At 40.4% G+C, this 144,179-nt stretch overlaps 1 protein-coding gene, 1 long non-coding RNA gene and 1 pseudogene across 7 annotated transcripts; 2 read left to right on the top strand and 1 right to left on the bottom strand.

The window, feature by feature from the left end:
* The first annotated feature begins 5,694 nt into the window (after positions 1 to 5,694).
* Positions 5,695 to 15,608, top strand: LOC119906015. 2 transcript variants are annotated; one of them, XR_005444916.1, is made up of 3 exons: positions 5,695 to 5,794; positions 9,669 to 9,756; positions 14,165 to 15,608. It is a non-coding gene; the product is annotated as an uncharacterized LOC119906015 (long non-coding RNA). The 2 variants fall into 2 exon arrangements; XR_005444917.1 differs by lacking the exon at positions 14,165 to 15,608 and adding an exon at positions 10,050 to 10,953.
* A 10,294-nt stretch (positions 15,609 to 25,902) lies between these two features.
* On the bottom strand, positions 25,903 to 108,796 carry palmdb (palmdelphin b). 5 transcript variants are annotated; one of them, XM_038723442.1, is made up of 9 exons: positions 108,603 to 108,791; positions 94,395 to 94,429; positions 89,512 to 89,562; positions 82,927 to 83,007; positions 80,651 to 80,781; positions 70,983 to 71,097; positions 29,892 to 32,211; positions 29,698 to 29,789; positions 25,903 to 29,356 (listed from the first exon to the last, which is right to left on the bottom strand). In XM_038723442.1, the coding sequence occupies exons 2-9, from the start codon at positions 94,416 to 94,418 to the stop codon at positions 29,273 to 29,275; spliced, it is 2,898 nt and encodes a 965-aa protein (XP_038579370.1). In that variant the 5' UTR covers positions 94,419 to 94,429; positions 108,603 to 108,791; the 3' UTR covers positions 25,903 to 29,272. The 5 variants fall into 5 exon arrangements, with proteins under 5 accessions (XP_038579370.1, XP_038579379.1, XP_038579394.1 ...); XM_038723475.1 differs by lacking the exons at positions 25,903 to 29,356; positions 29,698 to 29,789; positions 29,892 to 32,211 and adding exons at positions 60,456 to 62,751; positions 64,353 to 64,463; positions 69,213 to 69,237 and having other exon boundaries at positions 108,603 to 108,796; XM_038723451.1 differs by lacking the exon at positions 94,395 to 94,429.
* Positions 108,797 to 114,587: 5,791 nt separating this feature from the next.
* Positions 114,588 to 116,244, top strand: LOC119881914 (annotated as a pseudogene).
* The last annotated feature ends 27,935 nt before the right edge of the window (positions 116,245 to 144,179 follow it).

The following is a 144,179-nucleotide window of genomic DNA, read 5'->3' as shown; positions in this document are numbered from 1 at the left end:
TCTCAGAGCTCCACTTAGCATCCAAAAAATGGCTAACCTTCCAGAAGATCGTCTGTCAACAGACCCTCCCTTTACAAACGTTGGGTTGGATGTGTTTGGCCCTTGGAACATCTCTTCACGTCGAACCAGAGGAGGATTTGTACAAAGTAAACGGTGGGCCGTAATCTTCCCATGTATGAGCATAATAATAATAATAATAATAATAATAATCTTTATTTGTAGAGCACTTTTCAAAAACAAGTTACAAAGTGCTTTAACAAGTGTAAAGACAATAATACCCAAGAGACAATCATACAAAAACAATACAAGATAAAAGCATGAAAACATTGAAAAGACTAAAATACACGTTTAAGATAAATATAAAATTAGTAAAATAGAATATAATAAAAGGGATAAAATAAAGTCAAATAAGATTGGGAAAGGCTCTCCTACAAAATGTTTTAAGAAGGGACTTGAAAGAATTCACTGACTCAGCCGACCTAATTTCCTCGGGCAGGCTGTTCCAGAGCCTCGGGGCCCTGACAGCAAACGCTCTGTCCCCTTTAGTTTTCAGTCGAGACTCTGGAACAGACAACTCAAGGTACGTGCTGGTGTGTATGGGACTAAAAGTTCAGAAATATAACAAGGCGAGAGGCCATGAAGAGCTTTAAAAGTAATCAATAGAATTTTAAAGTCAATTCTAAAACATACTGGGAGCCAATGTAATGAAGCTAAAATAGGAGTAATGTGGTCATATTTCTTTGTTCTGGTTAAAAGCCTGGCAGCTGAGTTCTGGACAGTCTGGAGTCGATCAATAGATTTTGGGGTTAAACAGGTGAAAAGGCTGTTGCAATAATCCAGGCGTGATGAGATGAAGGCGTGTAAAATGGTCCCGGTGTCCTTAGAAGTTAACATAGATCGAATTTTTGCTATATTTCTAAGTTGATAAAAACATGATTGAACAAGCTTTGTGGTGTGCTGCTCGAAATTTATATTACTATCAAACCAAACACCAAGGTTCTTTGCCACGACTTAATGTGATTTACTAGGGAACCAGCAGATGGCAGTATTTGACATCTGCTGGGACCCAATTACCAGGATTTCTGTTTTGTCTGAGTTCAGCTGGAGGAAATTATTTGACATCCATTTTTTAACTTCACAAAGGCAGTTGTTAAGTGAACTCAGCATTCCAGGGTCTGTGGATCTGACGGGCAAGTATATTTGTGTGTCATCAGCATAAATATGAAAAGAAATACCATGTTTATGGATAATATGTCCAAGGGGAAGCAGATACAAGGAAAACAAAATGGGTCCTAAGACAGACCCTGAGGCACACCATATTTAACTGGACAGAACGAAGAGACATAGTTGTTTAAAGACACACAAAACTTCCTATTTGACAGGTAGGATGAAAACCATTCTAGGGCAGTACCAGAGATCCCCACCCAGTGCCTCAGTCTGTCTAACATGATGTTGTGATCAATGGTGTCAAAAGCAGCGCTAAGGTCCAGGAGTACAAGGACTGAGCACATACCTTCATCAGCAGACATTAAAAGGTCATTGGTGACTTTAAGCAGGGCAGTCTCAGTGCTGTGGTACTTCCTAAAACCAGACTGAAACTTTTCAGATATTTTGTTATTTTCCAGTACAGTGAGCAGCTGTTTGGACACAATTCTTTCTAGAATCTTTGCAATAAAAGGCAGTTTTGAAATTGGTCTAAAATTATGTGGGAGGGAGGGATCTAAACCAGGTTTCTTTAAAAGTGGGTTTACGCAAGGCGTTTTAAAATAATCAGGGACACAACCAGTAGATAGGGAGCTGTTAAAAACAGAGATCAAATGGGGCCCAACAGAATCTATTACTTTCAGTAAAAATTTTGTAGGTATTACATCAAGTGGGCTGGAGGACACTCTCATTTGTGATACTGTTTTTAAAAGTACCCCGTAGGGGTAATAGAGGCTCTGATTGACACCACCTTATTGGTAAAATAAGATAAAAACAATTCACAGTCATCATTACTTCCAGCTGAGGCACAAGGAGGGGTTGGGTTTACCAGCTGATCCACAGTCTTAAACAGAAACCTGGGATTGTGTTTATGTGTAGTAATGAGTTCAGAAAAATAGTGTGTTCTCGCATCCTTAACCAAGTTGTTGTATTTAATTAATAAATCCTTCAGACTGAGGTAATGTGCTGTGCTTTCCTGCATTCCCTTTTGAGGCTGCGAATGCTGTCATTTATCCAGGGTTGCTTACTAGTTTTAGACGTAGGCCTAACCTTTAGAGGAGCAGTAATATTTAGTGACGACAAGCAGATATGATTTAAGTGATCGACCAGATTGTTGGTGTTGGAATCAGACAGGTGTTGGCTTTGGCTCTGAAAGAATGCGCAAAACTTTGAAACACTTTGTTCATTAAAGATGCGAGAACACACAGTGCTTGGTGAGGTGGCATGAGTAACAGGCGAATCGCAGCTAAAAACAATACATCTGTGGTCAGATATGGTCATGTCCTCTAATTCCACAGAGGAAATGCTGACACCCAGGGTAAAAACCAAGTCCAGTGTATGACCACGGTTATGTGTTTGCCCTTTGACATGTTGTTTGAAGTTAAAAGAAGTGGCCATATTTAAAAAGTCAGTTGCATTAACATTGGTGGGGTCATCAACATGAATATTAAAATCGCCAGAAAGAACAATTCTGTCATAATTTAAAACCAGAGTAGATAAAAATTCAGGAAGTTCTGATAAAAATCCTCCAGGCGGTTTTAGGGGGCAATAAATTATAACAAATATGATAGGTTGCAGCCCCCCAACTTTAAGAGTGAGAACTTCAAAGGAGTTAGATTCATCATAGCGTACCTGATGACATTTTACATTTTTCCTATACACGCTCACTAGCCCACCACCACGACCACTAACCCTCGGTTGACTAAAACAATCATATTGAAGCGGACACAGTTCAGCTAGCTGGCTGTAGTCATTCATTTGCAACCAGGATTCAGTTAAAAACATAAAATCTAGATTTGCAGACAAGATAAAATCATTTAAGATAAAAGTGCTTACTTGAAAGTGATCTCACATTGAAGAGAGCCATTTTAAATGAGTTTGTTTTGGGTGCTGGAATTGGTGCAGTTATCCTAATCCTTAAGAGATTACTAATATTTCTGTGTGGGATGTGCACATTTCGGTTTACTGGTCTATGCGTGATGATGACAGAAATAGAAGTCTTTGGAACAACGCTGGGAGCAGACGGCTTTACATGCCAGCAGGTGGAGACAGTTGTTTGTGGCAGTGAGGCAGAGATCTGTTCAGTGAGCGGTGGTGTGTCCAGGTGTGCTGCATGAATGATTAGTCATTCACGTAAGTCATGTGTGGACCGCACCACATGCTGTATGTGAGCGGCTAACATTTCTGAGCCCTATTTGTTTGGGTGAAGTACGTCTGTCTTAAAAAGAGGCATTCTTTGCCAGAAAATATTAAAATTATCCACATAACACACACGGTGAGCCCTGCAGGCGGACTGGAGCCAGTCATTGAGGCCAAGGAGTCTACTGAAGCGGCCAGCACTGCGACCAACTGTGGGAATGGGACCAGAGATAAAAAAGGACTTTCCACACTGCTTTAAAAAGTTAAAAAGACGGTTAAAATCTGATTTTGTCAGCTCAGACTGCTGAAGAGCTGTGTCATTTGTTCCGACATGGACTATCACTCTTGTGATGGAGGACGGGAGCGATGGCATTAGGTCCTGGAGTTTTTTTAAAATGTCAGCCGTGGTGGCACCGGGGAAGCAGTGAGTGGTAGCGTTAAAGAAACGGATGTTTCTGCTTATGGAGTCACCAATTATTAGTGTGGTTGGGGAGAAAAGAGGACGAGGAGATGCCGGTTGTGAGGTTCCAGAGAAGGACTGAGCAGAATCTGCTTCAACACTGCGTGCGGACTGAGGATGGAGTGTGTGAGCTGCCGAGTGTTGTGTTGGAGTAGCAGTAACATACCTGAGAGAAGGGCTACCTGACGGTGCAGGGTAGAGACGGCCTCCGGAGCGTCTGAGCACAGCCTCCTTCAGGATCCTACGTCGGGAAGCGGAGGTTTTTGACCGGGATGACGGCCGCCGATCAGGCCCAGCGGCAGACCGGCGGCCCAGTGCAGGAGATGTAGCCGGTGAAGGAGATGCAACAATGTCAGTAGGCACTGTCCGGCGAAAGAGATCTGTATCAGGGAGACTCCAAGCCGCAGGTGCATCCGCTGGATGGACCGGAGTGTCGTCAGACAGGGCTGCATAGCGGTTGGAGAGGCCGATGTGCGGAGGAGAGGCAGCCCCATCCGAGCCTCTCTTGCAGCCACGGACCACCACTTCAGCCCAGGTTGACTGATGCTTTGGAGTCGAGCAGGAGGAAAGCCTTGGAAGGCTAGAGGGGTCCCATAACACGGTGTCCTGGATGTTAGCGGTTGCGCTAAGAGAAACAATCTGTTTGGCTTGTACTGAAGCCACATCCATAAAGCCAGTCAGCAGGGAATCTTTCTCTTTGAGTTCCTCTGAAAGTCGTCGGATGTCTTCCATAAGGTCAGCAATCTTCTTGTTCGCTTTCTTAAGGAGTGTGCAGTCCTCATGGGGCAGAGTTATCTCGGCTAGCATAGTCACTGGAGCTTTGTTGTGATCAGTAGCGTTGATCGCATTTTTACGGTCATCTAGCTCAAAATCCATGTCGGATGACTAAAAATAAGAACTGTTCACATCGAAGTCATAGAATCCCTCGATACATCCAGCTTCATAAACACACTAAGACGTTTTCTGGCTGTGCGTGGACCAAGGAAACATATTCGTTCAGACCGCGGTACAAACTTTGTTGGTGCCTGTAAGGACTTGAAGATACCTTCAAACATTGATAACACAACTGTGAAGAATTACCTGTCAGACCAAGGTTGCACTTGGACCTTTAATCCTCCACATGCCTCCCATTGTGGCGGAACATGGGAAAGAATGATAGGACTTGCAAGTAGAATTCTGGACATGTTCCTCCAGCTGAAAGACAAACTTACCCACGAAGTGCTGGTGACATTCATGGCAGAAGTAGCGGCAATTATCAATGCCAGGCCTCTTGTTCCTGTGACAACTGACCCTGATGATTTGTTTATACTTACACCAGCTGCTCTTCTCACACAAAAGGTGAACATTGTTCCTGCTCCTGCAGTTGAGTTTGGAGTTGCAGACCTTTACAAGCGCCAGTGGCGGCAAGTTCAGCATCTCTCCAACACCTTTTGGGATAGATGGCGGAAACAGTTCCTCCCAACACTACAGGTACGCAAGAAGTGGCAGTCCATACATCCAGACATTAAGCCAGGAAGTGTCGTTCTCCTCAAGAACAGCCAAGTACCAAGAAATGAATGGCCTCTGGGACTGATAACACAGACTTTCCCAAGCAAAGATGGGAAAGTACGCCAGGTTGAAGTGAAAGTCATCAAACCAGGAGGAACTACATCTTTTCTTAGGCCCATTACAGCGATAGTGCTTCTTCTCTCTCCAGATATCTAAGTACTTTTCATAGTGTCATAGATTTGATAGATGACGTGTTATCACGTCAGGCGGGGAGTGTTTTGTTACAGCTAAGTTAATGAAACTTTGTTCTGATTTGTCTAAAACTATTTCTTTATGTGTTCCTATATTTCCTTGTGGTCACTTTAAGAAATAAGGAAGTACATCATGTGACTAGTGTTCAGGAAGTAAGTGAGCATGGCACAGGCAGGAGTTGTTTAAGATAAGTTACATCTTAGCTAATCCAGCGACATCTGCATACATCTTACGCCTTTGGCAGCATCGTGGGTATGGATTGATTGTTTATTGTTATTTACAACCTCAGAGTTGAATATTTTGGGAGAATTTTACATTTGTGAAGTTTGATATCAGAATCTGCCATTACTAATGGTTGCACGGTTCTTAAGTCATAATGGAAGTTCATAGAAGGACAATTACGAGTGAATGAACAGATAATTGATCACACGTTAAAAAGACAAGAAGATTTAATTCATATTAGAGTTTGAATGTGCATATATTTATGTCCTGTATCTCTGTACATCTTAAAGGCAAGAATAGTATTTATTATGCTTTTGTACATTTCAGTTTCACCTTTCCTTGCAACTTCATTAAACCTGTGGACAAGAGACCAACTGTCTTCAGAGTCTTGATGTTAGGAAGGAGTTTGGCTGGCTGTCAAACTATATACAATATATATACTGAGGACAGTACAATCCTATTCAAATGAATGATACCCTTTTCATTGTTTCCAAATCTTCATACTCCTTCTGCTTCTTCTTCATACAGTTAATAATAATAAATTAAGCCAGCAATGCAGTTTGGGTCCAAGCCATCAATGCTTATAATTAGGTAATGATTGATTAAAGTGGATATGGCTACAACAAATGTAAATTTGTAGACATTTCATATTCCAAACTTCAAGGAGAACATCCACTGATGAGGGAAAAAAAGGTATGCCCCACTGCATTTTTCGAAATTGCTTCAAGTACTTATTGAGGTCTTGTCAAGTCAAAGAATGACTATTGTGATCAGAAACTCTTGAAAATGTCTTTTTATTGTTAATTTTTCAAGACCTAGAAACACAAACAATTGTCACATGGTTTTCAAATTCCACTACTCAGGAACATATGATCATCATCGACGCAGTAATTTGAAAATGGCTTGGCCTAATCGTCAAAATTCCTTGCTCATTTCAATCTCTCAAGTCATCTGCATGTTTTGGCTAATAATTCATGAAAATTATTTTTGTAGAGAGTGTTCCTGGGATGAAGCTGATTCGACTGATACAGTGAATGTCCCAATAAATATTTTCACTCATGCACTTAATGCTAAATTTGATTGCAATCAGATTTGGGAATGTTGTACTTACAGTCACATAGCACAAGTGTGTTCTATCCACAAGAGGGAAGAATGGTGACATTAAAACATGATATTTGTACAATTCTGTTGTCTTTAATAAAATTAAACTTGGTACACACACTCTGCAGAAGCATGTGCTGGACATACTGAAGCATGGCATCAATAGCCCCACGTGTAAAACACAACCAATGCATTATTCAATTACCACGGATTTTGGGTGGTATCTGCAGATGTGAATCACCAACAACAATACTAGACTACCATATTGTGCTTTATCTATATTTCCCATGTTAAGAGTATTTAGTGGTGCTAACTAGCAGAGTTTCAGGAGTGGGACTACACATCAACCACGTCATCACCAGCATTTCGAAAAATACCTACACGTCCCAACTCCTCTTCTTCACTCTCGTATTCTGCATGGCTCTCGCATTCCGCACCCGAACTCAGATAAAGCAACAGCTTGTCGAGCACGCTACACTAACGTTGCTATGCCATACGAGGAATCATCACAAGCTACTCCATCCATCCACTTACCGCTTCGAGAAGTGTCGGTAAATTGCCATCAGACGATGAATTATTCCGACAAACTCATGACAGTCATTTTCAATGTCTACGGCGCAGACCCTGCACCAGAAGATGAACTCTTCTCTTACGTCTCCATGCTGAGACCCCATTTTCCACAATCGTAAAGCCGGCCAGGAAGTGGGTGAGTCCAGCTTAACTCCATCTCTTCCATGGTCCGCTTCATCTCAACAACATTTCACCCGAGAATCCTCGGTCTCACAAGAACAGCTGATCACAGCGTTACCCCACTCCAGCGAGGTCCCGCGTATAACACTCTTTATAAATGATTTCAAAACAGACTATAGTCACTGTTGACAATGATAGAATCCCGTTTACAGAACAGACAATAGTCTCAGTTGTTTCGCGCTAACGTCCGGCTCTTAGTTATTTTGAGCCACAGTCTTCTCGAGCTAACATCCGGCTAACAGTCATTTCGAGCTCACAGTCACTTCAAGCTCCGTTGTTTCGTGCTAACATCCAGTTCTCATTCGTTTTGTGCTAACATCTGGCTCTCAGTCGCTTTGTTCTAACATCCAGCTGTCAGTCGTTTCGAGCTCACAGTTGTCTCTAACTAACATGCGGCAAACAGTCATCTTGAGCTAATATCCAGCTAACATTCGTCTCAAGCTCAGTCGCTCCAAGCTCTGTTGTTTCGAACTAACATTCAGCTTACAATCACAATCGTTCGAGCTCACAGTCGGCTCTAACTAACATTCAGCTAATAGTCATTTTGAGCCAACAGTATTTTCTAGCTAAGGCATTTTGAGTTGTCTTTACCTAAATCGGTATAATCATTTCAAGCAAACAATAGTTTCTAGTTAAGTCACCTTCAAGATAAGTCGTTTGGAGAAAACATTGAGCTAACAGTCAAGTGTTTTGAACTAAGCGTTCGAGCTAAGTCATTTCAAGCTAAAGCCATTTCGAGCTTAAAATTGTCTCGAGTGAGCAGTCTCTTCAACTAAGTCGTTTCGAGCTAAAATCATTTTGAGTCAACAGTTGTTCGAACTAAAAGGGGCTTTCTGCACCGGGATGCTGGAGTCCACCGCGGCTCATTCCCAGTCATCGCCAACCCGACTGTGCCACTGGTCAGGTGAAGTTTCAAACTAAAGTCGTTTCCGGGGAACAGTTGTTACAATTAGAAGGGGCTTCCGGCACCAGGTTGCCAAAGCCTACTGCTGCTCGCTCCCAGTCCAGGGTTTGTGGGTTCTATAAGGATAGATGGTTCGCAGCGGAATGGTCGCCAAAACCTTGACATTAACAGCATAGCTCTCTCTCGTGCTAGAGGCCAGCTTGAAGAGCTCCCGCCACGTCACAACTAGTACAACATAATAACAAACATGTTGCATCACTCAGTCGTCCCGAACCTTAGAAGCTACGTTCACACCCGCTCACGTTTCACCTCCCTGCATCTCCCCTTGTCTCGACCATCGGCGTCATACTCGCAATTCAGACTCATTCCCCAAACAACACCGCGTTCTACTAAAGAAACCATATAATTGGCCCTGCTTACACCTGTCTTTTCTCTGGAGTCCAATGAACCATTGCAACTCTGGGATCCCAGAGTACAACACACCAGATCATCTCCGAGTCGGTTCCAGTGGTCTCTCGATTCCCGGTGCCATAAAATTGCTTCAAGTTGTCTTCTCTCTCAACAATCTCTACCACCATCAGAGACTTGCAAGAGAAAACACAAGCCGACCAATCACAGTTCTTTTTGTCTCCATGTGATCACACTGGAGCCACCGTAACCCAGACATGTGATTACATTTTTCAGCTGGAACACATCATCTATGGTACAGTTTACTGCTGTGTAGTCGACTGGGTAGCTATAGCAGCTATGTGCATAGGCTACGTAGCTACATACTTATAAATCGACACAACAGTAACAAAATATTAATGAATACTTGTTTGAAAGCTGTAATCTGTCATTAGAATACATTTTAAAAGGAGAAGGACTTAAAAACAAACATGACAGTTTTGACCAATTGAATGCTAAATGTGAACAAACATACTGCATCTTATACATTTGGGGCATACATTAAGTAACCCACAAATTGCAGTTGTTGGCCACAAATACCTACGACCAGTGGGCTACCTGTGGCCTTTTCTCGTGACTCTCTGGATGTGGACGGTGATCAGTCTTCATTGTTTGACAAAGGCTGTGGTTTCAGGTGAGAGCCTCAATATATTTGTTACAATTTTAAATTTTTAATCCTCATTCCTCTCTCTCTCTCTGTAGCTCCATCGAACCATGGTGGTCTTGGCTGTAGTCCTAAGTGGTGTGGCCTTCACCCAGCCTTTCATAAACAGGAGGGGATGGAGCGATGGTACGTGTGTGTGTGTGTGTGTGTGTGTGTGTGTGTGTGTGTGTGTGAGCGTGTGTATTTGTACCTCGTCCATGCTTCCACCTGCCCCACCATATGTTTAACTGCCGTTTGGCTGAATATTTTGCTGCATGTCTCCACTTTTGTCAGTGGATGTCAGCCATCTATGTAGACTTCTACAGTTAGAAAAAACAAGCTGTAAAACATGAAACTGCATTAGCAGATTTTTATTGCTGGAATAAGGAAACCCCTTGATGTTCATGATGTTTTTAGTGACCTTGTGCCCTTTCCTGTAGAGCCTCTCTCAGACCAAAATGTCAACTTTGGACAAAGGATATCATGATCTAAAAGGTAGATTGTAATAATATTTGCTTTGTACATGCCTGTTTTAAAAGGGGATTTTCATTTGAATGGCCCCAGTGGTCTATCTTGTCACAAGAGCAAGGTTGAGTAGTAATTTACATATTCAGCCCTGATTAGGTATTTTCTCTCATTTTCTCTATACTGTCACACAATGAAGTAGCTAATTTCCCGATTTCATGCTTTCACACATTATTTTCAATCCACATTGCATCCTGATGTGTCTCCAGAGTATGTATGAGTGAATGTACTCAATTGGCCACTCTAGCAGCTCTGTTAGGTTGTACTTAAGCACAGCAGAGCTAAATAATAATAATAATAATAATAAACTTTATTTATATACACATTTCAAACCACCGTTACAGAAACAGGGTATATTTAACAAGAAGATAGAATAAAGTGAACTAAAAGCTATATACCTAAACACCTTACAAAACAGAAAGAGAGTAAAATGAACTAAAGAATTCTGGCAGCAGAGTTTTGGATTAGCTGGAGACAGGGGAGGGATTTCTTACCAGAGAGCAAAGAATTACAGTCACCTTACAGTTTCCAGATTTTTGGCAGATTGAAAAGGTCTGATCCTTGAAATGTTGAAGTGATAAAAGCAGGATTGAACCATTCACTGTAAGATGTTTATTGTCGAATTAACAGTAATTTACTGGCAACAATTATCCAGTAGTGGCTGTATTTCATTCTACGGTAAAATTACCAGTAAACCAACAACAGTAGTGTTTAGCATACCGTAAAATAAAGTACAGTATTTGTACTGTTATTTTGAAGTATAGAATTATACTGTACTAGTATTGTACTGTATTTTTGGCATACTGTATAATCAAGTACAGTAATATACTGTTAAAATATAAAATATGGTTATTTAGCTGTTGATGTAAAATAAGAAAAAGGACATTTGAAGACTTAACTGCACAAAAAGCAGATCGTTTATTGCACAAGCAGAACAATACATTCATAATAACACATATATAAAGAGATCTGTTTTGAAACTGATAGTCTAACAATGTCGTAGGCAGTCTGTAATCAATGTATAAAAAGGGGTTCTCTGAAAATATTTCCCTCTAACTAGCCACAGAGACTAGAAAAGCCAGGTTGAAGATAAGAAAATACTGAAACGGATGTTTTTCCATCCATCTAGTAAAAAAATATGGTTCATCAACCATCTTGCCCACATGCTAAACATGACATTCTCCATAAAGATCATCAGAATAAATAACAAGTAACAACTAATCACAACTCCAGAAAAGTGGCTGAACATTCAACCAAGCCACAGTTATCCTGTCAAGACACACTGCAATACACAAAAGAATCTTCACAAAACAATTTCTCACTGGAGGTGTTCTGGGTGGGGATGTCAGCATTGGAGAAGTAATGGTGGTGAAGTTAGACAGGTGAGGGTGGAGGTGGTGAGCAATGGCAGTGGTGACAGCAGTTGTGATTGTCCTGCAAAAAAATTAACAACAACACAACAAATCAATCACTGGGGCAGAAATTCATCTAAAATGCCAAACTCACATTATCTAAACACCTTTGAGAGAATCTATGAAGGCTGCTCTGCACTCTGATTACACAAGACAATCAATACCTTTGAATGTGACTTAATGAGAATTTAGGTGTACGGTCAGAATACTCAGACACAGTATGGGACATGTACATGACTTCTGTGTTGTCAAGTCTTTTTTTATTCAAAGAAAAATGTAATCATCACCCTCCTATCTATATGTTAGAGTACAGATACTGTAGGTGTATTTTCAGAGACTTTTTCCTATCCAATTTTACTATGGGAGTCAATGGAAAAACTGGACACTTTTACTCTCACTTCCACTGACAGGATGACCAAGGCACACAATTTTGGTGATATTCACAATGATTCATATAATCAATAATAGCCATCAGTGCACATGAATGCTCACGGATGGATTCTCCTTCCTGCTACTTCCTATCAAAAATTGTTTTTGCAATCTGGTTGAGGAATTGGGTTGCCCACAAATCTCCTGTAGAATTTCCTGAATACATCTAGGATCTCTTCTTTCTGCCTGAGACCGATATTTTACCTCTTGTCATGCCTCCCTTTCTAGATGATCATAAATGTACATAGCCTTCTCAGTATCCTCAAAATGGCTGTAACCAAAAACTGAGTTTATTTCATTCAAGACTTTCTGAAGATGGATAATAAATTAAATGGTCTTAGACCATCATAACTTAAACTCATAATACAGGTCTGTTTTACTCAAGAATTACCAACAAGCTACCACAAGCAATCATTTTATCTATCTATTTAAGCTCATCTTTATGTAAAATGTCTGTTATAGCAAGGGTCTAAAACCAAGTTCAGAGTATCTTAAATCCAATAAATCACTAACTAAATGTAAATATATCCAGTAATTTTAGTGGGCCATACTACAATAATGGGCCATGGTGTGTTAGTTAATAATAATGGACAGGTTGGAATCCTGAAGATGGTCTTGGTCCCACAAAATGGCTCAGCTCCTTGTGGAAATAAGAGAACAGAAAAGCCAGTTAAAATAAAAATAAAGAAGACTGCCTGCAAACATAAATTCACTTTAATGTTAACTTACATGCAAACACCCAAGGTCAGCTCCATTAAATAACATAGAAAGTTCCGGTAAATTTGGCCTTTAGCCTAAATATACTATCTTATAAAATAAAATGTGCAAATCAAGCATTTTGTTTAAGCTATTAATGTTAATTTAATCAACTTCTAACTTACTGACAGGCTAAAAGGACAGCTTTGCTATACCAATGTTACCTAGCTAGCTAACGTTAGCTGCGGCTACCAGATACGTTCAATGCAGAACATCAAAGCCACAGGCAGTTCTTCTAGACTAACGTTAATGTTATGTTAGTGCACTTTTTGTTTCTTTCACCACTCAACAGATATTAAGGATGAAGCAGCTTCCAGGTCAGCAGACAGACGGACGATCACCCAGAACAGGCTCTAGCAAATGTGCTCTCATACAGCTGCACTCCCCGCACTGAGAGCTACAACCGAAGAGTCCATTTAAAACGTCACACAAAACATAAGCGCCAACTTAACGCATCCAGTCCAGTCCTGAAGTTTCAAGAAAAGTTCCATGATATCTGATTTTCCAATCAAAGACAGTCTTTCATTTCAAAATGGAGGTTGGTGGTGGTTTTCGCGGTCAGTTAGCATTACTGTAGATTACAGTTAGATTTACAGTAATATTTTCCCAGAATGCATTGAAAATCTACAGTAACATACTGTACACCACTTATACAGTAGGAAACTGTTGAAATAACAGTAATGATACTGTGAAAACAACACAATGTACAGTAACATACTGTACACCACATATACAGTAAGAAACTGTTGGAAATACAGTAATACTACTGTGAAAACAACAAAAATCATTTAGTGTTGATTTAACATGTTTGACTGAGGTTTTAATAAATATCGACACCAAGATTTATGCAAGGAGTTTTTGAATGGGACAGTGAACTCAGACTGTTTGTTATTTCTGTATTTACACTATCTTGATCTATGATCAAAGTATTTGTCTTTTCAGTATTTAGCCAAAGGAAATTATAGGGACATCCACTTGTGAACGTCATGAAGGCAGTTTAGCAGGTCAACAGTGTTCTGATATTTTTTATTGACTTTTAGGCATGACCGTTACCACTGCAAAGCAGTGTCGCTGATATCCACCCAGGTTTCAAGACTGTCTAAGAGGATCTGTGGTCAATGGTAGTGAATGCAGCACTTCAATCCAAGAGAACCAGAACACGTTTATGGCCAGATGCCAACAATAAGTAATTTAAGACGCTAAGAAGCACAGTTTCAGTACTATGTTTGAATAAAAGCCTGCAGTTGAGCTGCTTCAATGTTTTCTAAAGCTTTGGCTAAAAATGACTAGAAATAGTCCTAAAATTGTAAATTCTTAATTGTGAGGAAAAACTGCCAGCTGGTGTTTGAGCTTGAAGTCTATGAAATCGATAAAAAAATGTTGCTAATTTGCATAAATATTGACAACCTTAATGGTTATGCTCCACTTTCCAGCACCGCATCCGAGTCTCTGGGAGGGGAGAGAGGAGCTCTTCTCCAAGTTCACCGTAAAGCCCAGGTGCTACAGAATTATGACCAGTGCCACCTTCTGTAGCGCCGCCCCCTTTCTGGAGCGGGCTAGCAGCAGCCGGTCGTCCAAATAAAAGAGCACCTTCAGGCCCCTCCGGCGTAGCGGCTCCAGAGCAGTCTCAACTCCGGTTTCCATGTGCAGCCCGACAGCAGCTGCTGTGGTCAGGGAAACAACCATGTACCTGTGCGGTACAAGAACCGGGATGGGGGAAGGTGTATAGCAGCCAATTGGGCCACAGAGGATGCGCAAAAGCATCCACCCCAGTGGGGGAGCATCCCGAGACCTCAGGGAGAAATGCAGAAACTTTCTATGTTTCAAAATGATGGAAATGTGGAAGTACGAGTCCTTCAGTTAGATGGAGGTGAGCCACTCTCCCTACCGCACACACTCAAATGTCTTATCATCAACATGTGAAACGGCTGTTATTGCTCTTTTTTACATTATAGTTTAATTGTTATTATTATCTTAATCATAGTTTATAGTTTGATTGTTATTACCTTAATGATAGTCAGAATGTGATTATTGTTGAGTATGTTATTGATGTTATTGATGTAAGGTTGAATCATACTGTGTGTATGCTTATTCACTATTATCAGCAGACTGTACTCTGAGTTATTGAAAGGTCAAGGGAGAGTCACGGGCTTGAGGGAGATAAGGATCCAGGTGCACCAGCATAACAAATATCAGTCTTTAAAGCACACAAGACAACACCAAGAAAACACATGTTGGTCTGTCAGCACACGTTAGCATCAGAACACGCTTAAATGAGTAAACCCACAGAGCAAACTGACAGATGGCTGATTGTTTATGCCAAGAAATATTGGTTTCAAAGGACCCCTTAGGGAGTGCTAAAGGTTCAAGGACAATAGTTTTGAGGAACCCCTTAGAGTGGAAAATTCCAAACAGTCTGTTGAGTGCCATGGTTGATTTGAAATGATTGTGTAACCAGAAAACATGTTAACCTTTTAAATCTTATTTGTTTAAGCTAAGTAAATTTGACCTTCTGGAGGTTCTAATGGTGAATTAGGACTAGAGCATTCAAAAAATATAAAAAGGATGTTGTTACGACAATTTATTGTTAAAAATAGTTAACTTTGATTAGACAAAAAGTAAAATGATTAATAGCACATGAAGTAAATCAGTACACTAAAGCTGCCACTAGATGGCAGCAGAGGATAAGACATTCATCATCAGAACGAGCCAGAAAGGGTGCGGTCAGCAAACATAGAGGAGGAGATAACGTAGAAATCCCAATTTAGTGGGCAAAGACTGAGGATTATAAAAGGAGATGTTCGCTGACTGCGCACTCAGTTCCAAGCATGTAACTCGGGTTTTCGTCTTTTACAGAAATAAAAACTCTTTTCCATCGAACTGTCCCCAGAGATGTTTTTGGACTACAAGTTATTGAATATTTTGGCGAGTTTCTTAATGTGTTCTTTAGCTTGCCTAACCCGGACTTAGTGCCCTTCAGAGAACAGAACAAGGATGAGTCTCGTGCCTCCAATTTTCTTCTAGACCAGGAACCTTAGAGATTGCCCGCTTCCGCTGTAGCTCCTGCAGCTGGGACAACAGGACAGTTCCCAGTATCCCGGTGAAGGGTGGAGATGAGCACATGCCATTGTTGACATGTGGAGCAACCACTCCGCTGCTCTTGCCGCCGTTACGATGGTGGGGGGGACCTGGTTTGAACGGCCGGAGAGGAATGCCCTGAGGAGGCAGCAGCGTCCTATCTCCGCCTCAAGACAGGGAGAGGGAGGCTCTTGTGCGCCTGCACACACTGCCAGGCAGGAAGGGGGGTCGTCAGCGTGTCACGTGTGATGTCCGAACGAGAAAATGTCATCGTACTCATGAAACATACATATGTACATATGAAATAAACTCAGTTTTTGGTTACAGCCATTTTGAGGATACTGAGAAGGCTATGTACATTTATGATCATCTAGAAAGGGAGGCATGACAAGAGGTAAAATATCGGTCTCAGGCAGAAAGAAGAGATCCTAGATGTATTCAGGAAATTCTACAGGAGATTTGTGGGCAACCCAATTCCTCAACCAGATTGCAAAAACAATTTTTGATAGGAAGTAGCAGGAAGGAGAATCCATCTGTGAGCATTCATGTGCACTGATGGCTATTATTGATTATATGAATCATTGTGACATAAAAAAAACCTTGATGAATTTATTTACAATAAAAAAAAAATAAAAAAAATCTGTTTTCATTTGCTTTCAGGTTAATGATAATTAACAATTATAATAATAATAATAATAATGATAAATAATTATTTGTCTGTAGAACATAGAAAAGATATAAATTCAGGTATGATGCAAATTAGCGACAACAGGCATAAATGAGAAAAAAGGTGCAAAAGGTTACCAGGTACGTATCAAATATGCACAAACAGTGGAATACAAATGCTATTTCAGTTGCACTCTGAAAGGAAGAGGTGTGATGCAAATTTGCGACAATCTGCGTTAAAGGGGTTAAAGAGCTGTCCCTTGCATCCTGGGCATGAATGTGACTTGACTGGTATCATGATGACTTGTTGTCTTTGACAAGTTAATCAGAATACAGTCTATTCTTCAGTAAATCAAAATATATTTTTCTTGAGAAAAGTCTGTCTGGAATTCAGCTTCTTTTGCTGTGAATTAACTTTGTGAACAACACTGTGGTGTATGTGTGTGAATGACTCAGCCGTGTTAGTCACATGCTGGGTGGCATAGTGTTGAATCCATCCAAGCATTTGTTCATCCTGACTAAGCTCAGAGGCTGGGCTTTCAGGACAGACACCAACATAATCTCTCTGCAAGGTTTTCCACTGGCTGAACTGCTTTATCATAAAGATGATAAGAGTGTGTTAGGTATGTAAGTCTGTGGTGCTTCCTATAAATGTGGTGGCTGGACTTAAGGTGGACAGAGGAACAGACACAGCATGTATACAGACTTTGAGGAATCCCAGTTCTAAAAGCATTTCCACAGCAGTGTCACATAAAGTTGAATTCAAGTTTGAGCTTTGAATGATAAGATTCTGGGTAAAGTATAATTTTTAAATATTAAGTATGACATATTTGACTTAGTACATCTCTAAATATATACAATGAAATAGCACCAAGGCAAAAAATTTACCCACGAAATTCTTAAATGACGCTGAAATGGAAACAACACAACAAAGCAGGGAGGAAACTCTGCTCTTGTAAATGAGATACATCAGAGAAAATCTTGAAAAGGGGGAATTTAGTGCTTACAATAAAAGTACAGACAATGAAAATGCATAACATTTGACAGTTATTCACCCAGGCAATCACACTTCATTAATCACATTCATACTCTACCTCAAACATAGAAGCTGTTTTTATTTTCAGCTCCTGGAAACATACATATCCATAATTTTGTTCCTGACGCTATTGACAGTGTTTTGCATTGGCCTCCAGGTGTCTATCTTTCCCCATGACACAATATCAGGAGATCCTGACTGAATCCAGCCGCAGTAAAGCATACACTGCCATTTGAGCATGGTTACTCATGTCGGTGCTGTATTCTCTTGCTCTGATTCAATACAAACACATGCAGTGTATGGACAAGGTATCTACTTGTATAACTTATTTCTGGTGTTCAACACCTGTTCTTAGAGTGTGAACACATGTTCAGAAGACTTACAAACACACTTAGTTAATTATATCATTGCATTATCCTGCTGCCACTGGAGCTCAAGCTCAAGCTATATTTTAAAGTAAAATATTACTTTAAATGTGAATTATGTGTAATGTCAGGATGTCTCAGGAATAAGACATATAGTATTTTGTATTAACTGGCACTGCTTGCATGTGCTTTTAACCAACAATAGTGTGCACTGTGGCACATTCACTGAGTGTTCTCAAACTCTGATCCTCCCTCCTCTGTCGTGTCTTGTCCACTTCTGTTGTGACACTGTTATGTTCACATACCACCTGCTGCTTCTCCTCCTGCTGTCACTACTCCTACTCACAGAGCATTATAAACTCATAATCTCTGAAAAGGTTTTCCCTTCCACCGGAAAATATTACAGCTATGATGCTTAATTAATTAACACTGCTACATAATATTAGTAAAGTAACAAAAGGTGATGATAAGAATGGTGATGAGTATGGCAATGTTGATGATGACAATAATAAAAGGATAAAAAACATAATATCAAATACATGCTGTATACACTGACACGTTCACTTTTTGGGGGGTGCAGGAGTTGTTCAGGGTATCACCCCAAATGGTCAGCTGTCTCTTCAAGGTCAGGGTGCAGCCAAAGAAAGGGTATCCCCTCATCCCACCCTCACGTTTACATTACAGTTTTAAAAACATTGAATAAATAAGTAAATTAATTTAAATTAATTTGAAAAAATCACAACCCGTCCCCTCCAACACATCATTTCCCGTACGAATCACGATTCTTACTTCTTCCGAAATGAATAGATTCACAGCTTCCAAAAATCAATGGCATATACATTAGGCTATAAATCTATATAGCCTATATTATAAACAACAGTTTGCAAAGTGTTATCACACAAAGACAACATCCTTCCATAAGCAAGGAATCTCTGTATGTTTATATGTATATTAGCTAAGCTTAGTTAAGCTCAGTGGAGGTGGACAGGGTGATGAAGACCCCAGTCATGTTGATGAGAAGGGGAAGAAGCAACAGAAGGAGAAGGTCAATGGAATCATACAAAACAGTGACAGGTACAGGGGCAGTGTGCAGGGCTGGGTAGGCAATCTTATTATGCATAGATAGAACTAGAAAATGGATTATTGTTAGTCATATTTATAACTGATGTTCTTCTCATGCATATGTAGCTGTACAATCAGTAAATGCAGAGTGGGGCCAGCACAGGGGATGCTGAGCCAGGGATAGGCCTACTCAGTACAAAATCCTCCTCCTCACACATAAAGCCCTCCATAACAAGGCCTCTTCCTACCTCGAAGACCTGCTCCACCACCACAATCCTTCCCGTAACCTCCACCCCTCTGACATTAACCTCCTCTCCCCACAAATCAGGACCAAGCAACGTACAATGGCGACAGAGCTTTCACCATTGCAGCCCCCTCCCTATGGAACTCCTGACCCATACACGTCAGAGATTGCAGCGACATGCGCTCTTTCCAATCACTTATCAAAACCCACCTTTTTAGACTAGCTTTTATCCTCAAATAATGTTAAATTGCACCTGCTGCTGTTTGTCATTTTGTTATTTATATGGTCGTCCCTTCACACTTATGTATTTCCGCACCACATGTTTTTATCTACTGTTCATATATTTTATATTTTATATTTATGTTTTTTTATTTGTTTTAAATGTACATAACTTCTGGCTGTACTGTAAAGTGTCTTTGAGTGTCCTAAAAAGCGCTATAGAAATAAAATGTATTATCATTATTATTACTCAGAGCTAAAGATGAATACAACTTGAATTAAATGACACTGGCTCCACACCAAGTGTCCCTTATAATTATATAGTTTTGCATTAAAACCTTCCTCCACACCCCAAAATTCCGCCTCCTTGGCTAAGTGAGAAAAAGAGCTTTACAATAACCCTAGCTAGGTTGGACCTCACAAACCTTTTTGGAGTTCACTTCCTTATTTCTTTATCCTTAATTCTTAGAAATATGTCTTTAAGTTTGTGCCTCACCTAATGTCAGTGCACAATTTAAGTATTTTCTCAGCAAGCCTTTAATGCTTCTTTATTAGGCTGAATATTTGTTTTGTTTTATTTTTGTTATTTAACTAAGTTACCTGGATTTTGGCATAAATTGGTCATAAAATGTGATCTGATCATCATCAACGCACAGCAATAGACAAACACAGTCTGCTTAAACTAATACCACACAAACAATTATATGTTTTTATTGAACACATCGTGTAAATATTTACAGTGCAGGATAGACAAAATATGTGAACCCCTATGACTTCTCCAAAAGCTAATTGGAGTCAGGAGTCAGCCAGCCTGGAGTCCAATCAATGACGAGATTGAAGGTGTTGGTTAGAGCTGCCCTGCCCTATAAAAACACTCACCAATTTTGATTTTGTCATTCTCTTGAAACATTGTCTGATGTGAACCATGCCTCAAACAAAACAGCTCTCAGAAGACTTAAGATTAAGAAATGTTGACTTGCATGAAGTTGGAAAGGGTTACACAAATATAAAAATAGTCAAGATAAACATCAGTCCACGGTAAGACAAATTGTCTATAAATGGAGAAAGTTCACCACTGTTGCTACTGTCACTAAGAGCAGTGTTGGGCAGTAACGTTACTCAGTAAAAGCTAAAGGAAGAATGGAGAATGAGGGAGAGAGGTGTTCTTTCCACACCTGTAAATTCTGTAAGATAAGATGCAAAGAACATTGTCGTCCGTCATAATCTTAAGCTGCAAATCATTCTACAGTTAATTTATTGAAGCATCTGTTAAAGCAGCACAGCAATGTGAAACTTGTAGAAAGAAACTTTGGCCACTACTGCACAGTGCAGAATGCTCACTGAGGTTAAGAAGGATCCTAGAGTGTCAGCTGAAAACTTACAGAAATCTCTGGAACATGCTAACATCTCTGTTGACGACTCTATGATACGTCAAACACTGAACAACAATGGAGTTCATGAGAGGACACCACGGAGGAAGCCACAGCTGTTCAAAAAAACACTGCATGTCCGGAGTATGCAAAAGAGCCCCTGGATGTTCCACAGCACTACTGGCAAAATATTCTGTGGACAGATGAAACCAAAGTTGAGTTTTGTGGAAGGAACACACAACCTTATGTGTGGAGGAAAAAAGGCACAGCACACCAACATCAAAACCTCATCCCAGTAGTTAAGTATGGTGGAGGAGAGTCATGGTTTGGGGCTGCTTTGCTGCCTCAGGGCCTGGAAGGGTTGCAATCATTGACGTAAAAAATGTATTCCAAAGTTTATTAAGACATTTTGCAGTAGAATGTAAGGCTATCTGTCCACCAATTGAAGCTCACCATAAGATGGGTAATACAACAGGACAACGACCCAACGTACAGAAGTAAATCTACAACAGAATGGCTTCAGCAGAAGAAAATACGCCTTCTCGAGTGGCCCAGAGTCCTGACCTCAACCTGACTGATGCTGTGGCATGAACTCAAGTGAGCGATACACACCACACATCCCAAGAATATTGTTGAACTGAAACAGACTTGTAAAGAGGAATGGTCCAGTTCCTCCTAACCGTTGTTCAGGTCTGCAACTACAGGAATCGTTTGGTTGAGGTTATTGCTGCCAAGGAGTTTCAACCATTTATTAAATCCAAGGGTTCACATACTTTTTCCACCCTGCACAGCGAATGTTTCCACGTTCAATAAAAACATGAAAACATACAAGTGTTTGTGTGGCATTAGTTTAAGCAGATTGTTTGTCTATTGTTGTGTGCCACCTGCCTACCTTGGTAGCTTGTTATTTATTGCTTTTCAAAAGTAACTGCAGAACATTTCCAAACTGAGTTTTATTTAAGTTATTGAACCAACTGTCATGGCATGGCAGGGGCAAGAAAACATACGAATGTGTGGATGTTACCAAAGGGGAATATGTGCTTGATTCATCCATCCATCATCAACCGCTTATCCTGCGTACAGGGTCGTGGGGGGCTGGAGCCAATCCCAGCTTACATTGGGCAAAAGGCAGGGTACACCCTGGACAGGTCACCCGTCCATCGCAGGGCCACACAACCACTCACACCTAAGGAGAATTTTGGAGACACCAATTAACCTAGCCTGTGTGGTATCCAATATTTGTGCATTTGACTCATAACAGTTCAAAATAGCACTGTAGCAGCAGGACAGAGGGTCAGTGACCTTCTACGGGAGCAGTGATTGGTGGTTATGTAGGGACTGAACCCTTCTATAGGGTTTGACCTCTAACCCTTCTATGGGTTTGACATTTTATTTTGCAGACTCAAACCCTGCTATGGTACCTAACAGATACCTAAACATATCCTATATAAGCCATCAGGCTGGGTCACTCTCCAAGCTGCATGTCTTTGGGCAGTGGGAGGAAGCCAGAGAGGCAACAGTGCTAACCACTGCACCACCACACCGCCTTGCTTGATTCATATTAATTCATATTCATTTCTCCTTTACTACTACTACTGTAATTGTTGTTACAGAGTACCAGACTAGTATGTAAACCATTAAATTTTTCATTTTAATTGATTTGACTTGACTATGGCACAGAGGAACAAGAAATATGAGACGCTGCATACACACAGTATCTGTTGGTTTATTCATTGTTGGTTTGGCTCTGCGCATTCCAGATCAAACACTGGTCCTCTCTCCCTCCCAGCGTTGTATGTGCCTCCTTGGGTGCTGCTCAGCAAGCACTACTCTTACCTAGCCCCTGGTCTCCTGCAGTGCTGACTGGATGGCTACTGTGGAACATGCTGGCAGACCTGCTGCTACTAATCCACTCCTGGAAACTCACAAGTGGAGGTACTACAGGTCAATGTTGTTGATGTATGATGTCAGACTGCAAAATCAAGTGCAAATGAAATGTCTGATTCTCAGACAGAATTGCATTTTGACAAATCTCATCTAAATTGAACTGGATGTAAAAGATTTGTGAAGACTTTAATTTCCTCTCCTGCTAGTTGCCGATTAGTTCTTAATGTCTGGCGGAAACAGTTGATATTGCTTTGTTTCAATTAGTGATGAGTGCTGCTGCTGCCTGTAGCTACAAAATCAATAGTCCTGTTCCAACATAGTATAACCAAAGCCCAACATTATTATGTGTTTGTATGCATGTGTGTGTCTGTGTGTCAGAGGTGGGTGTATTTATGTGGGTGTGTGTGAATGTGAATGACAAATAGCTTGGAAATGTCAACCCTCCGTGCGAGTCTTTTAATTACAGACCTAATATGAACTCTCCCATCATTTAATAGGACATAGGAGAGAAAACTGTGTTCTTTCACTGTGCAGTGATGCACTGATGTACAGTTTTTTTCTGAATTGCAATGTGCCTGTAATATATTTACTTGAACTAATATAATGTGTACCATTTTATACATTTGTATTCTCAACAAATATATCTGACTTACTATTGCCTATGTCCACAAGAAACAGCAACAGTGACAACAACAAGAACATTGTATTTGCTCAGTTAGGGCGACAGCAGCATGCAGAGGTGAGATTTGAAACCACACTTCACTTTCTATATTTGCTTACTTTATTACTATATATATATAAAAAAAATCCCCCTCTCACCCCTTGCGGGGTGGTATGTGTCATCCTCAAGCTCAGGTCCTCTCCTATAGGCCTGGGAGTTTGACGGTTTTGCGCAGTATCTTAGCTGTTCCTAGGACTGCACTCTTCTGGACAGAGACCTCTGATGTTTTACCTGGAATCTGCTGTAGCCACTCTCCCAGTTTGGGGGTCACAGCCCCCAGTGCTCCGATTACCACTGGCACCACTGTTGCTCTTACTTTCCACATCTTTTCTTGAAATAAAGCATTACCATAACTCCTCTTAATTATTTTGGTGACCCCTTTTACATTTAATACATCATCACCATCAGGTCAAAATTTCCACTGTAGCATTACTACAATATTTAAAATATCCAGACTATCCTATAATTAGCTATGGATGTTCATGGTTGCAGAGGATCCAGGAGGACTCTTAATGTTTTGATCTTTTGGCACGAGGATTTTTAACCAGTTTTATCCCATCGACTTGTCTGAGCTTTTAAAAACAGTAACACAAATGAGAGTGTCCTCCAGCCCACTTGATGTAATACCTACAAAGTTTTTACTGAAAGTAATAGATTCTGTTGGGCCCCATTTGATCTCTGTTCTCAACAGCTCCCTATCTACTGGTTGTGTCCCTGATTATTTTAAAACGCCTTGCGTGAACCCACTTTTAAAGAAACCTGGTTTAGATCCCTCCCTCCCACATAATTTTAGACCAATTTCAAAACTACCTTTTATTGCAAAGATTCTAGAAAGAATTGTGTCCAAACAGCTGCTCACTGTACTGGAAAATAACAAAATATTTGAAAAGTTTCAGTCTGGTTTTAGGAAGTACCACAGCACTGAGACTGCCCTGCTTAAAGTCACCAATGACCTTTTAATGTCTGCTGATGAAGGCATGTACTCAGTCCTAGTACTCCTGGACCTTAGCGCTGCTTTTGACACCATTGATCACAACATCATGTTAGACAGACTGAGGCACTGGGTGGGGATCTCTGGTACTGCCCTAGAATGGTTTTCATCCTACCTGTCAAATAGGAAGTTTTGCGTGTCTGTAAACAACTATGTCTCCTCGTTCTGTCCAGTTAAATATGGTGTGCCTCAGGGGTCGGTCTTAGGACCCATTTTGTTTTCCTTGTATCTGCTTCCCCTTGGACATATTATCCATAAACATGGTATTTCTTTTCATATTTATGCTGATGACACACAAATATATTTGCCCGTCAGATCCACAGACCCTGGAATGCTGAGCTCACTTAACAACTGCCTTTGTGAAGTTAAAAAATGGATGTCAAATAATTTCCTCCAGCTGAACTCAGACAAAACAGAAATCCTGGTCATCGGGTCCCAGCAGATGGCATCAAATACTGCCATCTGCTGGTTCCCTAGTAAATCACATTAAGCCTGTTGCAAAGAACCTTGATGTTTGGTTTGATAGTAATTTAAATTTCGAGCAGCACACCACAAAGCTTGTTCAATCATGTTTTTATCAACTTAGAAATATAGCAAAAATTTGATCTATGTTAACTTTTAAGGACACCGAGACCATCTTACACGCCTTCATCTCATCACGCCTGGATTATTGCAACAGCCTTTTCACCTGTTTAATCCAAAAATCTATTGATCGACTCCAGACTGTCCAGAACTCAGCTGCCAGGCTTTTAACCAGAACAAAGAAATATGACCACATTACTCCTATTTTAGCTTCACTACACTGGCTCCCAGTATGTTTTAGAATTGACTTTAAAATTCTATTGATCACTTTTAAAGCTCTTCATGGCCTCTCGCCTTGTTATATTTCTGACCTTTTAGTCCCATACACACCAGCACGTACCTTGAGATCCTCGGGCAGAGGTTTGTTGTCTGTTCCAGAGTCTCGACTGAAAACTAAAGGGGACAGAGCGTTTGCTGTCAGGGCCCCGAGGCTCTGGAACAGCCTGCCCAAGGAAATCAGGTCGGCTGAGTCAGTGAACTCTTTTAAGTCCCTTCTTAAAACATACTTTTATAGGAGAGCCTTTCCCGATCTTATTTGACTTTATTTTATCCCTTTTATTTTATTGTATTTTACAAATTTTATATTTATCTGTATTTTAGTGTTTTCAGTGTTTTCATGCTTTTATCTTGTATTGTTTTTGTATTATTGTCTTTACACAGGTTAAAGCACTTTGTAACTTGTTTTTGAAAAGTGCTCTACAAATAAAGGTTATTATTATAGACCTTAATTTTAGAAGAAAAGAATAAATTAACCTGTTGGCCAAATTCCTTCCCTGTGAAATTTACTGCATAAATTTATACTCCCAAGAAAAATGAGGCATTTTCATTTTCATTTTGGATGATTCAGCAACTTTCTACTAGTGTTACATTTAAGCTAAAATGTCATCTTTGCACATAAGTAATCTCATCATAGGCAGAGTACGTATCCAAACAGATAAAGCTAGCAAACATTCTTCATATACATATTTTATTGTTGCACACAAGAATCTCTTAAATGCTTGCATGATGATAACAAAGTCAAAAGCCCCCCACACATTTAGTCATAAAGAGCCTAATGAGCCCCAAAAGGCCATGGCAAGGAGTTTTCAGGCAGTGTTTAAACATCACCAAGCAATCCTTGAGATTTGCAAGCTATAACAATGTAATTACAACTTTAACAATGAAGCATACAAACATGAAATGTAAAACAATGCTGTTTAAGGTAAGTTGAATCTAAGGTCAAAAAAGTACCAAGCTCTTAGAAGCTGCTTTTCAGAGTAGCTGGAAATATAAAGGCTTTGTAAATAATGATAAATTATTAAGTGAATGTTGGAAAATAAAGTCAGATTTTTTAAACAAGACGTGTCTGTGATTATACTGTAGCTTCATTCCATGTAAGTCAGCATTAATTTATAGTGCTATTGTATAAGGAAGAAAATACTTTCATTTATGGAATCCCATTTACTTATTTGGAATTTCCAAAGCATTGATGTGAGATTTCAAACAATGGATGTCCAATTTCCACATAGTGTCATTGGTCCTCAAGAACACTGTAACAATACTGTTCAAGTACCTGTACTTATTGGATTGTCCTACTGTAGGTCATACAGAATTGTGTGGAGCTAGTTAAGGCAGACAACTCAAATTGTTCGGTGTCCTGAAGTAGAGTGTGACACCTCTGAATAATAATATAATTTATATTTACTCTCACTGAAATCTTGACATTCTCTGTGTGAGTTGTCTGAGTGAACTATACTTTGCAAGTGAAAGGTGTAGTTGTAATATATTTTGTGCTGATTTATCCCTATCCAGCTCACCCTGAAATATCATTCAGAACAAAAGAGCATAGTATGAAAATACAATTAATGTACAATGAGCAATGTATCAGTAGCTTTATCAAGACATACAATAACGTCAAAATATGTATCCAAATCTGATTTACATTTATAATGTCAGGAATAGTTTAGCAAAGAGTAGACTCAACAATACACATCTAACACATAGGCATCTCAGCAAATACTCAGTTTACTGTCAGCAAATTATCATCTTTTAAATAAAGGATAGGTTCACATTTATTTTCAAATTTATCTTAATACTATAGTCACATGTCTTATGTATATTAAAAGTCAATGTTATAATTCTTCTTGTCCATACTGGCCATGAAGCAATCTCTTCAAAGCTTGACTAAACTGTAAAGGATGGGATACACTATCCACAGTCCTTCTGTGTAAAAATGCATTCTAATGTTGAGCTGAAGCTAATATGAGGCTAGTCTCCTCTACTCTGTTTTCTCACCGAGCCACAGTCCATAGTTGCAGGCATATATGTTGTTGTTGTTATGTCAAAGTCCCCATCAATATGTGGCTCCCCTTACCTTACAGCTGCACAAATCATTATTTTTATATTTACAATGAATCAAATGACTATGAGTAACATGAAATGTGTCGCTCATAGTGATAAACCCTCAGAGTATCAGCAACTGAGCAGTTCCCCTCAGCTAAACAGAACACTTACTTACTGTTTTTGGTTCAGTCTCAGAGCTCTCATCAACCTAATTTCCAGCAGTATTAGTCAGCTGTTTTCAGTAAATAGGCTGATAAACCTATTGTACACTACCTGCCCATCATCAAACAACAGACAGACAATGTAAGAGACTAGCTGGTGAACATAATGGAGCATCTAGCAGCTAAAGAGACAATTGTTTTTCTAAAGGAGCTAGTTGAGACCAAACTAGAGCTAAAATGAGAGGGAATATTGGACTTCAGGCGGACACAAACATGACTCCAAATAGATTTTGCTCTGTTTCTACTGGATGTGTAAGTAGGCATCTGAATACTGAAAACTTCACCATAACCTTTTAAAAGGTGATATATTAATATTTGTTTATAGCTTGTCTCTGCTGCCCCAAAGTGACGAAGAAATCAATTAATGTAGCTTTATCCTCTCCCAACTATAGCCCTAACTGCAATAAGTCATATTTAGGGCAATTAAGCCCTGTATCTAACCTTCAAGGGCAGTGCTGCAGAAAACACTATTCAAACTGGAAACAGAGTTCAACACAAGACAAAGATACAACTCTACAGGCAATATTATATCAGCAATAAGCCAACACTTGATTTGTCTAACTCACATTGCTGAAGCCTCATATTAGTTTTAGCTGAACTTTTATAGCGACCACTAACTCTGTCAATGTACATATTGAATGTGAGTGTGACTGTATTAAGATATTATATTATCCTTAACTACTATCCTTGTAAATAAGGCCAAATCAGAAATGATAGAATAACACTTTTTAAAATATTTGCTCTGGCAGTTAGTTCATTGAGATTTTGTGCTTCTGGTTTGGACCTCTTAAACAGGTCTTCAGTAGGTAAGGGATATTCCACAAGGTGGCATCATAAACTGTATAAAACATGGATGTAGTTTCTGTGACGGCACCCATACGTTTCTGAATAGCAATTGTGAAGCTCAGTGCAGTGACTCCAGCCATCCCCACATTGGCAGTGCCTGACTCCAGCTAATCCAAAAATGGGCAAAGAGGTGGAGCGTAGGTGGAGCTAGCAGACTGTTAGCGGTTTGCAACCTGTGACAGCACCTACCTCTCACTCAATACAACCATGGCCTTAATTATGCATAACTTTAAGCCTTAATATAATTAAAAGGTGAGTTTTATAAAATAATTGCTATTTAGACCATAACTATTTTTTACTGGGCTGTAAACATGCTTATTTCTGCTGTAAAGTCGAGCATTTTAAGATGGGGGTATATGGGGATTTACTCGCTTGAATCCAGCCTCAAGTGGCCATTTAAGGAACTGCAGTTTTTGGCACTTTCACGTTGGCTTCATTTTCCAGCTTGTGGGAGGCATGCAGTTAGTGAAAATTATTGCACGACCCATAGACTGATAACATGGGTTTGCCTCTGTAGAGTGACTTATTTTTGATACGCGCACTGATCAGAGAAGATTGTTCCATTTATACCATCACCACCATATTAATATTGTTTATTCAAAATATGGTTTAAATGGAAAGTGTGTGTTGTCAATGTCTTTGCCAATCACATTAGTCTTCTTTGTCTAATCTCGTAAGAGCTGACACCAGCAGCCTTCCAGCTTATAGTGTGTCCATGGTGCAATATAATACTGTGTGTATAAGTTCTCAGTGAACTCCAAACTAATGTGCTCACAAACATTCTTATTGTCCTGCTAGTTTTGCCCAAAGCATCACAGAAGCAGAGTTTAGGTTATGTCACAACATGAAACAAACAACTGCAAAGCTGCATTTAACTTGAATGAGTAACACTGACAATTCACTATATGGCAAACTGTTGACTTGCTCCTCTTCAGTCATTTTTTGCAAATTCGCCTGCCTCCCAGCGCAGAGCCATGGCGCTCTTGCGTCTTCCTCCGGTATAGACGTCTGGAAACTGAGAAAGACAGCTGATTGTTTACCTGCTTTCAAAGCACTTGTTTCTCCTCCTCCTCCTCCTCCACCTCCTTCACTTCCACCTCCTCTCTCAGGTTATTAAACTGAAGGTGGAATAAGAAATTCTGTTTTGCAAGCTACATGTTGCCACAATATTTTCTTTTTTTGCAAATTAAGACAGGGTACAATCAATATATGCATACACATTTAAATGATAAATACTTGCAATACTGATATTTTTCACGAGTTACATTAGAAAAACATAACGCATATTAAATTGTTTTATTGATGTTGTGTCTGTATAATAAGATTTAGTAACAGAATGTTTGAACAAGAACTTACTCTGTGATCGCAGGATAAAGCACAGCGATCCATCTTGTAGGCTGTTTTCATTGGTGATGATGGAGAGGATTTGCACTTCACTGGTACATCAACTAATAACAAAGACCAAAGATCAACATTAGCTTAAAAGTATACACACAAAGAGGGAAAAAGTAGAAAAAAAGTGTATGTTAGTGTGTTTTTTGCAGACATACCTGAATTGTGAAATGTCAAAGTGTCCATGTGATTTGACATCTTGTCTGTATTGAACCTGTCTTTGCCATACATATTTGCCCTCTCTTTTCTCAGCTCATCCTCCCTCTGCTTCACCATCTTAATCTCTTCATCCACCAGTGATATTGTGCTTCTTGAACGCAGCTTGAAAAAGGGGTTGTTCAGGAACATTTTTTCTTGGGGCTGCTCACAGGCTTTGTTGAGGGAGAACTCAGAGGCGCTGCGAATAATCAGATTGGATGTCTCTAGGATGATGAGGTTGGAGCCGCTGTCCTCGGAGCGCCACTCGCTGGACAGAGCAGTTACATTGTCTTTGCCATGTCTGGGGCTGGAGGTGAAATCCTTGCTGGGGTCAAGAATGATAATGTTGTTTGCCGACACTTCATGTTTCAGGGGTTCCTTAGTGGGTGAGGAGGTGATAATGAATGATGGCGTGAGTGGAGTGCTTATGGATCTGGGGAAGCTTCGTGATGGAGCACAGTCAGTTGATTTGCCCATCCTGGAGAGGCCCCTCTCTCTCCTGAAGTTTTCCTCCCTTTCCATTGATATGCGAATCTCCCTTTCAACTGGTGTTTCCGGGTCATCATAAGGGGACCTGTAACTGGAATCATCCAGGCCAGAATCCTCTGAGCAAGGGCTGAATTGGGTGTGAGGATAATCCCCAACCAGATTTAAGTTCTCCAGATCATGCGATTTCTTCTGGGTTCTTTCAATGTTGCGAACCGGTGTGTACATGAAGCTGTGACTGCCATGGAAGCTGGGCTGCTTGGTTGTAGGTAAGACAATCTTGTTTGTGGTTTGCTCCTCCATTTCCCTCCACTGTTTACGAGCCAGCTGGAAGTCCACATGCTCTGTGCTAACATTCTCACTCTTGGTCTCTTGTATCACACAGAAGTCTTTAGGTAGCTTCTTGTTTGGATCTGCATTGATGTGCTGTTGTTGGGTGGTGTGATTGTGATTGGCATCTCTGCCATTTTCACTCTCATCTTCAGAAATTTTGGACAAACCTTGAAGGCCTAAAGGGTTACATTTAACCTCTTGTGGAGGGGTGGAAAATGAACCAATATCCTCAGGTTGTTCCAGAACTTCTTCCACTTGTGGAACCTCATAACGAACCTCTTCAAAGTTGTCGTTTTCTTGTTCTTCAAAGTCTTTCACCTCAACTTTCTGCACAAAGAGCTCCTGGGCACTCAGCTGAAGACTGTCTAAATATGAGTCATCATCTTCTTTATTTATAGAAGACGAGAATATAGCTCTCCATTTCTCGTCTGTGTCACTATCTGAAGAAGCAGCTGCAATCTCAACTCTCAGACATTCGTCCATTTCTTCAGGATCAAGGTAATGACAGGACTCATTGGACACATCTGACATTGCCTCTTCTCTGATACACTGCTCTAATGTAGACTCATCTGTCATTGGTGGTTCAAATAGGATGGTATGAGCCTCTGGGTCCTCCTCTATGTCTATTTCCAGATTTTGATAGCCATCATCCTCAGGATTAAGGTCATTATCTTCAGCCTCAGACTCTGGCTCCTGCTCAGGGTACTGGTCAGGTTTAGGATCTTGCTCTAGCACAGAGTAGTGTCCCTGCTCTTCCTGTGTCTCAGGGTATTGCTCTAGTTCAGGGTCTTGTTCTGGCTCAGGGTATAGTTCTGGTTCTGGTTCAGGGTCTTGTTCTGGCTCAGGATACTGCTCTGGCTCAGGATACTGTTCTGGCTCAGGATACTGTTCTGGCTCAGGATGCAGCTCTGGCACAGGATACTGCTCTGGCTCAGGATACTGCTCTGGCTCAGGGACTTGTTCTTGCTCAGGATCTTGTTCTGGCGTGTCCTGCCTCCTACGATGGATCTCATTCTCATAAACACTGTCAGCACTGGAGAGTGTGTCAGACACAGATGAGGTGATTGACTCATTCCTGTTGAGGCCGCCATGCTTTGTTTCTAATATCATGGCTTCCTTTTGATCTTGATATGGCAATACAGTGCAAACACTGGCCTCTGAGCAGTCAGGCTTGAAAATCTCAATTGTGTCAGCTGGCAGGTTGGTTGTTTTGCCAAGCGTCACCTTTTCCCCTGGGGACTCTGATGAGTCTGTCTCTAAACAAACTTGCTCATCATATGTATTGAAATCCTTTCCCTGCTCAGGTGAATCAGCCACATCGACCTCCACTTCACAGTTCATTGCCAGCTCTGATTGTTCAGTGGTTTCCATGGTGACGGAGAAGGAGTTGAAATACTCAGTTGTGTTGCAACCTTCATTCAGTTCTTGTCCATCTGCTTCTCTGTCCACCACAGTAGCTTTCTGAAAAAATAAAAGAGAAAACAGAGAATAAGGAAAAGAGACATTCATTTTTCTGGGAGAGAGAAGGGAAAATCTTAGTTGTGACGGCCTTGTACCTTTGCTAAATGCATAGCTGAGTTGGGCATAGTTCTGTGCATTGGAATTAGTATAATTTTTTTCCACAGTATCCTTACTTCACCCTGCCATTATTTGCAGTCTCTTTAGCATGATCCCCTTCCCATGTGTTTTAATTTCCCCCATTCTTTGAATTTGCCTGTGTGACATCCCCCTCAAATAACCAGGAAAGTAATTTCCATGTAAAGAGATGATGAATTGCACTTGCCACTGAATGATAAGCCAAGACCATTGTTTGGACATGTTTTCAATATTGCACTCTATGTAACGCAGTACATTAGAAGAATTAGTCCACCATAGCTTGATTATATGTATGTGTGTGTGTGTGTGTGTGTGTGTGTGTGTGTGTGTGTGTGTGTGTGTGTGTGTCTGTGTGTGTGTGTGTGTATATATATATAGAGAGAGAGAGAGAGAAAGAGAGAGAAAGACAGAGAGAGAGAGACCATTCAAATAAGATCCATTCAAATAAGACCTTGTATTGTTAAACTGAAGACTAAAGTCAACCATGCATGACACTTAAATGTTCTGTGCCAGGCAGAAAAACACTTTCAGATGTATCTGTGAATGGATGGTAGGTGGTGGTGTGTGTGTGTGTGTGTGTGTGTGTGTGTGTGTGTGTGTTTGTGAGGGGAGTCTCTATATTATGTGTGCTTGCTGTTGCTGTGCTGAATGAATGTTTCACTAAGTGGGTTATGTGCATAAAGAGAGGAAGCACATCAAAAGCAGCTGAATTAGATGAAAATAAATCTGTTCTTATGTAAGACTGCAGAGCTGGGTCTGCCTCCCCCACACTGCTGGAGTGTCCCTGCAAGATGATTAGCTCTGTTCACACATGCAGTATACAGTATAATTACAGACATACAGATTACTATTACTTGTCATTGTGAGGGTCATCACTGGCTACATTCATTCCTTGACTTTTACATTACAAGATACACTCCCCAAATGCCACTAATTACACCTAGCTTGCTGTGGGTAACTATGGCTACAAAAATACACAGACTTCAGCAAGATCTAACCTCATTAAGCATTTTATCTGATCATACCTTTAGACTTTATTACCCCAAGAGAAAATTAGTTGTCACAGCACTGCACACATCAGACAACAACAGCACAGACAACAGTACACTCTCAGGCTCTCAATGACCCCTCAGGTTATGGAGTTACACAAATAAGAAAACACAAAGAGGCAGAGGTAAAGTGGACACCTTTTTGCCCTGTAACTGAAAAAAAACTTGGACCAAAACAATACAATGAAAAAAACATAGTTAATTAATTAACAAAAGTGCAAATCAGCAAACAGGCACATTCTAGTAAATATTAAATGGCTATTAAGCTTTTGCAGTCACGTTCAGTCTGCTCTGGAACTCCATGCATGGGGATCAGAGGTTTGCTGAATCAGTGACATCTTTTAAATTGCTTCTCAACATGTATCTTTTCAAAAAAGTCTTATTAATTCTCGTTCTGTTTTATTATGAGCATTTATCTTTATTGTTGGGGTTTTATTTTATTTTATTTTATAGCTTTACCATTTTTATTGCCAGATTTGATTTGCCTTAGTCCTGAAATGTTTTATCCTGGTCTCAAACATGTAAACCACTTTGTAACTTTGTTTTTGAAGAGCACAGTATAAATAGTTTTTAAAAAGTGTATTATTATTATTATTAAAAGTAGCCATTACTTTATTAAACTTGCAACATTGGTTTACTTTGTATTATATTTTTAGCATACATTTTTAGTACTTATTATTATTATTTTTTTATTTAATGGTATTTGGACTAATCCTAATTAGACTTTTTCTAGTGGCTTTAATAAATGAAGCTGGCATTATTCTAGATTTTCAAAACAACACGTTAGTCTGTCTCTCAGTAATTCAGAGCTACTTCTCCCCCCTGTCTGTGGCTCTCATCTCCAAGCCCATTGGTTCTTACTGAAGATTTAAACCTTAAATGAATGTTTATTCAAGAAAAACTGAGTTTTGTCTTGCTCAGGATTTATATTATATTATATATATTTATATTTAAGTGTGCAGAATAATTAGGCAACTATTAGTGTGCAGAGGCAACTAAATTACAAAAATCATTTCTATCAAATTACTTGTCTATTCTCATTTTCTAGAGTAAATGTAACAACATAAAATGACAATTTATTATTATGATTTTGTGACAAATATAGCCGGCCTTCTTTTCAATAACAGCTGATAGCAGCCCATAACAGTACCCCTCCTCCACCTTGCTGGCACCTGAACAATTCATGCAGAATGAGTTCAACATTTCAAAAGTTTGGTGGATCTTTGCAGCATGGCTGGGTTGCAGCTGAGTCATTCCATGAATGTAGTTGAATTTATGTCCCACATCTTTTTAAGGAGTGATTTCAAGCAAAAGTTTTGAAAATGTGTCTTTCTATGTGAAAAGTCAAACGAATTACAATGTTAATGTCTTGGAGATGTACATCCAGTAATATGGTAATTTAAATATAGTTGTGTGCTATTGTATTTATTTTAATATTCATGAATTTTATGAATTAATTAATAATTATTTTTAATTATTAAAACATTATTAATCTGTGTCCTGTTTATAGCGCAACCCTGTTACCGTAACATGACCCACCTACTAAAATAAATCAAATCTTAACAGAGAGTAGAAGTGGTTAGTGCAGCTTCCGGTTATGGTGGCGGAGTGAACAGCAGCATGCTCTAGAGCTCTCTCTGGATCCGAGATTTTGATATTTTACACGCTGACGAACACCGGAGAGGCTGAAATAAATAAAACAGCTGAATGCCACCTTAAAAGATGGAGGAGAGGAAGAAAAACAAGTAGACTATCAGCCAGTGTTAGCATGGCTAGCAGCAAAGCACCACAAGCTGACAATGGCCATGGCTTGGACACCCAACCTCCAGTCTGGTTCATGAGAGAGATGGAAAAATGACTGATGTCATCCTGAAGAAATGCTGCCAGTCTCAACCAAGTAGCTGTATCTTTTGAAAGAAGGGGGGCTACAATCTAACACGGACAAAGTGAACCAACTGGAGCAAAACTGTACAGAGCTACAGCAGTCACTTACCAGTCTACACCAAGACTTTGACGAGCTGGTTGAAAAACGCACAGTGGCCAAGGCTCAGCTCAGGGTGCAACTCAACAACCAGAATCTGAGGATTGCAGGATTTCCAGAGGAAGTTGAAGGTAGTGACACTGTTGCTCCTTTGGTAAAATGGTTACCATCGATATTGGATCTTCCGCACCAAATGCTTCAGAGGAAGCCACGGGAGAGTGCGATTCAATTGATAATGTTTCTCCACTACAAAGACACTGTTTAAATGCTAGATGCTGCGAAAAGAAAGAAAAGAGAGCTCCTATATGGCAACTCCAAACTCCACTGACCTATCTCCCACTCTAAGCAAGAAGCGGATGGCTTTCAGTGCAGTAAAGAGCTGGTTCCACCAGAGATAAAGGCGTGAGATATGGGATGTTTTATCCTGCAACCTTTATACCTGTAGCAGGGGGCAACACAGGCGTTCGACTTGCTAGTGGCAGAGCGATTTCTATGCAGGAAATTCCTGGACATGTTTGGACAAGATATTAAACATGTACGATGTCTGTGAAGGTTCTCAGTCATCCAGGTCATAGTTATCCAAAGAAGGTTAAAGTCAACTGGACTTGGTTGAAGATACTAGAAGTCCCTCATCTGAGAGACTTCAGTTCTGACTGACTATAGGGAAACTCAACTATTTAACCTCTGTGGGGTCGTTTGCCAGGATCATCAATACCGCTTGTTCGTTAGTGCTCCTGGCTGTTGTAACGACAGCCGTTATGGCCGTTAGAACCACCCAAGGCCAAGTCTGAACGACTATCGTTGGCATCTTCACCTGCCAAGGCCAAGAGGTTACGTTTGTTAAGTTTCCTAGGAAGTGATGAAAGGACAGCATTGTAAGTGGGGGATAAGTGGTGGCGAAGACCATGGTGATGGTTTGAAAGAAGTGTCAAGGAAGCCATTTACACCCGGGTTGAGAACTAACTACGGACTGACTCAAGAATGTTCTCTGCGCGGAAAAAACTGCAACAATCCTTTCTCCAGCGTATTTAGGGGTGTACTCACTTTTGTTGCCAGCAGTTTAGACATTAATGGCTGTGTGATGTGTTATTTGGAGGGGACTGCAAATTTACACTGTTATACAAGCTGTATACTCACTACTTTACAAAGTGTAGCACTTTGTAGCAAAGTGTAATTTCTTCAGTGTTGTCACATGAAAAGATATAGTGAAATATTTACAAAAATGTGAGGGGTGTACTCACTTTTGTGTGATACTGTATATAATCCAAAAGGATGATACATTTAATTCTAGTGAGATTAATAAGGCTTTTTTGAGCTACTATATGTATGTATATGGATTTAACCCCGCAACCATAAAGCACTTTTTGGATAGGCTTGATTTCTCTGCACTGTCAGACTATAATGAGGAGACACTAGAGGGCAGTATTACAAAAGAGGAGGTGTTGAAAGCCATAGCCTTGCTTGCCTCACCAGGCAATGACAGATTCCCCATGGAATTCTACAAGGCATTTAGTTCCAAACTGATAGGACCTATGCTCACAATGTTTAATTCTGAGAGTCTACTTGTTTCTACAAACAAGTAGACTCTCAGAATTAATGGAGCAAGCACTAATTATTGTTCTGCCCAAACAAGGCAAGAACCTCAAGCTTTGCAGCTCATACAGGGCTATTTCAATTCTACCCAGTGAAAATTAAATTTACTCCAAAGTTCTTGCTCTACAACTAGAGAAGGTTCTTTCTGACATAGTCAACATTACCAAACTGGATTCATTAGAAATAGATCATTGTTTGATAATGTAAGAACGTTCTTGATCTGCCCATGACTCTTTATTTTTGTTTGTACCAAAGTGCCTTGAGGCAAATTTGTCATTGGTAATATTCACTTTTAGCTTGGAATTTGTTTCTTCTACAATTTAAGTGAATGTTCCTCGAAAAACTATTTAGTTTCTTTGCAGTACTTAAGCAATCTTAATATGCTTCACTATAAAGAAGGCAACATTGTTTTTAATAGCTACTAACAACAACAACTTTTAGACTGAATCATACCCCCTCATGAGTACTGCAGCACTTTGCCAGCTTCTAATTGGCTAATTGACTCAACTTGTCAGGGCACATTTAGTGACAAAGAAAACAACCACCATGTTCATATTTTTCACATTGTGGGTCTGTTTCTCACTAAAGGAGCTGTCTCCTCAGCAGTGGAACAAAGCTCAGGCCACACTGTTTTCTCCACTCATTTTGTGAAATTCTGTAAATTGAAGCTTAACTGACAATTGTTTTAAAAAATGTCAAATAAAACTTTTCAATGAGACTAAATGGCATTCCTCAAAAATGTACTCCCATTTTTTGATGTGCTATATGTCCAAGCCTGATGAACATCTTTAACAAGGGTATGGTGCACTCAATATTCTCTGCCTCTAAAATTAGTGCACCAACACTAATCAGCTGCCCCGGCTCACAGTAGGCTTCTGGTCATTTTTGGGGATGGTGCTGTGCTGTGTTGCGCGAGTAACTAACTCACTAACTAGTGAGTAACTATTTTTTATTTTACATTTTAAACGATTAACTCTCAGTGATTCCAGTCAGCTTCATGGTTCACTAGTAAAATGGGAGCACTAGTTACAAATGTTAACAGTCAGGTGATGCTGAACCTGGGTAGAGGTGAGCTGACATCAAAAATTCAAAAATATAAAATATCTGCTTTTAAGTGTAGGACTAGCCTGCCCTGACAAAATGGATTAAAGACTCGATACGCTTGTGTTATTAAAGGCTCTATACTGTATTAAAAGCAGGCTATGCAGATGTTAATAACAAAAGCTGTTACATTTAAGCTACTTTCACCAACCAGTATTATGAGATACTTCCTTCTGTTTAAAAAATTGCAGAAATTTATAAATGACAAAGATGCGACACATGCTATAAAGTGGCTATGTTGCAGTCCTTCTTATCTACCTAACTGTCTGAAAGCTCCATAAAACGTAACAAATACCTACATGGATATAAAATTACATAACACAATAATACAATAAGAGACCATTAAAATTATTTTCTCCCTTCCTTTTCATTCCCAAACAGCCTGTCACAATCTCTTATTTGCCAGCGGAAGTTTTCTATAACACACACATACACACACGCCTACAAGGACACATGCATGTGACAGACTGAGTACCATGGTAACCATCAACAGGCCTGATTCACTGCACTCCTCAGCTCTTGCCTTCTCCACCTCCTACTCACCACCTCATCAGCACACTGTTAAATGTGATGGGGAGCAGTACTGCATTCATGTCATGTAGGGAAAGTGATAAATACAAACATCCTATTAAAGATCCAGTGTGTAATATTTCTGAGGATCTATTGACAGAAAAGCAATATAAGATCCATAACTATGTTTTCAGTGTTGTATAAAGACCTTACATAATGAACTGTTATGTTTCTATTACCTTACAATGAGCCATTTCTATCTACATAACCGTGGGTCCCACATACATGGAGGTCGCCATGTTGCCTCACCATGTGTCTAAATTAGCCGTCACTACATTGTTGTTGTTCTTCTATAATTCCGGCAGTGTAGACGCTCGTCACTACATTGAATGCATACGAAGAAGAAGAGTAAATAATAATAATAATAATATACAGTCTCTGAGTAGTTTATCTGGTTTTAACCCCTTAATGACTATTGTCGCATATTCGCATCACACTTCTTCCTTTCAGACTGCAGCTGAGATAGTGTTTGTATTCCCCAAATGCCTGTTTGTGCATATTCCATACGTACCTGGGAACCTTTTGCAAGCACTGGTTTCTCGTTTATGCCTGTTGTCGCTAATTTGCGTCATACCTACATCATACCTGAATTTATATCTTTTCTATGTTCTATAGACAAATTAACAATTTCCACTCAATTTAACATTAACCTGAAAGCAAAACAGAAATAATTTTTTTTATTGTAAATATATTCAGGCATCAAGGGGTTAAGTAAGAAGTGAAATTTGGACAAATAGAGGACTAACATTACACATATTATTTAGCACAAGCCGACAGTGTGTGGATCTTTGTCGTCAAAGAAGCAAAAACTTGATGAAGCCAGACGAGTCAGGAGAGATACAGACAGATGACGGCAGAAATAAAGGATATAATCGTTGTGGATTTTCCCAGATGGAAGGCTCTGATGGGGGACAAATATTTTCAAAGTTGTCTGTTTTCTGCTGGACAAGTATTTAAGAGAGAAAACTAAGAGAAGTGACGTGTTTCCCCTGTCAATGTGAAAAATATAGTTCGATTGTAATTTCATTAACATTACTCTCCAGTGTGTGTTCTGGCTTTGCTACATTGACAGAAATGTGCCGCTTATGTTGGTAAGATAATCAGCTGATTAACTGGCAATAAAACTGTAACTTACAGTATGGAAGCTCAGATCAGCCAGCTATACTTACTGCCCTGGAAAAAAAAATATGCAGTTGGATTGTAATTTCATGTAACCTTAGTCTCCAGTGCTTTGGCTTTGCTACATGGACATTAATGTGTCGGCTGAGACAATCAGCTGATTAATTGGAAATAAACCAGTAGCCTACAGCATGGAAGCTCAGATAAGCCAGCTAAACTTTTACTGCCATAGAAAAAATATGCGCCAGTCCCTGTAGTAGCCGAGAAGGACCATGCAATAGAGAGTCTAAGGAAAGAATTTCAAGGTCTCAAGAATGATGTTGCACGCCTCCTTTCTGCATCTGTGACTGCATCAGCAAGTGTGGCACAGCATGTAGACCAGAACCACAGCCATAAGGCTAATGGAAACTCATATGCACGTGTGAAGCAGAGAGCTTCCAAACCCCAGTATCGTGCTGATGTCTTTTGCTACAGGTGTGGTGAAGATGGTCATTTCCAGCGGGAGTGTCAAAACCCAGAAAATCTCAGAAAAGTGAACAAGTGTCTCCTGAAAATAAAACAGCCGACGGGAAACTTTCCAGGGGCTCAGTAGAGGAACGGCCTGATGCTCAGGAGAAGATACGTTCCACAAGGTGTGACACGCTACCAGAAAAGAAGGCTGACCTGCCAGAGGATTTAGTTGGACCTAGCTCTATTGTCTCAGTACAAATTGAGGGCATTTACGCCAAAGCTTTACTTGATAGCGGGTCCCAAGTTACCCTACTGTATCGCTCCTTTTATGGCAAGTATCTGAAGCACCTGCCTTTGACCCCTATTGAGTGCCTTACGCATTTGTGTGGACTACAGGACGTTAAACAGGAGAACGGTTACGGACCAGTATACAGTCCCTCGTGTTGAAGATGCTCTGTCCTGCCTGAGTGGTAGCCAGTGGTTCAGCGTGCTTGACCTCAGAAGTGGCTATTAGCAGATCCCATTAGCTGCTGCTGACAAAGAAAAGACAGCTTTCACTTGCCCAGCAGGGTTTTATCAGTTTGAGCGGATGCCGCAGGGATTTGTGGGGCACCGGCCACATTTCAACGAGTCATGGAGAGGACTGTTGGTGATATGAACCTACTGGAAGTACTGGTGTATCTGGACGACGTGATCGTTTTTGGAAGAACATTAGAGGAACATGAGCAGCGCCTTCTTAAAGTCCTTGACAGATTAAAGGAGGAAGGCCTGAAGTTATCGTTGGATAAATGTCAGTTCTGCTGCCCCTCTGTTACCTACCTTGGCCACGTTGTGTCTAGCAATGGCATTGCTACAGACCCTTCAATGACTGAAGCTGTGAAATCACGGCCACGCCCAGAAAACATCACTGCTCTTCGCTCCTTCCTCGGTTTCTGTGGATATTACAGGCGTTTTGTAAAAGATTTCTCCCGAGTCTGTTATCCACTCAAGCAGTTGCTTCAGGGCTGCATTGTGGCTGGAAAGACAAAGAAAAAAAAAAGGACATCAAAGAGCAGAGGAAAGCACGACTGTCATATGTGCTGCATGTTGATGCGAGCAGAGAAGGTTTAGGAGGTGTCCTCTATCAGGATCAGGGAGAAGGTTTGCGAAGGTCACTCAGAAAAGTGCCAACCACGCCAACAAAGAGAAACATCCTGATGTGTCATTGTTGTTGAAAGAGTGGGAAAAGCTAATGGTCAGAGACTCTGTGTTGTATAGGATGAGCAAGCCCCCAAACAAACCAGTTCGGCAGCAACTGTTGCTCCCACAAGAGTTCAGAACAACTGTGCTCCAGTCGTTGCATGACCAATCGGGCCACCTGGGGTCTGACAAGACCTACGGCCTGATACGAGAGAGGTTTTATTGGCCTCGCATGAAAGTTCAGATTGAAAGGTACTGTAAGAGCTGTCCGAGGTGTATTCAGAGGAAGACGCTGCCTAAGAGAGTTGCTGAGTTGTCACATCTTAACAGTGATGGGCTGATGGATCTCGTCTGTATGGATTTTCTGACGATTGAGCCTGACTCCAGAAATATCTGCAATGTGCTCGTAGTTACAGATACTACACGAGATATGCTAAAGCCTGTCGCTAAGGTTCTGTGGGAACAGTATTTTGTCCACTATGGTTTACCAAGAAGGGTGCACTCAGATCAAGGCAGGGATTTTGAGAGTCGCCTCATCCATGAACTGTTGAGCATGCTGGGCATTTAGAAATCCAGAACCAATCCCTACCACCCTCAGGGTGATCTACAGCCCGAGCGTTTCAACAGAACTCTTCTCGACATGCTTGGAACCTTGGAAACTCAAGACAAAAGTAAATGGAGTAAACAACTCAGCCATCTTGTACATGCGTACAATTGCACAATGAAACAGTCAACAGGCTATTTTCCATATTTTTTTATGTTTGGACGAGAAGCCAGGCTGCCAGTAGACGTGACATTTGGGGTCTCGAGTGATGGCACAACCACAAAATCCTACTTTAGGTACGTTAAAAACATGAAGCGTGAGCTCCAAGCTGCTTATCAGTTAGCTGAGAGGATGGCAGAGAAGAAAAATGAAGGGAACAAGCAACGCTATGATCAGAGAGTTCGTTTCTGTCCATTACATTCTGGGGACAGGGTCTTGATCCGAAACCTTGGATTAGAAAGGGAAGCACAAGCTTGCTGATTGGTGGAAGGATACTCCTTACATTGTGGAGAGTCAATTGCCTGGGTTGCCCGTGTTCAAACTGAAGCCAGAAAGTGGACATGGCTCTGAAAAAATACTGCACCGCAATCACATTCTGCTGATTGGACAGGAACTGCAGCTGCGGCCTGAGATGAACAAGGAGCCACCAAAACCAAAAAGGAGAGCTAGTAAACGGCTCAAAGAAAAGAGAACAGAGAACTATGATACTACTTGCTTACCAGCCTCAGAACTGGAGGATAAGATGGAGTCAGCATCTGATTCAGAGGATGATGAGATGGGTGTATGGCATGACTATCATCTACCCCAAGAGTCATCAGGACCAGAACCTCGGAACAATGATCCCTCTGAGCCTTTCAGCCTGGATTTGGATCTGGCTCTTCTCACAAGTAACTCAGAAATGGATGAGACTCCAGCTGAAGAACCTGCCGCCGTGGAGGAGGATGACCATTTGTTACAAAATGTGACTGCAGGAATTGTGGAACGAGAGAGGCATATTGAGACACAGCTGTCAGATGAAATAGCTGAGAGACTAAACAGTGTAACAGAAAGCTCTGACAAGACAACTCGACCTCAAAGACTAAAGAAAGCTCCAACCAGACTAACTTATGACTCACTAGGGAACCCGACATCAGTGGCAGTTGGTACACATAGTGCTACCGTAGTTAAGATCGATGACAAGAAAGATTCTTTATCCCTATCTCCTATTAAGAGATACAAAAGCACTTTTTACAAGTGGATAGGTTAAAGGGAATGTTAATAACCATGCCTAACACAATCGTTTTTTTTTATGTGATTTACAGTGTTAGACATGTCATGAGGACATGACCGTTTTTGGTGGGGGGAGAGTGTAGCACCCTGCTAGTTTGGGTTATATAATGTTTATTTCAGTAACAAATGTACAGGGTAAATTGAGACATGGACTGGTTAAAGTTACCATTGCTGTGTAATAGTTTTAACATGTGCATTAATATGGAGTAATTTAAAGTTGGTAAGATGTTGAAATGTCCAATTTTCTATGTAGCTCTTGAATCTCTCAAGTCCATATAATCGGAGGTTTATTCGATAGTCAGGTTTCAGTCTGTTATTAGCGAATCAGTGATTACTTGGAGATGTTGTTGGCAACCTATCGGGTTCTAAGGGGGGGTGAGCGAATAAAAAAAAAAGTGACGGTCTGAGAGCGAAAGAGAGGTGAACAGCACAGCCACGTTGAGCGCTAGTTTTAGTTGTGATAAATGTTTAACGCAATGGGAACGGACTGACCCGGTATCGGGTATGTAATCGATTTTCACTGTTCTAGCTGTTTTCCGTCCAAAAACTGCGGCGCTTTGTGTCCACAGAGATCGTCTGGCGGGCAGCCATCTTGGTGAGGTCGGCTGCGGTCTTTAGTTTCGTTTGTGTCACGAGGTATGAGAGCCGAAGAAGAGTGTAGTTTGGCGGAGGCGATCTTTATCGGTCTCTGCTGGCGAACCGTAGGAGCTACACAGACATGCAGGATATGCCTGAAATCGTCTCGTCGAGACGAACACCCACAGCCCTGTAGGATGTTCTGTTCTCCAGATGTGGGCCTGTAAAGCATGGGAGTGTTTTTTGGTCATTTATATTGACTGTTATCAATATTTCAGTGTTTTGGAAGCATTATGTTATTTGGAACTAGTTGGATGGACAGAAATAATGTTTTGAAGACAACTACCAATAAAAGTGAACATATAAACAGTAAATATGGCCAAAACATGGACATTCGCCTGGTATATTTTTGAAAGATTGTGTAATAACTGCTGTATATCAGTTTCTTTTCATCAAATTTACAGTTACAGTTGTATTGTAGGTGTATTAGAAGATATTCAGGTGCATTATAGTCTACCTTAGGATGGTTTTGATGGTTTATTGCATCAAAATAAAGCTTTTTTTACCAGGCGAGGATGAAAATATTATATTTTTTCTGTATTTCATATCCATGTAGTCTGTAATGGTAAAATAAATATGTTAATCTACAATGGATTTATATTCTTTAGCTTCTGACCTTTCAAAGGAGACCAGAATTATGCATCTAGGCCTAATGGTTGAGGAGATATTACGGATTTATTGTGGATATGTTATTTTTCCTAGAAATAGGTGCCAGGTAGGAGGTGGTTTTAAATTACGTTGCAGTTAAGAGTTAGAGACCGGGTAGATTTGGTGTTAGAGGTACCGGACACAGGAACAACGTGTGTATTTGGACTGTTTACGCCATAAGTCTGAAGCTGAAGAATATATGGTGAACTGTTGTTAGCGTGGTAGCACTGCAGCTAGCGGAGTGAAGAGGAGACACGTGCCTGAGGAGAACTGTTGTTCGACTGTGGGAGACGGCTACACTTCATGGAAGCAGTCGCGGTGCTGACTGACCGCCACCTTACATCAGAGGAGATAATTCTGCACACTAGGAGTCTATAAGGAGTTCTTCATCGCCCAGTTCGGAGCGGGACACAGGGTTTGAGAGACAGAAGTCCCAACTTTCGAGTTTCCTAAGGAACCGTGAGTGACATTACAGACTTTATTTGCTAGGTTTAAATGAGCTCCAATAGCGCGCCAGCGTAACGTTATATGGTACAAACGGAGAACTGAGTAACTGAGGGGTGGGGCCTTGCAATAAGGCCCATACAAGTGGGAGTGTAAGAAATGCATGGTGCGAACTACTGGGGAGCCAAGGGGGAGCTTAGCTTCTCTTGATAAGACATCAGCTCCCTTAAAAGCATGATTTGGGATCTTTTGGGGGTCTCTAAAATATTGACAGCGTGCTATTGACATTAATCTCTATATTTCTCTATCATCATGGATCCATGTGTAAAATCAGGAGCATCAGACTTCATCCAGCCAGACGGAACGATCACCGACCGTCCGCAGCAGGGCGCAATCTCCTGGCCCTGTACGCTCCACCGCCCCACTACCTCTCCGGTACAGGTTGTGTCGTTAGTACAACCGATGCGCTGTGAACGTTTCGTGATCATTCCCTCTAGTTGGATGAATATTCCGTATGATCCATGCACTACTGCAGCTGGGGGCTCTCCGCAGCGTCACGCAACTTTCTGAATTCTTCCCTCTCACAGAGAAAATAAAGGTCAGGTTGCAAAAACAGCCACAGCTGTTGTGTGAAGCGTAATTGTAGCAAAATGGCTGCGTATTATAATAATATAATAAGACAAACATGCTTGATATGAGTTGATGATTTCACAGTCAGCCCCAGGCCTACATGCTTGCAGCTATTAATGATTCAGCAGTAAGAAGGGGCAAAAAAGTGAGCTCCCCCGAAAGCTAGGGTATAGTTCGCACGCTGAGGAAATGTATATAAGCTAATCTGTGTCAGTTGCTCCCTAGGATCAATGCACAGATTCACATGTGCTATGCAGTTGGATTTATAATAAAACTTGTATTGAATTTAACCCTTGTGGATGACAGTGTTTCATTGAAAGAAATTACAATCTGGCCCAGCCAAAAGTTTCTCTACGATCATATGATTGGATTCTGGAAATTATTCCCACATGTCCTTTTTGGTATTGTCACAAGGACTCTGAGAAACATTTGTTCAAAAAGCCTGCTTGCATTTATGGCAAATCTGTTATAATTGGAATGTAGCATTAACCTTTTCATTTGATTTATCTAGTGTACCATTAAAGCTGCAGTCAGCAACAACATGCAAAACATGCAAAACCTTCTGCGTCTCTCTCTGCTGCTTGTATTACTCCGCTAGCCCCTCCCACCAAACCTCAAGTTTGTATGGCAGCAGAAGGAGCCAGTTGCCCCGAGGCTACATCCACACTACTACATTTTCATTTTAAAACACAGACCTTTTGCTACGTTTGCACCTCCCATCCAGACTAAAAGGGCGAATCCGAAGACCTAAAACCGATTACTTTTACATTAATGCAGACAGGTGAAAATGGAGGTCTTTAAAAATGATGACGCAGACACATTTGGTTTCTTCATTGGGTCTTATAAGTCATGCAAAGAAAAACACAATGCTATTGACAGTATTTTTGGCTTTGGTATTTTAATTAAAATATTTTTATTTTATATATATGTTAATATTATTTTTTGTGCAAATAACACTTATACTGTGCATGTTGCCGTATTTGCTCTGCAACAACCCCCAGTCTGTTTTTCTGCCGCTACAGTCGCTTTGTACTCTTGTGTTACTTCCAGTAACAGTTTCACCTCGTTCCACCTCTGTGTCGGTCCATGAAAAAAAAACTGGTGTGGTTATTCGCCACATTCTTTGTTTGTCTGTAGTAGTAGGCTACTTTCTTCAGTAAACAATGTATGACGCCACTAGATGTGTGTTTTCAGTCATTTTATTATAGACGGAGATCAATTCTGATACGCAGCTAAAACACTGGTGTTGACAGAGATCCTTTTCATTTTATAACAAAAACGTAGTACCTTGTCCCGCGTAGGGCTTGCTCTCCATGTCGAGAGTCTCACGAAGACCCCAGTCCCTCTTCTAAAAGACAGCCCTCCAACGTTTAGCGGCCCTGGGCAGAGCACCCCAGTTTTCAGAGGCAGCTGCGACAACGTCTTAACAGCGGGATGAGAGGCTAGTGCACCACTGTCCCCATTGTTTGTCATCATGTCTCTTTGCTCCTCATCGATACATGGTTCAAATTACGGGGGTCTGACCCCCTGAATTAAGACTTGGACACCCCCCCCACCAAAGATGCAAAAACAGTCTTATCTAAAATTTACCATTTCCTAACCTTGACATTAGTTAGTGTTGTCTTCCTGCATGACTTGCAGCTGCTCATCAAAGTTCAGTGCATCATACGCTAAAGGAGAAACTGTAAGTTAATGTCAGTAGTTAGCTATCTAGCTTGTTTAATTCACTTACCTTTCATACCTTCAGAGTTTCATAATTTGCATTTCTGCTCACCTACAAAGTCCTTCATGGTCTGGCACCAACATATCTTAAAGAGTAATAGTACCTTATTATGCCACAAGAAGACTGCATGTTACAAACTTGATTTCTTCAGTAGTTTTGTGCTTTAACACCCCTCTCCTTTCTTTCTCTGTCGCTTTCTGACTCCAGAGCTGTGGTTATAATAGTCTGTATTTGTAAAGCGGCTTTTTAGTCTTTGCAACCACACAAAGCACTTTACACAACATTCACACACACTCATACACTAACGGCACAGAGAGGAGTCAAAGGTGCCAACTGCACATTCAAACGTAACGCACAGCGGCATCGTTAGCCCCCCTGGGTTTTTTGAAAAGCCCCGGATCTCAGAAGGGTTTTTAACAACAACAAACAACAAAAGGCCGAAAATTGAACGCGGGAGCGAGCGAGAGATTATTGTTATTATTTATTCTCCTGCAAATTAGCGGAGAATAAGATGATCCAGCTGTAGCTCTGTGTCTGTCCTCTCTGCTCCACCTGAAGCTGTGAGCTGCACTTTATCAGAGTCGCTGAAATGAACTTGTGTCGATTTGTGGTGAGGTTGATCACCTGATAGGCATAGGAGGCATTATACATATTTCATTTCAAAATCTATGTTTTGTCCCCACTCTTTCCTAATGTAAAGTTTTATTTTGCATTGCCTGGCTCATATAGGAGGCGTTTACTAAGTGACCAGTCAATCACTCACACACTCCACATCAGTCCCGGACAAAATGTATCCTATAGAAATGTTTGGGGAGAAAAAAAGAAGTTGCTCGAGGCCGGTGCAGCTTCTTCTTTTGTGCTGCTGTTACTTCTAGCTGAAGGCAGCAGTGATGGTGTCTGCAGCAGGGGTGGGTACATCTAATGTAGATCTACTCTTAATTTCGCTACATTTTCCATTCATACCTTCATAAGTTAACCAGTCTATAATCTGCATTTTGCTTCATTAACCGAAATGAGCTGTGATCCAGGCTGTGTGCGTGCAGTTACGCAGTAAAGCGCTGGTCGGTGTTTGTCACAGTCACAGAGCTGGGCGGATGCAAATATTTAGAAAATCAGGCAAATATCAAAACACAAATATCTAGGCTTTATTGCTCTACAAATACAACTGAAATCTAGTGAGCGCACACCACGGCACTGGTGACCGTGTTGGAAAGCAGCCTGCGTCGCTCTTTCACGAGAAAGACTTGCTTTCTCGTGAAAGAGCGAAACACTTTCACTTTCCATTAATGGCGCATTAAAAGCGTCTTTAGTCTCTGGAGAGAAAATGAAGCCTACACACTGTAACATCTATGTCAGATGATCACTGCATTGATTGAGATATATTAAAAGTGTCCTGTTGTTGAACAGGTCATAGCTTTGGACATTAGCCTGTTTCTTTTCTTTAATACACATTGGTTACTATCTGTTTGAGAGAGAGTGAGAGTGTGAGAGAGAGAGAGAGAGAGAGAATATGGTGGATAAAAGTCCTGTTGGGTTTTACGCACGACGCACAGCTTCTTCTGTATGCAGGTTTACCTGCTTCAACAACGAGCTGCTCTCGTGTTACTGCCACAATAATTCTTTGCGTTGTGAAGATTATTTAGATGCTTCAGGAATAATGACATTGTATTGGCAGCCTGCGCTACTGCAAAACAAGTGTTTTGGTTGGCTACATCTCCATAATAAAAGGCACAGGTAACAAAAGTTGGCTGGGCAGCAAAAGTGATAGGCTATTTTAAAGTGACACCTTCATGGAGATTTAAAAAGGAAAATATTTGTAGAAATAGCTAAATTACAGATAATCAGCTTCTTCACTGCATTTACAGGAATATTTTAATGGGCTACTTAAAAAAATAAACTCATCAAGTTGCCTAGTCTAATGCAATAGACAGTCAATTTTTACTCTGATAGCCTATCTTGACCTTTCCTCATGTGAACACATAGGGGCTGTGATCCTGCACAACAAAACATGCAAGAATTAAATCCCCACACTACCATGGATAGTAGTGGTGCAACGGGTTGAAGACTAGTATGGACCACTGAAGACGTGGTATGGATCCGTTCCACATGGTGCGGTACGCAGGTGGACCGCGGATTGATTGCAAACTTTATGATTTATCCTGTTTCACCTCTCAAAATATCCTTTATTCTGGAAATGTCAGAGAACCCAGTTAGATTCTGAATGTGCAGAACTTTGAACATGAGCAAAAAACCTGCTGAAACACAGGAGCTATTAAAGTCCAGGAGTTTATAAATGAATTAAAATGATTTAATTTATTATTGATGAGGTAAAAAGATGCCACATGCACATTTAAAGAGGTTACCTCAATCAGTCACGCCTGCATGTGTGTTGATTCAGCAGTGATAATATTAAAAGTTGATCTACAGGAGAAACATATCTGAAAGCAACCCAGAATGCCTGAGAGCTGCTCTGCATTATATTCTGTTACAATTTTAGATTTTAAATTGTTTTATTATACCTTTATTAAATCAGAAAAACTCTTTTTCCAAGAGTGTCCTGGCCAAGGCAGGCAGTAGTACAATTGCACATTTAAGATGGAAATAAATAATCAGTTCCAAGGTCATAAAATATCAAAATGTTCTTCAATACACCAGCAACACCTGAATTTTGTGTGTCCCTTTACATAAATAATTTCCACAATAAATTGGTGCAGAAAAACACCAGAATGCAGGAAATTAAGTGTTTAACACTCAAAATTTCCTGGGGGAGTACCCCCAGACAATTATCATTCCTATTGCTATAATTATTATTACTATTATTTATTACCACTACCATTACTATTACCCCTTTTTGGAAAATGTATGAAACTTAATTTATATCCATATAACACAACAGCACCTTAAATCGCCATATTTCCTCCAAAAATTAATTACTTTTTGAAAGTATTGTATGTATAGGACATATCTAATCCCTTGGTACCATAGAGCTCATGTTAAAAATACATCAGCGAGATCACACTCTGTTGCACTGGGTGACCAGTGTCCTTTCATTACTATGAACACACACTGTAGGCTAGTTTTTTTCACACATTTCTCCTCTAGCCAACATACCATAGAGCTAAGCTACCCTCAACATGTAGTAGATCATCCACACTGAAATCATATCCAGAGAGCAGCTTCCAACTCAGAGAGATAGAAACAAACTGTGCAAACACTGCCACTGTATACCGTCCATAGAGTGACTCTTCTTTGGAGTGGTAAGTAAGTGAAGCTTTTATGGCCTTTTGTGTGGACTGTTGTGTTAAACTGACAGAAACACACACAAGGGTATTGGCAGAACTGTCATTAGGATGAGGCTGAAAGTGGAAATAAGTTTCCCTGAGGGTGTTTCCTAATGACACACACTGTGTGTCAGTCCCAATCAAAGTGTCTGTTCCAGTGAGAGCCATTACTAAGCCTTAAACAGTCTCTAATGCTGCTGTTTTGAAACTCTTTTGACTGTGCTGAATTTCCATAAATCAACAGAAGAAAATTATTAGATTTGAGGATGCTGAACACCAGGAAATAACAAATCACTCTGTTAATGTAATTGTTTTAATGTTCACCATAGGTGTTGCTAGACCTTTTTTACAGGGGCACATGCCCCTGTGTTCATGTGCTGTGCCCCAGTAAAATGGTCCAGACCGCTTGGTGCCATTTTTGGACGTTTAGGGCTCCATGGTCAAGTTAGCAACAGTACATCTTCCGGTCAAGTTAGCGCTACTAAATATGCAACATCTGGTTACACTTCAAAATAAAACTACTGGTTAATGTGGAACAGCACATTGTTAACGTTGTGAAACGTTGCAAAAAAAGTCAAAGGTGAAAGCGAGTGTTTATAACACTGATGAGAGAATGAAGGGGAACTGTCCTTCTGGGAACAGGAAGAGAAAAACACTCAATGAGAGTGACTTTTAGGAACAGCAGCAGGTAAACTTGTGTTCTCGCGTTTCAAAGTCTGATGTCAGCTGAAAAAAACAGTATTATTAATGTGCAGCTGCAGTGAATCTCTCTACTCTGTCGGTCTTGCTAAACTAGCTGGGCAGCGCATCTCGGTCTGTCTGTGTTTTGATTGCTTGCCACACTTTGTGTATGAACAATGTTAAAGTGAAATACAACTATTTATTGCGTTTGTTAAAGCCGACTGGCAACTATGTTTAGAAACTGCAGCTTGGAAAAGATAACCGCATTGCGCGTGAACACAACAAGACTTGTGAATTCCAGCAGCTACATCTGTGCCGGCCAGTCCAGACAATACATGGATGTGATGGCACTCCTCATAGGCGCACATCATTTTAAAACAAGACATTGATTATCTCTGTCAAGGTTTAGTTACAACTCTGGACTAATGCAAGATGGAAAGCAGTAGATTGAAATTGACTATTGACTATTGACTATTAATATGTTGATTAGCGGGAGCCTCTGGGCAACATGGATGCACATCTCCCAGTAAATAATAAATATCACTTAATCATTTAAGTCATAGTATAAATTTTATTTTACATTTCAAACTGTATTAAAGGGAACTTGGTGGAGCCAGTTTGAATGGTCCTGATGCAGCTGATCACATTAATATCAGAAAGTTTTGTTATCTATAATTTACAGGGGCTATGCTGAAGTTTGTCAGTAGAGTAGATGCTGGATCATCAGCCAGTACAAGCACAGACCCAGTACAGATGTCTTTAGCAGATCCCACAGACCTAGATGAAGTACAGGCAGCCTCAGCCAGTACGAGCACAGCCAGCATCAGACGCAAGCAGTTCAGACCCTAATGGAACAGTTGCGGATCCACCAAGTGACCCAGCAGATTGGCCCCCAGTCTTAACAGACTTCATGAAGACTGAGTTAGTGCGCAGAGGTCCATTCAAACTAGCACTGGATTTTTCTAGGAGATGTTTCCATTCAGGCTTACAGTTTTTTTCAATTGCTAACAAACATCGGTCAAAACTCAAAACACTTTTTCAAAACTCTTCATACAGTCTGCATTATAAACATGCACCTTGACCAAATAGTTAATCTCACCTCCAAAACTCACTCAAACCACCAAAACACTAAATACTTGTCTCAAAATAAACTCATTCAACCAAACACTGGCAACAGTTCTCACTCAGAAAGCAAACATTGTCACTCATAACACATGGACCTACACTAACTAACTAATCAACACTAACAATAGGGAGCATTACATCAATGAAGTTCAAATGATTTTATTAGTATTTCATTATGGAATAAGAATAACATATTTTCACTTTATTGACTGTACTAAAGTATTTGTAACATGAATTAATCAGAAATGCAGAAATTTGCTTCACTGCATATGGTGACTTAAAAAAACTAATTCCAAAAATTTCAGTGAGCCAAGAAAATGTTTGTCAATTGTTTACATGGTAACATAATTACCAACCCCCTGAACCAATTCTGCTAAAATACAAGCACATATCCTGCTTTATACTTAGATTGCAGTTCTAATCCACACCTATACTACACACTGTTATCTATGCGTAAACATTAAATTCTGCTCAGATGTTCTATATATTTCAATCTGGTTGCTGCAGAAATTCAGGAAATTTGCCATCATTCTGTTGATAACTTGTTAGATACCAATCAGCTACAGTTACAGAGGAATTATGTATGAATATGTTGTATCACTCTCTCTGCCTCTGTGCAGACAGAGTGTGTAGTAACTCCAGCCAGACAAATGGGGTCAAAGAGATATAAACTGGAGCTGGCACCAGACAGCCTAATGTCATCATCAAGAGTCTTGGGAACAACAAGGGCTGGCTGGAGTAAGTGTCAGAGTTTCAGTCAGAAAATCAGTTAACATTTCCATTAATTTTACTTGCCTATTAAAAATAGAAAAGGGTTGGGGGAATGAGGGAAAAGAAATCTCTGATTCTTAAGTTCATCACTGTTTAAAGTGTATTTCCCTGTGCCACGTGAAAGTAGAAGACTGAAAAGGTGGTTTTAAATACTACCTGTGGACATAACATGTGGAATATAATAACCATTAAGGAAGCTCAGCTCTGTATATAAGGTCTGTATTTCTACACAGCAATATATTCCATGTGAAACTGAGCCTATAATATGTGCCAGTATGGATGCACCAATCTTATATTTCCCCCCCAATACAATTTCTAGCTAAAATCAGGTTTTTGCCCGATACAGAGCACCAAACCAAATACAATTGCTCTTTTTTAAATCAATTTAAAAATCTGTACACTGTTACTATTAGGGTTTTTCCTGGTCGGTCTGCCAAGCCAAGCCATGATGACATACGTTTGCACTACAGTCTTGTAGCAGGGCAAAGCAAACCCAACATCAAGACGGAAATATTCAGCTCTGCTTGATCAGCAGATCAGTTTTAAATATGGCACCGAGGAATAGTACCAACCAGAAACAGCCACAGTGAGTTGAGAAGGGCAGCTCTTTCTGTGGTTTGCGACCAGCACACCGCCAACACGTCATCAAGGTAAACTACTTTACCTTGCTGTGCGATGTAGTGGAAAAACACTTGTGCCATGTCAGTGTGATTTGACGGCTTGCACTGTTCACAGCATGACTGATCTAAGCTGATGCATGTGTGGGAGGCTACATAAGAACATCAGGAAAGTGAAGCTAGGGGACTAGACACACAGCCCACCTTCTCAGTCTTAAATTGAAAGTTAGATTGAAAGTTTTCTAGAGTGGATCATATTATGCTGACTAGCTGTTCAGTAGTGTCTTGTTTGTGCTACAGCACTTCCAAAGCCAAAGTAGATTTTCACTGTGTGAGATCCTTACTTCCTAGTGAGGTGTTCTTCCATTCCAGTCTTTAACAACCTGCCAATAATTGTGTGTCTTCTGGTGATATCTACTATAAATCTTTACAGCACAATTCCAGCATTTTTAGGGAATCTTAAGCACTGATGCCAGAAAGCCTCAACTTTGGTATTGGTTAGTAGATCAAAAATCTGTTGGTGGTCATAGGCGTGTGAGATATGGATGACTGCTAAATACAACATAAATTAACTATAACCTCCTTTATATACTGTTATGGTAACTGATGAAAACTGATACAATGGCCAAAAATTAAATATCTGGAAAGAAACAGTTGATTTTAGGGTATAAAGATGAAAAATAGCTGTGCAATGACACACCCTGCCATGACTTTAATGGGAACATGATACTAAACCAATAAGGCAGTTCAGACTTTTTGGAATGACATACAGTTTAATCATTAATCATTTTACGTACTTATTTTTAAAATGAAATGGTATCTTGTAGACCAGGGGTCACTCCTCAAGCTAACAATCTACTAACTTTACTTATTGAGAAATTGTGCTGTGTTTATAGTATAGTATCAATGAATAACAATTATACTATTAAACATTTAAGTAATCTTTATTGTCATTATTATTTACTTTCTACTATTTGTGTTATTCTAATTGCTTTCATTAGCATATTGAAGAGTAAGTAAATGAGTAAGTAAAAAAGGGAATTAATACAAAGGTAAATAAATACAGAAGCAAATTGAATGTTATGTTACATTTTATAAATGAATGAATGCCTACATGTGTTTATGATATTTTTGGTGCATTTAATGGCATATTGAATCATTAATTGTGTTTTTGGCAGTTTCGGTCCTCCATAATAAATATACAGCACACTGGACAGGCTGCTTTCAGCCTTTCTATGTCTACTAAGTCTTTTCCCAGTAATGTACAGGGAAAATAGACTGACAAGTCTGGGATTGCCGTTAGGCAAAATACATCAGAACAGTACTGCTCTGAATGGATTCTATCAAGTTTTATATGTATTCCACTGTTAAAAAGTAGTAATTCATTCAGTGTGTTTACATTCCATTATAACCCTGCCTGATTTCTTCTTAATTTATTTCAACCTATCAACACTAAGTGAAAAGACGAAGGCACTCAGGACTTACTTGTCTTCAAAGCAATGAGGGAAAAAACATTAGTCATAACACCCCCATCCACCTACACACACACGCACCCTGACTGCATTTACTTGTATGCAAAGCTTCAGTCTAACAGTTGAGACAAATATGACATCAGGGAAGTTCAGTCAGAGGGATATCTGTAATCTGTAAGAAGCATAGAGATGTACGAGATGAGTAACTATAAAATGCTTTGTTTGTGCATATGTTTGCACATGCATTTGTAAGTCTTTGTTGCAACTACACACAGGCACGGACACATGTAAGTTTTCATTTTTTGGTTGTGCAAGCCTTGAAAACACTGGCTCCGAGTGTTTACATGCAGTCATTGCAGCAGTGTCTAATTAGAAATGAGCAGCACTGAAATTAGTATTAAGCATTCATTAAGTATTAGAAAACAAGGCTTTCGATAATCTATTATTAAAAAGACATCCATGAGCTGTATCTTTGCACTGGATGACATGTTCCTTCATTGCCATGAGCACACACAAACAATGTAGTGTATTTTGACTTAACCTACCAAAATATCCTACTTTTTCGAAAGTGTGAGTCCAATGGAAAGGTCAGTCTGATCTGAATGAAACTGTTCACAGACTTACTACACACAGAATACTAAAGAATTTTTTAATAGTCCAAATAATTAAAGTTGTCCACCGTGGCGCCATGCAAATCTGTGCGCCAGTCGGCCACTAAGTGGTGCAAGCTTTGGTTGCAAAATCATAAAATGTGCGCAGCTTGCTTTTTCGAAGGTGCCGAGTCAGATCTGCACGATATTATGCACATACAACCTATAGACTCTCATAGTCAGAAGTCATTGAAAGAGCTGTAATACTGTAATTGTGCATTTTATTCTGAGCAGAGGGTGGTTTGATTGTGAGGGCAAAAGCCGCTGTTGAAAGAAATGACTGACAGCGCATATAAGCAGTAACTTTTTATAGTCCTTAGTAAAAACCTGATTTCCAAGCAAGATTTAGATTCCGCCAAACTGTAAACCTTCCCTAACTAATGTGCTTTGACACACACTTTGATACAGACTGAATCAATGATGAAATGAAACAGCTTGTCTGACTTTGTAAGAGGGAGGAGACAGAGTAACTCCGGGATTGACTAGCGAGCAGGTTCACAAAATTTAAATTACCTCTCTTTCTGGAATGGAACTAACCCCGAGTTTTCACTAAACACTCTTTCTGTGACAGTGCCCTGAATCTCATCAACCTCCTCATTAACAATCCTACTCATTACACTACAACTAATCAGGATTCTTAAACTTCCCTTATTTATTTTTTTTTTAAGTGCACACCTTAAGTTACAGTACATTATCAGCACTAAAAATCACAAACACACACATGCTGCTTTTCAGGAGTACCTGTGTTTCTGGCAAGCTCAATGACTGAACCCAGCATTCAAGCACTGGATATAAATATAATATATAAAATACTTGGAGTTTGGTGCATAATATGCATGCAAAAGAAAAATATAACAAACCTTAAAGGTTACTTTCACAAAGTGCTAAAAAAATATGCAGGCAGAAATCTCACAGATATCTCTTAACCTTGGACAAATCCAACCAAAGGTATCTGTATGGCTGGATATAGTTAGTTAGATAAAATGTTTATATTTGGGACCCTTTAGTTAATCAGCTACAATCAGCATCTCAAGTCAAAACTGAAAATATTATCACATCAGAAATGTAAGCATTAATCCACTCCATAAAAGACAGTTTAATCTCACTACATATTCTCAACCTCTAAGCCCACACTCACACACACATACACACAGACCACTGCAGCTTGTCAATACACAGCATATTATCAACCCAATATATCTGCTCTGCTGGGAGGCTTACAGCGTCCGTTCACATGAATACCAAACACGTGATGTGCTTTCCATTTTAGCAGCCGCAGCAGATTATGCAGTGTGGATCTATACTGTGATACAAAGTAAAATCATGGCAAACTTTTGGATGCATTTGTGTGTGCATGTGTGTGTGTGTGTGTGTGTGTGTGCGTGTGTGAGTGTTAATGGACCTACCTGAGACAGTGTAGCGGGCTAATGCGGGCTCTGCTCTGTTTCTGAGTGCAGCCTCACACTGGCAGCTCTGCTGGCTCCTGCTGCTTCTGATTGGATGGCTGGTGGAAGGGGGGTGACTAGAGTCAGCCAATACTTGAGCTTTCTCTGATGAACGCACACTTGGCCAGAGAGGAGCTCATTTTGTGCTCATACACACATTCTGTGTCACAGCAGGACAACTTTAAAAGCCTGATTGTTAATTTGTTTTAACTTAAACCAACATATATCATGTTTGGGTTATAGTTGAAAATGTATTTTGTGTGTATTTAGGTCTGTTCACATAGATTTAGTGTATGTCTCACAAAGGAACCTGTATGAAAACATCTGTTAATTATTTGGAATATGAATGTATGTTTCAATCATGTGATTTGAATTTTGGTAGTGGGCAAAGCCATGCTTTACAGTTTTTACAATTGGTAACACACATGTCTCTACACTGATTTCTCTTTTATAAAACTGTTTAAAACTGACAGTTCTCTTTACTGCCATTGCAACTCAGCACAACAGTTAATCTAACAGCCAAAATGCCCTCCTCAACAAGAGGAAGAGGACATTCATAGCAGTAAGTAAAGCACTCCTGTGGTTCAAATGCTACCTCTTGAGGCGTTCCTACAATGTTTTGTGGCAAGGACAACTGTCCTCCTCTCACTGCCTCTCCACAGGGGTGACCCAAGGCTCGGTGCCAGGGCCCCTTCTCTTCTTAATTTACATCACTTCACTGGGGCCGATCATTCGCTCGCATGGCTTCTCTTACCACTGCTAAGCAGACCATTAGCAACTCTACCTATCCTTCCCACCAGATGACCCCACTGTCTCGGCGCGGATCATGGACTGTCTCTTAGATATATCCACATGGATGAAGGCTTGCCACCTTCAACTAAACTGCTCTAAGACTGAACTCTTGGTCATTCCAGCCAAGCAATCTATCCACCATAACTTCAGACTGACTCCTCAACCATCACTCCAACCAGGGTTGTGAGAAACCTGATGTCCAGCTGTCCTTTTCAGACCAAGTTGCTGCTGTCTCTCAGTCATGCTGCTTTGCATTATACAACATAAGAAAAATCAGGCCCTACCTTACTCAGTATGCCACCCAGCTTCTGGTACAGGCCATGATTGTCTCTTGCCTCGATCATTGCAATGCCCTCCTAGTAAGTCTTCCAGCAATTTAAGTCACTAATGCTTGCATACAGAGTGACTACTGGATCTGCACCCATCTACCTAAACTCCATAATACAACCTCCTTCTCTGCCACTGCACTCCTCCCTTCACACAAAGCAATCTCAGTCCCGGCTGTTCTCATCTGTGACACCACGATGGTGGAACGAGCTACCACACGCCATCAGAGCAGCGGCGTCCCTCTCTAACCTCAAGAAGCTCTTGAAAACTCATCTCTTCCGAGAACACTTCCTCTTATAACACCTCTAACTCCTAACCTCTAACATACACTTCCTGTGCTCTTCTTCTATGCCCTTACAATTCTCTTGTATTATTGCACTTTATTGTTAACTCTTACTTCTTTCCCTAGGTATATACCCCATTGATGCCATACGTGCTATTAGCTTTTACTAGTATTTATTGCTGCCCTTACTAGTATGTATTGTCAGTTGTAGATTTCGTGCTGTATTGATGCTTTGTTGATGCTTGTATGTTGTTCTTCAAATGTAAGTTAAAGGATAAAGGATAAAAGCGTCTGCCAAATGAGTAAATGTAAATGTTAAAGGCACACACAAATGCTTTGCTAAATGCTGTATGTGTCTTTCTAGAGGTTACGACAAATGTTCTATTTTTGATTGTATAAGAAGTTTCAGACTGTTTGATCTACAGTATTAGCCTATTAGTTTTATGTGTATGTGTTATTGTGTCTGGTTGTGTGGTTGGACATGATGTTGTTTAACTACTTAGTTTTGGCATATTTGAAAGGCACAACAAAGCGGAACCAAAATGTGCTATACGTATCATTTTTGTGCATTGATGTTTCTGTGAAATCCATTCATCAATAATTAGTTCTAGTGTTTTTTGTGAACTAAGAACACCTTACCAAATCAACCAACCAACCATTCAGTTAATGTGTCACTCTATTCCATTGCACTAGTGACTACCACCTGTCAGTGGCAAAAATACTGAAAAACAGCGGGTAGGCCTACATTCGTTCTTTTTGGAACTGCTGTATAAAGCAACTCATCTGATTTCCAAACAGATGCCACATAGTCAGTTCACCCAACGAAGCAAACATCAATCGAACAAAAATCATATTCTCTAGCTGACCTCTAATGCGATCTATCCATGCACAAAAGTTTGATTATATTTGGCCAGGTTTTGAGAGGTATTTCAAACATGACCACAATCTTAAATAAAAGCTTTGTGTTCTTCACGATGTTGAAAAATAATTTAACATCAACATCTATTTCCAGATACAGTATACTTGTTACTCTGCATATACTTGTTACTCTACTAGATAATATGTTACTGACTCCAACATGGAACATGGAACATGAGTAATTTCATCAACCAAAAAAAATTAAAAAAACGATTTCTTAATTAACAAGGTATGCACGTTCCTGTTACAGGACAGTAGAATATATTCATACAATGATAAAGTAAACGCTTCCTAAATGAAGGAATATTGAATTTGGAAGACAGTAATAACAATGGATTGCCCTGGGTTTTCCACTTTTCAGGTTTTTATCTTACATAAGAAATTGCTGTTATATAACCATATCCTTTAATCATGGTGTCTAAGGTGCCACCTCATTTTTTTCCCACCCTCCTCCATGTTTTTCATAATGCCACTGAAGAGAAAGCAACCAAGGACAAATGTTTTACATGAGGAACAGAACAAGAACATTTATTCACTCAGCTGTCAGTCCTTGTGTCAGATTCAGAGGAAACGGGCTGTCCTAGCTTTATACAGACACACGCTTAGACATACGGACATACACATATACGCCTCTATATAAGTATTTTTTTTTTCTTATTTTCATAAATATATATATATATATATATATATATATATATATATATATATATATATATATATATATATATATTATCTCTGTCTGTATGTTGATAAAATTAGCTAAAGTTAATAGTCAGGTACCACTGCTAAAAAAAAATACTGCCACGATCAGTTGGTGAGGAAATCATTTTAATCGCAGAGGAAGTAACAGCACCCAGGCCAGTTAGTTTATACAGTGACCATGTCCAAACCATGTCTTGTTCACTACGGCATGATTTACACATTCCTTTTTTTTTTTTTTTATAAAGGGCCTCGAGTTTGTGTCAACATACTTTAAAGAGCACTAATAAAGATGACGTTTGGTTTCCCAGATTGTGAAAAATCCCTTTGGCTAAATTACACATTCTGCAATATAACTATCTGTGGCAAAGAGCTGCAACCGCAATGAACTCAAATAATTAACATTCAATTGAAATTTTTCAATTGATGACTAGTGAGCCAGACATTACTAATCATGAATTATAGCATTAATTAATGCTTCCTCCACCACAATTATCCATTAAAGTAGTAGTAGTAGCGTTCATGGGGTCTCCATGGTGAACTAAAGAGACAAAGCAATTTATATTAAATTTAAAAGGGAATAACCCAGAAGGTGTTCAAATGGCTTAATAGTCTATTAACGATCAATCATGGATTTATTTACCACTAATACATGTCATTTGTACAAGTTATAAACCATTTATAAAGTATATTTAGTCAGTTGTGTAAATAACATTAAAACAGCACTTGTCAGTTCAATTCCATTTTATTAATATATAGCGCCAATTCATTCAACAAAAGTTATGCACTTTTCATTCTTCTCCTTGCACTTTTCATAAAGAGCTGGTCTAGGCTGTACTCTTTGTAATATTATGATCTTTGACAATCTCTGTGCCCATGTAATGTGACTGTGTAATGAAACTAATTTGCCAGGAGATGGCAATAACGCTTTCTGAATCACACAGGCACAAGGTCTGATTGACATAATGGCAAAGCACAAACATGTCAAGATAAGGCTTTTTGCAACATTTAGATATGTTCAAAGCTAGGAACCACGGAAAAACATGGTGAAAGAGTAGAACGAAAGAAAGACAGAAAGAATGAAAAAAGAAAGAAAGAATCACCTAAATTCTATTCAAACATTCCTTCTTGAGCAACTCAGTTTCCTAACAACCAAATTCCGTCTTATCTTCCTGTTGAACAGAGCTTCATCTTCTCCATATTGATGCTGCCTGTGTTTGCAGACTCATCCACCCCCTGTGTCTGCAGGTAGGATGTGTGCTTTCCAGGTTTGTGGATGAAAGTTGGCTTGTGGAGTCCTATATCATCCCACTTTGTGTAGGCGTCTTCAATAAGGTCTCTACAGCCCGCAATCTTGGCGATACCCACTGTGGATTGGAAGATTTTGCTCTTGTATCCCTCTGGGTGATATGAGAGACACTCCTCCCTGTCACTTTCATTTTTAACATATCGGGCCTCATCATCATCGTCATCCTCATCATCGCTGTTTCCTATGATCACCAGCTCAGCCTGGATGTCTTCTTCTGCCTCATCCTCAGCATTCTCATAGCCCATGAAGATCATGGTGATGGATTCTGATTCTAGCCTCTCTGGCAGGTTGTTCTCTGCACAGAAGGGCGAGTTGCTGTTGAGATCACCTGAGCTTTCTATCAAGGCATCATAATCAACTTCAGACTTGTAGCTTGCTAGTGAAGTATTACGGCTATCTACAGCCCTGTAGACCGGCTTAATGGGTGCTGGCATTCCTTCAGATCTGGCTTTGACTGAGACAACAGCTGCTGGGTTTTGACTGTTCGAATCTGTCTTGCTGTTGGTGAGTCCTTGTGGAGTTTTGGCACAAAAGTTTATGTCACTCTGGGATTGTCCTGGAATGTGGATGTAGGGAAACTTGGTTTCTTTTGCAGGTATGTGGACTCTTGACGTGACGTCTTGTTGGGTGAGGTTAGGGCTGGGGTGTGTTGGGGTTTTCTGTCCCTTGAGGTCTTCACTTTGCTGATTTTTTTCTCTGGAAATTTGAGCTCCATTTCTGGATGAGAACGTGCTCTGAAAGGGGCTGGGTGTCGGGGTTTGTCTTGGTGTTTTATTTGGTGTCCTGGGTGTTGAAGGTCTGCTGCTCCCTGTGTAGGGTATGGAGTAGACCGGCTGATGGTACTGCACCTCAGTGGGCATGTTGTTGTCTGTGGCCTGACGCAGCAGCTCCTCAACCTCTGTGGACGTCATCTCTGCAACTACTCCACTGTGCATTTTGTCTCTGTCTATGTGCAGTGCATATACAGACTTGCGGCCATCATCGTACACCTTTAAACCCATCTCCTTGATGGCTTCTGGGGTGAGGGTTGCTGTAGAGACCACATGACTTTTACCTGTTCTCATATCATGCTCCACACTAATCTCCATTGCAAAAGAAGCTGAAATAAAGAAAATGCTTAGATGAAGGTCTTGGGACAAAGACTAGAGAATGAATATGGTTCAGTGACATTTCTTGTAAAAAAAAACATTTCTTGTTAGATTTTCATTAAAAAAATATGTAATAACAAGGCATGCTTGAAAAACTGGCATAATGCATTTGAACTTACAATACTTTGCTTATACATAGCCTTTTAATTTGGATCAGTGAAAGGCAATAGCATGGAAATCAAATAATAATTACATTATATAATAAATTAGAGATGAAAGAATTTATTGATTTGTCAGTCTTTGTGGTATGTGATAGTGAACTGAATATATTTGGGTTTCAGACTGTTCAGACAAAAAAAAAAGACTATTTCAAAAAAGGCCCTTTAAAAAAGGGCTTTAGGAAATTGTGATGGGAATTTTAACTATTTACAGACATTTCATATTGTTCAAATAATGAAGTGATTATTTGAGAAAATAATCAGCAGACTGATCCTTAACAAAAAGTGTCAAGTAAGCATATGTGTCCTGACCAAGATGAAAACTCTCCAGGTGAAAATGGGTTCTTTGTGCTTCTTCCAGCATTGCTTCTCAGCAAACTTAAGAGGGAAAAATGACTGGAGCACTAGATCCTCTCTTAGCGATACTTTATATATCCAATGTCCTGGTGCAAACATAATATCCTTCATAAACTGCACAACACACATTTTGTGTATCTGCTGCAACTTGTTTGAGACTACATGGGACAAACAAAAAGCCAGATTTATTTATCCGAACACAAAACATGATTTATGTTATTGCACTAGCTTCACTAAGTGGATGTCCATATGCTGATTAACTTTGTAAACGTATCTTTTCCCCTGTGTTTCACGCCTCCGTCGAGACTAAAATGGCATTGTTTTCCCCCCAAAATGGAATTTTTCCAAAATGGCCTCCAGAGTGTGTAAATCTTAAAAAGCAGACTTGGTGTTTTAGTGTGTTCAGGGTAAGCAGAGCTTTTCCAGTGAGGGTTGGGGTCTGTGTGCCAGTAAATTTAAGAAGACAATCTTTAGTTAACTTTAAGTATATCTGTGTTCTTTGATTCTGTTATGGTTATAGTAAATGCGGTGTGGCACTTGGGACATTGGCTCTGTCAACTTCCACCCATAGATTAGAAACCCTACTCTCTTGTGACAAATGTACACATATTCTGGGTTGTCTTTAGATGTATCTGGCTCATGTCTGTTGGTTTTTTAGCATGGTAGGCACGGGAATGTTCTGTTCTCCTCACAGTGAAATCTAATTGCTTCAAAATGTGTTTCCTGGTGAAATGTAAAATTACAGGTTTTAAAATAGCATAATGGAACCTGGAGGTGTTTTCATTCTTAAGGAGACAGCTATGCCTCAAGAGCACAAAATGGATGTCTGCATAACCGTGGAGCTGAGAAACCGAGCTGTGAAATGGTGCTGGTGAACATCTGTCCTCAGTTTGAATTATACTTCTTTTCGCATTGTGTACCACTTGTCTGTTATTGTATTTTCAACAGATTATCGCTATCGTTACAGTTCAATCAATCAGATCAATCAGCAAAGCAGAAAATGTTCTTTAGCATAGGCACTAGTAATATGTCTGTACCTTTCTTTGGTTCTTCACTACCAGACTCATGTATAATAGGGCTTTTTGCTGGTGTCAGTGGGATAAATGATGGGATATCTGCAAGTAGTGAGGGGACATGATGTGGCACATCTGAAGAGAAAAATTGAACCAGTGAAATACAAATCACCATTTAAGGATCTTGTTATATCAAGGTGTCAAACCATTATTACTGTGTGAATTATGACCCAGTTATGCGTTTATCACATGAGAACAAATCATGCTCAAGTTATGTTTTTAAGCCCATTATTCCAAGATACTACTTTCAAGGGATACTTCTAGATTTGTTATCAATCCCATGTCTGTATGTTCTGTACACAGCTGGAGTCAGGATGTGGTTAGCCTAGCTTAGCATAAACGCTTGAAACTACCCTGGCCCCAGTGGCAATGTAGCCCTATAATATTTCAATAGTAATACTATGTATCTAAATTGTTGAAGTATTCAGATATTCTTTAAAATAGTATCACTACAGTATATTATAGTGTTTCTGTAGTTTCTGTGAACACACTATAAAATATATCCAACGAAGGTTAAAATGAAGGGCAACTGGACTTGGTTGAAGCTACTGGAAGACGTTTCGTCCCTTATCCAAAGGACTTCTTCAGTTCTGACTGACTGGCAGGGAAACTCAGCTATTTAACCTCAGTGGGGTCGTTATCTCGGGTCATCGATACCGCTGGTTCGTTAGTGTTCCTTGTTGCTGTGACGACAGTCGTTACAGTCGTTGAGACTACCTGTGGCCAAGACTGAACGACCATCGTTGGTATCTTCACCTGAGGCCAAGACTGAACGACCATCGTTGGTATCTTCACCTGAGGCCAATAGGTTACGTTTGTTGAGTTTCCTGGGAAGTGATGAAAGGACATCCCTGCCAGTCAGTCAGAACTGAAGAAGTCCTTTGGATAAGGGACGAAACGTCTTCCAGTAGCTTCAACCAAGTCCAGTTGCCCTTCATTTTAACCTTCGTTGGATAACTATGACCTGGATGACTGAGAATCTTCATAGACACTATAAAATATAGTATAGTGGCTATAGTAACACTGACAACGTTATAGTAAATGTACAGTATTACTATAGTTCTATTTTATATTGTGTCTGAAAAACCATAGTAACACTACAGGAAATACTACAGAAACACTATATAAACACTATAGTTTAACTATAACTTCACTATAAAGCATGATGGTTTGGCTATATGAATTTAGTAATTTTCTATAGTGCTTCCCAAAAAAAGATTTTACTTTTTTTATTTTTAGTTTTTTTTGGTATTTCTATGATAATTCTTCATAGTAATACCATAGTGTTTACGCTGGCAGTCAGTTACATTTGGAGGTGCTGAGAGAAGGTCAGTCTATATAATGACATCATTCTAAATAGTGCGCAATATTCATGTTTTTTCGGGATTCAGTTAAATGGCCAGGATAAAAAAAACTGCAGAGTAATATTAAGCTTATTGATCAAAGAAAGTTTTTATATCATGTCAATAGGTGTCGGATTGGCCAGGTAAAGAACATGCTGCAGCCAAACTGACAGCTTCAATGAGTAAGATGTCAGATTTACTGGCAAATTAATGTTTGACCCTTAATGTCAAACTGTCATTAAAACAGTTTGCATGCATTTTATAGCAAGAATTAATAATTCAGTTAATCCCGATAATTTAATTAATAGTGAAGTCATTACATCTGTGGCACATGTTAAATATTTAGGCATTATAATTCACACAAATCTGACTTTCAAAAGACAAGCTAGTAGGGTCATCAAGACTGTGAAATTTAAAGGTCCAGTGTGTAATATTTCTGAGGCTCTACTGACAGAAATGCAATTTAATATCCATAACTATGTTTTCAGTGGTGTATAAAGACCTTACATAATTAACCATTATGTTTTTATTACCTTAGAATGAGACATTTATATCTACATAACCCTGGGCACACCCTGCTGTGGAGGTCGCTGTATTTTGTCGTCATGTTTCTACCGTAGCCGTCAACAAACAAACAGCGCTACAGAGCGCGTTTTGTCATCATGGCGTTCTTCTTGTGCTTGTGTAATTCCGGTAGTGTAGACGCCCGTCACTACATTGAATACGTACAAAGAAGAAGAAAAGGGACTAATAATAATAGTGATATACAGTCTCCGAGTAGTCTTCTGGTTTATTAGAATTAAGAAGAGAAGTGACATTTGGACAACTGAAGGAGCACAAGTGTTATTTAGCAAGAGAGCCGACAGCCAGATGGAGTCGGGACAGAGAGCTGATGGCAGAAATCACAGATTTTGTGGATTTTCCCAGATGGAAAGTTAATGGTGGTGCTGAAGTTGTCTGTTTTCTGCTGGACAGGTAATTAACTTAACTTTCTTCAGCCTGTGGTTTGGCTTTGCCGGTTACTTAGCGAGACAATCATCTAATCAGTAACATTAATTGGCAATAAAACCGTAACGTTAGCTTAGAGCATGGAAGCATCAGCCAGCTAAACTTTTACTGACTGGTAGAAAAACATTTATTGTTAGTTGGATTGGTTTAATCTCCAGCGCTGTGCTTTGACTTGTGGTGTTATGTTAGTTGGATTAATTTCATGTAGTGACTCTCTCTCTCTCCAGCGCTCTGTTTTGGCTTTGTATGTTACATTTGTGAGAATTTGCAATAAAACGGCAGCTTCCAGCATCGAAGCTCAGATCAGCCAGCTAAACTTTGAAAAAATATGTAGTTGGATTGTAACTTCATGTAGTTCTTCTCCAGCCTCTGTTATGGCTTTGTTATGTGGACAGAAATGTGCCCTTACCTTCTTGAGACAAACAGCTGATGAATATTATTGGTAACGAAACGGTAACAGCAGGGAAGCTCAGATCAGCAGTTAAACTTCACATTTTACTGCCCTGATGGGAAAACATGTAACGTTGCACTGTTTTACCACAAGCTGAAATTATGGCTGTCAGTACTACTTTGTGTTTCTGTTGTATTTCAAAAACTTCAAAATACATTTTGGTAATATTTGCAGATTGCTTATCTAATTAAGCAAAGCGAGAGGAGACTTGATTCTCACCAGCCAATGCCTTTGTAAACTTCATGTATTATGTGGTTTTTAATGGACTGTGGTGCAGAAACAGTGAGGCTTACATTGTCCTGTTTTCTCTCAGTGGTCATACTTGATGCACTAGATGTGATAGTTTTTGAGATGTTCTTCATTTACTTTGCTATGTTAGTCCAGATGAGCCAACCCTCCCAAGATGTAAAATACTGTATTACAGGAGTATGAGACATCATGTAGCACTTCATTTCTTCATGTGGCTGTTGTTTATTAATGAAAAAGTAACAATAATATTCAAAAAAACATTTGGTGTTACATATTATATAATTTCTTAACACATCTATCTAAAGAACCCTCATTTGTTGAATGGCTCTCTTTTATCTCAGATGACATCTTTGTCCTGTCTCAGCCACCGTAGCTATACTGCTCACTTGGGTAGGGGAGGGGGGGGTGCAATTTGCAACCCTCACCACTAGATGACACTAGAACTTACACACTGAACCTTCAATCTGAGCAATTTTAAGATTATTAGACACCATTTGATGCAAAACTTTTTGTACACACAATGATTTTTCCCCATCTGTCATACTGTATAACAACCTGGTCACAGGCGGGTGTGACTACGCCCAAGCCTATGTATTTGCTCTACAAACAAATTTTAAGTACTAGATAAAAAGCCATTATCATCATTGTAACATCCTGAAATTAAAAAATACAATTTACTCAATATTGATCATTTCTTATGTTTAAAGTTATTCATAATCTCGCACCCCCTCCTCTTGGGAGGATGCATAGCTTATTCTGGCAGTGCAAGTAGAACTAGAGCATCTACTAGGGGTGATTTGGTACCACAATAAAATCAGCACAAGACTGTCACCATTAATGACTGCATTGTATTTTCTGTATTCTGTATTTGGTGCATGTATCGAACAGTATCAATTTTGCATTCATGGATAAAGTATTTTGTTATTTTATGTAGTGTATTTGTTTTTTAGTGGTTGTTTGTCTTTTGTTTTGTCTACCTGCCTAGGGACAACAGATGCAAATTAGCTGCTAGCTAACTCTGGTGCAATTATTTTAATTGTGCGCCGTCCCTGTTAAATAAACAGTAAATGAATGAAGGAACACTTCTGGCCATACTCTCACACTCCCTCTCTCTCCATTATTTATTATCAATTGATGGTCTTTATAATACCTGGTTTTAGGGGTGCTGAGGGTATTGCAGCATCCCTTTTCCCGTGTCCATGCCTCTACACATGACTGAAATAAGTATCTTATTTTAAAAGTGGGTGAATTATTTCATTCTTGCATGTCAGTCATGGCCCTGACCATTATAGCACAATTGATTTACAGATTATTACATTGTAATCACCAAAAAAATGGTATTTCAATAAAACAAAATTTTTAAATCATTATTATTGGTCTGGATAGGAAAATAAAATCCTGGATTCCAGTTGTGAGAATGGCTGGCAAAATAAGAAAATAAATTGTTTAATAAGTTGTTCATTTACAAAATCATGACCTTAAAATAATGGGCCAAAAAAATCACACAAGTCATTGCTCTTTTGATGATAAACAATAAAGGTTTAAACAGTTAGTATATCAACAATGGATTACAGATTTTGACTATTTCAATCATTAACACGTTTTGTTAATTAATAATTTATGTTAAATTATGTTAGATCAATCAACATGTTAATACAGCTGGTCTTACATATCATAGTTAGTTTTCAAACATTCACAAAACTGCTACAGAAAGGTATATAATAATGTTATGCAACCAGTCACAACACATCAAAATGTTACAAAAGTGTTTACCTGCCTGGAACTCTGCCTTTACCTCCTAGTTGAGAAGACAGAGCAGTTGAGGGTCAAAGTGGTGAGAGAAGCAGGAAGTCAACATCACAGCAGCAGCGCTACAGATTAATGGTGTTTAGCATCAGCAGTCCATGGCTATGTCACATTAAAGTCACAGTTCACTGTGTCTTTAAGTCTTAACCAACCAGAAAGCAAATTATGCATATAAATCCATGTACGCTACATGCTCATGTGAGCAATACATTTGCCTTACTCACTCAAAGCAGCCTCTTGTGAACCAAAGCACACCCACACAGTCCTCAGTGAGTGCATCTTACAGCCACAGCCAGCATGGAGTGAGTAGAAAACAATATTTGAATTCAATATAGTATATTCATAGAAAGCGCTAGAATCTATTTCCCAAGTTAAAGACTCAAATTCTACCTCTTGTAGCCCACACATCTGACAGAGTCAGAACTTTCTAAAACCTACAAGAACATCTTGACAGTGAAGATACAATGTGAAGTGAGCTATGCTCATACTGGGGTATCAACCTAGCTAAATGAATAATATATATATATATGTAATGTAACCTCTTGAGTTGTAGCAAACTACTAGTAATATAGTAGTATAATTTCTGACTTTGTCAGAGTAGAATAAATTTTTACAATGAGTGATTTAAGTTAAAGTTTATTATTCAAAATAACAAAAGCACATTTGGACACAAGGGGTGACTTAAATCCAGACATGACATTTTTTGATGTAATTGTGGCTGTGTCCCAATTCTATATTACATACTAATTTACATACTAATAGGTGCACACACAAGCACATGTTTAGAAAATACATTAACAGAACATACAATAACACTGCCCACATAATAACACTGGCAGATGAAGAATCACATTTTCTACACTTTAATCTGGAACTGAGGTGAAAGGTAATAATGTAGAGTCAAACACACATTCCAAAATACCATACTAAACCATAATTCTGCTTTTTGTCCAGTGATCATAGAGATGGAGGATAAAGTGATTAGTATTATAATCCATCGTGCAGAGTTTTGGCATACAATCTCTATTACTCAAACTGACAATCCTAGATTATATTTAACCATCTCTGTACTACAAGCAACAGTGGCCCCACCAACACAGCCACCTACAGAAAGACCACCATTCACTCCCTCATTCACAACTACAGGCCCGTTCACCTAACCTGCAAATGTTAGGACCATTAAGGATTAAAGGGTTACTTCTATCACAGCATGGTGAACAGTTAAGCAAAAGCAAGACTTTCGGGAGGTTTCAACTTACTCTGCGATTACTGTGTTTGGTTATTGAATGTTCTCTATACAGCCAATTCTTTTATTTCACATTAAAGGTATGTCAATGAATAAATGTATTGTGTAATAAGAATATTCAATTGATAAAAATCATGATCAAATTAATTATAAGAATGTCATAACTGAAAGTAGGGATGTGACTTATCAGCAAGATGTAACATGTTTAACCACCAAAAGGCATCAATTAAAGCACCTTTAAAGTGCACAGTGTTTTCAACCTTACTGTGTCTGTTAAGGGAAACTGCAGTGCTTCATTGCCATATCTAGTATAGACAGACACGTGTTCATTTTATTGTCACAACAAGAATCAGCGAAGTATGTTTTGTTAAAAGCTAAAGGATTAGTAGAGCTCATCATGCTTCATTGCCTTGAGGTGAAAAGCTGCATATTGTGTAAGAGCCTATTAAGCAAGCAGAACACTAAAAGCCAGCCAGTTTATTTGAGCTTACCTTTATAATGTCTTCAGCCGTCCTCTCCACCTCTTTTAACCGCTTCAGAACTACTTCTTCATTGGCAGATATGTTGAGCTCCTGTGTTTCCAAGGCCTCAATCTCCTTCTCTATTCTGTACAAAAGAGTAATGAATTGTGTTGATTACTGGAACAAGCACTTAGCTGAACAGCATTTGTAGCAGTTCTTAAAGGAGACCTATTATACTGCATTTCCAGTCCTATATTGTAGTTCTGTGACTCCTGTATGGCAGCTTTGCATGATTCAAAGTACAGACAAACTGAGCGTTGCTGTGCCGTTGCTGTGTGGAGCAAATGACCATATATGTAACACCAGCTCCGTCTAGCTCCGTATGTCGTAGAACGGAGCCGTTGGTAGAAAAAGCTATTCATAACAGATGCTTTGTCGGCTTTGCTCATTCACTACTCCCTATTTAGGGAATTGTATGTAGAGCAATATATAGTGAGCTCAGTCGCATAATTAAAACAACACTTTCAGACACTACTCCAATCATTATTTTGGCACCGTTAATTACATCATTGCTGTCGGACAATCAGTGGACTCTTTTTTTTTCTATCAGCGGAAAGCATGATGGTATATAGGGCTTGGTTACTTGGTTGTATACTACTTTTCCAAATGGATTCTGGGATACATTGAGTGCACTGTATAGGGTATAACAATTACCACTATATATTCAGACAGCCCTACAAAATGGGTGAGCTCACTATACAGTCCACTATATAGTGAGTAGTGAGTGATTTCGGACACAGCCAGAGCGTTCAGAACAGGAGGAAATCTGACGTTTTTGCTCCCAGGGATTTCTTTTAAATATGTTAACCTCATTATTTGAAGCTTTAGCCATGTTTAACGTGAACATTCAACATTGTGACATTGTAGATAAGTCATAAAATATGGAAAAGCATAAGGTCTCCTTCAACAGCAGCAGCTAGGGCTTTTAATAAAGCAAACACAACACACTTGCTTCAGTGCTTATTTTCCAAACATGGCATTCTGGGTAATATTGCTGCGTTAGCTTATAATGTATTTAAAATTTCCAGATTTCAAATTCAAAGCATCACTTTGTACTTATTTGTCTGAATTTAAAATGTGCTAAGAAGTGAAGAGTTGAAAATCAGGTTAAGTAACCATATTGGCAGTTACAAATGTTTTTGTTACATTTTATTAGCATATTTAGTCATTTCTTTATCAGTTAATTTTTTAACCGGTTTTAATCCTATTTAGAAACAAATGGGCTTTTAATGAGATCTCTTAAAATTCTTAAATCTCGACATCTGCAGTTCATGTTCATAACCTGAAGTGATCTTTTCATTTCAGCCCACCTCAGGGCCCCTATGTAGTATTTTATTGTCAATCACAGAGGGGTCAGGGTTCTTTCAGAGCCCATCCTCTGTGTTGATGGGTTGTTTGAGACAGGGATTTTGTCCACAGAATGCCTGTGTGACTTTAGTCAGCCAGCTAAGTGCCAGCTCACTAGACAGAGCCCCCAGGGTTGCAGCACTAAAGGCTCAGCTAACAGGGTGAGTTAGGTCAATCCTGCTCTAACATCAATAGATATTAGAAGTCCATTTGCTCTCCCTCAGTGAGTCAGAGTCATTACATCACGGGAAGTTCCATACTTAGGTCACATGATGACTAATGAGCCCTCCTCATCTGCTGAGGAAGACTGCAAGATGTGATTGAAAGATCCAGACAAAGCTAATTGGATTTTTCCTGTTTGCTTAATGAAGGCTATGGTCGTGGTTTGGTTCAATTATAACAACTTGGACAGGTTTGGGGAAAGATTATGGTTTGGATTAAAATGACTACTTTGCTAAGTAGGGGACCTCCGTTGTCATGGTGACAATAACAAACAAATGGCTAAAGTTAGGCAATGATCAAAGACATGCTTTTGAAAAAATCAATGTAGACTGTCAGTTGGAAATTGAAAATGAACAGCGCTCTCACATGTTAACGCCTAATGTTTCCTCCCTACACAGACTTTGTTGCTTTAAAATGACGTTACCCGAGTTCCTCCTTTGCTCCTGCCATATCTCCCACTGTTGCTAGAGGGCTTTGACATTTGCGAATGTAAAGAGATGTCGTTTTGAGGCACCGGCTGTAATGACTGTTGCATTCTTCTTGGGAGAACAGTCTCGTCTCCTAGCAATAAGATTTAAAAAAAGTGATAATGTTTTTTTTGTCTGAAAGGAAGATCCAGTAGGGTGACTCTAAACCAGTGATACTGGACAGGGTGCCAGGTGGCCCGCCAACCATTTTCTAATTCATCATAAAAATAAATTGAGTTGCATTGGCATTTTTTTATTTTTTTTTTGGTTTGTACCATTTATAATGTGTCTTACATGTTACTGTTACATAGGAATATGCATATTACCAAGCATATCAGCGATCTGTGCAGTGCGCAGAAGCAGTGACACTTGATTTTTTTTTTTTTGTGAAAAGTTCATGTATGTTTGGGTTAAAATAAAAGTGATGAGTTTTGGTTTCACACGGGACACAAACAGCTGTCTCCTGGGAAGCTCCTGTGTTTGAGCCATCCATCCATCTCCCCTGACCTTCCCGCATGCACACTTGTTAGCTATCATTTTGTAAAAGACCACATGGACAATGCTACTTGAGTATCCCTGTGCTAAACCATAAAATCTGTTGTCAGTTTTTAAATTCTTAAATTGTGGAACTGCATGTTTTAAATAGAGTGAAGATTAATCAAATTTCAATTATTTAGTCTACATGACGTATGAAATAATGTATGACTTATAACCTGCACAGCCTGTTATTCACGAGAAACTGTTAAGATTTGTGTGGAAAGTGGCATGTCCAGTTTAACACTCCACACTCCACTTATTGTCATATTTTTATTACATAACTGCTCTGTTCTACTTGTATTAGTTGGCAAGTCTGTATAATGCATATTTTATCATAGCTTTATTTATTTATGTCTGCTTGACACACTTGACACTGAAATTGAAAAATGTCTTCTCTTTTGCTCTATTTATATTAATGAATCTTTTATCTGTTTTGATCTATTCAGTCACATCATTCCTGTTCAGCTATCACACACACAATCTTTTTACATTTTCTTGGTTTCTTGTTCCTGCATAACCCACTGTGGCAACAAATTACATTTCAATCACCCCCGTGGCAGATGAAGATGTCTAAAAACCTGGGCCAATAAAACCAAAACTACCTGCTAAGATACTACTAGAGGGAAGTAAGAAAATATGTTTTTGTAATTTAGGTGAACTGACCCTTAAACACTTAATTAAATGACTTCCTTTAATGTGAAGCAGTTGTTATTACCACTGAAAATTAACCTGTACTTTTTCAGTTCATTGCTGTGGTTTGCCTTTATATCTGGTTTTGTCCCAACAGCTCTCAAGAAACTAGCTCTCAACAATTTTGGGTACAAACAAAATCTCTGAACTAAACCCAAACTCAGACAAACCCACTGTACAGCCCCTGCCCAGTAGGAAATGGGAAAGAGAAAATATAACCAGCAGCTGGTGAGGAGTTGAACAGATCTAGACAGATCCAATTTGTCTCAAGAGTTGGTATAGACCATTTAATACTGGACAAATGAGATGCTCATTGCTCAGTTTCTGCTGGATGTGTAAGAAGGTGACTGCTTGCTACCAAGTCAGCCATCAACGCTTGATAAGCTGACAGAATATTATCTGTTGAGAACTGATCTATGTAGAGCTTCTCCTGCCTGAATATGCTTCCCACCAACATACTGTAAGAAAGATCAAAAGTAGATCTTCTTTCAAAAAGTCATTTAAAAAAGTTGATAAATTTCACTTATATGTTATTTTAGTCATCAATGTTATGGATTTTCTTGATGTTCTTTTTGTTGCTATTTATTTTGACAATTTTCTGTTTTTGTCTATTTTTGTCTTTTAATCTGAAAATAGTTATTTCACTTATTTTCTGAACTTTATATTTTGCTTCTTTTACCTATTCTTGTTTCATTGATTTCATTGAACAGTTACTGAGCTGTTTAAAAAGCCATAACCTGAAATTATGCTGCATTGAAAGCTTCTAATTTAAAATTGTAGTTTGATTCATTTAGTTGGGACAAAGGGAAAATTATACAGTTGTTGCATTTTAGTTCTGGTCCAGTTCCTGTTCACACTGACTAACAAACTAAGAAGAGTATGATGTCATCCTGCATTATCAGTGCTCCATGGACCAAAAAAGGGAAATTAAATTCTGCTATCAGATGCACTTTAATGCTTCTTATGTGTATATGTATATGAAACAAAATAATAGACCATATGTTATGAATAATTACTAACAGGTGGAGACAGGAGGAAAGTCAGTCATCTTGTACAGCAATATTCTGGTTTACTTACTTAAGTCAGCCACCTGACTACATATATATATGGGGGCGGCTGTGGCTCAGGAGGTAGAGCGGGTTGGCCGTTAATCGAAAGGTCGGTCCCCCTGGTTGCTTGTCAAAGTGTCCTTGGGCAAGATACTGAACCCCGATTTGCCCCTGGCGGCTATTCCGCCAGTGTATGAATGAGTGTGAATGTTAATTTCCGTTTGAGCACTTACGCTCAGTGTATGACTGGTGAATGCAGATGTAGTGTAAAAGCGCTTTGAGTGGTCGAAAAGACTAGAAAGGCGCTATACAAATACGGAGCATTTACATATATATAAACAAATTTCACAGAGATTTGGCTTTTGAAATAATGTTAATTCATGCATTGATCCATTTGATTTCAGACCCCAATAGAAACACACCACAAGTTGTCTCAGCCTGGTTGTTTAATCCACACCAGACTTTGATCGACAGCTTTTACACCAACCCAAATGAACCACACTAACCAGGCAAATGAACCAGGGTTTGTTTTAGTTAAACCAAATGATTAGATGTGAAGATCAAAAAACATACTTATATTTGAAGCTGTGCATACTAAGTGGATGGAAATGTTATGGGTGGAGTTTCTGTCTCTGAGTTTCTGTTATTTCCATAGTAGCTAATATAAACCAAATGCTGGAACATTTGGCTTCAATATTTTTAGTGCTGGTGTTATTGTATACAGATTGGATAATTATTAGGGATGGCAGTTTTGTTTTAGAGAGACTGAGAGAGAAAGGGAGGCAAGGAGCAGATTAACGGGCACACATGGAGTGCCGTATCTTAGCAGCAGGCGAGCTAACGCTGTAGCACTAAGTAGTAGTCAGCTAAATGCAGTCACTGTACCGTTATCGTGTAATGAGCATGGATTAGTTCAACCTCAAGCTGATAAAAACATTACTGTAACGTTTCAGTGGGATTTTACCTGAGTTTCCAGCATGTTGTGTTAAGCTATCAACCTGTCTGTCTATAGACGCTGTCACTCTGGCTTTTTTTCGGAAGTACTGTGCCAATATGCCGGTGTGTCGCTGCACTGAATGAAAGGTACAGAGCTGGTGTTGATCTGCCTCTGAGTCGAGAAGTAACAGAACCTGAACATGTTTGTGTGAAAAGCCACAGACTGCATGCAGGTGTTTCTGCACTTATTGCAGGATTTCGGTATGAAAGATGGATTATGCTCGCTCATGAGTTCAAGCGAGCACAGACCCGGTTGCAATCTCAAAACCGCACCGCTAGTGGCGCTTGAAAACTACGTAATGCCCCTTTTAATATCAAGAGGAGGTGAGCCCTGTTTTATTACCGACCTGGCTGACCCAAAGAGTTGGCTTTTCTCGCATACAAGGGAAGGACACAGCCTTGGATGTCTTGATAAGAACCCCTGCATAGATTCAAGCATACATACCAAACTTAAAATGTTTATTCTGGGACCATTCCTGGCCACTCTTGCTGTAAAGGTGTCACTTGCCGACACTTTCGAGGAGGACCAAAAGGTCAAGGAACCACGGTAATCTGGCCTTACCTCTGCAGTCCTGCACACATCAAAGGCAGACACCCCCTTTTCTTGCCCTGGTTCTCTACCACACGAGGGTGGTCAGGAGCCATAAACTGGGACTAGGACTTCAACACACACACACACACACACACGTACAACAAATGCCGCCCACTCCTTGAGTCGTGAAGTGCTCTTAACTTCATCTCCCTGTGCTCATTTATCTATTGCTATTTGTGTTTTATTGTTTAACCTGATGCCGTGCTTCAACTATTTTCTTAAATTTTCTTATTAAGAACATTTAACAATGAATATTGTCCTGGAAATTATTTAGTTAGGCTGTTCATTCGTCTACTATGATTAGCCTACTATAAATTGTGTTGTTTAACTGTAATAGTTGTAATTGAACGATTAACCACGATAGCTTTTCCTTTCCTTTTATCTAACACTTAGAAACTAAGAACTGTATAACTGTTTATAGATTTAAAGAAAAGTGTTGAAATTGTGGAACAATACATGATTAAAACACGCGCAAATAGACTTTAAGACATTACTTTAGATTAATGTTAAAACCTTGAGGGACAAAAGGTGACTCCCACCGTTGGACACGCCCCAGGAGAACAGGAACCTATGGGCTTTCTCTCTTCTCCTTCTCGCTGCTCCCTCATGCGCTCTTGCTACTTCCAGCATCTCCGCATCCTGCTCTCAAGGGTCAATAGTTGAAGCACCACAGTTTCCACCGTGTTCAGAGAGCCTAGTGAGGCGCTCGGAGCCGAGGATGCCGAAGAAGAGGGCCAGTAGGGTGAGGGAGTAAGAGGCAGGATCCAGTCAAAACTGGCCACTGATGTAGGAGGGGTCCCGGCCGGCGCTGGTGGTGGTGAAAAGGGGGGACTGGTAGTTGTGTTGGTCCTGCGGTGTTGCTGCTGCTGCAGGCACCGTCCCTAGGCTCTCAGTCTCTCGAATCCTACGCCACCAACTTGGTTCATTGCTCATACCAAAATGTGTCGCCCATATTTTAAAACAGCGCTGCAGCTGAGGGCAGTTGTGTTCTGTTCCCCAGGTTGCAGTAAAAGAGGAAGAGACGTGCTTTTTCTGATGGTTCGAAGACATGGTTTTATTTCAGAATTTGCTGGGTGTCCTCTTTAATGTGTGTTTTCTGAAGGAGGCGGGGATTAGTGAATGGAGGAGGTGGAGCCTTCTGTAAACTTTAGTCTTTTAGACTTTAGACTTTTCATCAACAGAATCTCCCATGAGTTCTGAATTTTTTGAATCAATAAGCTCTTTTGCCAAGCCTTGACAGGTACCTGTGATGACGTCTAAAACACACCACATTAGGTATTGAAATACTGCAAGACAAATTCATCCGAGGGTTCATCTCCTTCGCCTGTCTGATTGCGTGCACGCTCAAACCATCTGAGCTTTTCAGTGACTCTGAAAGGTTTAACGTTTTTAGAGTTAGAAGTTTGACAGCTTTTCACATGTGGGATACGAGGGCTGGACTGGGACAAAAAATCAGCCCATTTTTGGCACAGGCGGCCCACCAAATTCGGTCGGACACCCCTCACCAACACCCCATCCTTTAATTTAAGGGCTCAGATTAGTGGCTTCACGAAACACTTGAGACGTAACAGTGCACAAGATTGGGGCCATGACAACAAGACAAGAATATATTTTAATAGTTTTGAAGAAATAGTTGATAGATAGGTGGTCCGGGGGTCCTCCCCCAGAAGATTTCGAGCATTAAACACTTTTCCTGCATTCTGGGGACATTTTCTGCACCAGGTGGCAAAATTTAGGTGGCAGGTGACAACAGAATGCAGTAATCAGTAGTTTATTATTGTGTTTAGCCTAAGTTACTTTTTTTGGACAACACAGTTTTCTTCTATATTTACATTGCATTGCAGGCTTACTGTGCAAATAAACGTTTGTTAATTAACGTTTCTTGGTGCAAGCTATTTTTCATAACATTTTTAACAAATGCTTTCAAAAAAGGTGGGTAGCTTACATGACCCTCCCTCCCTGCTCCCTCCCTTCAAGTCGAGCTACTCCATGCTTAACGCTTCGTTTCCACTCCCATCCTGCTCTCTCTCCCTCGGCCCTGTCACTTTTGGCGCTTTTTTCATTACCAGTACCAGCATAACTCGCCTCGACTCAACTCAACTCGTTTAGGCCGTGCTCCGTTTTCCATTGCAGTACCAAGAGATAGTACCCCTCTATGTAGCTGGTCGTCATAGCGACTCCATACACAACTAAGTAAGGTTCAATGCAACACACACACCAGCGATCCACACAGCATTCTCTTTGGTTAAGTTAAAACGTTTCATTACTCAGAATGTAAAGACAGATAAGCGGTATGAAAACCTTACAGCTGTGTTTTCCTCTGCAGTTGTTGCTGCAGCGGTCTGTGTGAGAGCGGGACCTTGGGAGCTCCTCCCGTGGGTTGGCGCAGGCTTCACTCGCTGCCACTTGCGGAGCTCCTCGACTCCGAAAACTTTTTGTAAAACTGTCAATATTCGAAATCTACACAGTTGATTTCTCACCTCAAAACTTCTCAGAAGTCAATTTAGTGATAAATTTACATACGAAAACTGTAAAATAAAAAACTTTCTGTTGCTGGCCTCTGTCTGGCAGAGTAGCATGTAGCTGCAGTACTGGAGGCTGCAGTTTCAGGACCGGAACTGCAATTCCAGGACCCTTGTTTACTTTGATACTGCCAGCTAGCTGACTGACTAGCTAGCTATGTTACTCTTTACAGCCCCCTGAAGCCAATTACCCTTACCACAACTACCACCTTGTGTGTGCCTAAACCTAAGTTATTGATTATATGCACGTTGACCGGTTAACCCTACAGCTGCGCGTATCGGCCTCACGGATGACGTGCTAGCAGACAGGGTTAACCTCCTTGGTGTTGCTGTGCATTACCACCACCACTCCACTAGATGTCGCAAAAGAACTAGGGTCCTAGAACTGCAGTCCCAGGATTGCGGGGGTCCTTAAACTGCAGCCTCCGGTACTGCAGCTACATACCATTGGTCTGGTGTGCGCAATGATGATGCAGTGAATAGTGACGATTCTCTCTGACCAATCAGTAGTCTGCTGTGTTTTTGCGTCACATTTTAGTATCACCTCGATTGGAACCTCGACGGAGGTGATACAAAAAAAAAAGGTACAACTTTTCCACAATGAAAAACAACAAAGGCGAGTCGAGGCAAGCTGGTACTATGTGTCAGTATAGAAAATTACCCAATGGGCCGCTTACCGTGCTTTATGGGCTGATTGTTGGCCCATTTTTACACCAGCCCCAACGGTGCATCGGCCCACCGGGCACTGCGGGATACTGATGGTAAGTCTGGGTCATAAAGCTTTAGCAAAAATTTAAGGTATTGCAATAAACACATACTATTTAATTAATAAAGAATGTATAATTTCAAATCAATAAAAAAATCCTCCTGCCTTTATTAGTCACACACACACAAATCTGGTTGGGGGGTAGGGGCCATTAGGGGTAGGTTTTGATGTCTTGATGACACTGATTACAATCTAATCCATCAAACTCGATTACAATTTATACATAAGGTGTTGCATATAACCTCTCTTCTGTTTCTAGTTGCTTCTGCATCAACCTCTTTTTTTCCCAGTGGGATCGCTGAAGTTTCACTCTTTATACGCCTTCCACCAAATATAAATGCCTTTACCTACATGACTTGTTAGTTCTGACAGCTTTGTTCCTGTTGTGTGCAGTACTGGGCGAACTGTGGGATTTGCTGCAGTTTCCAGGTGCTTTCAGCTTCAGGTTACCTGAGGATGTTGCTCTGCAGCTGATCACTCTGCTGTTGCTCGTCATGAGCCTGAAGCCTCATGGCCTCCTGTTCCTCCTCCGACTGCTGACTCAGACCATCCATCAGCCACTGCTCTCTCAGGGCTTTCTTCTGTCAATCAAACACACCAACACACAGGAACCTCAGTTAGCGCTGCCAACGTGATTTTAGAGTTCTGTTCATATCAAGTTCTTAGTGTCATGAGGAAAACTGTCCTTTATTCCCACCCCCTCAGCCTCACTGCCACCTATTCAGTCCAGAGTTTCCAGTCCGTCAAGAGTTCAGTATACAGTAGTACAGACGTTACTAATAGGCGGACCGTGGTCTGGATCCGGACCCAGCCACTGTCCTCTCCGGACCACCAACCTACAGCTGATTTATTATTGAGACTTACTACCTTGTGACGGAGCCTTTCTATTTTAACCCATGCAGCTTCTCTAGCATTTACTGTACTGGTTTAGCAGCCCAGGAAACTCACAGACCAATCGCATGTGCTCAAATCGTCTCGTGACGCTGCTCAGTCAATCAAATGTATGCATTCCGTGCTTGTGAGTCAAGTCTGCGAGATTCACCTGAGACGTTTTGGAAACACACATGAATTGAGGAGATGAAAGGGAAAAGAGATTTCACATGGCTTTTAATCAAGAATGTACAGATTTTTACATGTACATTCCTCCCACGGCCAGTTAAAAACCAGAATATCTCATAGAACTCCAATGCTAGCTGGCAGGACAAACTAGAGCTCACGTTTTTCACTGAACAAGAGAAAGTAGGAAAGTGGTAGCTCTGTAAGAGGAAATGAAAGAGAAGAGGAGGCAACAGCTGTTCAGTTGTTAAGATGTGTTGAGTGTTTATTATAAAATTGGTCAAGACTACACTTCATCACTTCAAGCTACACTTTTTATTTCATTTTTTCTAAAAAATTAGGCACTTTATTTTAGTTTACTTAAATTTAGAATTTATTATTAGAGTAGTTATTATTTATTATCCCTCCAGTATGATGTCAAAACTGACATTTTATTATATGATTTGACAGCCCGTTGACGACTAAAAACATTTTGATGTTCTGGACCTTTGCTTCGGGAAATCTTCTCTAACTGGACCTCTTTGAATTCTAATTGAATACCTCTGCTGTAGTGGACCATTTTATTCATTTACAAAAGATCAAATCATCCACCATGTTTTTTTTCTATATTTACCCTCTAATTGCTGAATTAGGTTAGCTTAAGGCTGAAGTTGTAACTGCAGCCTTAAGAGGAAGACTGCAGACACTATTGAGGGAAGTAAAGAAGGGGACTCCTTGTAGCAAAATACAACATTTATCTATAATTGAGTATTAGGTCTCTATTATTGAAAACTAAATTCATTTGTGTGTTGATAATTACCAAAATGTGCATAGCATTAAATTTTTTATCAGACTACCATTCATTTAGTAATGCTGATAATCTATTTTGTAAAAATTTGTTTTTGCTGAAGAAGAAGAAGAAGAACCTCTGATTTAATATATGTGAAGTGACATTGTCTCTCATTTCACTCAAGCTGCCTGGACACTACCCTCTCTTCACCAAATACCATTATCATAATGGGGATCACAGCAAAATAGTAGAAACACCTATCAATCTAATACACTCCAATACAATACCCCCAGTAATTACAGTGTCAGAAATGACCAGAGTCATGCTGTGAGTTTGTTTTAGACTCCTCCTGCCCCCTGGTGGTCAAATAATTGCTTAATGCAGATTTAAAGAATATTCTATATAAGCTGGAAATAATACCAGTTCTATGGTCAGTTTGGAGCACCCTAATGTATCCCGTACTCATGTTCACACGAAAAGGTGGAGGAGGACTCTGACACTCTGACAGAATGTATGTGAAAGTGCTGAAACTTTATTGACGTTGGAGTTAAGTAGCCATAGGTAGAGTAAGAACAACATTAGAAGTTATATAATGCAACAACAGAGGGAATCCAGTTGATATTTGGCCTTGCTTCATAGTTTGTGTCTGAGTTGATACAGAAATGAAACAAAGATTGCTGCAGTGTTATTAGCTTTGAGACAGTGAACACTCACAAACCCTCCATCCCAGAGATCCTCATGGGAGTCTTTGCTGTCTCTGTTCAGTGTCTGGAGATACATTTCTACTGTGTAATCTTCTTTATTAGATGGAATAAGAAGTCCGAACCACATTTTGACACATCCAATGCAGTACAATTTCTCCCACATGCTAGTCGTCTTGCTGTTACTATGGTAAAAATACCTTTATGTACTGGAGTTTTAATTTCTCCTCTTCGATCTGTCTCCTCTTCTTGTTGATGTCCTCCTGGATCCTTCTTTTGTTCTGTGGGGGAAAATCAACACTTAGATTTAACAGCATGGCAACTACTCCACCTGTTGCCTTCTTGTGCTGATACTTCAACCTTGAGCTGACAGCTGAACACCAATAGCCATAAATATCTAAAAAGCAACACAACCCTTATGAGCTGACCCAACTTACCTGTGTGTGTGTGTGTGTGTGTGTGTGTGTGTGTGTGTGTGTGTGTGTGTGTGTGTGGGTGGGTTTGGCCACCTGTTCACTCCAACCTCTACAACTTTCCCTGCTTAGAAGCACCTTCAGCTGGATATTTAAAGTAATTTTATATTGGAAACATATTTGTCTTGCCGGGATAATCACTGACACACTGCTTAATGGCTTTAATCATTAACTCGGCATCAAAACACAAGCCCCGTGTTCCTGGATGTCACACTGAGGGGGGTTCATTGTGGGCTAAAATTAGCCCCTGGATCTTAGATCAGCATGGCTCTAACCCCAGTGAAAGGGGATCTCCAACATGACATCTACTGATATTTATAGGCCTGTCTCTGTCTGTCGGACTCAGATTGTTGCAATGTCTGGACCATGAAAACCATTTCACAGAGACAACTGGCACCATAATAATTAGAGGCATACCAATCAAATGACACTCATTTCACATCATGTTTGATTTCCACCTGCAGATGTAATGCAGATTGGGTGGGGTTTTAAGACGTGTCTGAAATGTCTAAAGAGAATACTCACCAGCTTGCTTCGCAGAAGCTGACTGGAGTTAAAATAACAGTGTCCTTAATTGTTATATCCAGGTTGCAGAGGCATATTGAGATGTTACCAGGGGCCCTAAATTCTTTGCTATGCTTTGGCAATCCTCCCAAAAGATATATCAAACAGTTTTTGTCTTTTTATCTTTTTTCAACTGATTGCTTTTTGCAACAAAGTGATTTTTTTAGTTTATTATTAGCATTTAGAGAAACATCAGAATTTTTCCTGCAGCGTCCAGTGCATGTTTGATTGACAGCTGAGCAGGCACGAGATTACTTTATTTGTCCATTGGATATTTGTCATGGACATAAAGGCTGAAACTTAAAAATACCCCAATACCCAGATCCCCAGCTGGCGCACACACACACACACACACCAAGGAGAGACACACCATGTCTTAAGTGACCGCCAGTTTGTCTTTCTACCACAGTTAAAAGCTGTGCCGCCTCCCTGCGCTCTGTCAGGGGAACTGATCAGAACATCTCCTTCCATAACTTTGATTGTTTTCCTCTACAGCTCTGTCATCCTGCAACTACACACCCACACTTTATATTTTCAGACTCTGCTTGCTTGGAAACAACGTCTGTTTCAGTCCAGCTCAGACGACATATCACAGCAGTGAATCACTGGAATGTGTTTAGTTATATTGCTAGAAACTTTCACACATTACATAAATAACGATAATTATAATGGCAATAAAGAGGAACATCTTGATCTTTCCCCCGCGACCCTGTATGCAGGATAAGCGGTTGACGATGGATGGATCTTGATCTTTCATCAGTTACATGAAGAACGTCTTGGGTTACGTATGTAACCCTTGTTCCCCGAGAAGGGGAACGAGACACTGCGTCGATGACGACACTATGGGAACGCCTCTGGGCGTGGCAGGGCTGAACATGAATGAAACTACTCCAATCCTATTGGTGTTGCTAGAACGGTAGCGTGTGACGGCGTAACTGGAGGCATATATAAGCACGCCGGCACACAGGACACATTAGCCCTTTTCTATGAAGCAAGGCACTCCAGGCGGGGTGAGGTGTGGCGGACCGACGCAGTTCGAGTTCCCTAGAAGGGGAACATCTCGGGTTACGTATGTAACCCTTGTTCCCCGAGAAGGGGAACGAGACGACACTATGGGAATGAGAATACCCACTTAGGCCGCGCCAAAACCCCGCCTGCCCCCAGCGTGCAGAACCTGACGGCACGACTAGGAGGAGAGCGCACGGGTGCCGGGTGCAGAAGGAAGGTCCAGACTGTAGAACCGGATGAAGGTGTGAGGGGTGACCCAGCCAGCCGCATCACACAAATCCTGGAGTGACGCCCCTGCAAGGAGGGCCCTAGAGGCCGCCATGCCTCGAGTAGAGTGCGCCCTTACGGCCATAGGTGAAGGTAACCCGCGCACCTGATAGGCCAGCGAAATAGTCTGAACAATCCAGTTGCTGATCGTGTGTTTGGAAGGGTTGTTTGGGGGACCCGAAACACACCAGCAACTGATCTGCTTTCCTCCACCGGGAAGACCTCAGAGTGTAAATACTCAGTGCTCTGACTGGGAAGCCTGGAACGAGTCACGGGTCTCATCCTCCGGGCTCCACAGAGGAAGCTCATGACCAGTGGAAGCCTCCCCAGAGGCCCATCCCTCAGAGGGGTGTGGAACGCCGCCACGGCAGCAACATATACCTTGAGTGTGGATGGGGAAAGGCCAGCAGAAAAACGGTCCTGGAGGAACTCCAGTACCATAGTCACAGAGCAGGTAACTGGGTCCACCGCTCGTTCTCTGCACCAGGTAGCAAACACATTTCACTTCAGGCCGTACATCCTTCTCGTGGACGGGGCTCTGGAGCTGAGCAGCGTCTCAACTGTTCCTGCCGTGAGGCCCGCCTCCAGGAACTGGGCCCCCTCAGGGGCCAGACCCACAGTCTCCATAGGGCGGGGCAAGGGTGAAAGACCTGGCCCTGCGCCTGAGACAGCAGGTCCTTCCTTGGGCGGGTGTCAGCACACTCTTCTTCGTGTTGAGCCGCAGCCCCAAACACCAAAAGTGGGACGAGGACGACATCTCGATGCCGAACCGCTAACTCTCGAGACTGGGCCAGAATGAGCCAGTCGTCGATGTAGTTCAGTATGTGGATGCCCTGGAGCCTCACCGGGGCCAGAGCTGCATCCTTACACTTGGTGAACGTGTGAGGAGAGAGTGCTAGGCCGAACGGAAGAACCCGATACTGGTATGCCACGCACCCGTAGGCGAACCTCAGGAACTTCCTTTGAGAGGGACGGATGGAGATGTGGAAATATGCGTCTTGTAGATCTATCGTGACAAACCAATCCTCGGATCGGATCTGACTGCCAATAGCGGGGATGGTGAGCATCTTGAACCTGAATCTCCTCAGAGATTTGTTCAGGAACCGTAGATCTAAAATCGAACGTGATCCTCCGTCCTTCTTGGGAACTATGAAGTACCGGCTGTACAACCCGGACTCCTTGACTGGCTGGGGTATGCGTTCTATGGCCCCTTTGTTCAGAGAGAAAACTTCTCGTTCCAACACCTGGCTCCGCCTTGAGTGCACCGCAGTCCAGACCACCCCATTGAAAACGGGTGGGCGGGCCCGGTGGGGACCCCCCGGTAGAAACCTCAGGACCTCTTCCCCCGGCCCCGGCGAGACTGAAGAACAGTCCTCAGATCCCTCGTCTCGGGGGGTTGTGGGTGAGAGCGCTGCCTCGAATCCCGAGTGTGCTGAGGGGGAGCACGAGAGGCGACACTCTGCCTTTGGGTCTGGCGATAGGAGCTGGATAACGGCTGGGCCCTCTCTCGTCTCTTCCCAGCCGTCGCCATCCTGGCTCCCGAACGACGAGGGAGATATTGCCAGAACGCCTCTCCTTGCGTCCTGGCATGCTGGAAACTGTTGACAACGGCGTCCACCGCCTCGCCAAACAGGCCAGAGGTCGCAATCGGTGCGTCGAGGAGAAAGGTCTTCTCCTTCTCCTGGATGCCCGACAGGTTGAGCCATAGGTGCCGTTCCGTGGCTAACAGTGCTGACATGGAGCGGCCAATAGCGTGGGCCGTCTCCTTCGTGATTCTAAGCGACAAGTCCGTTGCTCGGCGGAGCTCAGCAATATCCTCTGCTCCCGAGTCTATGTCCTTCAGCAGGTCGGCCATGCCTTCAAAAGCCTGTAAGCTTTGCCCACCAAAGCAGATGTCATACGACATGGCTTGGTAGGTAGTGCCAGCTCCTTGAGGGATGATGTATGCCCGGGCGAAAGATAGCTAGCCAAAGCATCCTCAACCCGGGGCATCACCCCATAGCCAAAACCCTTGACTCCCGCTACGTCGCTATAGACCCGGAGCGGGGGAGAAGTCAGACGATCTGAGAAGGGCTTGCCCCAGGACTTGCACAACTCATCATGCAAGTCCGGGAAAAAATGCAGAGAATGGCGCGGAGGCGGCGCACGGCGGTGGAGAAAGCGCTCATCCAGTTTGCTCGTAGCATGTGTCCCTGGTACATCCTGCGGCCAGTCGAGCTGGAGCTTGCTCACTGCCCGCGTCACCACCTCCAAGAGTTCGTCATAGCTGGGCGCCGACTGATGACGCTCCGCTTTTCTCTCCCGGAAGTCTTCCTCCTCCATGATGCTAAGCACGTCCAGCTCCTCAGAGCCGGACAGCTGCAGCCAATCCTGGCTCATACCTCGAGCGGGAGAATCCACGAAGCGGGCTCCCGAACGAGACAGAGGGGATTCGGAGTCAGCAGACGAGACACGGGAAGCCTCGGCAATCCCAATGCCGTCAGAGATGTCGCGCTGGGAGCCCCATGACCGAAGCCGCCGCGCCGCCTCAGCGACCGCCGGGCCCAATCCACGGGGAGAGCGCATCCTGCCGTCTTGGGAGAAGAAAGACGCACGGGACCTCAGCAACCTCAGGGGCAGGGCCTCGCAATGGCCGCAAGCAGCCCCCTCGAGAGCTGCCTGGGCATGCGGCATCCCCAGACAGGAAACACACAGGATATGAGTGTCGCCCGCCGTGATGTAACGTGGGCACAGGAAAACGCATTGCCTGAATTGCTCGCCAGCCATCTCTCTGTCTGCCATCCTTCCAGGTAAGAGATCGGATTCTGTAGTCTTTCTTAACATGCCAGAGTGCCTGCTGAATAGAAAAGAGCGAATGTGTCCTGTGTGCCGGCGTGCTTATATATGCCTCCAGTTACGCCGTCACACGCTACCGTTCTAGCAACACCAAGGATTGGAGTAGTTTCATTCATGTTCAGCCCTGCCACGCCCAGAGGCGTTCCCATAGTGTCGTCACCTACGCAGTTCGAGTTCCCTCGAAGGGGAACATTCTGTATATAATCCTGATGGAGGGGATTGCCTTACAATTTTTCGAGGCTGTTAAAAATACTCACATGCCCATTTGTACATTGAATTATTGCTCTTCCTCGCCATACTGCCCACAAAAAGATTCCTTCCTAATTCCACTTTAAGTGTTGGAGCCACAGGTCACAGTCCCCATTCTGTGTAAAAATGCATTTTATAGTTCAGCTGAAGGTAATAAGGCACTTCAACAGTACACTCTCTGGCTCCTGCTGCCAAGCTCCAGATACGCACCTTCTCACCATTCTTCACCTTTGTCAGTTAACCACATGTGGTATACACACGAAGGCCAAATACTGGCTCCAAGTAAGATTCTTTGTGCTTTCTGTGTCCTCCTTTGACTATGTGTTCAAGATCACTTCCCCTCTGGAGACCCTGCCGAATGCCATGCTCAGTTCTCATCCAGCCTGGATAAACCCCTATCCCTGCCTGCCACTCTGCTCTGCTGAAACACATTAGTCTTCTGTTGCACATTAAAATAAACCTTTGGTTATTCCCCTGAGCTGAACCGTTTGTGACTCTGCCTTTTGAGTCCCAAAGTTCTGACATTATGACAGTTATTTTAAGAGAGAGATCTTCCAATGTTAGTATTTTAATACCCTATTCCAAAAAATACTAAGATCCCCACTGGATTTGTCTGACTCAGGCTGCAGAAGCCACACAGAAAAGGGACTGTGGATTTTGTCTCGTGTCTCTTAAACTGGAGTCCTATTAAGAAAGGACATCTTCACAGCCTTTATGGAGACATGGAAAAATTATGGTGACCAATACGTCTTTCGATGTGCATAAGTGTTGTAATAAAACAGACCTGAAAATGTTAATTTATTCTTTAAAGACTGAGAGAATACATCCTTATGCTTCGTCTAGCCTGAAGCATACTGTTTTTTCTTTCTTTCTCCTAGTAAAGTAAAAGCTATATTTTATTTGTCTAGGCCAACAAATTAATTTGAAAACTCATTTGAATAATTCATAGACTGCATTGGGGAAAAAACACACCAGTTACCACACATACCAAGGAAAATTCCCTGTATGTGAAAACCTACTTGGCATTAAAGCTGATTCTGATTACAATGTGTACGCACACATGTTGTTAATACACTAACTAGTACAGACACTGTACATTACCAAAGACTGAAGACAGTCATCACTTTTGTCAACAGATAAATAATAAAAAAATCAGACCAATCTGAATAAACCTGAGCCTGTAATTTCAGCTTGACCACCATGGATTCTGTAGACACTGAATGTTGATTTTGATGTTAAATAGCCCTCTACCTAATAAGATAATAAGAACTACAATCATCAGAACTAATTTAACAAAAGAGTGGTTTAAGTCAGCATAGCAGCTCTAAGCTGTGACAGATTATTTGTATCCAAGCTTTCTCTTATTACAACTGGAAGCACAGTCCTTACCGTGATCGCCTGGAGCCTCTCCTTCAGCAGGTCAGCCTCTTCCATGATGGTCTACAGGACAGACAAAGTACATGGCAATGAATGAACTGGAGGTGGAAGTGAGAGGGCAAGACAAAATCCCAGTATTATTTCAAATAGGCTCAGAAATTCCAACCTCAATAGCAAAAGTCTATATTTTAAGATCTTTCATGCATTCAGACAATTGAAAAACATTACAGTAACAATAATGGCATTCAGGACACCACAGAGCCTAAAGTGAGCTTTCAATTTCTACACTCACTACAAAACCCTGCCCTGTCAACAGATGAAATCCAAAGTTTTACATGGCTTATTGTTACTTGACATGAACAATGTAACAGTAAATATCAACATGTTAAATATTGTTACTTATTTTTTATTGTTAATAATAAATTAGAATTTGAAGCATCTTTCACATTACCTACTAACTTTACTAAAGTGTTAAGGGGTAACTTTTGTATTTTTCAAACTGGAACCTATTTTCCCATGTTTTTGTGTCTAAGTGACAAATGAGGACAACTATTTTTGAAATTGGTTGAGAGTGTTGAGTGAGAGTATTGTTGAAAGTGTTGAGTGAGCGTGCACATTTTAGCATTCGTGTAATGGTTTGGCAGAACTTCCTTGAAGCTAACCGAAAGTCCTTCCCCAATAGCTCCCACACCCGGACTTGCATCGGCAATGGTAAAAATAACTGCACCCTGTTAAATGGCAACAACGCTACAGCAACCTCAATTATGTTTAGATCCTAAACATCTTTAATTTTGAAATTGTAAAAAGATACAAGTAAATAGCCTCACTGACAGAACAATCAAAATCAGTGACCATGTGCACATATATAGCATAAATCAAATTAAAATGCTATGAGGGTATTACATTGAGTAATGTGAGGCAATATTATTGCACTACACATTTGTACAGTATACATATGTTCAAATAAACAAATGTACATGCAGTTTTCATCAAACGTTACTCAAACAGGAAGAAATAGTTTGTTCGTTATGGACTATTTGCAGCAGTGCTTACTATAAATACTAATACTAAATAATAAATACTTTAAATACTTTAAAAATACATTCATTTTTTGTATGAATATAATTTATTGCCAGAATTGTCCTTTAAGTATGTATTTGTGTGAATTTGACACATTGTAACTAGGAAAGGTGTATTGTTATAGCCTAGGGTTTTAGAAACTCAATGCGACTATCCATCATTCATCATTATAAAATGACACAATATTCAACTGTATATACAGTCACACAAATATACAATGTGACTGGAATAATACACTGTAAAATGTCAACTGTATACTAGGAGTTTAACTTCTGACAGTGTCTGTGCCTGCAAACAATGATTTACTGCAGTACATTATAACACACAGAATGGATTTGCGTATATCAGCCTTGACAGTGAGAGAGACAGAGGGAGAAGTAACATGTCCGTGTCATGTGTCAAATAGATGACTGATCCAGGCCTGAGGAAAGGCACAATGAGTATAGGGAATGTTACATGGTTGTGTTGGTGCTCTGTGTTATGCACAACATTAAATCAGAAGAGGAGAATTGACGCTCAAGATTAAGATGAACTTGACCACGCAGAGAGGGAACAAAACAACCTCTCAAAGTGCTGTTTGAAAAGAGAGCATGTGGTTCACATCCACAGCCATGTGAGGGTAGACTCAGCAAGACATACAGTTTGCAATAATATATTGTGGGAGAAAGAAAAGCGAGAAGCAATGCAAATATAACTAAAAAGAATGACAAAGAAGAGAAAAGGAAGGAAAGTGGAATTACTGTATATGAAAGACAAACTGTTACTAAACAAAAAGTAGAAGTTGTACAGGAAAGAAAGAATGTTACTCTGTTGACCTTGCTCAACTGATCCATCCACACATAATCCTCATATCTCTAGGGAACTGCAAACTGCACTTGGTCCCATCTAACACAAACAGCCACTCCCTACTTGCTCCAAAGAACTCACAGCGGTTGTATTCTTATAGTTTTTGTTTCTGATGAGCAGTTGGCACCACTACCATCAGTGTGTGAATGGGGTGAATGTAATGTGAAGTGCTTAGAGTGGTCAGAAGACTGGAAAGGCGCTATTATTAGTACAGTCCATTAACCAATTTCCGTCTGTACCATGACATAATTGTTCTGATTTGGCGGCTACTACAGTGGAAGGTGGTTCTCAGCCGATTGGCTGCCCAAATTCTCATCTCTCACGCCTTCCTACACTATCTGCAAAATGTACCCATTCATCATAGCAGGCGTTCTTTGGGGGCAGGAATGGTCAAGACTAGGGCTGTGCGATATTGCTAAAAACTCAAATCCAAATATAGGTCATTTCAAATCACAATAACAATATTTATCTGGATATAGAAAAGTAAATTCTAATGAAATATGGCATTTCCAACTGTAACTCAGGATATTTCTCTGCATTATAAAAGTGGGGTATGTGAGAACATAGAAGGGAGAAATCCAACACCATGACAAATACCATGATAACGTAAGTAATGTAACTAATGTTAGCTGGGTTGTCGATTAGCAAACTGACGCTACTTGCTGCGGCAAAGCTAACATGACTGACACACACATCATGGAACTGCTGGATAGTGTTGTGTGGCTCGTCCATTGTGTTTAATGCAATTTCTTCTCTGCAACACCAGCACGTGTGCAAGAATGGACTGTGGTGAAGTTAGTTTAAAGTTTGTCAAATTCCAACATAAAGCTAACTTCACCACGGTGCATAGCATGGAATTTGCGACACGATGATATAAACGATAGAGCATAATTGTAAACGATAGATGTTTTTCCATCATCAAACAATAGATATCGTCATATTGAACAGCCCTAGTCAAGACCATCATCGCCATTTACTCTGTCATAACCATCATTAACAAAGGAGGGTCACATTGTCTATTCATAGTGCAGCTCATGTAGAGTCTCACCCTGGTTTTGGTCCAGCACCAGTTCATCATATAAATATCTCGGTGTTTGTCTGGACAGCAAATTAAACTGGAAAAAAAAGACATTGTTTTTAACAAGGCCCAGTTAAGGCTAATTTTCCTAAGGGAATTAAGATCCTTTGATGTGAGCAGAAATCTGCTTTATACCTTTTATCAAGGAACTATAGCTAGTGTTCTTTTTTAATCTGTGCTTTGCTGGGGAGTCAGCATTACTGTAGAGGATAAAAATAGGATCCATAAGTTGATTAAAAAGGTTGGCTCTGTGATTGGCTTCCCCCTGAGTCACTCGAGGTCGAAGTGCCAAACTGAAGAATATCATGGATCTTGTAGACCATCCACTCCACAGTGTCCTTAAGACTAGTTCCTTTAGTTGTTTAGTAGTTAGTTTACTTAAGATGCCTCGGTGTTCTACTGAACGGTTCAGAGGGTCTTTTATCCCAACAGCAATTCTATTTTTTAATGAATATTTCAGATTTTTGCTTTCAAGCTCTTCAGCTGCTCACATTTTTAAAAACCTGTCAGCTCTAATCAGGGTTCTAAAGGCTTTAAATGGCTGCAATGTTTTTTTGTCTTGTCTGTACATGCTGGTTATCCTTTCTGTTTATACTGTATGAGTGATGTAAGTTAGTGGCAATTGAGTTTCCCCATTGGGGATTAATAAAGTTTTTCTATTCTATCATCTGAGCCTCCCACATCCCATGTTATAAAACTCAATTACTGACTCACTTTCTTGCTTCTCGTTTCAAAAATTCAGAAACTGGTACCAGCCTCCAACCCTTTTCCGATTCAGAACTCTCCGCACAGGACTCTGTACATTGACAAATTCCTAGAATCCATGTTCCTACTGGTATTCTCCGGCTTTCCGTGCTGCTCAGAGTCCACCACCTACCTACTCTCAACTACCTCCCATCTCAACGCAATGTCTGACATTTCCATCCATTCTTTCAACAATCTAATCTATATCCTAATCTATTTCTTCAGCCCCCTCCCTCTAATATAACGCATTTTGTATTGCTTTTGGAATACATATTTACCATGACGTTATCTCTGGTTTTAGTATACGGGTAGTATATTGGTTTGATATTGTTACTAATAATCAGCATAGGTTTGATTAAGATAGGAGCACATTTTCCATGATTTTAGGATGAAAAAATTTAATTTTGAACCAAGAATATTTAGAAAAAACTGAAAGATATTTTTTGGCTTTTTGCCTTTATTACATGATAGAATAGCTGAGAGAAAGGAAATATGGGAGAGATAGAGGGGATGACATGCAGCAAAGGGCCGTGGGTCAGACTTGAACCCAGGGCGTGGCGCCGAAGACTCGCACATGGGCTCTTTGGGTGAGCTAACCAGCGCCCCCAAAATTTAAGATTTTTAAGGTTATTTAAACACCAAGGTGACCTTTGTTCTTTAGAAAGAAAGTTTGCAAATCTCTTAAGAACATCACTTATGAGTAAAACTCCTAACAAACACCAATTGCTTGTGACCTTGTTTACTAAGATGTGATTTAATGTTTCTGGGTTATAAATAAACCACAGAGGGGCTGGCTCTTTTCACTGGCCTGTTGACACATCCGCAGTTAAAATGCAGTTGAGCTCTAGCAGGAGTGGCTAAGTCAGTGAGTAACACAACTCCAGTTTCAAAGATGTTAAGAAACCAGTGGGGCCCATCGGACTACTCAGCCATCTGAAGGCCAGCAGGACCTTCAGGACTTTATGACAAAGAATGACAAACTGAAATGAAACCATCCCTGATATTAATTCACATGGGAGATTTATGTATGTATATATAAAAAATGTGTGTGTATGTATATATATGTGTGTGTATGTATATATATATGTGTGTGTGTATATGTGTATATATATATGTATATATATGTATTCAAAAGCCTTGTTCTTACTGTTTCACCACCCTCCTGGTCCATTTTCTGATTTTCTGAAAAGTCAATGAGACAATGAGAATTAGTACTGTGGTTATTTCACTATTAGTGACAATTGGCTTCTGTCAGTATGTTCATAAACCAACTCACTGTTTTAACCAATCTTGTTCTGGCATGTGGTATTGAAATTGAACATTTAATAGTCTTTCACACAAATCCATTTTTATCTGACCACTGTTTAATAACCTTTGAGTTCCTTTTTCTTGACTACATGCCATTATGCAAACATTCCTACACTTGATGTTTATCTGATAGAACTGTGGCTAAATTTAAAGAATTCCATCATTCCATCCAGCCCATATTACAGAAAACCAACCTAGATCCTGTTTTGCCCATAAAATACAGGCTCATATCAAACTCCTGCTTCTGTCAAATATTTTAGAGAAGGTTGAGGTGCAGTGTTGGAGGGGCACAATGTCTATTACAAATGTCACTCAGGGTTTCAGAAATGGCACTATGAAACTGTTTATGTGAGGGTCTCTAACAACGTTCTAATGACCTCAGCTCTGTCTTTGATAGAATACACCACTGTATCCTGATTAAGAGGCTACGTGACTGGATGGGAATATCAGGCTCAGCATTAGACTAGACATCATATCTCTGACACAAGTTTTGCCGTCACTTTGTCCCTGATATTAATTCACATGGGAGATTAAAACTAAACACAACAAAATCACATGTCCTTGAGTATATTTGTGTGACTTGAAAACAAAATAACAACTGAGGAAGCAACAAGAAAGTCTGTATTGCTTACAAATAGCCAGGAAACTACAGAGAAGCTACTTGCTGTCGATATAGTAGAAAGATTGGAAAAGCTAGGATTTATATCGATAAGTCTGCTGTTTTTCCTTAGATCCACCACACAACTCCACTTTGATGTATTCTGCTATAAAAAGGTCTCACGTATAGGAGATTTAGCTCTGCATAGACTTAACACTGGATCAGCTGACTGGCAGGGAAACAGCAACCTGCTGTACGAGGTAACATGACCCTGTGATAAATAAGCAGGGACATGTTTATTTATGTGGTGCTAGTGTTCACAATGCTAAAAGCATGTGAGCTAGGTAAATGTCGTCCTGTCCATGCTCACTACTGCCTGCTTTCTCAGTATATCAGAGCAGATGTCCAGTACCCCATGAAATGGGCTATGTAAGAATTTTTTTGTGGGATATCATTATTCTACAAGGAACTATCGAAAAAATTAAATATAATTAATAGTTATGCACAAAATTGAATAATGAATTCTAAATTAGTGTATTGCACACATTTAATTTAAATGTACTGCTATTTACACAATAACATATGGTTTGCAAACACTTTAAACAAATTGGTTGCTTTTTACCAGCAGTATTCCCTTTACACAGTAGCAATAACATATTTCTTGTAAATCTCAATTTATATATAACCAAAATATAAAACCAAAGCTATTTACCACTGCCAGGGTATTACCTTTTATCTAGCTTGTTAGAGTCCAGAGCCACAATCAGAACATCTTAACAGGCACTTTCTGAGCAACAGGTTAACATATATAAATCTGTTTTCTTGGTATCAGCAGAGACATTTTCTTTTATCATGGAGCAGCATAAACAGTCCATGTTCAGTAGCAAGTCTCCCTGTTATAGAGTGAGGTGAAGTTGAATTGTCTTGAACTTTTTGTACGTGACACGGAGCACAAATCATTGGTAGAGAGACTGATCCTCACTGTTTGTGAGTGTCCAGAATCTATTACTGTATTCTAAATAGGACATCAACAGGAGGGAATTCGCATGGAAGAGCATCCCTGCAAAACTAGATGAAGGCCTATCAGGTAAAGTTATGTAGCCTATAATTTTAACTTTAGTTAAATAGGCTACAGTTGTGTGGCGCAAAGAAGCCGCTGCCATGGTTACTCTCCATAGAGCGCCTGGCATTTACTCGCGGAGCGCTTGTATTCCTGTCTGATCACCGGAGCAAAAAGCAATCCTGCGGGGCCAAGCAACTACGTTGTGATTTTAAGAACATTCCTAAGACCGACATCTTCCCCAATACTAATCAGCATGCAGTTTGTAGCAATCCACTTCGCTATGGCATTTAATTGTTAGCTTGTCTTGCTTTTGTTTATCTACTTCTCCCACACGCTGCATCCAGCATAGTCTGCCGAAGCCTCCCTCTGCTGCTTGTTTGGGTGGGTGATTTGCAGGCTGATCAACATCCCACCCATCCTGTGACCCATGGTTTGACTGTATGTGCATTCAGAGCCAGTGAGCAACGGACTTTCAAAATAATAATAATAGTAATAAAAACTGCGTTAATTGTCGGCGTTAATTAATGCGGTAACGCAATAATAACGCGTTAACGGTATACATACATATATATATGTGTGTGTGTGTGTGTGTGTATATATATACATATATATGTGTGTGTGTGTGTGTGTATATGTGTATATATATATATATATGTATTCAAAAGCCTTGTTCTTACTGTTTCACCACCCTGCTGGTCCATTTTCTGAATTTTTTTAGTTTAAGTTTAATGCAAAAAATAGATAAAGTTATTACTGTAGATAATTTTAATATTCATTTGGAAGTTGACAATGAGTCAATGAGACAATGAGAATTAGTACTGTGGTTATTTCACTATTAGTGACAATTGGCTTCTGTCAGTATGTTCATAAACCAACTCACTGTTTTAACCAATCTTGTTCTGGCATGTGGTATTGAAATTGAACATTTAATAGTCTTTCACACAAATCCATTTTTATCTGACCACTGTTTAATAACTTTTGAGTTCCTTTTTCTTGACTACATGCCATTATGCAAACATTCCTACACTTGATGTTTATCTGATAGAACTGTGGCTAAATTTAAAGAATTCCATCATTCCATCCAGCCCATATTACAGAAAACCAACCTAGATCCTGCTTTGCCCATAAAATACAGGCTCATATCAAACTCCTGCTTCTGTCAAATATTTTAGAGAAGGTTGAGGTGCAGTGTTGGAGGGGCACAATGTCACTGTGTATTACAAATGTCACTCAGGGTTTTGGAAATGGCACTATGAAACTGTTTATCTGAGGGTCTCTAACAACATTCTAATGACCTCAGCTCTGTCTTTGACAGAATACACCACTGTTTCCTGATTAAGAGGCTACGTGACTGGATGGGCATATCAGGCTCAGCATTAGACTAGTTTTTGCCATCACTTTGTGTCTGATTCCTTTCCACTGTCTTGTGTTGTCCCCCAGGGCTCGGTTCTGGGGCCCCTGCTAGTAATAAAATATTGTGCCTCTCTCCTCTGCTCCCCACTCCAATCTGCGAAATTTAGGTGTAATATTTGATCAATTCGCATCATTTAACACTTACGCTGGGCAATCAACCAGATCTTGTTTCTTACAAATAAGAAACATCAGTAAACTAAGATTGGTAGAGATGCTTGTACACGCATTTATTTCATCTACTGTAACGCACTATTCTCATCTCTTAGCATGTCTGCCCTTGACCACCTGCAGGTATTCCAGAATGCCGCCGCGAGGTTAGTCACAAGGACAAACAGACAATGTCTTCACTGGCTCCCTGACGCATATAGGATCCGGTTCGAAATTCTCTCCATTACTTACAGCACTGGACAGTCAGGCAAGGATTATACTTTCCTCGTCTTGAGTACGCGAGGGTCCGCGTGACAAAAAAAACGTCATCAGAGGGGGTACGCGTAGGGTCTGTGCGGATGTTGTCTGCGGGGTCCTCCGCTGTCCGTGTCTGCGTCTGCTCCAGAGTATATTCGAGACTTTAGGTCCCTGCATATGTGGCAGAGCTACTATCCCGTTATTCATTACCTCGTTCTCTTAGGTCAAATAACCAAAATTAGCTTTGTGTCCCACACACTCTCCTTCAGACCCGTGGTGATTAAGCTTTTGAGGCTGTTGCACACCAACTCTGGAATGCTCTGCACGCATCTTTTCGGCCTCCTGATTCTGTGGACGTTTTCAAAAGGCAACTAAAGACACACCTGTTTAGACTAGATTAACTTAGCATTTGGGTAACCAGTACACACCAGGTCTGCATCATAAGTATTTATTATTATTATTATATACTTTGTATTTATTGTGTACTTTTACCACGTACTGTTTTCTAATTGTGTATTATATTACATACTGTGTAATTATTATGTATTTTGTATTTTATTATGGCTAATGTATTTAATTTGTATTTTTATTACGTACTGTGCTTTTAGTACACTTCCTCTTCACAAGGCTTGGGTGGTCATTTTATCTTGTGTATTTTCATTCTTGTATGTTGTGTAGCACGAGCGACTTGTGTCTGCAAAATGCACTTTCCATCAACCTGTGACTTTTGGAACTAGAACTGCCTTATTGGAATTACATTTAGTTTACCCAATCCAAAGTATACACAATAGGTTAAAGGGGGTGGTATTATGCTCATTTTCAGGTTCAAAATGCTATTTAGTGGTTGTACCAGAACAGGTTTACATGGTTTAATTTTCAAAAAACAACATATTTTTTGTCATACTGCAAATTGTTGCAACTCCTCTTTTCACCCTGTGTTGAAGGCTTCGTTTAGCTATGGAGTGATACATCTTGTCTCTAAATGATCTTTGTTGGGAGTAGCATATGCGTAGTTCCTAGTTAAGGTGTACTAGCCAATCAGAAGCAAAGAAGGGCGGGTCAGTGAGAAGCCCGTAAACAAGGCTTTGGTTCAGCTGTACATGTTGCCGACCAGCTTGGCAACATGGACTGGTGCAAGAGTTTAAGAGTGGTGAGTTATTAATCTGTAACAAATGTATCTTTCATCCATAAAGTTTTAACTGAGCTCTGTCTCTACATCACAGTAACAACTTTATGTCCATTGACTGCCTGGAGGGTAGCTAGTGTTTGGAAGGGAGAGGAGAGCTGTGCTGCAGTTCAGTGTTTTTCCACCGGTGTTTTTGAGGGCATTTCGGAGTAGCCACTTGGCCACTTAGTGTTGTGCATTTAGCTTTCATCCCAGTGCTGTCACAGGGGTGAAAGGGAAACAGCTGGACTACAAACGAGCAGTTTTCAGGCAGTTCAGAGCAGAGTCTGATGTGGGAGATGGGAACACCTTTTGGGCTGGACTTTGGGCTTTTTCACTTTGCAAACCTATTACGTGCACAAAAAAGGTATATAGCTCAATAAAGGAGAGGGGAAAAGCCAAAAAGCATAATACCACCTCTTTAATGTATTCAAATATTAAATCAATTAATTGAATTTTGTGCTAAATATGTGTCGTTTAAGTTAAAGAAAAGGAAAACAATTATACTGTGCCCTAGTGTTGTAGTACTTGAAACTGGTCTTGGTCTCGAGACCGGTCTTAAGACCACTTTTTGATGGTCTTGGTCTCGTCTCGGACTCAACCACATTTGTACTCAGTCTTGTCTCGGTCTCGGACATTGAGGACTCGGGATTTTATTTCAAGACCATAACTTTGGGAATATCAATAAATTGCTTTTGCATTGTCTGAATTATTTGTTAAAATCCTAACTTTGATTGGATGTAAAACATATTGCTTCAAATGTAACCAATAACCCTCATTCAAATGTGGATCTTTCAGATCAATTTGAGAAGTACCTGTGATCTCGTTCCACATTTTATTGTGTCATGTAATGTGGGGAACCGGTCTTGGTCTTGACTCTGTCTTGCCCTCACTCGTTCTTGGTCTCGACTTGGTCTCAGCCCCTAAAAGTCTTGGTCTTGTCTCAGTCTCAATAACTCTGGTCTTGGTCTTGACTACAACACTATTGTGCACACATGCAGACAGGATCAATACAAATGTCCTTGACAGTCCACACAGTGTTAGCTGAGAGGGGAGGGACCATTTGAACTAGCACACCAGTCAAGTCTGCTGTAAATACCATGTATGCGAGTAGGTGCTTATATTTTCACACATTCATGCTCAGCCCCCTCACACACCCACACACATACCGACTTAAATCGGCCTTTCACCAACATACTGCTAACCCACACACAGCATTCATGTCAGAAGACTGTAGATATTAATTTGTCAGCTTGTAGTGAGAAAGTACTTCTGAGGTACAACTGTAGGGAATTTTGTAATTAGTACAATTAGTCCTAAAGTCACCACACCATGTACATCTACAATTTTATTTATAATCAACAGCTAAATTGTCCCTGTCCTACTGATTGAGTGTGACAAAAATGATTCCCACCTGTAGATGCTTTCAGTAGCACCAGGGTCAAACAATATGTATGTAAAGATGTGGTTTATGTAACAGTGTTGAATAAATTAGCTCTGCAGTTTGGAATAGAACGGAGTGTGAGGGGGATGGGAGCTGGGGGAATGCTGAAACTGAAAAGAAACACAGACAAGTGTCAGCTGTTAACTGTCTATGTTAGAGCAGGACTTACCTATCAAACCACCAAGCACATCAACTGCCCGGAATTCACAAACAAGGTTGTCATCAAGAGGTAAATGACATAATTAGTAATTTATCTGAATGCATCAACACAACCTATGTTTATGTTCAGCTGACACAAACCCCTGGTGGCTTTCTGAATTACAACTCTTTTTGGTCAGACACAAAGGCATAAGAAGTGTGCTGTTGTTGAGGTGGAGCCACAAAACTTTGTTGGGAGATGGTCAGGAATGGATGGACAAGTCTGTGTGGGTCTGTGTGTTTGTGTTTAGTTCAGCCTCTAACTGGACTCTAACTGGATACCAGTTATTTCCCTCCAGTCTCCTTTTTTAAAATCAATTCATGCTGCTCTGGGATGATTTCAGTTTAACCGCTTCTTCCGTTGGCATACAAACTGCCTCTAAAATTTTCTTTGCGTTCTGGTAGAACACTCAGGAACAGTTTTGGAAGGCATTGACAAATGATGTCCTGTCAGTAGAGACGTCAGATCAGAAAACAATCATAGCTGTCATTTTGGGAGAGAATGGGAAATAACTAATTTTGCTGTTTAGTTTGGAGGACTATTGGCATTCAACCTACAGCCAGATATTATGTGCACTCCCACAAATTCATAGCTACAGTATGTACACTTTATACCCCAGTAATCCTTGATGTTCTTATGGGCTCTGCATCTGCACAGTGCCTGCAACAAGCCTTTGCATTGGAAACAAACAGTAAAATAATTATAATTTCTGATTTACATGCAGTAGTTCAGTTCATACAGTAACATATGCTTAAGTGTGTGTTATGGACATCACAGAGTGTATACTCTAAGCATATACTAGATAGCTGCCCAACAAGTCTTGGGCTAACTTGTGTGACCAACAAGCACTGCTTTTAAGGAAAATTTTTGTTTCATATATTTCTATTATCAACATTTCACCTTGAGAGATTAACCACAATAAAGGAAATGTATCAAACATAAATACATGTTATGTATTGTCATTGTAGCTACAGTTTAATATGGCTTTACTGTCATCCTAAAAAAATTGAACACAGGTGAGTGAGCACTAGCGGACGTGTTCTTTCATGCAATCGACATGGTGAGTGATATCGTCTTTTTTGTGTATTAAGTTTTGGGCTGAACAGTGAGGTAATTAATACATAGCACATGTGCTGAGAAAACCAAGTTCCAATGTGAGTGACAGAAGTGAGAGGGAAGGACTAGAGACTACTGAAGGTCATGCTGCTGGTTAACTTGTCCACCTGTTGACACTATGGAGGCCTGATCCCGCGCTACTTAAAATAGAAACCCTGCCTGGCTCACGGCTGGACCAACCTCACATTGTCTGCATGAGAGAGTTTGGATGTGTGTTTGAAGTAGGTGACTAGGTTTGCAACTAATTGATTCAATTTCTAAATATTGATTATAAAAATAGTTGGCAACAAATTTCATCATTGATTAGGTGCGTCTATGTTATGACATATGTGCTGTTGCAACGTTACTTAATTTCCGGTCTCATAAGGTGGGGGCAGTAAGACAGCTAATCTCATGCCTTGTGTAGCACATGTGATGCATTACAGGAAATGTCAAAATCATTTGAAAAACTGCAGCAGAGGCTAATGTTACAGCGGAGAAAAGTGTATGACCCAAGTCGTCAAAAGTATGGGAGCCAGCATATGCTGGCTTTCAGTAATACAGCAGTTGTTCAGCAGAAGAAAATATCAACAACCAAAATGTCTGGTGGGAAATATTCCTAATAAATAAAGGATCTGTGTACCGCTGTCCTCCACGTCCATTGTGTGTCAGAAAAGTTTTAATGACTTGCCCACGTCTTGCTGTCTGGAAATGGTGTGCTGCCTCTGGAACAGTCTCATCCTCTCTGCATGTTAGCTTTACTGCAGCAACTGTAGCGATAGTTGCTAACGTAAAAAAAAAAGTATTGCATAAACTCTGAGTCTGGCCCATGATAAAGCTATTTTAAAGCATTAGCTGAGTAACTGAAATTGAGACAGAGACACTGGATTGTATGGAGTTAGAGTCTAAAGTGAATCCTTTATTTCTTCAGAAACCTGGGCCCGTATTTATCAAGCTTCTCAGAATTACTCATAAGAACACTGCTAAGAACTGACTTAAGAGTAAAAAAAAATCTTGGCTCAAAGCTGTGCTTAAAAGTTAGTTATCAAGCATCATAGTACTAATTGGAGTTTAGTGTAAGTCTAAATCTTAAGTGTCAGTCTTAGTGCTGATTCATGACACTTTGCTGTGCCGCAAACAGGATTTTGGATGACGATGTAGCCAAGGACCAATCACTAAATAGATTTCCTTCTTTAAGAATATTCTCAGATAAATTCACATTGAATGGGGAAATTTCTAAGAGGAGTTTATATTTAACACACATTTAACAATAAAGAATTTTCAAGATAATACATTATGATAAAGGCCTACACATTAATAAATGAAAGATAAAAAAATTGCTGGCTATATGAACTGTGTTTGCTTCTGTCGGATTACGGAGGATGTTGTTGGGAAGTCGATGAAACGCACGACAGTGTGTGGAGCTGCAAGTGCTAAAATTTTTTCCATAATTATTCGGATTATTGATGGTTGTGACGGCCCAAAATCATCAGCATTGCTGCGTTTGTCCTGTGGCAAATAAACGAAGCGTCATCTCCACTTTCAATTTAACTGAAAACACATTACTGCGTAAAGTCAGTGGTGAGATGACGTCCCTCACCAGCTCGCTGACAAAGTTTATGCCTGCGCGGTCTGACCACGTCTTATTAACTGCGCGTTTTCAGAATTCTTCCTCTCCTCTCCGCATATCTCTGTCTCCACAGCGCCATCACAAGCCCTACTGGCAACTCCTAACCACTTGAGAGACCTCTTGAGCTGTCTTAAATAACAGGGAGAATAAGAGTGATTCTTAGCTTTAAGAAATTTGATAACTTGCTTTTATTCTGAAGTTTAAAAGTAGGAGTAAATTTCATGAATTCTCAGCACTTAAGACTAAAATGGCACTTTGAGAAGCTTGATAAATCCATTTATTTAATAAAATGTTTTTATTGTAGCGGCCTTGTCTGTCTTGAGTTAAATGTAAGCTGTGCTACTATGCATAATCATATTATATTGTCTCTCTCACTTCAGAGAGAAACAACTCAACATGAGTGACTATGATCTGAGGGAGAATGCCCCTTGCACACCACAGGAAGCAGCTGTTCTGACTGACGGTATCCAGAATATGCTGGTAACCAACATGAGGCCACTATCAATGGTAGAGGATGAAGGATTCCCTCAAGGACCCATTTCACCAAACTGATGGAGAGGAAGTACGGGGAGACATTCCAGTGAGTGAAGAGCCTGCTTTACCACCATGCCACTGGAGGACAGACTTATGGCATCAAACATCTTGAAGGTGCAGCCAGGTTTGAAATCCCAGCAAAATGATCGCTATTTTGCATGACAATGGTGCCAATATTGTGGCTGCAGCAAAAACAATAGAGGAGAAGCATGGGTGGTCCTTCATCCATTGCTCTGGCCACATCTTGCAACTGGCGTTCTATTCTGCATTCAAGCACTCAAGCATTTAAAATGGGCAGCAAGATGTCTGGTGGAACATTTATTTTTTCTAAAGCAAGACAAAATCAGCAACAAATTGACACACCTGAGCATAAGCTTGGAACAGCATGTTCTATGTCAGCTGACTGCTTGAGCAAAGGTGGCCTGTAACTGCAAAACTATCTGAACAACTTTCACACAGAGGGGCAAACAGTACCTTGACCTAAAAGCCGACCAGTGGAGCCTGCTTGATGTGCTTTCCACAGCCCTTAAACCCTCTGAATGTGCCAATGTGTTATTGGGGGTGGGGGGGGGGGGATATATCACAACATCTACAGTAACTCCACTTTTGATGGGGCTAGTAAAGTCCATCTGGAGTGCTGCCTTTGAGTTAGCGGCAGCGCATGCTTTCCAAGTCGCTGCAATGGAGGAGCCTCAACAGCGATGGAAGAAGGAGACTACTTTCTTAGACACATTACCGAACAAAGTGATCCACTCCTCTGCCCCAGACCCAAGGTCTCAGAAAATTGTCTTTACTGTACAAGCTGTGTAAACACAGGCATTGATTCAAAAACTGTAGTGAGGAGAATAGAAAGGGGAAAGCTGAGAATCTCAACAGCCAAGTGAGGAACAAAGTCATCACATACTTTGGAGAGAAGCCCCTTGCCAAGAAATAAAATCCTGTACATCGGTGGAAAGCTAACAATAATTTATATGCCACCATGGCCAGGTTTGAGAAGTCCTACTTATCAATCACTGGCACCTCAACACCATCTGAGTGCCTCTTCTCTGCAGCAGGCAACATAGCTTCCAAGAAGAGAGACAGCCCTAGCTCAGAGCGGCTAAGGTTGGCCCTCTTAGCCCACTCTAAAGGAACTTTGCACTGCAGTGCAAAGTTCCTTTAGAGTGTGAGTGAGTGTGTTCCTGTATAGTCCAGTTCTACCTCCATCTCCATAGCCTGTTGTTTATTTGTGGATTGTGTTTTCTATGTATTTGTGACTCATCTGTGAATTTACAATAATAATGACATCGATTTATCCTCATACTGTTCAGCTCCTCTAAACTGAAGAGTTACAAGTTTTTGTTTTGAACAGTTGTAAAGACCTGCTATGTGCACTTTATAAAAACCCATGATGTTGCATGCATGTGCTTTTGTATATGATTTGCAAGTTATTTGAAAGAGCATTTTAAGATGATAAGGAATAAGTTTTGTTTTTTGGAATAAAATGCTTAAGTTAATACCATTTTTTAAAATTTATTTATCCGATTTATAATCAATTAATCAAAGTAATTATCAACATATTAATCAATTAATAATATAGTTTGTAGTAGTATTGCAACAAACCTATTTGAACGACATGTCATCTGGCCATGTCTAAAGCCTCCCTCTGACCTCTCTCCAAGAACTCTTTGCGTGGTTTTGTAGTCTCAACTTGATGAATCAAACAAATTATGGAAACAAATTAAACATACAAAAAAAGGGCACTTGAGAGAGAGAAAAGCTCCACACATCTAGTTAATATATAGAGAGAGATAATATACTGTACATTTTATCGACCTATAGATGTTTTGCTATTCCATTTCTACCTCATCCTCTCCTGTCCTGGATGCTTCCCATGAAAAAGCTTAGGAGAGTGGCTGTATGCTGTTCTTTACCAGGTAATGTTACCCACTGTACATCTGCAAAACATACCAGTTTAGATTTTTTGTTTTCCATTTTGAATCTGCCTTCCAAAAGGAATTGGGAGCGACCTGCACTTACTAGGGATGTGACGATACACTCATGAGACAGGACACGATACTGGGTTCACGAGAATGAGACGAGATGATATTTTAACAATATTTTTAAGAAATTTTCAGTGACGAAATACATTAGTGGAGAATGTGTCTTATTCGAACGAAAGTTACAAAATGCAAAATTTTTTAGTCTGCCACTCTGCCCGAAATTTGATATCGCAAGATCTCGAGGCACAAAATCTCTTCACACTGCTAGAATTTACCTATAATCCCCTTCTCTGCACAGACCAATGTTTACATGTGTCTTTGGAGAACCTTAATTCCAGGTGTAGTAGGTGACGTGTTTTCTCTTATGAAAGCAAAATGAAAAGTTTGAAAATGCTCCTTTACAGCATAAAAGCTCACCTTTGTATGGTTTGTCCAAGTATATTTTTATATGCACGTATAAAGTGTGGGTTACTCTACTCAGAGTGATGCATCACTTAGTTACAGTTACTGCTATTAATCTCAGGACCATGACAATCTCATATCATCTGAATGAGCAACTCCTTTTTCTTTCTATGTCTGTATAACCGATGGTCACTAACCAAGCCCTATAAACCATCATGCCTTGCACTAATAGAAAAAAAAGTCCACCAAACGATTCTCCGAAAGCAATGACGTAATTAACGGCACCAATGTAATGATTGGAGTAGTCTCTGAAAGTGTTGTTTTCATTTTGTGCGTGAACTCACTATATAGTCCTCTACATCCAACTCACTAGAGAGGCAGTAGGGAGGAGTGAATGAGTGGTGATTTCGGACACAGCCTTAGATTGCCCATGCAGCTCCCAGTGACATAAAGTCATGTAACACAAACTCCTTTGGACCCCGTTAGGCTCTGCCCTACCTTCTGAATAATTCCAGGCTATTTCACAGCATGCTCCATCACCTTATTATTATTATTATTATATATTTCTTGATGAGACTTTTAATTGAGAAAACCATACAAGTATGATAATCCTCTCACAGTTACTACTGTTCAGATGTAGAACCAAACACAGTCTGTGACCTCATCTCATATAATAGTCACTTCTTTAATCCTACACAACAGGGTTCCAATAAATCTCCATAAAGAGGAAACACATACCTCTTCTTAGTTTGGTTGAGTTTGGTTACCTGTGGTTTGCTTGGATGGTTAGCCCCAGTGACATGACCCCAATACCTTCCTGTCTTGTCTGGCCATTGAGCCTAGGTCCGTCTGATTTATAATCCCTGCTGCTCCTTCCCTAATCTTATCTCTGATGGATTAAGAGCACACAGGCTAACAGCCGATGCCTTCACTTAGTCTACAGCACTAGTCAGCTAAACGCTGATTTGTCAAGGTGAAATTGACGTTTGATTAACACTCAGATGTGGTCCATTTATTGTTATCGACACATGGATAAGATGCAGACTGTTCTATCATTCTGCTCCACAGGTAATCTTAATAAAAAGTAACATTAACAGTGACTAACTTGTCTTCTCCCAGTCAGATAATCACAAGTGGCTTGAATTCAGGACTTCATGTGCCACAATGGAATTTTAATACATGCTACATAGAAATATGTATAGTCACTTTCTTTCCGAGTCGTAGGAGAAGATTGGTGTCCATATTTCTTCAAATGTTTTTGGGCCCCAGGGGCAGCAAAACAAGCTGTCAGGACAACACTGAAATATTATCACCTCGAGTGAAATGGCTTTTAATGTTATTATAATGCTGTTTCAGCAAACAGTTGCTCTTTTCACACATCCAGCACAGAGCAACATTGTCATTCACTTTTTTGGTCTTGATCAGCCAAGTTAGCTGGCTCTTAAACTTATTCTTTACTTTTCAGTTTGTGTTCACATTAAACAAACAGGTACAACATGTTCATTGATGGGTTTATTTTTTGTTGAGACAGAGCCAGGCTATTTCTTTCTCAGAGCCAGGCATTCTTTATGCTAAGATAGGCTAAGCTAGGCTAACCATGTCCAACCATGTCCTTACTCCAGCTCTGCATGCTGAACACACAGACATGAGATTGATGTCCATCTGAAGATCTCATCAATAAGAAAGAAATAAACATATTTCCCAAAACACTGAGGTATTCCTCAGTTTTAAAGATGTTCATTTATAAATGTTAATTCTAAAGAGGATTAAAATAGGAGAAGATTTCATGTATTAACTATGTAGGCTCCTCATTTGCTGTTTGCGTGTGTATGTCCATCTGTAAGTAAAAGTACTTGTTAGTTAAAGCCAGACCCCTGGTGGGAGGCTGCAAGCAGCCGACATCTTAAAGGAATTAAAAGATTATAGAGTCAAAAGACCCTTGTGGCTCATTTTAGCTCCTGTAACAAGTTACCTCTAGGTAACTGACTTAACTGTCTCTGTACATAGTAATCTCTCTGATTTGAAGAGTATCTACCCCTCGAAAGCCCTCAGCTTCAAATAGATACATTAGTGGCAGAGGAAAATGCAAACAGTGACAATGATACAGGTCTACTCACCGGGTGTGTGCTGTGCGTGTCCTCGAGCAGATGATAGCAGACTGTGTGTGGAAGGTAGAGCTCACTCTTGCAGCGTATCCAACATTACTGAGCCCGAGGTTGTGTGGGGAGATTGTGTAGGCTGAGGGAGTTTCAGTCTGACTAGGAAGACTCACTCCCTCTCTCTCTGTCTTTATCTGCTCCCTGTGAGTCTGTCACAGAGCCCAACCATGTGCCTGAAATACCTCTGCCAAACAAATGCTCCACAGATGCTAACACACACACACACAATACAGGTACAACATATGCTGCGTAAATATTGCATTACAAAGCTGACTTTGTCTGATGTAAAGCATCCATGTTTGGTTTTCGTCCAGTGCCTTTAGCACCAAGTGGGTCGCTTTTAGACAAATCAGATTCCCAGCTGTAATTACAAAATTAATTTTGACACTTTATGGGTAGCAGTAAATTGAGATTTCAGACACTTATCACTGACCCCATACAGTCATTACGATTAACTGTTTGCATCTATAAAATTTAAAATTTGTATTGTGGGATTTTTAGCAGAAAGTAGTATGCAGGGAGTAGATAGAGCACACATTTTACACTGAGAATTAGAACACTCATATAAAATGGCGGACAGTAAAGCTATACGAAATGCTACACTATATCATAAATAGTGAGGGTTTTTAGACACAGCACACGGCCAACGTGTACATCTGACTTTCATACCCTGTCTGTGACTCTCCTTCCCAAGCCCACTTGTTCCTACTGACGACGTAAATCTTTAAAGGTTCAATCTGTAAGTATTGAGACTACTCTCCACTTGTTGAAGTCATACTTTCAAAAAATAAGGGGCAGCATATCACATGTAAGGTCATAACCACCACTATCTGCCATAAGCTAGTTAACTCATTAAGCCGTGTAGCTAACTTAGCGGTCCAATAAGCTTCCTGCGTCCGTAATGGCACTAGAACGAGAGCTGGGTGTGCGTGCAGCAGTGAACACACTGGACAGGGACATACACAGCCACCGAGACCAACCGATGCCAGTTAGATGACGGGGAATACAGTACTAAAATACTGTATGTATCAAAAACAGTGTTTTTAGGATGATACATCTCTATAATATTTGTCAATGAAAATAAAAATAGACCAGCTTGTTATCAGCTTACAACCATGTTTTTTTTAAGACGATAAAAGTACAGTTTGGTCTGTAGCACAGGGAGATATCACAATCTGACTGTGTGCGTGTAACTGTATGTGTTCAGCTGTCCATGCCCTTGATAGACGTGCACAGACCTAAGTGCTGACATACAATTACTGCACCACTCCTCTCCATATTTAGCTTCAAACAGTGTGAGGAGTGAAGTGTGGTTCGGCATATATCTGTCTGTACGTCATTCTCTTTGTGATTCAACTCCAGTTATCCTGGGCTAACAATACAGCTGAAACACTCCAGTGTAAGAACAATGTAAGGCACACTCAAGGTCTCAGGTTGTCAGATGGCCATAAGTGTTAAGACATTGGTACAGCTCCATTGTTAGAAAATAGTGCTTTATTCTTGCATTCCTTTTGAAATAGTGCTCTACCTAAAAGCTTTAATTGGAGAGATTGCTGTTGCCATAGCAACATTACCAGCTCCAAATGTGTACATGGTTGGTAGACAGAGGGAAAGAATGCCTACCCTAGACCTGCTTTTCAGGCAGTATGTCTTCAGAATGGCAATGGCAGAATGACTGTATAAGTTTAATGTTATTTACTGTTGAAAACTGTTTAGTTTGTTGATTGGTTGATTGCATCATTTATACAACCAACTGTAAAATCCTATTTTATAGTGTTATAAAGCTCTGTGCAGTGTTCTGGAGACTGAGGAGCTTTTAATCTCACTGATCTATTACTCAAACTGAATAGATAATTCATACATCATCTCATCAGTGACAAACAACATGCCCACAACCAATGCAGCCCCTTGTGTTGTTTGAACGCACAGATGTTTTCAGTCTAAATGTCCACTTATGTCAGAATCAGACTACACAATGTTTAAGGGTTTTCCTGTGTTTCCTGTTTTATTTTGAAGTTGTTCGACTTCTAAGTTTTTCCACCTGTGTCTTGTTATCTTCACCCTTCCTCTGTATAGAAGTCATTGTCTTCCTGTTGTTAGTCAGCACTTCGTTGTCTACCACTACTCAGTTTATGGGAAACACTTCTTTCACTAAAAGTAATATTATTACAGTAACGCGTTACTGCCCAACACTGGTGTTATGTCTGTTTTCGTTGTGAGTAAGTGTACCTGTGTAGTGAACACACTGAATTTTGAATAGCTTAACTTTGTAATTCTGATTATTGTCATTGACAACCTTGTTTTGTTGGCTTTAGTCATTTTGTTTGTTATATACAGATTTTCTTTGTTGTAGCTTTGTTGTGTCAGCTACAAGCAGTTGAAGTAGAAGTGAGAAGCCCTTTTTTTTGCACCCTTTTTCTCCTGTGGTTTAGGAAATTTTTAGGTTTCTTAGAGTGTTTTGGGCACTGCTCATCTCTGAAGCTAATAAAAACTGCTAAATTGTATTTCCTGTGTTTTGGCCTTGCTTGGGAATGGGAAGAGTGGGAAGCCACACCTTTATGTTGCATCCAGGATACCTCTAGACCAGGGGTATTCAATTAGATTTCAAAGAGGTCTAGTTAGAGAAAATTTCCTGAAGCAAAGGTCCGGAACATCAAAACGACGAACTTGCGTTATCATTCAGTACTATAACCTATAGTTGTATCAACACATGTTTTCAGTCAACAACGGACTGTCAAATCAAATAATATTTCAGTCAGTTTTCACATCAACTGGAAGGATAATAAATAATAACTATTCAAATAATAAATTCAAAATTTAAGTAAACTAAATTAAAGTGCCTAATTTTTAGAAAAAATGTAACAAAAAGTGTAGCTTGAAGTGATGAAGTGTAGTCTTAACCAATTTTATAATAAACACTCAACACATCATAACAACTGAACAGCTGTAATGCCTCCTCTTCTCTTTCATTTCCTCTTACAGAGCTACCACTTTCCTACTTTCTGTTGTTCAGTGAGAAACGTGAGCTCCAGCTAGCATATTGGAGATCTATGAGATATTCTGGTTTTGAACTGCCCGTGGGAGGAATGTACATGTAAAAATCATTCTTGATTAAAAGTCATGTGAAATCTCTTTTATCTTTCGTCTCCTCAATTCGGGTGTGTTTCCAAAACGTCTCTGGTGAATCTCACGGACTCGACTCGCAAGCATCGGTATGCACAGATTTGATTGGCTGAGCAGCGTCACATGAGACGATTGGAGCACATGCGATTGGTCTGTGAGTTTCCTGGTCCTCTAAACCAGTACAGTAAATGCTAGAAAAGCTGCGCGGGTTAAAATAGAAACGCTCCGTCACGAGGTAGTAAGTCTCAATAATAAATGGGCTGTAGGTCGGCGGTCCGGATCCGGACCGCGGTCCTCCTATTAGTGACCTCTGCTCTAGACCTTAGGACGTAACAAAGTGAAAAAAGCCCAGGTAAAAAAGAACAAGTCCAAGTAATCTGAGCATGCTTAAGGTGGTGAAAAAGCTCACTAGTACAAGTAAGAGTCAAGTAAAAGTCAGTATATCAATGGTGTTTATAAAAAAAACCCCGACACAGACCAAGACACATGCAAATCCTTTACCCCTCGGTCAATGCGCCCTCACACATCACTCATGATCTATGGGACCTCATGAATTATTTCATGTTTTTTTTTCAGTTTGTTCAGATCTTGTTTAAAATTATCTCCTACACATGATAAACACAACCCAATATAAAGACATTATCAGAGCACCAGTAATGCAAAGAGCTAAGTATCCCTGCTTCACTCGTTCATAGCAGTCATTTTCATCATTATCCTTGTTCCCATCTTCAACACATCAGCACTATAGTGCTGTTAGGACGGCAATACCATTTCCATGGCAACCACTGAAGTGGAGTGTTTTAGCTGCTCCAGTCTAAAGATAGAGCCCTTACAAACACACCAGTTGGGAAGCCCAACCACAGTGATCATTTTCAACAAAGACAGAGACAGACACTGAATTCTAAGTGGCAAACAGAGATACACATGGCGCACACACCCTGGACAATGGATCCTCCTGCGGACGTGGATTACTGGCACACACCATATCCTCCTGCAACCCTTCTGGCCTAGCCAAATTCTGACCTGAATCAACTCCCTGAACTATGCCATTAGAGTATTCTGTCAAATAAACCTTGTTTTGCTCCACCCAGCTCCTGTCTCTGAAACTGAGTTCTGCATTTGTGTCCCAAAACCTACTTAGCTTAATATTATCAACAGCTTCATGTATTTAAAGCATCAGCAGTAAAAGCTTCATGTAGTGCAGAATAATGTATATATGAGTAGCATAAAATAACAGAACGTAAAACAGTTACAATCTGAATAACTGGTGTGGGACATTATTTAATCCTAAACAACTCTTATCTATTTAATCCTAAACAAAAGTTAATAATCCATCACTGCTGTTGTAAAGGAAAGTGGATCTGCAAATTCATTAAAAAATTAATTTATAGTTACATTTCTCAGCCTCAGCAGTCATGATTTAGTCCCACTTTCACTGAAGGTGTACAGATGCAGTGTTTTCAGTCTGTAGTTCAAGTGGGACAATTTTCTGTGTTTCATGGAATATTCCTGTATTATTAAACATGTTTTCTATTATTATAATTTTTATTATTATTATTATTTTATTATTACTATTATTATATAGTTAAAGTTGAATAATTTGTAAGTATACTTTTTATCAAAGTTTACCTAAATGTATTATAATGTTTAACTAGTCTGATTTAGTTCAATTGAAATAACCTTGGTAACCAGAATTTCTTACTGTACTTGTTTGTGTTGTGCAGATGCATCATGAAATGAAGTTGCATTTTGGCTAGGACTTGGAGCTAAATGTTTCAGATGCTCTCAATGTTATGACACCCAACAACATGAGTGGCGTGTAGTGGGAGTCAGAGGAGCCTCCTGTCAAGCCTGCTACAAATTGATGCCAACAAAGATTGTATTCATAAAACAACATTGTTTTATACAGATGTAATTTATTTCTTCTGCATGGAATGTTGTATTCACAGTAATGTTATATATTTTACAAGATACAAGGTACAAGGTAAAACTACATCTTTGGGGGGGGTCTTTGTGTGTTGATTTTACTGAAATTTGTGTGAGCATTATCACACTTGTGTTCTGCGGGTATTCAGTGAGACACGCAATTACTATCAAATAAAGAAAGGAGACAAACAAAATCCCCAGAAATGTTGATAAACTGGAGGAGATGACATCACTCGCCAGCTGCATGCCTCCCCTGCCACATGACCATGCCACATTCTCCACTGTGTCTCTAATGAATGGAAATGTATGGAAAATCTGAGCTGGCGTTGGTGGGTCTGATGTAAGACTGCCTTTCTCTCTTAAGAGGCCTTCATAACACATCCACAGCCTCACACCCACTCACATTCTGTCCTGGGGAGTAATTATGTGTGCAGCTATGAGCAACAAAAAAAGAGATAAAACATGAAATAGATTATTCTTTGATAACAAAGATGCTCAGTAGTTCGAGTGGCTTTGTAAGGCCTGTTGATACCTATTTTACAGTATGTAAACAGTATGGAACAGACAGGTATAAGTTAGTTACGTACTGTAACTCCAGATTCTATGAGTATATGAGCACTGAAGAGCTTTGTTCACGCCCACCAGCGGTGTGGTCCTCAACCACAGTCTCACCTTGTGTAGAAGGAGCCATGAGCATTCGGCTCCCAGATAGTTTTTTCTTCAGCCACTGAGAGAGAATGTGAGGCCCACAGCTTAGAGGGCTGTGCCAATCCACCTTATTTTTAACGGAAATACGGACGCAGCCAGTTGACGTTTTTTTTGTGCGAGACTTCCGGTCAGGCACTTCCGGTCACTAGAGGCTAATACAACAAGTCTTTGTAACAACTCATGGTTATGGCTTCGAGGAAGACCGGGATTGTTGGTGCAGTTAGGGGTTGTCATAATAACTGGTACAAAAGAAAGATTTACTTGGAAGAGGAGTGTTTTAATCGTCGACCGCGTACGAGAGCTGAAGGTGGATACGAGGCGCCCTACGAACTTCACCCCCACCGAAGAAGGAGGAATCCCTTCGCTTGTGGTTAAAAGCTTTAAATTTGAAGAAACCTCCGAAGGGACCATATGTTTGTTCTTTTCATTTCGTGGACACAAGACCTACAGAGGACCACCCGATACCAGAAAAGTGGCTGGGCTACGAAGTCCTAATAAAAACTCCAAGGAGTCACGTCAAGAGGTTAGCGGACACAGTTAACAGATGTTAAATTGCTACGCAAGGTAATGTTAACTGTTGTTAGTTCTCAGTTTGTGTCCCTCTTGACAGTTAATATCTGTATATTTATTGATATATCTGTATATTTTTCATCACTGCTAGCACAGGGCATTTGTAAAAATTGGAAGCAATGTAAGGTTATGCAATATAATTATTTGAATGAGCACTAATACAGGTGTTGCTCTATTAGCTTGGTGTTAACTTAGTAGTAAGTAGTCTAGGTATGTTTTATGTTGTTGTGGTCTTGTCTTTGGCAGATGACAGTCACTGTGATGCAGAGGCTGACCAGACCGTTCCACAGTCAGAGACACCTATGCATAAAGATGCTGACACTCAGTGGGAGGTTCAGGCACTGATGGATCACACCTACATATTAGGAGAAAATATAAAGGATGTATGCCACAGGGAAACACAATGTGGTGGAATCCCTTGCCTTTTTGCCTTTTTTGATCATGTTAAATATCTGGAACAGTTCTATAAAGCAAACTTTAAGATGCACGTAATGGATGAAATATTGATGACCATGATGAAACTTAAGTTGAATCTACTCCAGGGTGATCTTGCAGAACGCTTTGCTCTGTCCCAAGGGTTAGTGAGCAGGATCCTCTCCTACTTGATAGACACAATGGAGGAGCACATGAGAATCTACATTCCTTGGCTGCCACGGGAGACAATCCGGAGCACAATGCCCAAGTGCTTCAGGGAGAAGTTCCCCAACACCACCTGCATCATTGACTGCACTGAGACCACCCTGCAGAAACCACACAACCTTGACTCCAGAGGCGAGTCATACAGCCATTATTATTCCAGCAATACTATAAAGTATTTAGTTGCTATTGCCCCATGTGGGCTTGTTATGTTCATTTCACCTGCTTATGGAGGCAGGTGCAGTGACAAGTTCATCACTCAGGAGTCTGGCTTCCTGGAGTACCTTCATCCTGGCGATGAAGTGATGGCAGACAGAGGCTTTACCATCAGAGATCTGATTTTTGAGAGAAGGGTTAACCTTGTTCTGCCAGCATTCATTCATAAAGGAGGGCAGTTGTCTGATGAGGATGTAACTGCCACAAGGAGGATTGCAAATGTGCGCATACATGTGGAAAGAGATATCAGGAGGCTCAAAGTGTTCAAAATAATCTCCCAGACTGTACCCATCAACTTGGCACACAAAATGGACAAAATCCTCAGAATCTGTGCAGCCTTTGTAAACATGCAGGGGGAAATCATCCACGAGGATGATGAGTAAGCATGGACGTTCAACGTGTCAAAAAGATCCTGATTTCCAATGTAGCTTAATATTTGTAAATAATAATTTGACAGCCTGCAGTGCCTTGATTGTACTATCATTTGCACATATGATTTGTCTTTAACATTTTAGTATCTCTATTCTGCACTGCTTATTAGTTATATTTTACAGTAAACTATAAAGTATTTCTGATTCTGAAACTGTAAACCAATGGAATTATAATGCACAAAAATGTGTTTTGGATCTCAGGTTTTATACTAAATAGTTCTTGTGTTTGGCACCTTGATGTTTTCAATTTTGTAATAACTTTAGTATTGTATAATATAAACTTATTGTAGCATGTCTACATTGTGTTAATAAATTTATGAGAATCAATACCAAATTATGAGTTTTAATATTCAGAGAATATTAATATATAAAGCTCTCGTTCTGCGGGGGCACCACTGGAGATCCAATCCGCCCAGAGTCTCCGGACCTCTGGGTATGGTTTATTAAATTATACAATTATTCACTAGTGATCAGTTAGTTAATAATCACTCAATTATCTTAAATCAGTCAGTCAATCTCATATCGAAGGGTAAATTCTCTTGGCAGGGACTTGGAGACAGGCAATACACACAGAATTCCTTTGGTTAACTTACAGTGAAATTTATTAACTAAGGTGAATATAAATGCGGTTACATATACATCAAAGAAATAAACAATGGCTAAACAATGAGAATGTGGAGGTCTATTGTGGGAGAATTTGACTGAGAATTTGATACGGCAGCTAATGAATGCAATTAGATGATAACTGCATTCATTATGATAAGATTTTCAAGGATTAAATATACTGGACTAACAGACTATATCACTGATCACAGAATGCCCTGTTTTGCCTTACTTCGGGTCAGCGGCCTGCTTGGCCGGTTGCACGGGTCCCACGCTAGCTGCCCGATTCCTGGCTTTTGCTAGGGGATTTTCCCGGCTTTTCCGTGCCTTGAATGAAGAAAACCCTCGAGGGTTGACCTTTCTCGGTCTGGCAATTAGGCTGTTCTTTCAGGTGTCCTTTGTTACTGCTGGCAAGACCACGTGGACTTTAGCTCGACGAATGACGCTTAAAAAGAACTTGGTCGTTCTTGAATTAAAATTTGTATAACTTAATGGACTGATAACTTTTAACAAAACAAACCAAAGAAAATAAAACGCAAGTAAAGTTGCTGTTAAACGAGGGAAAGCTGAGGTCGCGGCACTTCGCGTGTGTAGCTCGAAACGAACAAAGGGCGTTCGCTGCGCCGGGCCGAACTCTTAGGGCGTTGCTGGGAGAGGGGGCATGCCAGGCACGTGCCGAAGCGCAGTGCGAGAGTCAGGAACAAGCAGAGGACAGGAGAGAGAGAGACAGCGGGGGTCGCTGCTTTTGTCTGTTGGGGCGTGGTTCCCAGAGGGCAGTCCTTTGTTTCCCTGAGAGGGGCTTGTCTCCGGTTTCCCGAGAGACTGTCTTTCTTTGACTTTTAATATGTCTAAAAAAAAAATAAGAAAATCTATTTGCGTGTATTGTAGTCAGATATCTTCCTACAATCAAACCTTAATTGTCACACAGCTGTACCGTTCTTAGTTTTAAGCACTTGATAAAAAGGAAGAACAGTGTTAGTTAGTTAAAACTTTGAGGTCAGCATTTCATAGGAATCATGGCATGCAATACTTATTTTGTCCACTTGGGGGAGCTCTGGTTACATGAGGAGTAGATATTCAACTTTGATTATTCTTTAAACAAGCCTTTGCTCCGGAGCTGTGGAATTTAGTCATTTTTAACCTTACATTCAAGTTGGAAAATTAATCGAGCGTAGGATGACATTTCTTTATCATCATTTCTAACGGAGTTGTCAGAAAGTGTTGGGAACAAGCATCGGTTTACACATAAAATGAAGGAATGTCATTAACCTTGCTGAAAATTAAAACACTGCAAAATTAACTTCACAACAAGGCAACAGCTAGTATGTTATGGCACTGAACAGACAATTCATTAGCCTACCTTCCATAAGATCGCCACTGCGTGACTGCAGGAATTCCCCTGACGCGCGACACAGGAGCACCGGCCGTCTCAATAGTACCGGGTGATGTAGGCAGGATCCAGGCAGAGTGAACGTCAGACTTGCTTTGACTTGGTTGGACATCAGCCTTCATGAATACCAGGTCATCGATGTTGTTATTGATTAACACCTTGCCAACTTTTCCACTGTGAAGGTACTGATACGCCTCTGTACTTTTGCAATTGCGCATTGTAGACCCATCCGCACTAGGTGATAACACAAAATAGTTAAAAATGTCCTCGTACGTTATATTAGGCCACTTTTTCATATCATCCTCCCACTCTTGAATAGTTTGAGGGTATGGCACTGACCTGCCATTTCAATTGTTTATTGATTTTTGGAAATGTTCCCACGACATAGTAATTTAGTTAAGCTAACGTTAGTTAGCCCAGGGCAGCGATGAAACGGAAGTGCCGCACGAATCTGGAGTTACAATACGTAAGTAACGTTCATATCAGCTTCGCCCTCTAAGTCTATCGCTAGTGGGGTTAGAGGCGAAGGAGGATGAGTCAGCGCCTCTCTGGGTCTATACGGTACTACAAAGCACAGACACACATGCTCAGAGCATTATAAAACGCAGTACACAGTGTGCAACAGTGCACTACACCAAATGAATATCATGGAAAATCACATATTCTCTATGCCTACAGGGCTGGGGAAGCACACCTCACATACACAGATGACGATCACTCAGACAGAACACTCTGTCCAGTGTGAGTTGTAAGAAATGGGAGACATCCCGCAGATAAGAGTGGACGAAGACCATGGGGAAGACCAAGGGGCTGCCATACATGTCGTCCACCGTCATCCCGCCATGAAGCGCCACAGAGGAATCTCTTGGACACCACCTCTGGAGTGCTCTGATCCACTCTGATGCTCCCCATCTAAGCCTCACAAGATGACAGATAAGCCTGTGATATGGCTTCTCGCAGCCAACGAGTCAGGTGCTGTGTTGACAGAGGTAGACCCAGAGACTGTTCTCTGTAATGCACAAACAGGTGCTATTCAGCGCCAGGTAGTGTGCGCAACATAATGGCACAACAGTGTGCGCACAGGACAGAGGAGATAAAAGTAACTTCCTGACCTGTGAGGAGGAGTGAAGAAGAGAGTATTCACCCTCGACCTGAAGGAGCATGTGATGCTCTCTTGGCATAAAGGCAGGTTACTGCTGTCCCCGTGGACTCTGAGACATGAGGGAGCCACAGAAAGGGCAGCTAGATCACTGTCTCTTGTAAATGTCAGTGCTAAAAGCGGTGCGATTTTAGCTAAGAGAAATTGGGGCGTGTAAAACTAGTGCCACGTCCCACTGAAAAACAGCAGGGTGTGAAGAAGGCTTGTGCCTGCGCACAGCCTCCAGGAAATGCTTCACCAGCGGTTGAGTGAACACTGTCCTGTCCCCGAAACCTTTGTGGCAGGAGAAAATAGCAGCAGCTGAACCTGCCCTAGCTCTTAGCGATCAGATTGCTGTGGAGGCACCACTTGTCTTGGCGAGGGTCCCCCCTCTACATTATGCCTGCCCCTTTGTTCAGCACACCAGGAATGTACTTTGCTCTGATGGAGAACAGTGTGTGTGTACGCCCATAGCAACAGCCATCTGGTCAAAACTAGCAGCTGTTCTGAGCGCTAGCTGCCCTGATGATTTTTGCAGTTTGCAGTGTCATTCCCAGGAGAGGGGCATTGGCTGGGATGAAAGACAGGATCTCTTTTCCCAGCTCACCGTGAAGCCCATATGTGACCACCTACTCTCTGAAGTAGGCCACCAGCAGGTCGCCCAGACTCAGACACCCTCATGCATATGGAGAAGGTGCGAAGAGCCAGTGCAAACCAGAATGGCAGTTTGTTGTACTGGTATTGGACTCCCTGGAAGGAGAAACATAGAAACGCCATGTGTTTCGGAACAATGGAAACATTGAAGTTTGCGCGCTGCGGGTCGAAAAGAACTTTAGAGATAGGTCGGGCGTACACACTCCAGCACCTGCGTTAACGCCAACATTTGAAATGGCCTGAGACAGCCTGCTTCCATAGGAGCTCCCGCAGCTCCATCAGGAGGGCAAGTTTCAGAGCCAGGGATGACAGGACGTTTTCCAGTATGCCGGTGAAAGGATAGAGAGGGCAGGGCGGATTGGCCACCTGGCAATTCTGGCATATGCCAGAGGGGCCGGACTATTTGTTTCGGGATGGGCTGGTCAGATTGATATTAATATCAGTGTTTCCCACACATCAGCTTTACTTGGGCGGCCTCTGACGTACATTAACGGGCGCCCAACTATATTTGGCGACCCATTTAAGCATTTTGCAGAGAAACACTGAGAGAAATGATCATCCATTACGTTAAGACTCAGAAGGTGGATATTTCACAAGCATGGACCAGGTAAAGCAACAATGAACACTTTGGTGCAGATGCAGCTGGGTTCAATGTTGGTTTCGGTTTCGATTGCCTCCCTCATTAACAAGCTTCCTCTGTATCGCGGGTGAAAATCGCGAGTACTGTGTCATTACCGCCACTTCATAAAACAGCCCACTGCTGATAAAGAAAGTCAACAGGGCCGATTAATACAGGGAAAGAGAAAAAGAAAGAGGTAGGGCAAGCCACTGTGTTTGCAACAGAGGTGTGTGTGTGTGTGTGGAAATATTGAAGTGAAGGCAAGGAGAGCAGAATTAAGTAGGCTAGTGAGTAATGTTTTTATTAATGTGTATTCCAATGTTGAGAGCAGTTTTTGCAATGTTCTATAGGCTACTCGGTTCATAGATGTTGCTGGAATCGGTAGAGCCGGAGAGCCCTGGTCTTCTTGTAGGCTAGTGCTGGGAGGAAGGATGCTACTGTAGGCCTAGCAATTCAATTCAATTTTATTTATATAGCGCCAAATCACAACAACAGTTATCTCACAGCGCTTTTCATAAAAGAGCAGGTCTAGACTATACTCTATGATGTTATTTACAGAAGCCCAACAATTCCCACCAAGAGCAAGCACTAGGCGACAGAGGCAAGGAAAAACTTCCTTTTAAGAGGCAGAAACCTCGAGCAGAACCATGGCTCAGGGTGGGCGGCCATCTGCCTCGACCGGTTGGGAGTGAAGGAAGGAGAGAGAGGGAGAGAGAGAGAGAGAGGGCAAGAGAGGAACAGAGAGAAAAAGAGAGGGATGGAAGGAGAGAGAGGGGAGGGAAGCAGCCTACACAATATACACACACAGAGGTACAGACAGTAAAGGTGATGTTGCTATAGACTAAATGAAAAATGGTATAGATATGTATAGTAGTGTTAAAGATAACAATCGTAATGTTAATGATTATAATAACAATAATAACAATAGGACTAGTAACAATAGTTGTTGTAGCAGAGGGTGTCGAGGAGGAACACGGGGGCAGCAGGTGACCCGCAGCCACAGATCCAGACTCCACAGCTCCAGAGCCAGAAACACCTGCAGGAAGTGATAGGAGGAGAGAGGAGAGGGAAAGGGGAGAAGTTGTGTTAGTAACATGCAATAATGGGATAAGGTTGCATACAGAGGGAGAGAAAGTAGAGGAGAGAGGAGCTCAGTGCATCATAGGAAATCCCCCGGCAGTCTAGGCCTATAGCAGCATAACTAAGGGATGGTTCAGGACTCATCTGAGCCAGCCCTAACTATAAGCTTTATCAAAGAGGAAAGTCTTAAGCCTACTCTTAAATGTGGAGATGGTGTCTGCCTCCTGAACCCAAACTGGAACCTGGTTCCACAAGAGAGGAGCTTGATAGCTGAACGCTCTGGCTCCTAGTCTACTTTTGGAGACTCTAGGAACCACAAGTAACCCTGTATTCTGGGAGCGCAGTGCTCTGGTGGGGTAGTAAGGTACTATAAGCTCTTTAAGATAAGATGGTGCCTGACCATTAAGAGCTTTGTCGGTAAGAAGAATGATTTTAAATTCTATTCTGGATTTTACTGGAAGCCAATGCAGAGAAGCTAAGACAGGAGAAATATGATCTCTTTTCCTGGTTCCTGTCAGAACACGTGCTGCAGGATTCTGGATCAGCTGAAGAGTCTGAATGGACTTCGGCAGCCTGATAATAAATAATAATAATAATAATAATAATAATAATAATAATCCTTATTTGTAGAGCACTTTTCAAAAACAAGTTACAAAGTGCTTTAACAAGAGTAAAGACAATAATACAAAAAACAATACAGATAAAAGCATGAAAACATTGAAAAGACTAAAATACAGATAAATATAAAATTAGTAAAATAGAATAAAATAAAAGGGATAAAATAAAGTCAAATAAGATCGGGAAAGGCTCTCCTATAAAAGTATGTTTTAAGAAGGGACTTAAAAGAGTTCACTGACTCAGCTGACCTGATTTCCTTGGGCAGGCTATTCCAGAGCCTCGGGGCCCTGACAGCAAACGCTCTGTCCCCTTTAGTTTTCAGTCGAGACTCTGGAACAGACAACAGACCTCTGCCCGAGGATCTCAAGGTGCGTGCTGGTGTGTATGGGACTAAAAGGTCAGAAATATAACAAGGCGAGAGGCCATGAAGAGCTTTAAAAGTGATCAATAGAATTTTAAAGTCAATTCTAAAACATGCTGGGAGCCAGTGTAATGAAGCTAAAATAGGAGTAATGTGGTCATATTTCTTTGTTCTGGTTAAAAGCCTGGCAGCTGAGTTCTGGACAGTCTGGAGTCAATAGATTTTTGGGTTAAACAGGTGAAAAGGCTGTTGCAATAATCCAGGCGTGATGAGATGAAGGAATAAGGAATATAATAATAAGGAATTGCAGTAATCCAGCCTAGAAGTAACAAATGCATGGACTAGTTTTTCTGCATCATTTTTAGACAGGATGTTCCTGATTTTCGCAATATTACATAGGTGAAAAAAGGTGGTCCTTGAAATTTGCTTAATGTGTGAGACTTAAACAACATGTCCTGATCAAAGATAACTCCAAGATTCCTCACAATGGTGCTGGAGGCCAGGGCGATGCCATCAAGGGAAACTATATCTTTAGATAATGCGTCACGGAGGTGCTTAGGCCCCAGAACAACAACTTCAGTTTTATCTGAGTTTGACAATAGAAAATTACAGGTCATCCAGGTTTTAACATCCTGAAGGCACATTTGAAGTTTAGCTAACTGATGAGTTTCATCTGGTTTGATCGATAGATATAACTGAGTATCATCTGCATAACAATGAAAGTTTATGGAACTTTTCCTGATAATATTGCCTAAAGGAAGCATATATAAAGTGAAGAGGATTGGTCCGAGGACAGATCCTTGTGGAACTCCATGACTATCTTTGGCATGCATGGAAGACTCATTGTTAACATGTACAAACTGAAATCGATCTGATAAATAAGACTTAAACCAGTTTAGAGCAGTTCCTTTAATGCCAATGAAATGTTCCAGTCTCTGCAATAGGATCTGATGGTCAGTGGTATCAAATGCAGCACTAAGATCTAATAAAACTAGTACAGAGACAAGTCCTTTGTCTGATGCAATGAGGAGGTCATTAGTAATATTCACCAGTGCTGTCTCTGTGCTATGATGAGCTCTGAATCCTGACTGAAAATCCTCAAATAAACTATTGCTCTGTAGAAAGTCACACAGCTGTTTAGCAACTGCTTTCTCCAGGATCTTAGAGAGAAATGGAAGGTTAGATATAGGTCTATAGTTAGCTAAAACATCCGGATCAAATTTGGGCTTTTTCAGAAGAGGTTTAATTACAGCTACTTTAAAGTACTGTGGTACATAGCCTGTTGATAGAGATAGATTGATCATATCTAGTATAGAAGTGCTGACTAAGGGTAAAACATCGTTAAGCAACCTAGTCGGGATGGGGTCTAAGAGGCAGGTTGATGGTTTAGATGAAGAAATTATTGAAGTTAGTTGGTAAAGACTGAGGGAAGCAAAACAGTCTAAACATATATCTGGTTCTACAGCTGTTTCTAAGGTTCCTGAGTTTAGAGATAAGTTGGTGCCAGTTAAGGGCAGGTCTTGGTGAATTTTGTTGCTAATAGTTAGAATTTTATCATTAAAGAAGCTCATGAAGTCGTAACTACTGAGAGCTATGGGAATACTTGGCTCAATAGAGCTGTGACTCTCTGTCAGTCTGGCTACAGTGCTGAAAAGAAACCTGGGGTTGTTCCTATTTTCCTCTATTAATGACGAGTAGTATGCTGCTCTGGCATTACGGAGGGCCTTCCTATAAGTTTTAAGACTATCTTGCCAAATTAAACAAGAATTTTCCAGTTTGGTGGAACGCCAATTCCTCTCATGTTTCCGCAATATTTGCTTTAATTTGTGAGTTTCAGTATTATACCATGGAGCTTTCTTTTTTAGAGGGGCTACAGAGTCAAGTGTCATTCGCAGCGAGCCTGCAGCACTATCAACAAGATGATCGATTTGGGAGGGACTGAAATTAGCATAGGAGTCCTCCGTTACTTTGTGACTTGATAATGAATTTAGAGCTGATGGAATCGCATCCTTAAATTTAGCTACAGCACTATCAGACAGACATCTTGTATAGAAATTTTTTTTCCCAATGGCATGTAGTTCAGCAATACAAACTCAAAAGTTATCAAACAGTGGTCGGATAAAGAGGGATTCTGTGGGAACACTATTAAATGTTCAATTTCAATACCATATACCAAAACAAGGTTGAGGGTGTGGTTAAAACAGTGAGTCGGTTCATGAACACTCTGAGAGAGGCCAATGGAATCTAACAGAGAGATAAACGCAGTACTAAAGCTGTCATTCTCCACATGAATATTAAAATCCCCTACAATAATAACTTTGTCCGTTTTAAGGACTAAAGTTGACAAAAACTGAGATAAGAATTCAGAGTATGGACCAGGTGCTCGGTACACTACAATGAAAAGAATTGGTTGCAGTGATTTCCAACTTGGGTGCGAAAGACTAAGAACAAGGCTTTCAAATGAGTTATAATTTAGTTTAGGTTTAGAGCTGATTAGTAGGCTAGAGTCGAAGATAGCTGCAACTCCACCTCCTCGGCCTGTGCCTCGAGGAATATGAGTATTAATATGACTGGGAGGGGTGGATTAATTTAGGCTAACATATTCTCCATCACCCAGCCAGGTTTCAGTAAGACAAAATAAATCAATATCATAATCTGATATTAGTTCATTTACTAGTACACCTTTAGAAGAGAGAGATCTGATGTTTAAGAGTCTACATTTAATTTTCCTATCAGTTTGCACTATTGCTCTTGTGGTTTTAATTTTTATGAGGTTTTTATGCACAGCTCCTCTTCTGTTTACCTTTGATTTAAATAATTTCGATGGTCGGGGGGCAGACACCGTCACTATAGGATTTTCACTAAGTAACTCCTGAAATGGAGGAGCAGAGAAGTGTGTTAGACTGCGACTCTGCCTCCTGGTCTCAACTCTGGGTTGTCATGGATTTGGTCCACTAAAAAACTTGGCCAGATTTCTAGAAATGAGAGCTGCTCCTTCCCAAGTGGGATGGATGCCTTCTCTCCGAATCAGGACCAGGTCTTCCCAGAAGGTCTGCCAATGATCTACAAAGCTCACATCGTTTGCTGGACACCACCTCGACAACCAGCAGCGGAATGACTACATGCGGCTATACATGTCATCACTGGTCAGATTAGGCAGGGGTCCAGAGAAAACTACGGTATCCGACATTGTTTTTGCATATGTACACACCGACTCAACATTAATCTTAGTGATTACCGCCGATGTGAATAACAATCTTACTGTATTTACGTTTATCCTTAGCCAGCAGTTTCAAATAAGACTCAATGTTGCCCGCTCTGGCCCCAGGGATGCACTTAACTATGGCCGCTGGCTTTGCTAACTTCACGTTTCTCAAAATGGAGCTGCCAATGATCAGAGTTGGTTTCTCAGCGGGTGTGTCGCTGAGTGGGGAAAATCTGTTAGAAACATGAACAGGTTGATGATGCCCCGTGGACTTTGAATGCGTACGACTATTCCTCCTTCGGACAGTCACCCAGCCACCCCTTCCTGGCTGCACAGGAGATGCCGGGGGACGGCTACCAGAGGCTAACTCAGGCCGTTCCGCACCAACTACCAGGGACTGGCTAGCTACAGTAGCTAAAGACTGATCTACCAAGGTGCGGAGCCGGACTTCTAAATCATTGAGCCTCGCCTCCATGTCTATAAATAAACTACACTTATTACACGTACCATTACCGCTAAAGGAGGCAGAGGAGTAACTGAACATCTGACACACCGAGCAGGAGAAAGTAGGAGAGAGAGTGGTAGAAGGAGAAACCATCGCTAGCTGCTAAGCTAAAGTCACTAACGGCAAAGCTAAAGTACTGTAGCGTCAGCTACCAAAACTTTTGAACAACTATGAGATTGAACAGCAGTCACTAAAAGATGGAAAGAACTGTGAGTGCTTAGGCAAAATTACTGTAAGAATAAGTGTTCAGCGGACAGTTGGCCGCTGTAATCTAACAAACTAGTATTTAGCGAGAGCAGCACAACACGGTACCAACACACAAGCACCGGAAACGGAAATGAGTCGACACGCTTACCGCAGTACGTCAGCAAAACAGTCAGTTGTCCTGTTTTCTTTTTCCTAGCAGAGACAGGGAGTGTGGTAGAGGAAGGAAGAAAACAGTCACACAAAAATTGTAATTGACTCTGTAGTAGAGAAAGACAGTAACAGCAGATAAATAAACAGAGAGCACAGACTCTACAACATACCCAGATGGATAGCCATTGTTTTTAACTGATGTGCAAATTTGTTGTGTGCTCTTAAAAAACTATTGAGAATTGTGTGCCAGTCACATACATAAAATGTTACAAATCTGTTACCATTGGAGTCATTTACACTAGGGTCGCTGGGGACATGTCCCCATCACTTTTTGAAAGCAAAATTGGTTAAAATATGTTCTGAAAAATAGCTTGGAACAAGAAATGTTAAATCACAAATGAAAATGCTTTGTTTATTTCCACAATAAGAAAATATGCAATGCAATTTAAATATAGAAGAAACAAATGTGCATTGTCCAAGAAAATTACTTAAGCAACAAAAAAAAGCTACTGATTTTACTGCATTATATTCCATTTTATTGTTAGATTGTCACCTGCTGAATTTTGTGCTGCCATTCATATAAATAAAGACATTTACTCCATAAATTGGTGGAGAAAATGTCTCCAGAATGCAGGAAATTAAGTGTCTAATGCTCCAAATCTTCTGGGGGAGGACCCCCAGAACCCCCACTCGTACATTTTATCATTGAATACTTATTCAAAATAGTGTTAAAATATCTTCTCATCTTGTTCTTGTGACCAAAGTCTTTCATCACACCCCTATTTTCAGACCTTATGTCACCAGCTCTTTTCAACACAAAGTGACGCTGTTGCTGTTACATACAGTAGGCCTACTGCTTATATTATTTCACCATCTATAAACAAATGTAACCTAAGTAGTGAATGTGTGTTCGTGGGGATACGTGGTAAGGTGGGCTTGCGTAGCCATGCACAGTGCCAGGGCTGAATTTTTGTCCCAGTCCACCCCTGGGAGGGGGTGAAGGGGTCTATAGCCTGTGGCCTCCACTGATCAGGCTGTTTTCTAATTTAAATAGTCATTTCCAAAAACAGCTATAATCATCGTGTTTAGTATACAGTATATCTTAATGCAAGCAGTACACAACTTAAGGGCTTTACATAGACACCCAATTTAGTTTCAATAAATACCCCAATTAATATGGAATTAAAGACATTTCATCTAGTTTTTTTTTACTAAAGGCCCAATACAGTCAGTCAACTTCCACATCTGGCTCTATTAATAATAAGCATACTGTATATTGCAGTATTTATTTATGTTTATTTTGTTTAACTTTAAAATAACATTGTCAGTAGTAAAAGCTGATACTGCTTTATATTTATTATAAGATACTATTACGTGTGATCATATGAAGACACACTGTCAGCTATTGGAGAAACAAGCACAGACTAACTTTCTCAGGGAAATACACTCAAAGACAAATAGTGCACTCTACTGGTTTTAACGGTATCTTAACAAGGCTACCAATGTCCACCAAAGCTCACACAATAATACATAGTTGTTCATTGTTAACTAAATAAATAGGACATCATGAAATGAATAATAGAATGAATAAATACAGACAAAATGTATATAACATCCATAAAAGTGAGAGTTTTTTGTAAGGTCAGTTTAAATTTAATTCCAGAAGTTTTTGTCCCTTTACCAAAGTCTGTTAATATTTCCAACTGATCAATTCATTCAATACCACCACTTCATTAGAACAGACTATCGTATAACTTTTTCTAATGGCTTAATTATTTATTTAATATTGAACAATTTTGGTATGACTACCCTCACCTAATTGGAAGTATTACCAAATTGCTTGTTATACCAATTGCATGCACATACTTTAACTATCTACTGTCAATGTTCACATATGGAACAACAGCAATAATAATAATAAATAATAATTATTATTATTATTATATTGTTCACTTATTTGTAGTTTACACTGTATCTATATTTTTTATTTTTCGTTTTTGTAATTTATAACTGCAAAATTGAATGGTTTTGATTGGATAAATCTTATGTTGTATTCATATGTAAACTTTTGATTTTGAAACTATTCTGGTAACACTGTTTAAATGAAACAATTAGGCCAATAAAGCACACTGAACTGAATTGATAATAGATCATAGAATAGATGAATGCTGAATGCAACAATAATGACTAGGGCTGGATGGGTGGCTGGATGGTGGATCAGTGTTTCCCCTAGGATTTTTTTCGGGGGTGGTCGACCCCCCCTTGAAGGACTCTCTGTGACACTTAGCTAACTCTTCTAACTTAGTCTCTGTTTTTTTCTTTAATACGCATTACATATCTCTTTAATAGAGCAGGTGTTGCTATTTTAATATATGACAAAAGAAAAATAAAACTGTATATTTATAATTACTTGATTGTCTCTGCCCCTAATTTTGATAAAACGATCTGTGTGCTTTAAGGGTCTTGGGCCTATCCCAAGTGGCGTTGTCGGACACTTTCAGCTTCTCGAGTGTTATAGCCCACTTGTTTCTGCCACACATGCAGTGGAAAATTATATTAAGACTTCACAATTGGATTTAGCAGTGAGGAAATACTCATGAGTTTAGCCCACAATCACTATATTCTCATGCACCTTAGAGACTTTACCGTGGATTGGGCGTATTCAAAAGAAAAAAAACCCACCAGAGTGATTTAGATTTTTTGTGACTTTAATTTCAGGGAATTTCCGATTTTTGTTGTAAATTTAGGTTATCACTTTCATCTAAGATTTTTTTTTTTTCTCTGTTAATCCCCATACCGGCTCCTTACTGTTTTGGACATCTAAATATGTGAAAAACACTTAGGATAATCCAATCATAACCAACAGATGGGCTACATCTCAGAAACTGTCCCATTCATTAATTAAGATCTCCTCCCTAAAATCAGAGAGGCTGCAGGGCTCGCTGTATGAACGTAATGCTGTTGTGTTAAGAATAACTTAATTTCAGCTGAAACCACAGAGGAATAAATCGGGATGAAATCTAAATATATTTTATCAAGTGGTGTGTATCAATATCCTATCCTATCATTAACACTGAGTACAGATGTAGTGTGTAGTCTGTGTATACAGGGTAAACTCGAGTTAACCACGAACAAAACCTGCTCGGAGCAGTTAAGAGATGCAGCGTAAATTGCCATGGCAACAGACCTCAGTTAACACCTATCCATCTTTCGTAGTATGGGTTAATCCAGAAGTTACACCCAACGTCACAGAGTTACTCGTGACGTTGGGTGTAACTTCCTCGCTTCGTACTACAGGCCACTGTAGCTTCATTAATGTTTAGAAACACTAGGCTTAGGGGGTGCTGCTCACTTTGTGTTTGGTTTTCCAGTTATTCTGGATTTCTAAATTCTGCTTTTGTGAAACAGCCCTCTGGTCAGAGAGGGTATTTGTTGTATTATTTTATTTTGATTAGGCAGATAGCTATCTCTCGATAGGAGAGACATTTATGTTTTATTTATTTCTTTGATTTAAGCAGCACCCTTCAGCCCTTTTTCTATTTCTTTTGTTTGAATTTTGTCATCTTGCAATTTACCACAAACAATCTGATTAATTTTGCTTCCCTTTTCCCCATGAGCTGTGTCATAACAGTGTGTATAATTTTGTTGAACAAACAAAGAAAAGTAAAATTATAATACAAATAATAATAAAACATACAAATGTACATTCTGCTCTCTGCTTCTCTATGTAACATAAGTAGGGTAGAAATTCAATCAATACAATGATCTTCCATTAGGTACACATTACTTCCTAAGAACACATGTGTGCGAGGGACAGCGGGCAACTGATCAATAAAATTACAGAATGAATTTCTGACAGTTGCAAAACGTGACAAGACTATTTGTGAAATTACTTTGACTTATGCCAGGAAAAGTTCAGAGCATAAACTTTGAAACAAATCATGGAGCTGTTTTCAGTACTTACTGTAGTTGAAATCCTCAGCGAGCAAAAGGTATGGACAACTTCTGGTCTGTATAATTACCACCACCCATTTGGGCACTCCAATAAAAGAAGTAAAGGAGCCTTGCATGGATAACATTAGGATATAAATTATTTTCCAAGGAAAATACAAATACAAATCCCCGCGACGCTGTACGCAGGATAAGCGGTTGACGATGGATGGATGGATGGAAAATACAAATAAGATAACTTGCTTACAAAATAAATTCAGCAATCTATAATAACCCTGTTATACTATGCATCAACTAGGACAGCGTGTCCTTTATAAAATGCATGAAACCAGTCTTGATTTAGCTAAATCTTATTATCCTTGTTATCAAACCCAAAATTATGACTGTATATTGCTGGACATGCACATGTAGTTTTTGTAATAATATAATATTTACTGAACTGAATATTAGAGATAGCAATGCTGAGTTGATTTAAATATATTCCCACACTGTGTCATCATGAGGTCGTGCCTTAATTCATCCCATGCAAATGCAATACTAACAGTTTTCCACCAGATGTCACGATTTGTCTGTATCAAACACTGTAAGGCAACAAACCAACATAGTTACTTCTCAGTGGTTCTGTGCTTTGGGAAGCTTTGTTTCCTCCATCCTCCAGATGCAGCAGGTTTCCTTGAAAGTAACACAGCAGGAAGGAAACTTGATATTCAAACTGAGCATGCACCAGCCACCACCTAACCTAATCAAGACAAGTCTGACAGCCGGGTTATGCTCTGTTAGAAGTTGCTCCAACAACCGGTTTTTGGAATTGAACTTAAGTGTTTATATCTGTTCCAAACGTCACACTCAAAGTTCTAGCAAAAAGTCAGCTGTTGTAGAGAGATGGAATAAGTGATGATGTTAAATACAGGGATAATTTCCCTAGTTCTCAGACAGTCTCTCCAAGACATTCAGTGTTGCACTAAGTTCATATGTAAAGTGACAGAAAAAAAGAGCTAGGGAAAGTATAAGACTTCTCAGATACATAAAGTTACAGAAATGGTGAGGTCTTTGTGCAAAAATGACAGAAATGCAGTCATTAAAAGGAAGAGGCAGTGGCTGAGTAGCGGTTAAGGGATACGAACCCAACACGTAATGAATTGAAATACCATTCATCACATCTTCCAACAGGAGCGGAACATTTATTTTCTATCCTCTTGACACACATCCACATGAGAGATATTCAACACATTCACACACAGATCTACATTCTGTGAGCTACAGTGTTAATTAAAGAACACACTCAAGCAAGCTGTGTGACCCAGGGAGGAGGGACATTCCCATGGAGTTTCATCTGTGTTGATTTTAGGCACCTGTATCGTAAGGCAAGTTCAGTGTAGTCTGGTTCTTCTGAGCCTGACATTAATGATGCTTTTTAACCAGTATGAAAAAGCTGGTTGTCAATTAATAATAATAATACTTTTTATTTAATGGCCATCATAGACCCAGCAGACTTTCAATCTCTTTTGGAGGTGAACTTTAATATTGAGAGATTACACTTCAAACACTTAAGGTGCTGACAGTTTGTGTATTTTTTGATGGAGGGAACAATTTTGCTAAGGCCCAGACTTTTGGACATTCCTGCCATGGCTAAGAACTCAGCAGTTATTGTCAGTCTTAACATAGATGAATTTGCAGTCTTGTGTGGATTCAGCCTGCAACACTGATGATGTGCTGCCTGCCAGCTCCAGTTCCTGAGTGAGCCAGCCTTCAGGCTGCTAGTCTTCAGCCTGCACTTAAGCCAGCTTCCCGGCCTACTAACAACCCGTCTGGACTTCAGTCGATAAGGCCTGGGTTCATGAGCCTACAGCCTTCCTGGTTAGCCCGCTTTCTGCCTGTCCTGCCAGCTGTTCATCCAATCTGCTGCTCAGCTCCTTATTCACTACTCCGCCCAGCTCCTCATCGTGTTTGTGATGATGGTGTGGTGATCACAGAGACAATTAAAAACATTCCCCCACCAAAAGGCCTGGATGAATGTTGATGCCAAAAAAGCTGCCTATTGGTTAGGTGACAAGGAAGCATACAGACCAGCTACAGTGAGACTAAAAACTGCCATCAAGGTGGCAAAGCAGAGGCATCAGGAGAGGCTGGAGAGAGACCTCAAAACCAACAACACCAAAGACGCGTGTGTGAGGCCATATTGCTAAATAAGTTTAGCACGTTATGTTCACTTTTATCTCCTTAACAAAGACTCAGCCACGGCGTCAGCACCCATGGTGGATGTTCAAAGAATCTTGCTGAGTGTGAATATAAGTGAAGCAGCTGGGCCTGAGGCAGTAGCAAAAGCCTCTAGCTACGTGTAACCTCAGTACAGACTCACCTCTCCCTACTGCAGCTGAATGCAAACCATGCCCAACTCCACATACACCCACCGCTTGACTCAGGCCAGGGAGACATCCTGCCTGACCTACTCCCGACAGCAAGTGCATAGAAGGAACGTCTACTGGAGGCGACGTGACGGCAGCGTATGTTAGAAATCCAATATAAATATACGCCTACTGAGTACGTCTGAACTAGGTATGTAACTGCCCTCAGTGGGTAAACAAGATGCAGAGAGTCTCGACTGATGCCTTTTACAGTTTCTTTATTTCTTTTTCTCCTTGTCCAATACCGCAGTAAGCACCATGAAAACTATAAAAATATACAAATAGATAAACGTAAGTACTTTTATACACATATTACCTTAGCTTAAATCAAACATGCTACAACAATAAACCTAATTAAATACACAAATTAAACGATAGTTACTCTATACCAACCACATACCTATATACTACACAATAACCTTTGAATCACACAATTAATACATCAAAGCTAAATGTCTCTTTGTCAATACACAGCTAAACAACTTTCAGCAATAAACGTGAACACTTCACTCCCGCAGCAGCCGCTCATAGACAACTATACACACACCTTGTTCCGCTTCCCAAGGGCGTTAAACTTTGGACTGGCAGTTTCCTTTGTTACTATCTTCAAGAAGTTGGCGTCTCTACCGTGTGCTTCGAGTCTGCTTGCTCTGCTTTTGTTTTTGTGGTTTGCGACCAACCGTAAACTGGTAAGTACGGGGTTTATCTACAGTTATGCAGGGGGGTTAGTTAAGCCTAGTGGCAGAAACTATACTGCCCACCAGTGAACGCCTCCGGTACCTGCGTGGAGTGACCTGCCCATGTTTACAACATAATCCTAATAAAAAACGTCTTTTACAAATACAAAAATATATGCACCATCATTGAAATCAATACACTTTAAATGACTCCAAGTTTCAGTGTTGACAGAGCTGAGTACTGATTAATCATTTCTTTAAACAGGTTTTAAATGAGATGTATGTATCCTTTTCTCTGATAGTGGTTGGGATGGAATTCCATTCTGAGTCTCAGTACTCTTTCTGAGTGGGATAATACAATCCCATCTTGCTGACCCTCTTGTGCAATGATACACAGTTGTTCTTGTAGTAACAAACTGACTGAGAGGAGAAGTCAGTCCTTTTATAATTTTGTACATGTGACATATTTAAACACATGGTATCTGCCACCTATTTCCAGGAAAAACGCCTAAAATAACATACCCAAAATAAATCCGTAATATCTCCTCAACCATTAAGCCTAGATGCATAATTCTGGTCTCCTTTGAAAGGTCGTTACCATACAGGTGCTGGTCATATAATTAGAATATCAAAAAGTTTTATTTATTTCAGTAATTCCATTCAAAAAGTGAAACTTTATGTATAATGTATACATCCATTCCACACAGACTGATATATTTCAAGTGTTCATTCCTTTTAATTTTGATGATTATAACTGACAACTAATGAAAACCCCAAAAGCAGTATCTCAGAAAATTAGAATATTGTGAAAAGGTTCAATATTGAAGACACCTGGTGCCACACTCTAATCAGCTAATTAACTCAAAACACCTGCAAAGGCCTTTAAATGGTCTCTCAGTCCAGTTCTGTAGGCTACACAATTATGGGGAAGACTGCTGACTTGAGAGCTGTCGAAAAGACCACCATTGACACCTTGCACAAGGAGGGCAAGACACAAAAGGTCATTGCTAAAGAGGCTGACTGTTCACAGAGCTCTGTGTCCAAGCACATTAACAGAGAGTTGAAGGTAAGCACAGACGTATGCAAGACATGGGTTTCAGCTGTCGCATTCCTTGTATCAAGCCACTCTTGAACAAGACACAGCGTCAGAAGCGTCTCGCCTGGGCTAAAGACAAAAAGGACTGGACTGCTGCTGAGTGGTCCAAAGTTATGTTCTCTGATTAAAGTCAATTTTGCATTTCCTTTGGAAATCAAGGTCCCAGAGTCTGGAGGAAGAGAGGAGAGGCACAGAATCCATGTTGCTTGAAGTCCAGTGTAAAGTTTCCACAGTCAGTGATGGTTTGGGGTACCATGTCATCTGCTGGTGTTGGTCCACTGTGTTTTCTGAGGTCAACGCAGCCGTCTACCAGAAAGTTTTAGAGCACTTCATTCTTCCTGCTGCTGACCAACTTTATGGAGATGCAGATTTCATTTTCCAACAGGACTTTGACCTGCACACAGTGCCAAAGCTACCAGTACCTGGTTTAAGGACCATGGTATCCCTGTTCTTAATTGGCCAGCAAACTCGCCTGACCTTAACCCTATAGGAAATCTATGGGGTATTGTGAAGAGGAAGATGCGATGCGCCAGACCCAACAATGCAGAAGAGCTGAAGGCCACTATCAGAGCAACCTGGGCTCTCAGAACACCTGAGCAGTGCCACAGACTGATCGACTCTATGCCACGCCGTATTGTTACAGTAATTCAGGCAAAAGGAGCCCAAACTAAGTATTGAGTGCTGTACATGCTCATACTTTTCATGTTCATACTTTTCAGTTGGCTAACACTTCTAAATCCTTTTTTGTATTGGTCTTAATATTCTAATTTCCGGAGATAGCATCCCTGACTGACAGGCGCTTCCCCCCACCATTTGTTCCCTGCACAGCTGCCACGTGACTTTGACCTTCAGGGCTGCTCTCTTCTCAGCTGTCTGCTTCTTCTCAGAGACAAATACAAAGAAGTTGTTACGGTGGGTGGCTGAATTGAGCAGGTTGGAGGACCCAAATGCAGGACGCAAGGCAGAGGAGGTGCAGTGAAACGAGGTGATTTATTCGAACAAACAGAAGGCGAGCACACTTACTGATTGAGTGGCTGATACAGAGTCCAAAACAAAGGTAGTTCAAACAGAAATACAAATCCAAGAAGTGCAGGGAACAGGGAGACACGACGAGAAAGGCTGGCAACCGGACAACACACAGCAACACTGGGAAACATCATAAATGACCCGACAAAGACTGAGGAGGAACACCAAACATATATATACACACACGCCAAGGACTAACGAGCAGGGCGGGAGTGACACAGGTGACAGACATGAGGCTAACGTGAAAGGCAGAGGCAGAAGGAGGGAGAGAGACAGCGAGCAGAGGGAAACAGAGAGACTGACATGCAGGTAGAGTGACAACCGGGGGAACAGACAGAACACAGGTTACTCAACACAAAACAGACCAGAGTGAACACTTAACATGAACTAAGGTACAGGACTGGGAACAAGGACAAAGAACTAAAACGCAGGAACAAGAATAAGTAACAATATAACAACTAGACTACCAAACTTCAAACCAAAGCAATATCAAATCAACACAGGACTACGAGCTAGAACACCAGACAAGACATAAACACTAAGGACAAGGAAACGAGAAGAACAGGTAAACAGAAGGACACCAGAAACAAATGGCAAAAACTCAAACTCACAGGGAAAAACTGCAACTCATGACAGAAGTAATTGCCAACATTTCTGTTAGTACAAATGCATTCATCATATACATGGCGGGGGTTTGACAGAATACACATATGAATATAAACCTAAAGAGGGAGTAACGCTAATAAAGATAGAATAAAATGAAACCGGTGGAAAACAAGTGTATGATAGTAAGGTAAAAGTGATGGACAAGGATTATAGAAAAAGGTGCTAAGCAGTGTGTTACCTCTGTCTTCCAACTTTTGCAAGAAATCCTGCAGAAAATTGATGATCCGCATCTCTCGCTGCTGTCTCACAGACCCTTCCTCACTAAATTCAGGAGATAGCGCAAGCAGAAGGAAGTCTGCATTCACCTAAAATAAAGAAGCAAATCAAATGCTTAAACACGGTAAAACAGTAAGGATTGCACATTGCAGACTGAAATTAAAGATTAATTTTATGTTTTGGCCTGTAGCGTTTAGCTCTTTGAACACATTTGAAGGCAGCTTAAAGTAAAAATGCAGAATATGCCATAAGAGCAAGTCATCAGTGTCTCTAAGAGTGGCTGTTAATAATAAATTAAATACTTAAATTAATAAAATACTCACAACGTTACTGACTTCCTGTAAGTGGCCGGGGACAAAGAGCAGCTGGCACATCTGGGTGTGGTGTGCTAACACCTCGTCTAATCTGCAGAGCCTCAATCCCTCACGCAGCTGGTTCAAGATCGGGATCAGCCTCACCAGTGCATGCAAAGCGATGGCACTAATAAACAGTAAGAAAATAATACTTTATTGATTCAGAGTTAAATTGTTAACACTATAGCATTTTGTGACAAATATTTCAATACTATGTTAACTTACTCTATGATGGCCTTTTTTTGGTCAGGACCCCCCAGCACCAAACTTGTGTGACCTTTTGTGACAAAGACAAAAGCTATTTTGAACAAAATGGCAGTGGACTTTTACTACCTAATTAAACAATACAAAGTCATATATTTTATATGACAGACTGTGGTACATACCTAAAATTGTTCTGGTAGTCACAAATACTGTATTTAGGGTTTTTGCCCCTTTCCCCATCTCCTTCAAAAAAACGTGCTTCAATTCCACACACCATTTCTGTAAAGAACAAAGAGCTGCTTTTGTCAAATGTATTAGATATGTATAAAATATTATTCACATTGATAATCTCTTAAATGTGCTTATCATCATGTGTGTTGACCTTGGTGGAGAAACCGGTAAGGAACTCTTTACAAAGAGCGCCTTGGTCTATTCCATTTTCTCCAATGAAGGAGACCCTGAGAAGATTCTTTGGGGAGTCCTGTTTTTGCCGGGCCCACTGTTTCAGCCCCCTTTGAAACAAGTCCTCTCTTGTCACATTGATGTTGAATGGCCGGAATGTGTCAACTTTCTTTTCAAGTGACATCAGGATGTCTGATGCGCTACACAACAATATCAAAACAATATTGTTGAGAATTCAACGCTACAGACCAAGGCAAGCATCATTATCCAATCCCATTAAAAACTATTCTACAGCATACCTGCCGAAGTGCTCTTTGGTGTCCTCACTAATATCTGCATCTTCCTCATTTGTGTTGCTGTAAAGATCAACAATAACAAAAAATTCCATAAACAGGTAACCTTAATCCATTATCTGTCCAAATGAGGGGACGCTACAGTGGGATTAAGCATTTTAAGCAAGTGGATACAAAATGCATCAAACTTTGTAAGATACTAAGAAGAAACTTAGAAAAGCTTTTACCTCTCCCCGCAGACACTTGCATGCACATAGATGTCGTCTTTTGTAAATAGTTGACTGCACAATGGACAAGCAACCTATGAAAATAAGAAATACCCGTGTTAAATATCCATTACAAATGCAGTATGTATGTAGACGTACCGTTTCAGAGGTCAGATGTAAACATGCTCTTTGATGAGAACAGATCATGTAAAACATTTCGCTGGTTAATTCTTAAAACCTAAATCTTAAGAAGAAACACAAGTATTTTGATGTAGCACTGCAGTTTGCTCACCTTACTCTCCAAATGTGATGGCTGCACATCACAAGATGCCTGTAAAAAATTACTGGGTCATTCACATCAAATATATTGGAAATAAAGTCATAAATGTATGGCTCAATAATATGAAATACTATGTATGATCTCTTCATTTGTATTGATAGCTTACCACTTCATCGTCCAAGTTGATAATGTCATCATCACCGTGGGTCTATAAAATTAAATATCAAGACTGATGACTTACAAAAAACAATCGCTATAAACAACAGTGCCAGAAGCAATTTTGGGTTAAGCTGACAGGGACACTGCTAACATGGTCCCACCATCCAATAGTTGCTGTGAAATTTAAGAAATGACAACACCAACCTGTACATCAAATAAGGAGAAAGAACATCAATGTTATAGTTTCAAGTCAGCAAGCCATACCTCAACCTTGACTTTAGACTGGATACACATACTCCTGGCATGACACACACCAGGCTTTCGGCATGGCCTGGAACTCCAGAGCTGTGAAGGGTAGGGGAGAAATGTCCAGTGTGTTCTGGATGGGCATAATGTAGAGACAGCCCTTGCCTCCCCAGCTCTTCACAAGGCTGGCCCCTGTGTATCCTTTCTCTTCAGATGTTCAAATTGAGTTTCCGTTGACTTGATCCTCCTGTTTAAGTTCAAATATTAAACAAATATTTATTTTCTGCCCCTTGTTGGAAGGATCATACCTTTAAAACATGACAACTTTATAACAAACAAAAAGATTCAATAAATTTCCTTTGCTTGGAGAAAAAAATCAACTCCAATTTCTTGCTTTTTACCCATGGCTTTGTGCAGCATCCAGGCACCCTCCAGTTCTGACATCTTCAGATATGTCTCGGAAAGAATGTGTGTAATCTATGAATTTAAAGTGTGTGAGTAAGATTAGCAAATATTTATCAAATCAATGAGATTAAGACAAATCTGTTGATTGGGGCTACTGTTTTCACTGGATATGCTGTTTTAGTATAGGTTAATAATATTTTGTGCAAATTTCAGTTCTTACTTCATTAAGTGTCATACCACATACCTCATTATGGCCAGCATCCTCTGGGGCATTTACAGTCCTTCCTAAAGGAATGGGGAGAAATAAATAGATGTAACTGAAACAAACACCTCCACAAATGAATTACTTTAACGTAATAAACATTTTAGAAAATAGTTCACCTCCCCTTTTGCGTCCGCCATTTTCTCTTACATCTATAAGCAGGAAGATGGGCTGGATCCACACAAAAATACAATAAGGGACAATGTGAACATGTGGCTAAGTTACCCAACATTCAAAACAGTATTTTACTGCATTGGATGTTAGCCTGCAAAATCCAATGCATTAAACCAGCGTCAATAAGAATAGCACTTTGACATGTGAAAACAATTATGTTATGATTCAGTTAGCCTAACGTTAGTTGTCTAAGATGCAGTTTTTAAAGGTTAAAAGTTTTAAAATGAGTCTCGGGCGATCAGCATCAGTGTTGGCTAAGGCGCTAGCTACAGAATGGATAGGCTAGCTAGTTACGTTACTTGTTGCTAAAAAATATGTACGTTAATGTTAACTTATTTAACAAAATGTAGGCTTCATCGTTCGCAAATATATACATCGATGATAACTGATTTAACTATGATCTGCGTAGCATTTTATACGTAGTCAGAAACATTTTATGTATATTAGAAAACTTCTAATTCATTCACTTACCCCACTCTTCTTCGTTGGTAAGTTAACCCAACTCCGTGCTTCCTGTAATGAGAGCTGTCAATCAAGGTACAAGGATGTCCCTGTGGTTGTAATCACAATGAAAGTGACCAATCATAAGAGGGTCAGTGCCCTCCTTGGTTCCCGCCCCCAAATTGTCAAAGGTCATGTAGACTCGAGGGAGCAGAATCATTAATATATAACGTAAATAATATAATAGATCCTTGTGGGACCAGAGGTGGAAAGTAACAAATTACAATTACTCACGTTACTGTAATTGAGTAGCTTTTTTTGTGTACCTTTTGAAGTAGTTTTTAGAGCCCGTGAGCGAACCGTGCAAGGTCCCTATTGAAACATACTCGAAAATACACCAAACTTTGCACAAAATTCAGGAATAGCGAAAAAATTCGTATTTTATGTGTTTCGTACATGGATGTGGCAAAATGGCTCGGTAGCGCCCCCTACAGAGCAGCCCCCGGACTAAGTTTCACCTACATGTACGAAATTTTCCAGATGCACAAAAAAGACTCTTGGAGCTATTGCCTAAACCCAACAGGAAGTTGGCCATTTTGGATTTAATGGTCATTTTTGGCGATTTACACACTCCTCCTGGGGAATTAGTCCTATCCACTTCAAATTTTCACTGTGCTCTCTAAAACGGTTATTACCAGTCAACTGATGATTCGCCATGAAGTTAAATAACTTCAGCATACATGCTCACATCTGCATGAAATTTTACATGTATAATAAGAGTCACGCCCTGAACACATCCATATGCCAATATTCACTCATAGTCATAGCTTCACCTGCTGGCAACAGGAAATGACAGGTTTTACCCTGTTATTTACTACTCCTAGCAGGTTGGACATATCAACTTTAGAACTGTCCCAGAAAGCCCTTAACACATTGATGAAGCCATGTTGTAAAAGCTTTGAGTTTGCAGTTAATGGCATTCCCCCTAGGGATTAAGTCCGACTGACTTCAGATTTGTGCTGTGCCGTCTAAAGCCATTGATGATTAAAAGTTGTACAAACGGTGAGTAGATTTTTATACCGGTAATTTTACTTGTACTTAAGTAAAAGTTCATCAAAGTAATTGCACTTTTACTTAAGTAAAATATTTTTGTACTCTTTCCACCTCTGTGCGGGACACCTGTCGACAAATGAAGGGCAGCTGATCGAAGATTCTGTACTTGGACATACTGGGATTGATTTTATAGATAAGATTCTAGCCACTTGAGTGCATTTAAAGAAAAATTGAGGCTACATAACTTGGACATGAGAATTCTGTGATTAACAGTGTCAAAAGCCTTCTTAAGATCAAGAAACACAGCTCCAACAACACCACCTTCATCTAATAAGGATCTGATTTTATTCTGTAAGAAAGCAGTTAGCTGCATGGAGCTGGTATTCCATATTTGGTCATTAGCTCCACACAGCTACAGTGCGCAGGCCGTTGAAAAGAAGTTTTGCTACCATATGTAGGCACTAAACTCGCCCCTGGTAACATGCTTCAGGTCTTGGCCAATCAGAAGACAGTGGGCTTTGAGAGGGGGGGCCTTAAAGAGACAGGAGCATCTACAGCTTGTTTCAGACAGAGGCTGAAATGAAGGCCTACATGAAGAGTCAGTATAAGACAGAAACTTTGAATGCAAAGCTACCACACAGGAGTTGCTGATTAATATTGGGGAAGATGTTGGTCTTGGGAACGTTCTTAAAATCACAAAGAAGTCGCTTGGCTTGCTCTTTGCTCCGGTGATCAGACGGACAGGGAGACAATTGATCCGCTAGTAAACGGCAGGTGCTCTATGGAGAGTAACCATGGCAACAGCTTCTGATTTGTGCCCCGCATTGCATACAAAAAGTTGAAGACAATTCAACTGTGGCAGCGGGCAGGCGTGTGCTTGAAGGCCCATTTATACTCCTGCGTAGGGTCTATGTGCGTACCTACACCATAGGCTAAGTACGTAGCCATGCATTTATACTTGCGTCCATGTGTCCGTCATTCTGCAATTACACCCCAAAAAGCTAGTCGGCAGTAGCGCTACAGCGCCTGCTGTGTTGACTTTTGCCGGCCGACCAGGCTAACTTCCGTTTTAGCGCTCCGCTAACGTAAATGGGGATAAAATTGTATACGTGCAATTTTACCGTTTTGGCCGCTAGTAAATGTTACTTCAAAGCGCGGGTACTTCCGGTCAGCTCGGAGGCATTGCGAGGCTACCTAGCCAACCAATCACAGAGCTTACTGTCTGCGTCGACTCGACGTGTAGTAACATTTTTGAGGAGGTGCACGCCAGGCGACGGCGTAGCCTCTGCGTAGCCCCGTAGCCTATGCCGTCAATTTGACACAGAAGTATAAATTATAAATTAATAATAATAATAATAATAATCTTTATTTGTAGAGCACTTTTCAAGTTACAAAGTGCTTTAATAAGTGTAAAGACAATAATACAAAAACAATACAAGATAAAAGCATGAAAACATTGAAAAGACTAAAATACACGTTTAAGATAAATATAAAATTAGTAAAATAGAATAAAATAAAAGGGATAATGGTGGCAGTACGGCAGTATGATGGCTTTTGTAGCAGCAGGCCTCAACCACAGCTCCCAGATTGCTGGACGGTCTCGGGACTGCTCCAATCTGGATAGCGGTAGGCGGGAGCAGACAGATCCTCACCGACAGCCAATCCTCAGCCGGGGATTGCACAGCCTGCGTAGCATACTGGGAAAACACATTGACAGAAACCAAACACACGGCTGTTACCAGCGGTCGTAACAATGACTACTGAAATGACAATATTAACCTTGTCCAGAGACTAACCTCAACCTGAACCAGGCTGTGAGGACTTCAGCAGCCATAAACTAAACGACCTCTAAACAATCCCAAGACCAAGAGGGCAGGGTAACCATGGTAACAAAGTTCCTCTTTCAGATGACATCAAAGACCCCCTTCTTCAGTCTTAATTCCCTACCCCACCAAAGAGCCATTCATTTGGACTCTTAACATGCCCTCTCACTTTCACATCTAGGTGTGAGAAACTCCAAACGCAAGAGAAGGACGCTGCCCCGAATTCCTTTGTGTGGACAAATGAATAGTGTCTCCTTATAAACTTGCCTATTACCTTGTTTTAATTAAATAAATCTTTAAGTTACTTAGTAATTCTAGCCACTTCAATTGAGTAATTATTACCCCGTTCTTGTTAAAAACTATGTTGGAAAGAAGGAACCACAAAGAAGTTAATTTTGCAGTGCTTTTAATCTTCATCAATGATCGCTAACATTTCTGCATTTGATTCATGTTGTAACTAATGCTTTGTCCCAGCACCGTTATATACTCTCTTAGAAATGATATGATACAGAAATATTATGTGTTAAATAACCAATTTTCCAAGCTCCTGAACCAAGGATTAGTCAGAGGGGATTGTTCATAATCTGATGCCATGTTTGTATAACTTGCTTTAGACCAATTTCAAAACTGCCTTTTATTGCAAAGATTTTAGAAAGAACTGTGTCCAAACAACTGCTTGCTGTACCGGAAAATAACATTATTTGAAAAGTTTCAATCTGGTTTCAGGAAGTACCACAGCACTGAGACTGGCCTGCTTAAAGTCACCAATGACCTTTTAATGTCTACTGATGAAGGCATGTGCTCAGTCCTGGTACTCCTGGACCTTAGCACTGCTTTTGACACCATTGATCACAACATCATGTTAGACAGACTGAGGCACTGGGTGGGGATCTCTGGTACTGCCCTAGAATGGTTTTCATCCTAGCTGTCAAATAGAAAGTTTTGCGTGTCTGTAAACAACTATGTCTCTTCCTTCTGTCCAGTTAAATATGGTGTTCCTCAGGGGTCGGTCTTAGGACCCATTTTGTTTTCCTTGTATCTGCTTCCCCTTGGACAT

The sequence above is a fragment of the Micropterus salmoides genome, unplaced genomic scaffold, assembly GCF_014851395.1.
Source record: "Micropterus salmoides isolate LMB-PRFRI ecotype aquatic unplaced genomic scaffold, ASM1485139v1 Ms_hic_scaffold_1, whole genome shotgun sequence".
Lineage (NCBI taxonomy): Eukaryota > Metazoa > Chordata > Actinopteri > Centrarchiformes > Centrarchidae > Micropterus > Micropterus salmoides.
The sequence above is the reverse complement of the archived record's forward strand: the minus strand, read 5'-3'. Positions and strand labels throughout refer to the sequence as shown.

Bases quoted from the DNA above. Each gene is read 5' to 3' on its own strand.
- palmdb (XM_038723442.1), bottom strand. From the start codon at position 94,418: ATGGACCAGGAGGGTGGTGAAACA. The intron at 80,782-82,926 runs GTATTTTTACCA...TTTGATTGACAG, and splicing joins TAAAACTCCAGTACATAAAG to AAGAAAGCCCTGAGAGAGCA. The intron at 29,790-29,891 runs GTATGTCTGCAA...CTTTGTTATTAG, and splicing joins TTTGACATTTCACAATTCAG to TTGATGTACCAGTGAAGTGC.